This window comes from Dryobates pubescens, chromosome 34, assembly GCF_014839835.1.
Source record: "Dryobates pubescens isolate bDryPub1 chromosome 34, bDryPub1.pri, whole genome shotgun sequence".
In the NCBI taxonomy this organism is placed as follows: domain Eukaryota; kingdom Metazoa; phylum Chordata; class Aves; order Piciformes; family Picidae; genus Dryobates; species Dryobates pubescens.
The window spans coordinates 1,987,060-2,120,102 of NC_071645.1; the positions used below are offsets into that span (position 1 = coordinate 1,987,060).

Here is a 133,043-nt window from a genome sequence, read left to right on the forward strand (position 1 = left end):
ATTGCAGGAGCCTCTACATCAGCCCTTCTTTGCCCTTTGCCATGGCAGGCCCCTGCATACTTGCAGAAGCCTGCATTAGGTGATAGAAGGAGAGGACATAGCCTGCAATTGTGCCAGGGGAGGGTTAGGCTGGAGATGAGGAAAGATTTCTTTGCTGCAAGAGTGGTCAGGGGCTGGCACAGGCTGCCCAGGGAGGTGGTGGAGTCATTGTCCCTGGAGAGGGGTTTAGGAAACCTGTGGCCATGGCACTTGGGGACAGGGTTTGATGGCTGTGGTGGTGTTGGGTTGCTGCTTGGAGTGGATGATCTTAGAAGCCTTTTCCAGCCAAAACTATTCCATGATTTCTCTTGGCTCCTGGTTTCATAACAGGGGATGATGGGCATGGCTTAATTTAAACTAATTAATTCATTTCCTCCCTGCACTACTTCCTGTCAGTGCTGTGGGCCTTGGGTAGCTGGACCTTCTGCAACACATCAGTGTGTCTGGTTAGCATCACTTGAGCCCACAGCAGATTCAGCTGCTGAAAAGCTTGGCCTGCCTTGCACATGACTGGGCAGAGATACTGGGAGGGAGGTACTCCAGAGAGCTGTGTTGCTCTATTGCCTCTGTAACACAGGAGTGCTCACCAATGAGGCTGCCTTGGGGGCTAAAGGCAAGGATCCAGGTCAAAATAATGACCTGGCCCTGCAGTGAGGCTCTGTGCTGCCCTCTGACTATAGAAACATAGGGTTGGAAGGGACCTCAAGGATCATCAAGTTCCAATCCCCCTTGCTATGGCCAGGGACACCTCACACCACAGCAGGTTGCTCACAGCCACCTCCAGCCTGGCTGCAAACACCTCCAGGGATGAGGCTTCCACCACCTCCCTGGGCAACCTGTGCCAGGCTCTCACCACCCTCATGGGGAACAACTTCTTCCTCACATCCAATCTGAATCTCCCCATTTCTAGTTTTGCTCCATCCCCCCCAGTCCTATCCCTCCCTGACACCCTCAAAAGTCCCTCCCCAGCTTTCTTGTAGCACCCTGCAGATCCTGGAAGGCCACAATTAGGTCTCCTTGGAGCCTTCTCTTCTCCAGACTGCACAACCCCAACTCTCTCTCTGTCCTCACAGCAGAGCAGCTCCAGCCCTCTGCTCATCCTCGTGGCCCTTCTCTGGACACCTTCCAGCACCTCCAGATCCTTCTTGTAATAAGGGCTCCAGAACACTTTGGCTTTGGTGTTTCTCCTCCCTGGGTTCCATCTGTATCACAGCAGCTGAAGTAACAAAAATCAGTAATGAAAGCCAAGCTTAGTCTGGGCAGGGCACCTCACTGGGTTGCTTGACAGCAAAGTTTGCTGAAGCATCTGCCCCTGGCCTCTGAGTGCTGCTGGGCTTTGTGCTGCTTCTGTGTACCTACCACTTTTCCCCATCTGAGGAAAAAAGGTCAATCCTTTCCTGCTGCAGACAGTAACTGCTGATTCATGCCTATGGATGAGCCAAAGGGAAAAAGCCAGACCCTTTCTGCAGCCCAGGACCAAGCCTCTCTGCCCTGCAGTTGGTGGGAAGCCCAAATGGTGTGGTTTTCATCCCAGCACACACTGGCTTCCTGTCAGGGCACTGTCTGTCATCAGATTGTTGCTGTTCTGCTGCCTCACTGAACAGCCCAGCAGCTCACCCCTGATCAGCAAGGACCTTTCCTCCTCCACAGACCTCCCCTTGCACGCACAAGAAAGGCTTAGTGATTCCTGGAGCAGAGATGAGGTTGGAACAAAAGATGCAGCTGAATTACTCTGCACCATGGCTATCCAAAGGGGTGTTCTGCTCTCTCCTGTTTGCTTTGATTCTGGGTTGCATTGTGTCAGCTAAACAGAGCTGCCCTTACAGCTGTGCTTTTCATCATCCGAGCAAACAAGGATGTTTGCCCTGCACAATGATTTTCCATCTCTCAGAGGGGAATTAGCAACAGTGCTGATTTTGCATGAGATAGACAGGCAACTGCAAAGCTCTGGAATACAAAGCAAAGGGCCATAAAGCAAGCAGCAAAGGCTTTACAGGTCCTGAGGGCTTTTGAGCTCAGCCGTTGAAGCTGCCGCCTCCAGAAAGGGCACAGGTGAAGCACAGCCACAGAATCATACAACACAGAATGGGCTGGGCTGGAAGGGACCTCCAAAGGGCAGCCAGTCCAACCCCCTCTGCACTCAGCAGGGACATCCTCCACTAGGTCAGGCTGCCCAGAGCCCTGTTGAGCCTTCCTTTGAGTATCTCCAGGGATGGGACCCTAACCACCTCCCTGGGCAACCTGTTCCAGTGCTCCACTACCCTCACGGTGCAGAACTTGCTCCTCACATCCACTCTAAATCTGCTCTGCTCTAGTGTGTAGCCATTTCCCCTCATCCTATCCCTGCAGGCCTTTGTGAAGAGTCTTTCTCCATCCTTCCTGTAGCCCTTTTCAGGTACTGGAAGGAAGCTCTAAGGTCTCCTGGAGCCTTCTCATCTCCAGGCTGAACACCCCCAGCTCCCTCAGCCTGTCCTTGTAGTGGAGGTGCTCCAACCCCTTGATCATTTTCATGGCCCTCCTCTGGCCCTGCCTCATCACAGAGTGGTTTGGGTTGGAAGGGACTTTAAGCATCATGCAGTTCCAACCACCCTGCCATGGTGTAGTGGAAGATGTCTTTGCCCAGGCTGCTCAAGGCCTCATCCAACCTGGCCTTGAACCCCTCCAGGGAGGGGACATCCACAGCCTCCCTGGGCAGCCTGTGCCAGAGTCTCCCCACCCTCACTGGAATGAATTGCTTCCTAATCTCCAGTCTCAGCCTGCCCTGCTCAGGTTTACAGGCCAGGACTTCTCTGCTTTAGAGACCCAAGAGCTGGGGAGGAAGGGACTTACGCTGCAGCAGGAGCCACTGCTCTGCCTGGATCGTTTCTCAGCCAGCAGGTCCTTGACCGTGTGCTTCACTCTCACTCCCTGGTACACACGCTTGCCAAAGTCTGCAGGCACTGAGGGGATGAAATGAGCATTAGAAATGGTTGGTGAAAGCAGTGAGCAGCCAGAAGAGGTTGCTACAGAAGCAGCAAATGCCTCACTTTCTGCAATAAAAAGCAGGATTTCTGTAACAAGCAAATGGATGACCCCTGGACACCACCAGTGTGGAAGACTGCTAATGAGTAATACAAGGTCAGCCTTTAGGAGCCCCACAGCAAGGGCTGCTCATTTGTAGAGGACAAAGACAGAGGTATCCTACCCTCTATTTTACTATCCACTGCTCTGTGGTTTCCATGCAGCTCCCTCTGTGCCAGATCCAGAGAATAGATTGGGTTGGGAGGGCCTTAAAGAACATCCAGATCCAACCCCCTGCCATGGCCAGGGACATGCCACACCAACCCAGCTTGCTCAAGGCCTCATCCAACCTGGTCCCCAGGCAGGGAGCATCCACAGCCTCCCTGGGCAACCTGTGCCAGTGTCTCCCCACCCTCACTGGCAAGAATTCCTTGCTTGTCTACAGCTACCCTCCTCAAGCTTCAATCCATTCCCTCTCATTCTGTCACTCACAAGCCCTTGTGAAAAAGGCAGATATGGTTGGATGGAGCTTGGCTTTTGTTTCCCAAGCAGAGCTCTGGAGGACCCAACACTTCCCTTCTGTGTCAGCAAAACTGGATTTCCCCACACAACCTCTGTTGCTTTCAGCAGAGGTGCTGTGGCTTAGCCCCTTCTTGCCCTTCTGGAGGTGCTGGCTTTCAGCACATCGCTCTGTGAGCTTTGATCTCAGTGCAGCAAAGGTGGAAAAACCCCAGACAGTTGGAGAGGCTCCTCTGAACAGTGATGTGAATCAGAGTGCAGACCTCAGCAGAAGACAAGGAGCTGACTGCTCAAGTCTGCTTTGTTTCTCCATCAAGCACAGAGAGGTGCCCTCCTGGGTGATGGAGGAAGGCACCAAGGCGGTGTCTCAGCCAAGAGGCTGATGGCAAGCCTGGCTCCGTTTCCTTGCTCTGCCTGCAGCACAGGCAGCCTGTCTGTAGGCTTTGTGTGACTCTAGGTGCAAGGCATCTGCTCTCCTGCCCTGCCTGGGTAAAGCTTTGTGAGGTCTGCCCTTGTGTGCAGGCGTTTTGGCAGGAGGGAGGGGAGAGAGGTACCAAGGTACAATGTCCAGGACGGCTCTTTTATCCTGGCTGGCAAGCTGTGCCTGCACAGAGAGCTCACACCTGTGGAGCCAGAGAAACATGCCCACATGGGCTTTTATTGGGGTCTTCCAGGGAAAAACTTCTCTTTGAAGCTAATCCCTTGGAAAACACACAGCCATATCCTCCTGAGGGAACACAAACAGCCACTCCACAGCTGATGTGTTTGATCTCTAAATCTGTGATTTATCATTCTGCCCTTCTGCTTTCCAGGATGTGTCACTCGGCTCCACTTATCACTTTCATCCTCCTCAGACTGTGTCCCCAGGTGCACACACACACACATGGGGAGCTCAGAAAGGGAAGAGCAGAGAGTTGAAACAACACAGAACCTCAGTGCTGGCTTGGGATTAGCGCAAATGTTTCCTCTTGGGCCAGGGCCATGGAAATTGCAGGTTTGGGGCAACTGCAGCTTGGCTTTGGTGGTTGAGTACTAACCAGAGAGACTTCAACCAAGGCTGGGCACAAGGCAGGCAGATTGCAAGAGGCAGAGTCCCAGAAAGCTTAAGATGAGGGTGGTGAGAGACTGGCACAGGGAGGTGGTAGAAGCCTCATCCCTGGAGGTGTTGAAGGCCAGGCTGGATGTGGCTCTGAGCAACCTGCTGTGGTGTCCCTGCCCACGGCAGGGGGGTTGCAACTGGATGATCCTTGAGGTCCTTTCCAACCCTGACAGTTCTATGAGTCTATGATTCCAACCCAAAGCATTCTATCAGCCTGTGTAGCCCAGGTGCTTCCCTTTCAAGGCCATGATAGGAGTCATTCTTTCTCTAAACACCAAAACAGAAGTGAATGCCAGGGGTGCACTGTGACCAGTGAGTATCTGTGGGCAAGCCAGGACACAGCCAGAAATGAAAACCCATTCTTGCAGCTGAGAGGAATCTCTGTGCCACCTTTTCACGGCCCCAAGAAAGCAAGCTCCCTCTTCTACAGCCTTTTCAGGGCTCTTTTTACTGAGTGCAGTTGGAAGCACAAGTACTCAGCGTGCATGTGTAGCTGGAACTCCAAAGCTGTGGGCAGAGCAGGTGAGAGAGGCAGGAACAGAAACACCATTGCATGAGAGCTCCTTTAGAGGAATTCAAACCCTTCAGAGTAAGAAATGCAATGGCTGTGTCCTCTAACCTTGCTTTTCAACGTGGCAGCCCAGCCTCACAGAACTGAACTTGGTGCTTTCAGTGGAGAAGCCAAGGCTGAGCTATTCAAACTCCACCTAACTTTGCTGTTGGCAGCACTAGGGGGGAGAGAACCTTCTCTGAGGCCCAAGTTTCTATTATTTCTGAGCAAATTTCCCTCCTCTTCCTTTTTTTTTGACATCCTTTTGATGTCTCTTGGAGAACTGCTGCTTTCTGAAGGAACAGAAGTTCAGCCTATCCAGATGCTGTCGAGTCCCTGAGGCACTGGAGATGCCTCGTGGAGACTTTGACACAATTCCTGCCTCTGATTTGTATTTCTCTTGAGAGAAACTGTGAGCCCAAGGCTGGCACAGTTTGTTCTTCCCCTGCTCTTGCCATGCAGATGCCTCTTAGTGCTTGTGAAAAGCCAAGCTGCTGAGACTCACCTGTTTCCATCGTGGTCACTGGTGACAAGTCCCAGCTCTCAGGTCCTGCAGGGCTTTGCAGAAGGCTTGTCTGGCATGAGCTTCCCAGAGCAGAGTGAAGTCAGTGCTCATACTCCTCTGGTGAAGTTCCAGCTGAGCCTGGCAGAAAAGCATTTTCTACAACTCAGTGGCATTTCCATGATCCCTTGTTTGGGATTTGTTTAAATGCAAATCTCTTGCTCTGGTCTCTGGCTCCCATTTGCATGGTCAGTGTAGATCATTCCCCAAGAGCTTCTTTCCTGTCAGAGCTGGAGGGAAACTGAGCTGAGGTTTACCAGTGGGGGAGGAAAAAAAATCTCCTGGGTTCAAGTGCAAGGTTGGTTAAGTCCTGCAGTGCTGAACCATCTCCTGAGAGGTGAGGAACCCTGGCTGGGCAAACAAAGCCTGGGACATGGGCATCTTGTCATGTGTAAGGTGAGACACATTTGTGCTGTTGAAGATGCACACAGCACTGCCTGCTTGGGAAGCAGCACTGCCGGTGTGGGACACCACAGGCTGCCTTGTGCATTGCACAACTGGGACTGCATCTTTGCACACTGTGAACCCAGGAGGCTCTGCATGGCATCCACCTTCAAGGAGAGGGAGAGCCCTCAGCCAAGGACAGCATGCCCATGGGACAGGCAGGAACACCCTTCAGCAAACCCACATGCTCCTGGAGGGGAGGCTGGGGTTTGGCTCTCCATTATCAAGTGAGAAGTCCTCTTTCTGAAGGTCTGAGGGGGAAAAAGCAGCCAGGAAAGGATCTTTTCTCAAACTGCTGCTGGACCCAGATTAAAATGACCTATGGCCAGGCCTGCTTTAACCATTCCTCTGGCCCCTGCCTCCAGGGGGACCTGCAATACCTGAACCAAAAAGCAGAGTTAAGCCTTTCAACTCTTCTTGAAGCGCTGCAGCTCATCTCCTCGTTCTGAGACACCTCTGCATTTGCTGCATGGGAGCCATTTCCCCTGCAGCACAGCCAGCACCCCCTGCCAGCATGGTGAGGGCAGGCTGGGGTGAGTCAGAGGAGCTCTGGAGTCTTTTGTGTCCAAGCAGAGAGGGCTGGTGCCCAGCTTTGTGCTCATCTTACATGATCAGGACAAGGCTGGCGCCAGTGCCTTCCTGATAATTAAATATTGCTCTTCTCGTGGAGTCTGCTGCCAGCTCGTGGGTCTGTGAGGCAAGAGCCATCCCCCTCTGTAATTCCAGGCATTTTCCCCAGCATTTTCCTGGAGGAGAGTTTGACCTGTCCCTGTAAACTGCCTGCCTGGGGAAGGCTGTTAGGTGTTAAAGTAGCAGCAGCTGGCCAGAGGGCTGTTGAGGCTTGTGGGGAAGGCAGAGCTGGGATAGCATCCTGGAGAATTCCTAATACTCTTAACTTGCAGAAGAGCTCAGGGGTTCTGCCTGCTCAGAACCCAGAGGATATGGCATCATGGAATTGTTTTGGTTGGAAAAGACCTCTAAGATCATGGAGTCCAACTATCAACCTAAGACCACTGTGGCCATGAAACCACAGCCCAGAGGGCCACATCCACACTTCATGTGCAAAGTAGTGACCTCCTATATCACAAGGACAACCAAGAAGGTGATTCTCTCCCTCTATTCTGCTCTGCAGAGACCCTACCTGGAGCACTGCATCCAGTTCTGGAGCCCCTAGGACAGGAAGGATCTGGAGGTGCTGGAAGGTGTCCAGAGCAGGGCCATGAGGATGAGCAGAGGGCTGGAGCTGCTCTGCTCTGAGGACAGACTGAGGGAGTTGGGGTTGTTCAGTCTGGAGAGGAGAAGGCTCTGAGGAGACCTAATTGTGGCCTTCCAGGATCTGGAGGGGGCTACAAGAAAGCTGGGGAAGGACTTTTGAGGGTGTCAGGGAGAGATGGAACTGGGGGGGGGGGGGGGGGGGGGGGGGGGGGGGGCGCAGAATGGAACAAAACTAGAAATGAGGACATTCAGATTGGATGTCAGGAAGAAGTTCTTCTCCAGGAGGGTGGTGAGAGCCTGGCACAGGTTGCCCAGGGAGGTGCTGGAAGCCTCATCCCTGGAGGTGTTGAAAGCCAGGCTAGATGTGGCTCTGAGCAGCCTGCTGTAGGGTAAGGTGTCCCTGCCCATGGCAGGGGGGTTGGAGCTGGCTGAGCCTTGAGGTCCCTTCCAACCCTGACAATTCAGTGATTTTAAAGGTTGGACCAAGTGATCTTTGCTATCACACAATCAAGTTCATGGAAGATGCAAACTTTTCACCTCTCCTATGAGGAAAGGCTGGGGGTGTTTAGCCTGGAGAAGAGGAGGCTCAGAGGAAACCTTATGGCTGTCTGCAACTACCTGAAAGGAGGTTGTAGCTAGGTAGGGATTGGTTTCTTCTCCCAGGCAGCCAGCAACAGAACAAGAGGACACAGTCTTCAGCTGTGCAGGGGAAGTTTAGGCTTGGTCTTAGAAAGATGTTCCTCAGAGCAAGAGAGACTGGCCTTTGGGATGGGCTGCCCAGGGAGGGGGTGGGGTTGATGTCCTTGGAGGTGTTTAAGAAGAGATTGGATGAGGCACTTAGTGCCATGGTCTGGTTGATTAGTTAGGGTTAGGTGATCATTTGGACTTGGAGGTCTCTTCCAACCTGGCTGATTCTGTGATTCTCTAAGCCCTCTTATACAAAACAAATCTTATTTCAGCCTGGCCCCTCCTCCTGGTACCCACAGGTGCCTCAGCTATGGAAGGAGAGGTACCAGAATGGGCAGGAGCACCAGGCAGGTGGCAGAAGCGTGAGCAGATATGAAGTTGCGCCAGAGGAAGGCTGTCTTTGCTTTGTCAGCAACAGCCTGTTTGCCACCTGCCTCCTGGCAGGCTTCCCAGATAGTTTTGTCTCCCGTGCTGGATGTTTGTATACTTTGGTGAGGATACACAAGCTGAATGCCAGTCCTGTTCCAGCGAATTGCTTTGCACTCTGCAGCCAGCCCAGGTGTTTTCTGCACTGATTACCAACTGAAACCCACAGATCCTGGGGAAAAAAACTAACAAGAGATAAACCAGAAAGTCGGTCAGCCTTCTTATAGATGAGATTAATCTCTTACCATGCTTGGAAAAGCATCAGACCTTTGTTTTTCCCTCTGTATTTTAGTGAATCTGGGCGTGTACTTTCCATCCCTATGGGAGGGGAGAGCAGTTATGTATTGGCAAGGCAGGCTTTGGGAGGGATTTCACACAACCCCACTTGGTTTGAGCGTGCCATTTACCTGTGTCAAAGCAAGCTTTGTCGGGAACCGTGTCCCGACTTTGTGTTCCAGGAGGCAACACCCAATGTCTATTTGTTTAATTCAACCTGTCCTCTCAACCTGCCTTCTCGTTTCTGAGTCGAGAGGACGTGCTGCACTGATGGGGTTTGCGCCCGGCGCTGCTCAGCTGTGGATTCTGACCGCAGCCTTTGCACTGCGAGGGCTTTCTTTGCGCAGGGACGGTTCCGAGGGCAGCAGGAACCGCCGTACGTGGCAGCAGCAAAGCCTGCGCTGCCCTCCGCGCTGCAGCGCCGCGCACCCAGCTGCCGTGCCGGCCCCGAGAGGCACACAGCTGCTGCCGGCTCCCGGGACAGGGCTTTCCTGAAACCCAAGCCGAGCTACAGGAGGGGATCCTGCTGGCAGCGCAGCCCCGAGCGGCTTGGGAACCTTTGGGGGCCGGAGCTGTTTCCCGGCGGCTCCGCCCGGCCGCTGCGCGCCGGCAGCCGCTTCCTGCGCAGCGATTGGTCGGCGGCTCCGCACGGGCGGCTGCTATTGGGCGGCGCGGCCTGGTCCGTGGGGTTGCGGCGCCCCCCGGCGGAGCAGGGGCGGCCGGAGCGCAGTGGTCTCCAGCGCCCCGGGGCTCGCTTCGCTGCCGCCGGGCCCGGCTCCGAGCGCCGCTGCGGGAGCTCGGGGCCGCTCCTGACCTCGCCAAGGCCCCGCCGGACGGTGCCCGGTTTCGGGCAGCGAGGAACCGCGGCGGGGAGGGGAACCCTCGGCGTCTCCTCCCTGCGCTTGGGGGCCGGTGGCCCCGGCCATGCCTCCCTCCAAGGCCGGCGGCAAGGGGGCCTTGGTGCTGCAGTGCGAGTGGGGGGTGTGCACCTACGTGGCCTCGAAGATGGAGGAGTTCTGCGAACATGTGGCCCAGCACCTGCAGCAGCACCTTCCCGGAGAGTACCGGGACGAGGTGGACCCTCTCGGTAAGGAGGTAGCAGCCTGCACTGCTGCGGCTCATCAGCCCTCCCTCTCTTCTGGGATATTCTCTGTGAGAGAAGCTTCCTCTCCCCGAGGAGCACAGCGCTTCCTGTTGCAAGACCAGAATCTCGTGGCTCTGTCTGCGGGAGCCAGCTGTACCTGGAGAGTTTCCATCGGAGCACTAAGGGCTGGCTGTCTCCCGTTTGTGTTGCAGAGGAATACACGTGCCTGTGGCAGGAATGCGGCTTCTGCTCCCCGGAGAGCTCGGCTGACCTCATTCGCCACGTCTACTTCCACTGCTACCACACCAAGCTGAAGCAGTGGGGGCTGAGGGCCCTGCAGAACCAGTCGGACGTCAGCCATTGCCAGCTGGACTTCCAGAGCCGCAACATCATCCCTGAGATCCAGGAGAACTTCCTCTGCCTGTGGGAGTACTGTGAGGTGAGAGGCCAGGAGACCTGGGCTTGCTTTCCTGTGTGCTGCTTGTGCTGTGGCAGCCAAGGAAAGGAGAACTGCACTTGTCCTGCAGCTTTCCTGCACACTTGCCTCTTGGCTAGGTAGCAGGGAGAAATTCTTCACAGGGAGGGTGGGGAGACACTGGAACATGTTGGCCAGGGAGGCTGTGGCTGCTTCCTCCCTGGAGGTGTTCACCTTGAGCAACCTGGGCTGGTGGGAGGTGACCCTGCCCACGGCACAGGGTTGGAACTGGACGATCTTGAAGATCCTTTCCAACCCAAACCACTCTAAGAAAGTATCTGTTGTGCTCTGGCTGTGGCCAGCTCTTACTGACCTCTGCACCCTGCTCTCTCTGTCCTTGCTCCCCCAACAGAGATCGTTTGATAATCCTGAGTGGTTCTATCGGCACGTGGAGGATCACAGCTTCTGCTCCGAGTACAAGGCAGCAGGGAAGGAGAACCATGTGGTCTTCTGTGGCTGGAAAGGTTAGTGAGTGCATGCAAGGCCTGCCTAGAGAGCTTTGCACAGGGCTGCATTGCAAACACTGTAGAGGAGAACTCTCTACTCCTTGGCAGGGTTTCAGTGACCCTCTCGAGCCTAGAAGATCCATGTGCACAATTCCCACGGCGTGCACTGCTCCTCTAGCATTTCCTTCATGGGCTCCAACTGAGTGCTCAATATTGACCTTCTCATTTATGTTCCATTAGCACCTAGAAAGAAGAAAGGGCTCCAGTTAAGGTTTTTCTCAGTAGTGACTCTCTCCTGGTTTTGTGTAGCTCCTCAGCTGCTTGCCATGGGGCCACACCAGTTGTCCATCAGTGACATCAACCTGCTGTGCCCCTGCTCTGTGAGCTCTTTTGGAGCAGGACTTTGATCCTTGCTGGTCAAAACAGAAGCAAGAAGGCTGCCATTCCGTGGTAGTTTTAGGCTGTGCCTAGAAATATCTCCACAGATCTTGAACAGAAAGTAGTAGAGTGTGAATTAAATCAGCAGTGGATGTAAAAAGGAAAACAATCATTAGCTCTAGATAATCCCATGGGACAAACTGCCACTGGAAGAGAAAAGGGGGCTTCAAACTTGTTGTACCAAAACAATCTCTCCCTCTTCTCCCTTCCTCGGGCTGGGAGATCCTAACTTGCTTCTGCTTGACCTTGGCTGCATTGTTTTGGCTAAGTCTTAACTTCTCTGCTCCTTTCTCTTGTCCCTTTTGTACAGTGGGGGTAAGGGGGAGGCAGGAAGGGAGGGAGAAGCTAGTAGCTTCCCCTGGTCCTTGGCCAGGAGGATTCCTGTGCTGTTTATTGATTGTAAAGGCTGGATGTGGCTGTGAGCCACCTGCTGCGGTGTGAGGTGTCCCTGCCCATGGCAGGGGGGTTGGAAGTGGCTGAGCCTTGAGGTCCTTTCCAACCCTGACAATTCCAATGCTGGAAACTTTGGCCATAGTCATTGCCTTCCACTGTAGGCTGTGGGTTTGGCTTGTGAGCACAGCTTCCATTTGCTTCCAGCTGAGCTGCTCTGGCAAACTTAATGCCGGAGTGGGGGGGGTTGGAAATTTCAACCCACCACACATCCAGTCAGGTGGGCAGGCTGGGTGTGGTGGGTTGACATGTCCCCCCCCTTTCCCTCTGTTTTGTCTCCCAGACTGCGACTGCAGCTTCAAGGGGCGCTGCAAGCTGCGGGAGCACCTCCGCAGCCACACGCAGGAGAAGGTGGTGGCCTGCCCCACCTGCGGGGGGATGTTCGCCAACAACACCAAGTTCTTCGACCACATCCGCCGCCAGACCGCCCTGGACCGTAAGCTGCCCTGCAGGGGCACCTTGCCAGGCTGGAGAGATGGGCACAGCCCAAGGGCAGGAGGCTTAACCAGTCTGGAGTGCCAGGCTCTACGCTCTGGCCGCAGCAACCCCAGGCAGCGCTGCAGGCTGGGGGCAGAGTGGCTGAGAGAGGCCAGGCAGAGAGGGAGCTGGGGGTGCTGGGTGACAGCAGCTGAGCATGAGGCAGCAGTGTGCCCAGGTGGCCAAGGCACCCAATGGCATCCTGGCATGCATCAGGAACAGTGTGGCCAGCAGGAGCAGGGAAGTCATCCTGCCCTGTGCTCGGCACTGGTTAGGCCACACCTTGAGTCCTGTGTCCAGTTCTGGGCTCCTCAGTTTAGGAAAGATGTTGAGATGCTGGAGGGTATCCAGAGAAGGGCAACAAGGCTGGGGTCTGGAGCACAAGCCCCATGAAGAAGAGCTGAGGGAGCTGGGGTTGTTTAGCCTGGAGAAGAGGAGGCTCAGGGGAGACCTTACTGCTGTCCACACCTACCTGAAGCTACCTAAACAGTTCTGTGATTCCAAGGCCGCACAGGGCTCACGCTGCTGCAGCCAGAGCCATTCCTCCTGTGGTGACCCAGGGCTGAAGTCAAGGGCAGCAGCAGCACAGGGGTTTGTTTGTGGAGTGCCCTTGTGTTGTGCTGGCAGGGTGGTGTGCAGTGCTTGTTCCCATGCTGGCAGCACAAGGAGGCTGCTTCAAAGGGAGCTTGCTCTTTGCATCTTGGGCTTTCAGTCTGGCTTCACAGGCAGTGTCTGCTCTCTCTGCCTGCTAAGAGAGAAGGGCCTAGCTCCACTGTACCTGCCCCTTTTTCTCCCTTGCTGCCCTTTGTGCTGTTGTCTCTGCTCTGATCACTTTTCTCACCATCCCCTCCCCTTCCTCCCTGCCTCCAACGCTGCAGAGCAGAGGTTTCAGTGCTCTCACTGCTCCAAGAGGTTTGCCACCGAGAGGCTGCTCCGCGACCATATGAGGAACCACGGTGAGTAAAGCCTCCTCCTCCCAGCTGCACCTTTGAAGAGCCTCTGCTCTGCCCTGCACTGGGGTGATGTTTTTCACCCTCCCTTTGGCACAGTGAACCATTACAAGTGCCCTCTGTGTGACATGACCTGCCCTCTGCCCTCCTCCCTGCGCAACCACATCCGATTTCGGCACAGCGAGGAGCGCCCCTTCAAGTGCGACTACTGCGACTACAGGTGAGCAGCAGGGCTTTGCCCCTTCCCTCAGCGGGGATGGAGAAGCCCCCAGAGGGATGGGTGTGTTCCCCTTTGTTCCCTTACCTCCTTTCAGCTGCAAGAATCTCATTGACCTGAGGAAGCACCTGGACACGCACAGCAAGGAGCCAGCCTATCGCTGCGAGTTTGAGGCTTGCAGCTTCACTGCACGTTCCCTCTGCTCCATCAAGCTGCACTACAGGAAGGTGCACGAGGTGAGAAGGCAGCAGAGGGCTGTTCTGCTCTGTGCTCTCTCCCAGTGAGGCTGAGAAGCAGTGCAGCATGCTCCCCAGAAGCACAAGGGGGGAAAAGCTGCAGTGATGTGAAGCTTGCTGGGCTGACCAGGGCTGTAGGAGCGTGAGGTCAGGCTGCGTTCCTCACTCACTGCTGCAGTGATGCCTCCTGACAGTCTTCTTGGAGGACCTGATGCTGCCTTCCATGCCCATGCATGGACACCAGGCCCTCTGATCAGGCTCACAGGGTATTCACAGCCCTCTCTCTGCCTGGCAGGGTGACTCAGAGCCTCGGTACAAGTGTCATGTCTGTGAGAAGTGCTTCACACGTGGGAACAACCTCACTGTGCACCTCAGGAAGAAGCACCAATTCAAATGGCCCTCAGGGCATCCTCGCTTCAGGTACTGCCCATCCTTAGCTCCACACCACCTCCCCTCTAGTGCAAGAGGCAGCTGGAGCTGTGTCCTGCATCCTGCTGGAGCAGAGGCCTGGGCTCTGATGCTTGCCTGTGGTGTGCTCAGGACACATTTCCCAGTGGCTGGGAGTTACTGGGCAGCAAACATCTGATAGGATCTGGCAAGGCAAAGAGCAGTGGGGCAGAGAGGCAGCAGTGGTGCCATCACAACTGCATCTGTAGGACACTTCTGAGCTTGGCAGGGGCCAGCTCTAGAGAGCTGCTGCAGGTAAATCTCTTGACAGATGCCTTGGCTGCATCCTCTCCAAACAGTTTCCAGAGCCTAAAGCCTGGAAGGAAAAAAGGGATGGACCTGATGCTCCCAGTGAAACTGAGTGGTGGGAAGAGATGGGCTTGGGACATGATAGAGGCCTGGCAGAAAGCTCAGAGGCTGCCACGTGGTGTGGGGGCTGCAGGGGTCTTGCCTTACTTTCCTGGGTATTGGAACCTAGGCTGTAGTGTGCCTGCCTTGGCTGCTGCTTCAGGCTGCTGGCTGTCCCTGGGGCAGGGCCTGCAGGGGCAGTGACTCCATCTGCCCTGCCTCCCTTTGCTCAGGTACAAGGAGCACGAGGATGGCTACATGAGGCTGCAGCTGGTGCGCTACGAGAGCGTGGAGCTGACCGAGCAGCTGCTGAAGGACAGAGAGAAGCGAGGGGAGGCCCTGGACGGCTCAGCTGAGTGTGTGGTGCTGTCTGAGGGGGAGGGCAACCTGCAGGGCATCATTCTGGAGGCCCCAGCGGAGGCTCCCCTGGTGGAGAACAGTTGTGCCGAGCTGCCGGCCGCCCCGCCGGCCCTGCCCCCCTGCCCTGGGAGCAGCTCTGAGCCAGCACAGCAGGGTGCCTTGCCAGGAGCAGCAGAGTGCCCAGAGCAGGAGCCCAGCAGCCTGGGCAGCCCCATCGTGCGTGTGGTGAGCAGGACCAACGAGCAGGGGCAGAGTGAGACTGTCTATTACGTCATGGCCAGCACGCCCTCCGAGGAGCAGGGGGCAGCACCCGGCGGGCTGCCCATGGAGCTGGAGGAGAATGTCATGGACCGTCTGCAGAGGACAGCTGAGGAGCTGGGGATCCACATCCTGTGAGCTGCCTGCCTGCATGAGCAGAACTTCAGCCTCTGGGGGCTGTGGAGGAGGTTGGGAAGCGCTTGGGGAAGGAAGCTGAGGTTGTCCTCACCTGCCTGCAGCTGGCAGACTGTCCCCAGCCCCAACGGCTGCCAGCTGTGGTGAGCATGGGGGAAGGGGAAGGACAGGTCCCTCTTGGCTGTGGGTCAGGTGAGCTGAGCTGACCTCTCTGTCCCCTCCTTTGGGGATTAGGGACTAGCAAGCCTCTCCCACCCACCCAGGCTGGCCCCTCATGGGTGGTGTGGCCCCTCATGGGTGGTGTGGCCCCTCATGGGTGGTGTGGCCCCTCATGGGTGGTGTGGCCCCTCATGGGTGGTGTGGCCCCTCATGGGTGGTGTGGCCCCTGCTGCTGTGCAGCTGTCAGCTGTTGCTGAGCATGGTCCTCAGCTAGGATCTCCCCAGGCAGAGCAGAACCTGTGGGTGAAGCCTCTGCCCTCTGGAGATCTGTGGCCTTTAGCAGGTCTGTTCTTTTCTCCAAGGGGTGGCTTGCTCTAGTTCTGCCTTCATTAGCACTTGCCTGAGCATCATCTCTGCTGGTGCTGTTGGGGGGTTGCACTACTGATGCCATGGCACTGCACTGATGGAGAGGGCTGGAGGTGTTGTCCCTTGTGGGCTGTTGCTGCCCTGCAGCACTGGGGGACTGGGAGCTTCTTGCTGCTTTTGTCCTTCATTGAGTTTCCTCCCCACATTGGGGTTTGGCCTCCTGGTTGGGCAAAGTGTACTTTGGTCAAGCAAATAAAAGTCAGACTGCCAGGCCAGCTGCTGTGGTGTCTTTTTCAGCCCCATCCCTGCCAGCTGTGACATGTTGTGGGGGGAGGATGAAACCAATTTGCTTGGAGCCTGCAGTGTGGGAGGTGGGCACTGAAGGGCTGCCAGGATCTCCTGGCATGTCCAGCTGGTGAGTGTCTTGGAGGGTGCTGCTCCACATCTCCAGAAGTGGCACTGGCAGGCCAGGCTGAGCTCTGGCACTCCTTCCCTGCTGCTTCCTTCAGGGTGTGAATGTCAGCTGCCTGCAATGTCATTGTTTGAGCATAGAGAGCAGCCTGGGCTGGTGAGCACAGCCAGCTTGCCCTTTGGAGAGGGATTTGGATGAGGACAGTGAGAAGATGGTGTCCCTGGAGTGAGACTCAGGCTCTCACTGCCCTGTGTGTGAAGGTGATGTGCCCAGATGGGGGCAGGGAAGTGTCCTGGGCTGGACACTGGCTTTTCCCCATTGCTTCCTTTCTCAGCAGCTGCAGTTCTGGGTTGATGGAGGAAATACTCAACCTTGGTCATCTGCTTGCTTCCTGACTACAAACACAGTGGATGGGAGCTGTGGCTGTGCCCTTGGGGTGGGCTGATGAGAGCAGCCCCTTAGGCCTGTGCCCTGGGTGGGCACAGTGTGCCCTGCACAGGGGGTGGGTGGGGAGCAGGGATGAAGTGGGCAGAGCTGTGTGGGAAGGTTTCCTGGGGCTGCTGACTCTGGGGAGAGCACCCCTGGGCTGCTGGCATGTGATGTGGTACTTGGCAGGGCTGGGCCAAGGATAGCTGAGAGAGAGAGAGGCCTCCTGCCAGCTCTGCACTCGCAGCACTCCCAGCCTGCTTTCCAGCACGCAGGCCTCAGGCCAAAGCCATGCCTGCCCCTGCACTCTCCTGGCCTCTGAGCATGAGGTGTTGGGAGCAGTGGCTGGGAGGAGTTGTCCCTTTAAACACTGGGTCCAGGGAGGGTAATCTGCCAGAGATTATCTGCTGGGGAGAGGATTGGAATTAAAGGGAATGTCTCCTCCCTTCCCCCCTGTCCTCTGTGTATGGAAGCCAAGTTCACTTTCTCCTAGGCAAGCAGAGAGGAGGCCTTTGATTTGAGGGGCAAGGGGAGGAGGATGGTGTGTGCTATGGGACTGGGCCTCCTCTTCCTCACCATGCTGGTCTCCTGTGAGGACCCAGAAGGTAACAGGGCGTCTGGGGGGAAGAGGGGCTTACAGGGTGTCACAGAGCTGCTGCCACCTGGCCACACAGGTCTTCCCCAGCAGGGAGCAAGGCCTTGGTCACATCCCTCTGCCAAGCCTTGGCACAGAGAAATGGGCAGCTGGTTTGCAGAACTGCTGGGAGCAGCACAGCAGGGATTGGGGTGGGCTGAGGTTGAGCCTTTGCTGGGCTCCCTAGGAGGCTCTGAGGGCTGGGGACCTGGCAGGAAAGGTGGTCCATGGTCCCTGGCCCCAGTTCAGTCCTGCTCTTCCTTGCTCCCTGTGGCACCAGGAGACCTGGACACCTACTGGTCTGGCACAGCACCCATCTGCTTGGGAGGCTGCAAGGGAAAGCACAAGGAGCTGAAGAGGAGCCAGTGTGGGAATGGCAGCTGCTGCTGGCTGGGCTATAAGTCCCTCTGCAGAGGTACAGCCAGAGGGGGGGCCCTGGTGGGACTCTAGGGGTGGCTGCAGGGCTTGGGAGGGGCAGGTTTTGTGCAGCACATCTGTGTGGAGTGTCTCCAGCAGCTCATCCTTGGGCCATGACAGGACACAGCCCAGGGTACCCATGGATCCTGCCCAGCACCCAGATCCTCACCTGGGACCCGCAGCCTCGTCTGGGTGCATCCCCCCGGGCTGGTTTCTGTCAGGCAGGCCGCACAGGGTGCTAGCCCTGACGCTGCTGACAGGACCCTCCCTGTCCCCAGTGAACTGTGGGCGCCCTGAAGCAGACTTCAACTCCGTGGTGCACGGCAACGACTGGTGGGTGGGCTCGGTGGTGCGCTACAGCTGCCGGCCTGGCTTCCTGCTGCGGGGGGACCCTGCCAGCGCCTGCCAGTCCGACGGCCTCTGGACCCCCAAGCCCTCCTGCCTCCGTGAGTACCCAAAAGGGCCCCTGCCCACATGGGAGCCACAGAATCGTAGAGCTGTCAGGGTTGGGAGGGACCTCAAGGCTCAGCCAGTTCCAACCCCCCTGCCATGGGCAGGGACACCTCACACCGCAGCAGGTTGCTCACAGCCACCTCCAGCCTGGCTGCAAACACCTCCAGGGATGAGGCTTCCACCAGCTCCCTGGGCAGCCTGTGCCAGGCTCTCACCAGCCTCATGGGGAAGAACTACTTCCTCACATCCATGGGAAGCAGTGGGGGGGGCTGCAGGCACGTCTCTGATCCTCCTTTCCCCCTGTGCTGCCGTAGGCAGGTGGGCACCGGGTGAGGTGCTCTGGCCCTGCTCTTGCAGGGATCTGCCTGCGAGGTCGCATCGAGATCAGCGAGTGGGACATTGCTGGGAGCTGCTCTTCGTCTTGCAGCACCCAGGCCTACCTGGGAGGCACCCTCAGGCATGGCTGCATCAAGATCTCAGGCTGTGCCACCAAGCAGTCGGGCTGGGCACGCTGGCTCCTGCGCTGCCACGTCTGCGAGTGCGACTGCCACGTGCCGTGCGGTGAGTGCCGCCGGCAGCTGCCCGCCTTTGGGGAGGACCTCTCTGTGTCTTGTGGCTGGCACTGAGGGCTGCCAAGCACTTCAAGATCTGCTGCTCTTGCTCTCCTCACAGCTTCCTCCGTGTAGAGGCAGGCGATCTGGGACTGCGGCCGCTGGCCCCACGCAGAGCGATGCTTCCACCCCGGATGTCTGCTTCCCCTCACCGCATCTCTCCAGTGCTGTGCTCCTCCCAGAAGCTCCCTCCCTCCCGAGGCTGTCATCAGGGAAGAGAGGTGTTCTGGGCTCACTCACTCTTCTGCCTGGCCCCAAGCTCTGACTCTGGAAGGGCAGGGTATGCTCTGTGAACAGCAGGCACTGGGGATCTGCCTGTTCCCTGCAGCTGGGCTTGGGGACATTGGTGTCTTAGTCTCTAGGCTGCTTGCTAGAGGAGGCTCATGTCCCCTTTTGGGGAGTATCTGTTCCATCTGTGCTGCAGGTTGTGACTTCTCCCTGCCAGGTATTTCCTGTGCTTGGGCCAGACCCTGGGCTGAGTGGTAGAGCTGCCCTCAGTGCTTGCTGCAGCCATCAAGCAGAGCTCAAGTGTGGGATCTGTCTGCTTACCTGATGCCATGGGCAGAGCAGCCTGGCCAGGGCTGCACCACCTATTGCTGAGGAACCCAGGGGGACTAACTGCCCCAGTCAAGGGTTACACTGGGACCAACTGCCCCACAGCCTCCCTGGGACCTGTTAGCCTGTGCACAGCTGCTCTTCATGTGGCCCTTGGCAGGAGCAGCCCTCATGGACACTTCTGTAACCCCACACTGTGCCACCTCCCAGGAGGGAGTTTCTGACCAGGCTCTTTCCTAAGCATTTTGTTCTCCCTTTGTGTTCCCTCTGAAGCAGCAATGGAAAAGTTGGAGTTTTTATTCCCCCAGGGAAGGAGAAGGTTGTCTGCAGCATGTGTGCTGGGAGTAGCAGGGGAGCTGGAGGACCAGCAGCACCACCAAGGGTAATTAAAAATACCTTTACAGGAAATTGCAGAGGTTCCTCAGTCATGAAAGAGATTCAGCTGCCTGCTCTGTCCCTGGAGCCCTGGACAGACAGAACAGAGCCAGGACAGCCTCCCTCTGCCACATGTGAGCCACCATGGGGACACAGCTATGGTCAAGGCCACTGGAGGAAGGTCCTAATGGGGACCAAATGGGTGCTGAATGTGTCCATGGGACTGCCCACCAAGCCCTTCTGGCCACTGGACTACCCTCCCTGCTAGCCTTCTGCCTTGAAATGAGTCTCCTGGCCACAGGAGCTCCTGCCCCAGCCTTGAGCAGTTGAGAAGGAAAGGGGTTTAGCATTAGGGGGATTCACTCCAAGGCCCTGCTCATTGCCCACCTGCAGGGAAGCAGTTCTGCATTGCCCTGTGCAGAGGAGGTTTGGGCTGAGACCTGGTAATGATGAGTACCCTGGGGCTGGGAGTCAGCCCAATGAGCTCAGAGCAAACTGGATGGATCCAGAGTATCTTTTGCTTCATGAGGAGATGACTTAAGGCCTCCAAGTGGAGCTTGACTCCATGACTACTTCCTTGAACCCTCCTCCTGTCCAGCCTGTGGGCTGGATCCTGCTCTGCCAAGGAGCCAAATCACTGCCCTAAGCGCTGTCTGGGCCCAAAGCTGAGTGTAGGAAGGCAAAGCTTTCCTTGGCTCAAGAGCTGGTTCCTTAATTAATACTTTTGTCAGCACCATTCATTTCCATATGTCTTTCATGGCTAAGTGCTGGGGTGGGTGAGAGGTGTGAGTAACAGCGAGGATGGAGCCAGGCACGGTGCTGCAGGGGAAGTGGAGGTGTGGGAGGATGGCAGGTCCTGCATGATGAGCTGCAGAGGGGTGTGCTGGGGGTAAAGCCCTAGGGGAGCACTCTCCTGTCAGAGCCCTTTGCAGAAAGCTGTAACCCCACCAGCCCTGGCTCTTGATGCCTGCTGTAGGCTTCCCAGGCAGTGCTCTGCGTTTCAGCCCCGTTTTCACCCAGCAGTGCCCACACTGGGCTGTCTGCGTGGTGGTGCAGCCCCCGGCCCAGGTCAGTGCAGGGCTGAGCGGGGCAGCAGTGTCTCACGCAGGAGCAGGCATTGCGGGGGGGAGGGGTTGAGCTCACGGAGTTTGGGGCTGAGACTGCAAGGAGTGAGCTGCAGCAGGCTCTGCCCCATCCGTGAACAGGAGCAGGCAGTGGTACTGGGGTTGGCAAACGCCGGGCTTGCGCGCTGGGGATGCTGAGGGCCAGCTGGTTTGCGGGGAGAGGAAATAGGGCCGGGCCCTTTAAGAGGATTTTTTGCTGCCTGGCACTGCTGCCTGCCTGGGCAGCCCATCCTGCCGCCCCGACCGGCAGCGGCAGCAGCAGCGACGAAGCTGGCGGAGAGGGGCACCGCCGAGCAGCCGGACCGAGAGGGCTGCCGACCATCGCTGGGCTGGGGTCGGAAAGCTGCGCCGCCGCCCTGCCCGCCCAGCCCGCTGCCTAGCCCAGCCCTGCGGAGGGATGGGGAGGAGACCCCGAATGGGGACCACCCGCGGGGACAGCGCCCAGCCCGGGGCCTGCCGCTGAGTACCGGGGCCGGCTGCAACCGAGCCGCTCCCTGCCTGGCAGCGTCCCGCAGCCCCCGCCGCGGGCATCGCCCCTTTGTCTGCGGGAGGAGGAGGCAGAGAACGGAGGGCGCTGCCTGCGGGGAGAGAGGAGCCGCCGCGCCCGCAGCTTCCCAGGTGAGAGAATCTGCCGGGAGAGGCAAGGTGGAGGAGCCTCGGCTCCGGGGGGAGCCCCATGCCCCGGCCGGGCAGGCTGTGGGGGCGGTGGGGAGCCAGGGATGGAGAGAGAGCATCCTCCACAAAGCCTCCTGCCCCTCGCCTCGGGGCTGGGCTAAGCCGCGCAGAGCGGCTTGCGGGGTTTAGCTCTGCTCGTAGCGCCCAGCCCCAGGAGTCAAGGTGAGCCCGAGGGCGCTCCGTGCCTGCTGCCCCCCCGAGCCCCCTCGGGGCTGCGTGCCACGGTCGGGGGCCGCCGTGCTAAGCGTGGGTCCGAGACAGGGGTCTGGGTACTGCCGGTTTTGCCACCTCTTCTTCCGAAGGGCTGGGGTCAGCTTGCTCCCAGCCCTGGAAGGATCTGTCTGCAGCGGGGAGAGGGCTGGGAAGATGTCGGCGCAGCTCCTGGCGGGGCCAGGGGATTGTGTGAGCACTGCAGCGGTGGCGAGGAGCTGCAAAATGTAGGTTAGCAAACATTGCCATCCCAGCCCCGGAGCAGAGATGGGTGTTGGGCCCAGCCTGCTCAGGAACAGCTTGGACTCCTCTTGCCAGTGTAGGGATCCCCCAGCTCCCCCAAACAGTCTTTGGTGCCGCAGTGGGTCCTGGGGCTTGTGTGCTCCACACCCAGCACTGCAAGAGTCCTCAAGCCAAGAGGAAATGCAGGGAGCTTGGCTGTGCTGCAGCCGACCATGAGGAGGGCTGCAGTCAGAAGATGCTGCCCAGCAGGAGAGCATTTGGGCAGGGGTGTCCCTTAGCATCATGCAGTGGCCCCAGGTAGAGACTGGCCTGGTCTCAGAGGCTGAGATGAGCTAAAAAGGCCTTGAGAAGAGCTAAAAAGGTAAAATCAGCCAAGGAAGGTAGAGAAGGACTGGAAACAGTAGGGCCACCTCCCTGTTCTATGAAGTCAGTCCCAGCAAGCACCTGGGGACCCTCATCTGGCTGAGGCAGCTCTGCCCAAGAAGCCTGGGTGAGGCACAGCATGCTGTGTCTGAGGAACTAGCAAGAGCAGCTGCTTGCTTGGGACCCCAAATGTGTGTCCCCTGAGCCCTGGCTAGGACAGGCAGGGGTAGTTCACAGTTCAGGACAGAACTTCAGCTCTCCCACCTCCCACCCTGCACTGACTAGAGCAGAGAGGGGCAGGGCAGGGAGACCAGCAGCACTGGAGCTCAGGGAGCTGAAGAGCCTTCAGCTCTGCTGCCAGAGCCAGACCCAGCTGCAGGAGGTGCATCAATTATTGACTGTTGAGCTGAGCAGCTGCAGCTTGCCTTAAGCCCCTGGGTGCAGGTCTGCCTGCACTGGCCAGGTCCATCCTTCCATTCAGCCCACAGCTAGGCAGGGTGTCACAGGGCAGAGGGGGGCCTGGAGTCAGCAGGAAAGAGTGTGGGAGGACCTGCCGTGGGCTGCTCCCTGGCTCCTGCAGTCCCTGGCCCACCCTGAGTCGGTCTCTGTGCATTCCCCACAGAGCAGCAGGATGGCAGAGAAGGGCATGGACCCTGCCTGTGTCTCCATTGCCCTGGAGGACACAGTGTGCCACACCAGCCCTCCAGATGCCCCGCTCCTCACCACCCACTTGAAGAAGGTGGAGAACCACATCACAGAGGCCCAGAGGTTTTCCCACCTCCCAAAGCGCTCCGCTGTCAACATTGAATTCATTGACCTGTCCTACTCTGTGCGTGAAGGCTCCTGGTGGAGGAAGAGAGGTAGGAGCTGGGGAAGGGCAGGGGAGGGCTCTGGGAGGGCTGTTGCACCCCTCTCCATGTTTGTGTGCCTCTGTCCAGGGCTGCATGGGGGAGGCTGGGCAGATTTCCTGGTTCAGGGGCAGGCAGGGGCGGAGGAGTTTCCCCAGCACTGTTGTTTGGGGTGTGATGTGCTGACAGCAAAAGCCCCAAAGAGATGTTGCAGCTCAGAGCCTGGCAAGGAGAATGCATGTGGTTTGCAGGGGATTTCCTCTCCCCGTGCAGCCGAGGCCATGATCCCCTTTCCTGTGTGTGACTCTGGCCAGGAGCTCAGGGAGGGAAGAGGGGAGGCAGATGGTGGCTGGTGGGTGGTAGTCTGCTTTAATTAGCTCTCTCAATTACTAGGATGGTAATCAGGCAACCCCATGAGATGGAAGGGGAACTGATCTGCAGAAGCTGAAGGCAGGCAGGGATGAGCAGGGACTTGGGGTGTGGAGACTGAAGGTACAGGGCTGCTCAGCAGGGTGCCCTGCAGCCTGGGGTGCCAGATGAGACCTCTGTCCCCAACCAGGCTCTGCAGCTAGGGAAACTGAGGCACTGAAAGACAGTGAGACCAGCCCAACATCCCCAGGATGTTAGGGGTTGGAGGGGACCTCTGGAGATCTTCCAGTCCAACCCCCCTGCCAGAGCAGGAGCACAGAATCCAGCACAGCTCGCACAGGAACACACCCAGATGGGTCTTGAAAGTCTCCAGAGAAGGAGACTCCACATGAGGTTTGCCTCTTTGTCTGGGATGCCTCCTCAGCAGCCAGGCATCCCGGGCACCCAGCTGCTTGCCAGTGGGGTTGTGCCCTGCAGAGGGCAGGAAAAGGCTTGGGCAGCTGGACTGGACAGGAATATGCCAAGGGGTGCTGGGATCCCGGGGTGGCAGTGAGAGGGACGCCTCTATCCCGCAGGCCGGGCACAGGTGGAGGAGCTGGCAGGGAGCTGCCGGCGCCTTTGGTGCCAGCCCCCAGCAGCGAGCGGTGCCGAGGCAGGAGGTTACTGGCAGTCAATGACCGCCGGTAACCGCTGCGCAGGCTGCAGAGGCGCCGACGTGAGCAGCATGCGCGGTGCGGGAGCCATGTGCGCGGCGCCGGGATGCGGGGGGGAAGGAGGCTTCTGGGCAGCCCTGCTCCGCTCTCGTCATGCTCAGCCCCCTGCCCTCCCCTGCGCTCGCTCCCGAGTGCGGGGCGCCCGCCGCCGAGGGATGCGGAGGGGGAGGTGGGAGGTTGCGGTGCTGGGTGCCCTGTCCTGGGGATGCACAAGCCAGAGGGGCTGCCTGCCTGCCTGCCTGCCTGCCTGCCTCCGGTGGTTATCAGACTGCAGCTGCTCTGAGGCTTGCCCCACGCTGTGGGCTGGAGATGAGTATTGCCCTCACCCCACGCCAGCTGCCACTATAGGGCACAAGGCAGTGGGGGAGAAGGGGGGGGTGAGGGGTGGGGAAGGCATATTTCCAGCAAGGAGATGCTCAGATTTGGCTGTGGTTCAAGCAGGGACCATAACTGGAGCAGGGTAGATTTAGGTTGGGCATCAGGAGGAAGTTCTGAACAATTGAGAGTGCTGAACAGGTTGCCCAGGGCTGTGGTTGGGGTCCCATCCCTGGAGACATTCAAGATCAGCCTTGATGTGGCCCTGGGCAGCCTGATCTAGTTGGAGGTGTCCCTGCTGCCTGCAGGGGGGTTGGCCAAGATGCCCTTTTGAGGCTCTCTTCCCACCCAGTGCAATCTGTGAATGCTGTAAAGCATTGCTCTCTTGCCAGGGCTGTGTTTTGGGGGCAGCTCCTGAGAGCCTGAGGCTGTACCTGTTCCCTGCTCCCAACACTGTATTCCTTCTGCCAGAAAATGCTAATCAAACGCCTTTAAAGCAGAGATAATTCCAGGTCTGATTAGCAGTGACTGCTGCTGAGTGTCACAGCCTGAATGCCAATGAAGGCAGCCACAGGGCATCCAGCAGGCTTGGGGACTCTGCCTGCCCATGCTGCCCTGCTTCTTGCTGCTCCTCTCCACTGGCCCTAGGGATCAGGATCTGACAGTGTGCCCAGGGCTAATGTTACAGCCTGGTAATCTTCCTTAGCAGCTACATGCCCTAATCCAGGGATTTCCCTGGTTTTTGCTCTCATCTGGGGCATGTGCATCTTTGGCACTGGAAATCGGTGGGGTCAGCCAAAGACCAGGGTCAGGGCTCATGCTGGAAGTGACAGCCCTGGGTGTGCCTGGAGACAGTCTCCAAGTGCATGCAGCCCCTGGTGCAATGCATGGAGTTCCCAAGGGCCCCTAGGTGCTGGGATAGCATCACAGTCCCTGTTGTGCTCACAGGATGTTAGGGGTTGGAAGATCATCGAGCCCAACCCCGCTGCCAGGGCACAGATCACACAGGAACACATCCAGATGGGGCTTGAAAGTCTCCAGAGAAGGAGACTCCCCAGCCCCTCTGGGCAGCCTGTTCCAGTGCTCTGTGAGCCTCACAGTGCAGAAGTTCCTCCTCATGTTGGGGTGGAACCTCCTGTGCTGTAGTTTGTGTCCATTGCCCCTTGTCCGGTCACAGGGAGCACGTGAGCAGAGCCTGTCCCCTCCCTCTTGACCCCCAGCCCTCAGGTATTTATAAACATTGATTAAATCCCCTTTCAGTCTTCTGTACTCCAGACTGAAAAGCCCCAGGGCTCTCCCACTCCTCACAGGGCAGTGCTCCAGCCCCAGTGCTGCAGCTTTGGAAAGCCCAACCTGTGCTGCTCTCTCTCTCCAGGGTACAAGACTCTGCTCAAATGCTTGTCAGGGAAGTTCTGCCAGAGGGAGCTCATTGGCATCATGGGGCCCTCGGGGGCTGGGAAGTCCACACTCATGAACATCCTGGCTGGCTACAGGTGAGGCTAAGGGGAAGCCAGCAGGGCTGGGGGTGCAGGGCTGGGGTCCCTGTGCCACCTTCCCCCCAACAGCTGTTTCCTGCTGGCTACAGGTGAGGCTAAGGGGAAGCCAGCAGGCTGGGGGTGCAGGGCTGGGGTCCCTGTGCCACCTTCCCCCCAACAGCTGTTTCCTGCTGGCTACAGGTGAGGCTAAGGGGAAGCCAGCAGGGCTGGGGGTGCAGGACTGGGGTCCCTGTGCCACCTTCCCCCCAGCAGCTGTTTCCTGCAGGGAGACTGGGATGAAGGGGCAGATCCTGGTGAACGGGCGGCCGCGGGACCTGCGCACCTTCCGCAAGATGTCCTGCTACATCATGCAGGATGACATGCTCCTGCCACACCTCACCGTGCTGGAGGCCATGATGGTGAGCAATGCAGAGACCAGGCAGCCTGCTGGGCTCCCCTGGGCACTGAGCCCACACTGACATCAGGCATTTCCAAGGGCTCTGGGACACGGGAACGCAAATCCTGCTGCTCTCGCTCCCTTCATGCCCCGGCTGGGCACGGGCAGGGGCCATGGTGCAGCTGGTTCTGGTCCCTGCATCTGACAGCTGTGTCTCCCTGCCCATCCTCTCTCTGCAGGTGTCTGCTAACCTGAAGCTGAGTGAGAAGCAGGAGGTGAAGAAGGAGCTGGTAGGTGCAGAGGAAGCTGGGCCCAGGCCCCCTCATCTCTCCCCAAGATGGGGACAGCAGAGAAGGAAGGGCCTTGAGGGCACTGGGGGATGCCCTTAATAATGCATGCAGCAGAATTTTCTTACCTTAGAATATGTTTATTAGGTTCCACCAGAGAATACTACTGAACTTCAGTATACCTTGAGGTGCTGCAGCACTTCCAAAGAAGGGCAACAAAGCTGGTAAAGGGTCTTAGAGCCTCAGTCTTTTGAGGAGCAATTGAAGGAACTGGGATTGCTCAGCCTGGAAAAAAAGGAGAGCTGGGGGAGACCTCACTCTCTAAAACTCTCTGAAAGGAGGTTGGAGCCAGGTGGGGGTCAGTCTCTTCTCCCAAGCAACAAGTGACAGGATGAGAGGAAATGGCCTCAAACTGTGCCAGGGGAGGTTTAGGTTGGACATAAGGAACAATTTCTTCTCTGAAAGAGTGGTTAAGCCCTGAAACAGGCTGCCCAGCAAAGTGGTGGAGTCCCCAGCACTGGAGCTGTTCACATCTTGCAGCGGTGCTGCTGGCAGATGCGGTTCAGCATTAGGTGAACAGTTGGACTCGATGGCCTTGGAGGTCTTTTCCAACCTTCATGATTCTGTGACTTCCAGCGATGGAGGTCTGAAGGGAGGTGGCAGAGATGGGATGAGAGGGTCCCTGGGAGCCCATGGTGAGCCCATGTCTTGCAGGTGAACGAGATCCTGACGGCCCTGGGGCTGCTGGAGTGCTCCTACACCCGCACCAGCTCGCTGTCGGGGGGGCAGCGCAAGCGCCTGGCCATCGCCCTGGAGCTGGTCAACAACCCTCCGGTCATGTTCTTTGATGAGCCCACCAGGTGAGACCACAGGGGCCAGGGCTCCTCAGCACTGCCTGCCCAGCTGGGCTTCCCCTCCTGGGGGAGGGCACCAGGGTGGGTGGAACCCTCTGAAGCACAGCAGGGCTGCGAGACCTGAGGGTGGGACGCGGCTGTGCCCACCACAGCTGCAGGAGGGCTTGGGGCATGGCAGGGCTTGGGGCTGCTCTGTTCTGTTGATCTGAGAGGAGGCTGCCCACAAAGGGAGGCAGGCTGGGGACATCCTTAGGGTGTGCTTCTTCCCCTCTCAATTCTCCCCTTCTCTCTTTGCTGTCTTCTTTCTCCTCTACCCCATCCTGCGTGGTCACAGCGGTCTGGACAGTGCCTCCTGCTTCCAGGTGGTGTCCCTGATGCGGTCCCTGGCCCAGGGTGGGCGAACCATCATCTGCACCATCCATCAGCCCAGCGCCAAGCTCTTCGAGATGTTCGACAAGGTTTGGGCTGGGCTGGGCCACAGAGCTCTTCAGGGCCTCAAGACCCAGGGGAGAGGCCCTGAGCTGCAGGCATTTGGCCTGGTGCTTGTCAGGGACACGGCCCCCAATGGCTGGGGTCTGGCAAGGGTGCCCTGTGTCACCCTAGGGCAGGGATGAGGGTAGGAGCAGGTGACAGTGCCCCTGGCTGCTCTGCATCTGCCATCCTCTGCCTTTCTCTTGCAGCTCTACATCCTGAGCCAGGGCCAGTGCATCTTCAAAGGCATCGTCACCAACCTCATCCCCTACCTGAAGGGTCTGGGCCTCCACTGCCCCACATACCACAACCCTGCTGACTTCAGTGAGTGCCTCTGCCCCAGCTGGGGCTGTGGTGGGGAGCAGAGGCTGGCAAGGTCCAAGCCCATTTCCCAAGCCCTTGGTGCTGCCTGGCATCGCCCCAGGTTTCCCAGGGAGCAGGGCTGGCCATAACCTTCCTGTTAGGTGCTGGCTGGGCAGCACTGCAGGGTGAGGATTGTGCTGGGCTCCCACTCCTGTTCCACAAGGTCCTGGGCTGGGCAGGCCAAGCAGGGGCTGTCTCAGCACCTCTCAGGGGTGCCTGTCCTCCTCCACAGTTATTGAGGTGGCCTCAGGAGAGTATGGAGACCTCAACCCCGTGCTGTTCCGTGCTGTCCAGAACGGCATGTGCACCATGGCTGAGAAGAAGAGCAGCCCTGACAAGTCAGACCCCTCGTGCCCAGCACACTGTGTGACGGTGAGTGGCAGTAAGAGGAGCCCCCTGTGGTGATGGGGAGCAGCAGGTACTGGGGTGCTCATCCAGGGACAGGTGTCCTATGATGCTTACTGCCCCTTGGACACAGCATGGAGGTGTCCTGCCAACCTCTGCTTGGCTCGAGGACCAGCTTGGTGCTTGCAGAGCCTATGCTCACCAGGGGTGTTCACAAACAGCTCCCTGGAAGTGCTTGGGTGGTGTTTCAGGAGGGTCCTCGTGTTGTGAGCTTGCCCCTTGTCCCTGACTTGCCTGTGGTCTTGCAGGATGTGGACCACATCGAGAGCCACACGTTTGCCACCAGCACTTCAACTCAGTTTTGCATCCTCTTCAAGAGAACCTTTGTCTGCATCCTGAGGGACACGGTGAGGTCAGGGGAGGCTGGGCCAGCCACGAGGGATGGGGCAGTCACTGTCTGTCACAGGGGGCAGGCAGAGACAGGAGTTGAGTTGGGGGCTGGAGTGGGGCTCAGCCTTGAGGAGCGGGCAGGCTGCCCACTGCTCCCTTGGGATGAGTGGGGCTCAGCCTTGAGAAGCAGGCAGGTTGTCCTGTGCTGCCTTGGGATGAGTGGGGCTCAGCCTTGAGGAGCAGGCAGGCTGCCCTCTGCTCCCTTGGGATGCCCCTGAGGTGCAGCCCTGCCTTGCTGAGCCCCTGCGTCCCCCCTCTGCCCCCAGGTGCTGACCCACCTGCGGTTCATGTCACACATCTGCATCGGGGTGCTGATCGGGCTGCTCTACCTGCACATCGGCAACGACGCAGGCAAAGTCTTCAACAACACTGGCTTCCTCTTCTTCTCCATGCTCTTCCTCATGTTTGCTGCACTGATGCCCACCATCCTCACCTGTAAGCAGCTCCTGGCCCCAAAGCCCCTTGGCTGCTGCCAAGCCTTGTGGGGAAGGCTCCCGGCTGTGTTGGGAGTGTGTCCGCTGGGTGGGGGAGGAAGATGAGTTGGACAAAGGAGAGGAGAAAAGAGAGGAGAAGATGAAAGCTCTAACAAAAGAGAGGAGGGGGAAAATCTTCTCTTTGGGTGTCTTGCAGGTTTACCCTTTACTTAATGTTGGAATTGTTGTCATTTGCTTAATGTTAGAATTTCCTTTCTGGCTCAGAGCAGAATGTTGGAAATTTCCCCCCCCGCCCCCCTTGGTTTGTTTCTGAGAAAACCACAGAAGTGTTTGGGTTGGAAAAGCCCTCCCAAGATCACTGAGTCCAACCAGCAGCCCAGCACCACCCTGGCCATCTAACCATGATCCCAAGTGCCATGGCCACAGGTTGCTTGAGCATCGCCAGGGGTGGGGACTCCACCACCTCCCTGGGCAGCCTGCTCCGATCCCTGACCACCCTAGCAGCAAAGAAATGTTTCCTTATCTCCAGCCTGAATCTCCCTGGCACAACTTCAGGCCATTTCCCCTCCTCCAAGGCTGTATTTTTAGCTGCTTCACTTCTCTTTCACATCCTCCAAAAATTTGCCTAACCCCCCCCCCAGCTAAGTTGACTTTTGGTGAACATTTGAGCATCTCCTTGTGCTGCAGGCAGGCAGGAGGCTGCCTGCTGCTCTGTGCCGGGACAGCATCGTAGCTGCAGGAGGGAGGTGGGGCTGGAGCAGCCCAGAGCAGGGCACTGCTGGCAGCTAACTGCTTGTTTCCATGCAGTCCCTCAGGAGATGACAGTGTTCCTGAGAGAGCACCTCAACTACTGGTACAGCCTGAAAGCCTATTACCTGGCAAAGACCATGGCAGATGTGCCCTTCCAGGTGAGCTTTCAGCTGGACTGAAGCATGGCCCTCGTGGCACAGCCAATTGCTTGGCTGACGTTTGACGGGTCCCTGTGGTTCTCCTTGCCCCAGGAAGGGTCTGTGGGGTAAGGATGGCCATGGGCCCAGCAGAGTGGTCTCTTTGCCTGCCCCTCTCCAGGTGATCTGCCCCATTGCCTACTGCAGCATCGTGTACTGGATGACAGGCCAGCCCCCGGAGGCCACACGCTTCCTCCTCTTCTCTGCCCTGGCCACCGCCACGGCCCTGGTGGCCCAGTCCCTCGGGCTTCTCATCGGAGCTGCTTCCACTTCCCTGCAGGTCAGACAGAGCCCTGGCCTCTCCTGTTCCATGCAGATGGAAGGAGAGTCCCAGGGTGTCCTGGGACAAGGAGGGGTGGTGGGCAGTGTTCCCCACAGGCAGGCTGGGGAGTGCCACAGTGTGCCTGTGCACAGGGAGATGACACCCAGTGGCCTCTGCTCCCCAGGTGGCCACCTTTGTGGGACCTGTCACTGCCATCCCTGTCCTGCTCTTCTCGGGCTTCTTCGTCAGCTTCAAGACCATCCCTACCTACCTGCAGTGGAGCTCTTATGTCTCCTATGTCAGGTGGGATCTCACACTCTGGCCAGAAGCTTCCTGCCCCCCGGACTCCCATGGGCTGGGGAGAGACTGGGGCAGCCTGGGGCAGGAAATGACTCTGGCGGTGTGCTCTGCCCTAGGTATGGCTTTGAGGGTGTCATTCTCACCATCTATGCCATGGAGCGTGAGGACCTGGAGTGCCTGGAGGACTTCTGCCCCTTCCAAAAGCCCATAAAGATCCTGCAGGAGCTGGATGTGGAGGAGGCCAAGCTCTACCTGGACTTCCTAATCCTGGGCATCTTCTTTGTCATCCTGCGGCTCCTGGCTTACCTGGTCCTCAGGTACAAAGTCAAATCGGAGAGATAAAGGGGCCCTGGGGCCCTGGCCTGCTGTGAGAGATGTTCTGCAGGTGGACACAGTGCTCCTAGCAGGTCATGGACCAGAGTGGAGGTGTCTGTAGATGCCAGCCAGGCCTGACTCAGTCGAGAAGGGTTTCAAGACATCTCGGAACTGTTTTAACCTTTCCACACAGACTCTTCATTGCCACAGTTTCGTACAGCCCTGGCATGTGCCACCCTCTCCCCCAGGACTGCCCAACCTCATGGAGCTTTGCTCCCCTTCTCTCACCCCTGCCCTTCTCTGCCAGACACTGGGGATGGTCCCATGGAGGTGGCTGTCCGCTGAGCAAGGCTGAGAGGAGCTGGCTGCTCGGGGCAGGAGGGAGAGAAGCACCCTGGGGCTGCCTGAGCCTGGGGAGGAAGCCAGGAGGAGACACTGACAGAAGAAGGATGTAGCTCACACCCCACCTTGCTCTCCCTGGCCAGCAGCATGAGTCTCAGTGCTGAGAAGAGCCCAGAGATGCAATAGGCCAAGTTGCACAAGGCTGTCGTGTTTCCTGTTGCAGCAGGCACAGAAATTGGTGCATCCCCGCTTTCTGTTGGGCTTGGCTTGGGTTGTTTGTTGTTTTGTTGCTGTTCTGTATTTTTCCCCCTTTTTTCCTTTTTTGTTTGTTTTGGTTGGTTTGTTTTCCTGTAAACCCCCCCTGCTTCCCAGCCTGCACGGAGGGGACAAGGGAGCCAGTGGGAAGAGGAGGACTTGGGGGTCTGTCTCAGACTTCTGCTTGGATGCCATCCTCAGAGATGGGATCTTCAACCCTGGGGATGTGGCAATGTCTGTGGGAATGGGACAGGATTCTCAGACCTTAGGGAGCCTTGTGTCCAGCCCCTGTTGTCTTTGGGGCCGAAGCCAACAGGATAAAGATCAGCCTGCATGGAGTGAAGTGACTGGGCCCTTCAAGTGCTGCACTGAGCAGGATTTAGGTTGCCATACGCTGTCAGGCTGCTGAAAACCAGAGCTGGGCTCAGCAATTCCATCACTGGAGCCTCCCCTGCATGAGAAGAGCTGGCCCTGAGCCTTGCCCTTGCGACATCTTGCTCCTCACCCTTCTTCCCCTGGCGTGACTGTGGCTGTCTCAGCAGAACAGGAAGGACAAGCCTCACTCAGCTGTGCAAGGAGGGGATGCCAGCCTCGGGGATGCCCAGCCTTGCCACACTGCAAACGTCCCAGGGTAACCCTGGGCAGAAGGGGGTCCCAGCAGTGCCAGAACTGGAAAGCAGGTGAGGTCTTGGAGAGGTTTGTTGGTGTTGGGTGACCCTGATGCTGGGAAAGGCTTTGCACCTCGTGGCTGGTATCAAGAAAAGATCCATTTTGGCAAATCTTTCTGGTGACTCCTCCAAGGTCACCTGCCTCTCCCCAGCCCTTGCAGAGGAAAGGCATTTCAGGACCTTGCTGGCTTTCCTAAGGAGCAGAGCTGAGACCAGAGCTGGAAGAGCATCAGCACACACTGCTGTGCAGGGAACAGGACTCTGCTTAGCTCCATAGCACAGGCCTGCCCCTGTGGCTGTGCTGGTACTGTGCCATGGGGCTGTGCACATGGGAACCCTCTGCTTTCTAGTGAGCATGGACATGGGGAAGGCAGCTCTGCTCCATCCTGGCATGCTGGGCCCTGGCTCAAGTGCAGTCTCTGAGCAGCAGGGGACTGTAGGCAAATGCCAGGTTTTAGAGAATCCTTCAGGCTGTTCTCTGCTTTCACTGGCTCCTGTTGGGACTGCTTCACACAGCAGGGTCTGGCTGGCCTGCAGGAGGACAGCAGGTGTGGCAGTGATGCTGGGCACCAAGCAAGGTCTGCTTTCCTCTGCCTGGACAGCATTGCTGTGAGGATTGTAGTTGTGGGACTCTCCTTCACAGAAGGTCTGGAAGCAGGACATACCATGATGCCCTTTTGTGCTGGGTTTTCCCCAGGGCTTCTGTCTGATTTACTGCAGTCCCTCACAAAATTCCACTCTGCTCCTGGATCTTCCTTCACTTCCAGCCCTCTGCAATGCTCTACAATGGAACCATGCCAGCTTGGTTGGGGGGCTGCAGTCTCCTGGGCATGATGTTGCCAACTGCAGCCACAGGGGCACGTTCAGGTGGGGAATGGTCTCCATGTCTGTTCTGTCACAAGGTGAATAGATGGGCAGGGACCCAGGGGGATGGTGGAGCTGTAGCCTGGCACCCTTCTTCATCTCATTGTCCATGGGGCTGGTGGGGCCAGTGCCTCACTTCTGTCCTGCCCTTGGGCTGTGGCCTTGCCCACCGCAGTGTGCACACTGCTGGGCTGAGGGCATTCCCTTGGATGGATCCCAAGGTGGCAGGAGGTACCAATGGTGCAGATTTGCACAGCTTCTGCCTCCTGCCCAGTCTGGCATTAGGAGTTCTCATGGTGGGTCCTGCTTCCTGCATACCAGAGGCAGTGCAGTCCCTAGCACTGTCCTGCTGCTGTCTGCACCCTGCAAACTGTGTCTGCTGGGCACCCCTGTGCTGTCACAACCAGCACCTCTACCACTCTCAGAAGGACCAGGATGAGACAGACTGGCAGTGAAGCATGTGTGGAGTAGAGGGGGCTACCTGTGACTGCCACTGCCCAAGGGGCACTGGGATGCTGCAAGAGCAGCTGTTGCAGGCCAGCCTCTGCTGCTTGCAGAGAAACTCCATGGGACAGGCTGGCTGAGCTCAGTGTGGCCAGAGGGAGACTGCCAGGGCAGGTAGCTCCACAGCTGGCTGCTTGGATCAGCCTGTCTGGGACAGGGCAGTTGGCAGCACCTCCAGAATCTCCAGCACAGCCCAGGCCTCCTGTGCTGGTGACTGTGCAGGTTGCAGAGTCCAGGTATGCTGAGCAGGTATGTGGCCACTGTGGGGCAGAGGAGCAGGGCAAGCCCTGTGGATGAAGGGTGGCTGTGTCCTTGGGCTGTGCAAGGCCGCTGGGGAGTGGGGACTGTGAGTGCTTGTGGCTGCAGGAATCCCACCAGGGGACGCGTCTGGATAATCATGAGGAGTGTGATGGAGCAGAGCAGGTTTCTTCCTCCACACCTCCTCTTTCCTCCTGCCCCCTGCCTTCCCTTGTAATGCACTTTGAATGGATGTGGACAGGGGTCAGGCTGTGGCTCCAGCTCCCTGGAAGCAACGTTTGAACCTCAGTCTATCTAAAACTGCTTTAGCCCCTGAGCCTGGCTCCTCCAGCCCACAGGCATGGTCACGTCAGGTCCTGCCTCTGCCTCACTCCTGCTGTAAATGCAGGCAGGGGATGGCCTCTCACCTGGCACAGCCAGGCCACCTTTGTCACATGCACAAGGAGAGCAAATGCATCATCACCCAGCTGGTGCTAGGGTTTGTTGGAAAGGAGACTGGGCTAGAACAGGGAGAGGGCATGAGGCTTCTCCCAGGGTTTCACCCCTCTCTCAAATCAGGCAATAAATCCATAGTGTATGGGCACCATTTGTCCTTTCCCTCTGCCATGGGAGCTCCTGGTGTGGCAGCTCCTGCAGCTGCCTGGGCTCTCTGTGTGTGTCCCTGCCCTGCTGGACCTCGTGGCTGTCCAGCCTTGGCCGTGGCTATGTGTGCAGAGCAGGTTGTACAGTGGGGTGCATGTGTGGCAGAGAGGTGCAGCTGAGGAAACCCAAGCTTCCAGATGACCAAAGGTGAGCTGTTGTTTGTCTTCTGGGACTGTTCACAGCTCAGCCTGCTTGCTGCTGTGGTAGCCACATGTGGGTGGCATTTGTCTGTTCTGGGTCTTTCTGCCTTACTGGAGAAGGCTGCAAAGCAGGGCCAGGGCACCACTGCCCACAGCTGCAGCCTGGCAGGAACCAGGCAGGGTGGAGGTGAGCCCCTGCACTTTGTGGGGAGCACAGGGCTGCTGGCAGGGCCCTGCTGGCTCTCCAGGCTGTGCTACACACGCAGGTAAGTGCCCCACAGGGACAGGGTCCCCAAGTCCCAGCTTGCTGATAGTGTTCACTAGTGTCTGGGGGGGCCCAGGAGCTGTCGAGCAGGTGGAGATGTTGTGGTTGAGATGCCAGCTGTACTTGTTGGATTTCACACATCAATAAAACTTATATTTATAGTGTACTGCCTGGATGCCTCCTCTCCCTGAGTGGCCAGAGAGCGTGCTCGTGGGGGGACACGTGTGTGTCTGGGTGCACCGTGGGTGTCCCTGTGTCCAGGTGGGTGCTGGGGGGGCAGCACTCAGGCAGGTGGCTGCACACATTGGTGGGTATGGGTGCCAAGTATGTGCAGAGCCATGCAGGGACATGAGTGTCCCTGTGGGCTACATGCTGGCCTTTTTGGGGTGCAAGTTCTTAGGGCTTTGGGTTTACCTGGCTGTGAACCCTCGGCCCCAGCATCACTGGGGCAGTGCTGGCTGTGGCAGGCAGAGGGGGTGGCGTTGCCTGGGGCAGCACCCAGGGACTGAGCAAGGTGCAAGCAGCCTTGCAGATACTGTTGGCTCTGGGCTCAGCACCACCTTACTGGTTTGCCGGAGCAGATCTGTGAGCAGCAGGTGGGCACCCTGTGTGCCTGTCCCTGCACAGCCACGCAAAACCAGGTGGTGCTGGCTGCCCTGCCAGCACAGCTTCCTCTGGGGCCGTTGCTGCCCTGCTCCCTGCACCGTGCGAACATGGGCGCATTTTGCTCCGGAGCAGAATTCGTCCGTGCGGGCTCCTGTCGCACAGCCAGCTGGGGATGCAGAGCCACCAAGCGTGTCCGGAGGAAACCCTCCCTCACAGCACTGCTGGTAAGAGCCCAGGACCCTGCCATACCCTGGATGCCCCTGTGCTGGAGGGTACAGGGGGTTACCCTGCCATTGTGCCTGCCAGCTCCTGTGTCGTGGCTCCAACACGGTGCCGTGGGCACCCTGGCAGCCTGCTCGGTGGAGCCGGCAGCGGCAGCTGGCAGCGGCCGTGCGCGGGGCGGGCCGGGATGGCGCTGCAGGAAGTCAGAGCTGCGGAACCGCCGCCTCCGGAGCAGCCTCTGCCCGGGACAGCGATGGAAGGAGGCAGCTGAGCAGCATCAGGCTCTGAGCCTCCGGCCCCAGGAGCTCGGCGCCTGGCAGCAGGAGCAGAAGGAGCCTTGGGCTCAGCCTCCCCGGCACGGAGTCCCGCTGGAGGTAACCCCACGGCCATCGCTCAGCATTGCCCCGGGCCCCTCACCGCCATGGCCGTGGCCGCCGAGTCCCTCCGGGCGGGCAGCGAAGCAGGGGGGCAGGAGGGCTCAGGAGCCAGTGCGCAGGGGCGGCCGTGCCCGGGGGGTGCCCAGAGGGGGGATGCGGCAGGCGGGCGGTGCGGGGCTCTCGCTCGGGCAGTGCCCTGCTCAGCCGGGCGGGCCGGGAGGGGGCCGGGAGCCGGCCATGGGATACGTCGGGTTTGCTCGCTGCCAAGACCTCAAGGGCAGGACACCCAGGTTCAAGGTCAGCCCCACTGCCCCCAGCGCCTTGCCTCAGTTTCTCCATCTGAGAGCCTGCCAAAGCCCCGGGCTGCGGGAGCTGCCAGTAAGCCGCCAGCCGGCTCGACCCCTCCTAGGGGGTGCCAGGTGTGGAGAGATTTGCAGGCTGTCCCTTCCTGCCTGTTGGAGTTTGCCTCCACTTTCCCCACACTTCGTGTCTCAGTTTCTCAGGATGTTGGGAGCTGTAACTCCTGCTCCTGAAGGATCATCCTTGGGGTGGGAGCTGACTCAGTGCTGGCACAGCCGGTTCTGCCAGATGGGACCCTGCCGGGGCAGGAAAGGCTGGGCAGGGCACTGCCACACCACCTCCCTGGGGAGCAGAGCTGCCAAACCCCTCCTGCTCTGCCCCACAGAGTAAGGCCCATGGAGGACAGCTGCCTGAGCACCCTGGAGCTACTGAGCTCTATGTCCATCTCTGAAGATGGGGACTATGCCTGGGGAAAAAGCACCCTGTGCTGGGCTGGACGTGCTGCAGCTCTGAGGGACCAGCTGAGCCCCAGCAGCCCCTGCTGCTTTAAGTGGGAGGAGGCTGTGCTCAGAAAGGATGGCACTGCTCACCTGGGCCAGCCACCATGGGCAGCCCCAGGCCCTGTCAGGGCCAGACTGGCTGAAGCCATCATGCATGTGGATATGGAATCACTTTCATTTTCTGCCTTTCCTACTATCTCCCAACCCTAGCCCCTGGTTTTGCTTGGTAGTTTGGGGATGGCAGTTGCTCTTCATAGGAAGCCCTGATATATCTGAGGTGGGCTATGCTACTGCCAGCTCAGCTCCAGCAGACACCCTGAAGCCAGCCTACTGCTGCTCCCTGTGGCAGCTGGGTTTGTGGGGTCAGATGTGGGAGGAGGTTGTTCCTGAGCCAGGCATCTCTGGGCTGGGCTGTGGGGAGGGAAGGCTGGGCTGAGGCAAGGAACCGGCCTGTCTAGATAGCCAGCTTGCCTCATGGGCTGTGGCCTCTCTTGCAGGTAGAGGATGTGGAGGGCCGGGTGGTGCCAGAGCTGCCTGCCCTGGGCACAGCTGCATCCATCCCTGCCAGGCAGCAGGGTGGCCCGAGCTGTGCATCTCTGTGCTGCTTCAGTGCCAGGTGAGCTGGGCTCTGTGGGACTAGGACCCTGACTCTGTCCTGCCCCCAGGGAAGCTCTGTGCCTGGTGGATGTCCCTCCCCAGCTGCACTGTGCAATCTGTGGCTCACCCCAGCAAGATGTGAAGCTGGTGAGGGGCTGGAGAAAGCCATCCCTCAGCATTTGTGTTGTTCTTCCCCCACAGGCATTCCAGGTAGCTACTCCCTCAGGAAACTCCTTCGTGTAAGCAGCATTTCCCACCCCAGGTACAGTACCACACAGCTGGGACCTGGCCCACTTTGGCTGTTTGCCACAGGACCTGGGTGGCTGCTTTGAGACCACTGAAGCTGTTGCTGGCCCCTGCCCAGTTCATGACACTCTCCTTCCTCTTGCAGAGGCTGTGTCCGTTACCAGGGAGGGTCTCAGGATCACTCTGTCCAGCCCAGATCCCCTCGCCACGGCACACCCCAGCTGAGGAACGTGGCCTCTTCTGGTAAGCTTGCAGCCCTGTGCTGAAGAAGATGGAGTGTCCCACAGTGGGTTGGGAGCAGCTGTGGGTCTGGGCAGTGTGAGGGTTAGCAAGAACTGGGTTCTGTCCTCCTTTCCTCAGCCACATTGCTGCAGTGGCTTGGGGTAGGCAGCTTCCTCTGTCCCTTGGTATGAAGAAGCCTTTGTCTTGTAAATCACCTTCCTCTTCGCAGAGGCCATCAAGAAGCACCAGAGGAGCCTGGCTGCGTGGTTCAGCCACCAGCCCAATGAAGAGAGGCAGTTTGGCCCTTCCTTCTCGCTGGACGCGGTCCACGTGGATCCAGTGATCCGGGAGAGCTCCCTGGAGCAAATCTTGAAGCCCTCACCTGACTTAACCATCCAGAACCAGCTGCAGCAGTCCTGCAGCCAGGTTATCAGCCTCCAGAACCTTTTTGACGTGGATGCCTGCGGGCGCCAGGTGAAGAACGTGGTGCTGTATGGCACGGTGGGCACGGGGAAGAGCACGCTCATCAAGAAGCTGGTGGTGGACTGGTGCCACGGGCGCCTGCCTCGCTTTGAGCTGGTCATCCCCTTCTCCTGCGAGGACCTGTCCCACAGCCATGCCCCCATCTCCCTGCGGCGCCTCATCACCAAGAAGTACCAGCACCTCCGGGACCTGGTGCCAGTGCTGGGCGCTTCCAACCTCAAGGTGCTTTTCATCCTCAACGGTCTGGAGCGCCTCGACTTGGACTTCCGGCTGGCTGGCACGGAGCTGTGCTGTGACCCCAGTGAGCCTGTGCCCCCCTCTGCCATTGTGGTCAACCTGCTGCGCAAATACCTCCTGCCAGAGGTCAGTGGTATCCCTTCAGCTCCTTCCTGCTGGGGCAAGGCCTGGGGCGTTGTGCTCGTTGCTCGTAGACCAGCTTGGCTGTGAGTGAGCAGGCAGCCTCCGTTCCTGGAGGATCTCACCAAGGTGGCCTCGTGTCACTGATGTTGGTTTGTCTCTGGGGGCTCTTTAGGCAGGCCTGATAAGGCAAAGAGGACAGTCTGCTGGGCTGTGGTCTTCCAGACTTGACATTTGTTTAGCAGGAGATGGAGAAAGTTCTTCTGTCCCCTCCACCTGGGCCAGGTTGGAAACAATGCCCTTTGGGCTGCAGCTTCTTGAACCCCAGGCCCTGGGTGGTGTGATCCTGGTGCACCCATCTGTAGGTTATGCACTTGGAACCCTGCTGAGCTTAGCTGAAAGCCAGAGAGGGAGCACCTCCAAACTCACTCAGCCCTCTGCTTCCAGGCCAGCATCATCGTCACCACACGTCCGTCGGCGGTGCGCCGCATCCCCGGCAAGTACGTGGGTCGCTACGCTGAGATCTGTGGCTTCTCAGACACCAACCTGCAGAAGATGTACTTCCAGATGCGCCTCAGCCAGCCTGGCTGCAGTGGGGAGAGCAGTGTGGGCAGCAGCTCAGGGGAGCAGGAGGACTTGGTGGAGATGCTGTCGAGGAACTTGGAGCGCCACAACCAAATTGCCGCTGCCTGCTTCTTGCCCTCTTACTGCTGGCTGGTGTGCACCACGCTGCACTTCCTCTACTTCTCGAGGACGGTGCCTCCCAGCCAGACCCTGACTGGCATCTACACCAGCTTCCTGAGGCTCAACTTCAGTGGGGAGGTGCTGGACAGCACCGACTCCACCAAGATCTCCATGATGAAGTACGTAGCCAAGACGGTGGGCAAGCTGGCCTACGAAGGGGTGATGTCCCGCAAGACCTGCTTCTCTGAGGATGACCTACAGCAGTGCTTTGAGGTGGAGATGAAGACTGAAAGGGAGCTCAACCTCCTGGAGGTCTTCCGCAGCGACGTCTTCCGCTTCTTCCTCACGCCCTGTGTGCAGCCAGGCAAAGAGCACACCTTTGTCTTCACCATCCCTGCCATGCAGGAGTACCTGGCAGCCCTCTACGTGGTGCTGGGGGAGAAGAAGAGCCTGGCACAGAGGCTGGGGAAGGAGCTGTCAGAGGTCATAGGGAAGGTGAGTGAAGATGCTGTCATCCTTCTGAATATCATCTCCAAGGTGCTGCCCTTGCGCTTCCTGCCGGTGCTCTTCAACCTGCTCAAGATCTTCCCTCGCTACTTCTCGCGGCTGAGCGGCAAGGACCGGGATGCTATTGCCCACACCATGGCAGAGGAGCTGTTCAAAGAGGAGGACTACTACAACGATGATGTCTTGGACCAGATCAACTTCAGCATACTGGGTGTGGAAGGCCCCATGCGCCACCCTGACGAGGCCTCCGAGGATGAGGTCTTTGAGCTCTTCCCCATTTTCATGGGGGGGATACTGTCCCGCCGGAACCGTGCCATCCTCGAGCAGCTGGGCTGCTCCATCAAGAACCTGGCAGCCTTTGAGATTGCCAAGGCCATGAAGAAGACAGTCATCAGGAAGGGCCGCAGGGGGCTGCCCCCCTCGGAGCTGATGGACTACCTCTTCTTCCTGCACGAGTTCCAGAACGAGCGCTTCACGGCCGAGGCCATCCGCTCCCTCCGCACCGTCAACCTCTCCTCCGTCAAGATGACTCCTCTCAAGTGCTCTGTCCTGGCATCTGTCATGGGCACCACGTGCCACGAGGTGGAGGAGCTGAACCTCTCCTCCTGCAATCTGGACGCCAGAAGCTTGAGGATTCTCTTCCCGGTCCTGCTGCGATGCAAAGCTCTCCAGTGAGTACCACCTTCTGCCCTCGGGCAGTGCTCAGAGACTGGGCTCTCCCTCACCTCTGCCCATCACAGGAATGCAGTAGGAGCCCAAGAGTGGCCTGCATGCCCTATTTATTCTCAGTGCACATCTAGGGGACTGCAGCTTCCAAAGTGCAACACTCCCTGAGCAGCCTTCCTAGGGCACTGCATGCTGGGATTTGCAGTCCCAGTACAGCCTCCTTGGGCAGCTCTCTGCATCTGGTACCACAGGCTGGGGTGCCAGCTCTCCTGGCAGACGCAGGTCCCTCCCTTTGCTTGGAGCCACCCCCGCATTCGCTGGCTCTGCTCCTGCTGACTGCCAAGGGTGGGAGCCTGGGCTGGGTTCCGTCCCATTCGGTGTGCGGAGCCGCAGTGTTCCCTGCGCCCGGGAGGTGGCGACCCGCGCCCGGCGGAGCAGGGCTCGGCTGTGCAGCAGGGCGGTGCGGCGCTTTTCCTTCCTCCAGATGCTCACGAGGGCTCGGTGGGGTCCTGATCCCTCCTCAGACTTTCACCCACTCTCTGAGGACTCTGCACCCCCTTTCCCTTCCTTGTTTCTGCTGTCACTGGCGTTCCTGGCTGATGCTACCCAGGCTCTGATGTGGTTTCAGTGTGCTTACTTTTGGAGAGGAAGCCTTGCATGGCTTTGCCTGGGGAGCCCAGGTAGGACGGTGATGAGGAGAGCCAGGGCAAATGGAGAGACCAGGGTTGGCAGCCTGGCAGGTGGCAGCCGTTTCAGTCCTGCCACCCCCATGTTTCCCTCTGCATCAGTCTGCAGCTCAACAGCCTGGGCTCTGACGCCTGCAAGGAAATCCGTGACCTGCTTCTGCATGACAAGTGCCTGGTGAGCAGCCTGCGGTGAGTAGAACCTCTGTCCTTGCATGAAACTGCCTCTGCTGCCCACCACGTGCCCTGGGCTCCGTGCTCAGCCTCGGCATTGCCCTGAGCTCCTGTGCCCACAGGCTGGCAAATAACCCCGTGGGCGAGCAGGGGGCACAGTACCTGGCTGAGGCGCTGGCAGGCAACCGCTCGCTGACCCATTTGTCCCTGCTGCACACGGCGCTGGGGGACCAGGGCGTCGAGGTCATTGCTCAGCACCTGGCTGAGAACCAGCACCTCCAGGAGCTCAACCTGGGCTACAACTCCCTGACGGACGCAGCCGCCCTGCGTGTGGTGGAGGTGGCCAAGAAGCACTCGACTCTGGACAAAGTGCAGTGAGTTCACCCTGCCCCATCTCTTCCCAGCCAATGCCTCTGCCCCAGCATCCCTCCCTATGGCAGCAGGCAGGGAGCCCCTCCCTGCCTCTGTATCTTGCCCCTCTCTCCCCCCAGCCCTGACAGTGTCCCCTGGTGCTTTTCTCTCAACCTGCAGTCTGTACTTCAACGACATCAGTGAGGAGGGCAAGCGAGTGCTGCACAACCTGCGCATGGACCGGGACGGTGTCAGAGCTTTGGTCTTCCTGACAGCTGGCACCGACGTCTCTGACTACTGGTCCCACATCCTGAGCGTGGTGCAGAGGAATCTGCCCTTCTGGGACCGTGAGCGGGTCCTGCAGCACCTCACCCTCATCCTGCAGGACCTGGAGAGCAGCCGGAGGCAGACTGCCAACCCCTGGAGGAAAGCCAAGTTCCTACGAGTTGAGAGTGAAGTCAAGAAGATGCTGGGGAAGCTGCAGCATGGAACCCTCTAACCTGCTGCCCATCCACTCAGCCAGGGAGGGAGCAGTGCTGCTGGGGAGCAGAGACTGCGGCGTCCCTCAGCAGCAGCAGCTTCCCTGCGACCTTATCCCTGTGGAGATGCCCAGTGGTTGGGTGCTGCCGAGGCTGTCAAAGGTGCTGGGTACGTGGGGCTCAGCCCTCCGCTGCGGGCAAGGCTGGAGTGTGGGAGAACTGCACAGAGAGCAGGCCAGGAGCAAATGGGACTTGTTCTTCTGGGCTTGTAGAGACCCAGCTCCTGCATCCTGGCTGCAAGCTGCAGCAGTGGCCCTGGGGCAGGACTCAGGCTTGCTTGTGAAAGCTTTGGTAGCATTAAAGTGCACCACTTTGTTCCCACTGAAGCCAAGACTTAGTCTCCTCTCTGGGTCCTTCTGGGGGAGGAATGCAGAGGTGCTGCTTCAGCTGTCCCTCCAGCAGCTGGGTTGGAGGGCTCTGGCCCTTGCCCATCTCGTGAGACCAGAATGGGGCAGTCCACTTTGCCTCCAGTTGGTCTTCCTCACCATGGGGCTTCCTTTGGGGCAGCTGGAAGCTGGGGACACCACTATCTGTTCCCAAGATGGGTGTCCTAGGGTGCTGGCCACTGCTCCTAGCTGTGCTGGGCCAAGGGCTGGGGCAGTGTCTCAGGCCTGAGAGGACAGAGGAGACGTTGGGGCTGTTTAACCATTAAACCTGGGGCGTCTTGGGAGAGGCGGGGACAGAGCCTTCCCTGCCACTTCACCCTGTACCTTGCTCCCTTCACACTCACTGCAGTCATGAAGCAAACAAAAGGTAGGTACCGGGGCAGTGGGGCTTCATCCTGAGCAGACCCTTCCACACATGCACGTCCCCAGAGCCTGCTTCCATGTGCAACAAAGCAGTGTCAGAGCCCAGGCAGGCCGTGGAAAGGAGCCAGAGGCAGCTGGGAAGATACCGACGCAGGCTGCAGGGCCCCCGGCAGGATTCCCCTCTCCCTGAGTTTGGGGATCCCTGTGCTGGAAGAGGTGGGGAGGGGTTTTATGAGGAGGTGACAGGGAAAAGCCTCTGGCTCCAGCCAGCTCCCTGGGGCCCTGCTGACCCTTCTCATCTCTCCCTCAAAACCCCTGTAAGCCCCCAGGTCTGAGCTCCATCCTGGTACCACCGGTGCTGCAGGACCCTGTTGGGAAGGGCAGCAGATGACCACTGGACCCATGGAGTAGATGTTCTGCTGCTTTGAAATGCAAGGGGACATTTGTGACAGGGCCAAGGGCACAGCTGTGCCCAGGCACAGGCTGTAGCTGGGAGGCAGAGGGGCTGGAGAGGCAAACCCAGCTCACCTAGTGTGGCATGGGCAGCCTCTGAATGGATGAGCCCTGAGAGCTGGAGGTGTGGGGTCTGCTCCCAGCCCACTGCCTCCTGCACTGACCTCTCCTCTCCCTCTGCAGGACTCGAGGGTGACAAGAAGTCCATCATGTAAGTGCTAAGCTACCCCTGGCCAGGGGCTTTTGGGGCTGTGCTGGGGCACATCTTCAGCTGAGGTGGTGTGGGTTGTGGCTGCCAGTCCTAGCTGCCTACCTCAGGAAGGTCTTTCCTGAGTTGTTAACTCAGAGATGCGAGGGGCAGTCCAGAGGGAGATTCCCTCCTGGGTTTCCCCAGGGAAGAGGAGGCATTGGGACTGGGGCCACACACTGCCCTTTCTGGGAGGAATGGGGCTCCCCCCAGCAGGACTGGGGGGGCAGCAGGCAGGCCATGCTGCTGCACTGATGTGGCCTTTCCTGCCCTTTATCATTTCAGAAAATTTGAGTTTAACCCCAAAGTTGGGATCGACAACCCTGCCTTGTCACTGGCTGAGGACACGGGTAACTACCCTCACCTCCCAGGGCATCCTTGCCTCAGTGTGGCATCCTGGCAGCTGGGTGCTGCTGGGCTCCTGGGCTCTCTCCCAGTGGGGTGTTGGGGGGGGGTGAACACATCAGGTAGTGGGGATGGAGAGACCCCCACCCAGGACGGGGTAAAGAGCTCGGGTTAGGATGCCTGCGGGGCACCGCTCATGGGCTGTGCTGCCACGCAGATGGTGAGGGCCTGGGGGAGCTCCGCTTCTATCTCCTGAGCAAGGGCAGTGCAGAGACCTTCGGCTTCTGCCTCCACGAGGAGCTGGGCTGCCAGGGCCACATCATCCGGCAGGTGGAACTGGGAGGGCTGGCCCAGCGCAGGGGGATGCAGGATGGAGACCGACTCCTCCAGGTCAATGGCCACTTTGTGGACGACATGGACCACTGCAGGGTAAGCTGGGCGCACCCCTGGGCCCTGCAAACGTCCAGGTCCTCCCCAGCCAGGGTCCTATCTTGCTGCTCCCTGGGGCCCTGATCCCACAGGCTGTGGTTGGAAGGGAACCCTGCCCAAGGTTCACTGCCTGGGTCCCTCAGGTGGTTCAGAAGATCAAGGCCAGCGGGAACCAGGTCCTGCTGGCGGTGCTGGATGGTGACTCCTACGTGACAGCCAAAGCCCTGGGCCAGGACCTGTCCCAGATGCTGCCAGCTGACATCCGCCCACGCCTCTGCCACATCGTGCAGGACAGAAGTGGTTTTGGTTTCAGTGTGTCAGGTCCAGAAGGTAAAGCAGGCAGTGGGATGCAGGTGCTGTGAGCCTCCCCTGTGCAGTGCCCTGCTCACCCCAACATGCATCTCCCCCCTGCAGGCATGAAGGGCACCTTCCAGCTGTCGGTGCAGCAGGGTGGACCAGCAGAGAGAGCAGGGGTGCCAGCAGGCTCCTGGCTCCTGGAGCTGAACGGGGCCAGCGTGAGGAGCTACTCACAGGCACAGCTCAGCAGGAAGGTCTGTGTGCTGCTGGCACAGCTGAGCGGGGGGCCAGGGCTGGCTAGATCACTGAGCACTCTGTTTCCCATCCAGCTTAAGCAGAGTGGCAGCAAGGTGACACTGCTGGTGGCATCCAGTGCCGTGGAGGAGTTCTACCGTCTGCGAGGTCTGCAGGTCACAGCTGCTGTGGCAGACACCTCCTGGCTGCCTTTCAAGGCACGGGAGCTGCACCTGGTGAAGGGTCCAGATGGTTATGGGTTCCTGCTCAAGGAGGATGACTGCATCTCAGGGGCCACAGGTGAAGGGGGCTGAGTGGGACAGTTGGGACTGAGCAAGGCATGTCTGAGTGGCAGGAATAGCTGCAAGCCTTCTGCTCACAGGAGGACCCTGTCCCCACCCTCACACAGGGGGTCAGGGGTGACAGGTCTCCTCTGGCTGAATGCCTCTGTGGGCATCTCCCCATCCTCTGTGCTCCTGTGGCAGGCCAGTTCCTGTGGGAGGTGGATGCAGGGCTGCCAGCCGAGCAGGCAGGGATGAAGGATGGAGACCGCCTGCTGGCCGTGAATGGTGAGAGCGTGGAGGGGCTGGACCACCACCAGACGGTGCTCAGGATCCGTGCCCACGATGACCAGGTGGCACTGCTGGTCATCGACCCTGCTGGCGACCGCTTCTACCACTCGGTAGGTTTGGAGCACCCAGGGTGGTCCCCAGCTGGCTGGGCAGCCCCTGGGTGTTGGGATGGGTGTCTTGTCCCCAGGCCTGCACAGTGAGCTCCTCCCTGGGGAACCTGGCTTGCCATGGAATGCCAGGAGCTGTACAGCTGTCCCTCTTTTGCTCTTCCAGATTGGGCTGTCCCCTCTGCTGTCCTTTGAGAACAGCAGCCCTGCCTCAGACTCCCACATGCCCTCCCCACCCTCTCCCAGCGGCTCTCCTGGACTCTGTCACGTTGAGGTGCAACCAAAGGGAGCTGGCTCCTGGCTGGTGGCTGCTGCCAACAGCATAACACTCACACAGGTAAGCTCTCTTGCCAGACTCTTGGGGTAGTGCTGCTCACAGCCTGGTGCTGCTGAGTCCTGGCACCCTCCTGCCTGGCCTGCCCTAATATTTCTCTTGGCACTTGTGAGGCTGACAGGAGAGGGCTGTGTGGTCTCCTGGCCACAGGAGCCAGGCAGAAAGACCTCTCCAGCTTGCTGAAGGGTGGAGTGTGGTGGGGTGGGTGGTTGTGAGGTGCCCACAATGCCCCTGCTGTGTCCCCACAGAGCCCACACAAGGAAGAGAAGAGGAGGCTGCACCAGGAGTTCTAATGGCCCGAGGGCACCCTGCCTCTGACCAGGCTGCTTCACACAGCTCCTCGACCCAGCTCGCATCCAGCCTCTTGGTGCTGCCCTGCTGGGTACCCAGAGGGCACAGCACTGCTCAGCATGGCCCTTGCACACACAGCTGCTGTGTCTCCATGCCCACAATGGCACTGGCAGCACCACACCTCCCAGAGACTCACCTTCACCGACCCGAGGCTGCCTCCAAGCTGTTATTAACCACAGCAGTGGCTTCGTGTAACCTGAAGACAAACTTGTGTCTTTGCCTGCCCAGCTGCCTCCAGGGGTATCCAGAGACATTGCACTGGAGCTCCAGACTTTGGGAGCTCCTAGGAGGAGCCAGAGCGCTGCCCTCCACACCATGACACAGGGGAGGGAGTAGCCTGAGGCTTCTCTCATCCCGGGTCTGGCCTTCAGGCCACTGCGTGACATGGAAAGGGAGCAGCAGAGACTGACATGACCCTGGAGGAACAACTCCTCCAGCTCTCAGCCTGCTGGCTCAGGTCTGTTCCTGCATGGATCTTTCTCTTGTGCTGCTCTTCTCACTCACCCTGTGAACCTGTGGGCAGTGAGCATCCAGCACCCATCACAGCACTGTTCCTCCATCACCCTGTTGGGGTGTGATTAAAGGACAAGCAGACACTGCAGTGTGTGTGGGTGATGTTATGGAGAGGACTGTGACTCAGCAGTGCAGCCTGGGGCCAGACAGGATGGGCACCTGGCCCAGGGCAGCTGAGGTGTTGGGCAGAAGCTCTGCAAGTGTGCTGATAGGGAAATAGGGGCTGAGAGCCTATCCTGTTCCAGGAGCCCCAGGGTGCTATATCTCCAAGGGGGTGAGGCCAAGCTCTTGTAGGTGCTCCTTATGCTCCATGGTGATGGTTGTTCCTGTCTCTTCCCTGCTGGTCTCTGCCATCTTAGCTAGTCCAAGATCCAGGCTACCCTGGTGGGAAAGAGGAGGGTCAGGAGCAGAGACCATGCTGCTGGGGGGAGCCACCCCCAGCCACATCCCAACTCAAATGGAGGATGTTCTCATACTCCCTGTCCATGGCATTGAGCCTGCTCTGCAGCTGGGTAGTGGTCCTGTTCCTCTCTGCTAGTGTCTGTGTGACAGTCTCCTGTGTGGGTGACTCCCATCTCCCCTCACTCCTCCCAAGTGCACTTTGCTGCCCTGGAGTGAACTCCATCCTGACCTGCCACTGAGGAGCAGACCAAGATGCTCCTGCAGGCTCTTCATCTCCAGGCACTGGCTGTGGGCCTCTGGCTGATTCTGCAGCTCCTGGTATTGCCAGGGAAGGGAGGAGGTGACCAGAGTGGCGACTACAGGAGGAACAAGCAGGCAGTCCCTGGCCAGGTGTGACCTGAGGGCTGCACTTGCAGGGTGACTCTCAGAAGCACCTTCTCCCCTGAGAATGCTGCTGTGGTAGGGGGTGGGGAGCAGGAGGAAGCTGTGGAGGGAAAGTTGAACTCACTGCTGAGCATGGGAGAGTGAAAATAAGCAGGGAGCTTTGCATGTGGCCCAGACCACAAACCTGTGGCGGGGATTTTACCTCTGTCAATGTCAGCCCCTGCTGGAGCGCTAAGGGAAACGGCGAAGCAAAGACTTTCACAGGCAGGGGAGTCTCTGCCTCTGTTCTCTGCTCAGCTGGGGTGTAGCATGTCCGTGGCCAGAGCTTTTGCCATGCTGACAGCATGGTGGGGAGCAGGCCTAGCCAGCAGCAGGCGGGGTTTGTGCTGAGTGGTCAAGGCCAAAGGGAGAGGTGGGGTAAGTTTGGCTGGCTTCTTTCACCAAGATGGGAGGTGTCTGCAGCTGTCCCATGGACCCCTCCCACCTCTGCCCTTACCATCATGAATGCCTTGCTTGTCTTCCCATGCTTGCTTCAGTGTCTTCTCCAGGTCCCTGAGCCTCCTCCTGAGCTTTTGCCTCCCAGATCATGTCCCTCCAGAGGACTGCATGCAGAAACACACGGCACTGCCACGGTGACCCACACCACGGAGACCCACGGCTGGAGTACAGTCAGAGGCTGCCTTCCACACCACACTGGGTAGCTATTGCTCCTTGGGACCTTGGTCCAGCAGTGACTTATTCCTAGCCTTTCCCTGCTCCCAAAACCAGGGGGATGTGGACACCTCCTCAGTCCAAGGGGCACCAGTGTAGCTGGCTGGCAGGCAGTGTGGGGCACACAGAAGGGAAGAGGAGCACAGGTTTCTCCCCTTCTTTGGGAAGCACAACCAGCAGGGAACCTGGACACTGCTCTTACCCACAACCACAGGAGATGCAGAGGGGGAGCCAGGGCCCCTAGACTGCCAGCTGCCAGCTGGAGGGAGGCTGTTTCAAAACAAGCAGTGTGCCATGGCTTTCTGGCAGAGCAGGGGCGAGTGACCACTGTGCTGACCAGGGCCCTGAGGGACTGAAGCAAACAGCCACCTTGCAGAGGGGTGTTGGGTTCCTCTTCCCTGCAAGGAGGAAACGGTCTCAAACGAAAGCAACCTTTGCTTGAAGTCTCACGGGTAAACACAGCCATGGCTTGGAGTGAATCATGCCCAGAGAAGCAGATAGTTAGGAATGTAATTGCTCAAGCATGTGCCCTGATCTCTTTGGAGTAGGGCCACGGTGATTTTTATATTTAGCTCCACAAAGATGGTGTAACCCTCCCCAGTCCTCTCCCCAGGTACTTGTGGTATCCCAGAGTTGGCCAGGGCAGCCTCCGGTGGTCAATCCGGCTTGACTATTAGCCAGAATCCATTAGCATCTAATGGGAAAAGCCTCAGGAACACTGCCTCAATAAATGTTGACATATTTGAGGTCAATATAATCCTTAGGAAAATTTACCCAGGTAATTAAAGCCAGACAAGGAGCTGCCTGTCCCAGAAATATTTACCAGGCTTTACCAAAGGCAGTAAAATCAAGACAGGGTTTCATAACCAAGCTGGGCAGAGCTCCCCTGCTGCATAAAAGCACAGAATAGTTTGGGTGGGAGAAGACCTTTAAGATCACCAAGTGTAGCCACTACCTGGGGTGCTACACTATGGCCTTTAGCATCACCTCTCTGTGTCTTTCTCTATCTAGTGCTTCATGCTGCTTCCCACTGTCCTGCTTGCCTGACGCTCCAGCAAGCTCTGTGCTCTGCAGGAATTCATCAGCAGCCATCGCCGCTGGCGTGCCAGGGCAGCAGCTCTTCTCTCCTGCTCTGCCTTGGCACACCTGGCACCCCAGGGGTCGTGGCTCCCACACGAGAGTGGGTGCGTGAGTGCCACAGGGGAAGCAAAGGGCTGAGAGGTGTTGTAGGGTTCATTTCCAGTGTCACAGGAGACGGCCCTGGCCCCCCAGGAGGGACAGCTGCCCGGAGTACTGCTGCATCTTGCATCCCCCGCCCTGCCATCTCCCATTCTTCATCCCCCACTCTGCATCCTCCAATCTCCACCCTGCAGTCTCCATCCTGCGCAGCACCCTTGAGGGTGTGGTACCGGTCCCACCAAGGTGGGTTGGGGTCGGTTTCCCTCCTGCCGAGGGCTCACATTTGGGGGATGCTGTCCTCGGCCGGGCTCAGCTCCCGTTCCACCCGGTGCCTGCCGTCTGCCCGAGCAGGCCCAGGGCGGCTTCTGCTTTCCCACGAGCGGAGCGAATGAAGCCTTCCAGGGCGAGAAGGCTTAGCCAGCCCCCTGCAGTGAGGTTCCCGCGGCCGCTTCCCGTTTTGGGGCTGGACACCGGTCATTCGAAGAAAAGGGAACCCGGTTGCTGGAAAGGGGAAACGATCTTGTTTTGCAACCTCCGGAACCGGCGCGGCCCGGCGCGCAGCGGTCCCGAGAGAGGGAACTGCCCAGTCGCCACGGCCGCGCCCGGCTGTGTCCCGCCGCACTCCGTGCCCCGCCGTTCCCATGGCGGCCCCGCCCCGCCCCGGGCCGCGCCGCGCCCGCCCGCCCCAAACATGGCCGCAGCGTCGCCCTCGCCGCCGCCGTGCGCCTGCTCCCGGGCAGCGAGGCGGTGCCTCCCCACCGGGCCGCCTCTCGCCCCCCCGTCCCTTCGGGTGCGGGCGCTGGCCAATCATCGCCGACTCCTCCCCGGCGTTGGGGGCGGGCCCCGGCGCGCGGTGGGCCGGCTGGCCAATCGGAGCGCGGCGTGTCCAGGGCGGAGGGCGGGGCCGATTGGAGCCGGGCGCCTCCGCCGCCGCTGCCGCCACCGCCCGCGGCTCCCGCTGCTGCCGCCTGCCCGGCGCGGCCCGGCCCGGCGCGGCCGGCCCGCCCCTCCCTACGGGAGCGTCCCCCACTCCCGGTTACCCTGCAGGGTCGCGGCCCGGGGCCAGACGGGGGCGACGGGCAGGGCGCGGGTGTGGGCGCGCTCACGGCCGCCCCCCGCCCCCGCGCCGCCCTCATGTCGGCGCCGCTGAAGAAGGGCCCCGGGGGGCTGATTGGGCTCATGAAGGACGCCTTCCAGCCGCACCACCACCACCTCGGCCCTCACCAGCCCGGCGCCGTGGACAAGAAGATGGTGGAGAAGTGCTGGAAGCTCATGGACAAGGTGGGCCTGGCGGGGGCGTCGGGCCGCACTGGGCAGGCAGAGAGGGCTGTGGGGGGACGCCGAGGGGTCGGGAGCGGCCCTCGTGGGCTGAGGTAGGGCTGGGGAAAGGGTCTTGGGCCTGGAGCTGGGCAAAGTGGCTCTAGGAGGCTGGGTTGAAGCGCTTGCAGGAGCTGGGCTTGGCGTAAAGCAGTGAGGAGGAAGGTAGATAGGGCTGTGCAGGGTTGGCATAAGGCTGAGCGGAAGAGTTTGGGCCCCTGGGGTGGCTCTGAGTGTGGAGGGTGAGCTTTCGGCTGCAGGCTTGGTTGGGTGAAAGAAAGCTTCACGACTCGAGGTGGGGCTGGGGTGGAATGTTCGGGGAGGGCGAGAGCTGTGTGTGAGCACAGCAGCGTGCAAGGCATTAAGGGGAGAGGATGGTGAGAGCCGGGGGGGAGGTGTGGGGCGGAGGAGAGATGAGAGGCAGGGGGGGAAGCGGGATGTAAAGATTGGAAGGTGTGGAGAGAGGGCAGCAGCTCTGCAGGTGGTGAGCTGCAGGCAGGACTCCAGAGGGAAGAGGTTGGAGAAAGAGAGGTAGGTTTGGCATGGAGGATGCAGACCTGCTCGCGGGGATGTGGGATTTGTGCCCTCGTGGTTTTGTAGTCGCTGGGAGGGGGTGGTGCTGGTGGAGTAGAGGCTGGGTTTGGGTAGGGCCTAGTGGGGAGCTGCAGGTGCATCCTGGTGGAGTCAATAGCAGGTCCTACCTGTGTGCAGCTGTGGAGGAGTCTAGAATTTAGTTGTCTGAAGTTGAGCTTTGGCCTGTGATAGAGTCTGGTGTTTGAGCATTGGATGGTGAGGCTGAACATCTCTTTTGTGACAGTTCAGATTATTCTGGAGGTCCCTTCCAACCCTTAGGATTCGGTGATATGTTACTGAGCTTATCACAAAGCCTTTTGCCTAAAAGTGGGAGCCTGGTAAAACCCTAAATAAATAACAATAAAACAACCCTCCTGTGCAATAAATGCATCTGGTTACAGAGAGATAAGGAGCACAAAGTTAAACAACAAAAGCCTGCGGTGAGGGAAATGGAAAAACCATCTTCCAGTCCCACGCCTGTATGGGGACACTGCACTCCGGGGTCATTAAGACTTTCCCCTCCACTGTCTGTTTAAATGCCAGGAAGTGGCTGCTGCTGGGGGCAGGACACCAGGACCTTTTGGCCTGATGGGCTATGGCAATTGATTTCCTAGCCTGGCTAGGTGTGTTGATGAATCCATTGTTCCAGGACATCCTGGTGAGTGGTTGGTGAGTGCTCACATTCCTTAGAGAGTGACCTGATGAAAGAAAAAATCATCTCATGGCTTTTGTTGGGATTTTGACTGATCCTCTTCATGTTGTAATGGCTCAGCCTTGAGAATCCAGGCTAGGATTGGTGTGTTGCAGTCTGAATGTAGTGCAGGGGAAGAGCATCTCCAGAGCTGCCTGCAGTGCTTGGGGTGTGTCACCTCTTCCCCTCTGGGAGCAGAGCAAGCAGGGCCCATGGGCATACCTCATCCAGTTGCCCAGCAGGCTTACACCTTTCAACTTCTCTTTCTCTTTTCCCTGCATTCCTTGTGCATGCAGTGCCTGAATCTCCTGCAGCAAAGGCTACAGCAGGCAGAGGAGATGAGTTTTTAAAAAGACATTAAATTACCTTCATGCCAAGAAGTCACTTTGTGTTGGCTGCCTCAACAAAAGACATGGTTGTGTGTTGCTGTGCTTGTGAGGAGCTGTGATCACCTTCTACAGAGAGAGGCTGGGAGAAAGAAAAAGGTCTTTTGAGAAGTGCCAATGGCTCTCTTGTAAACATTGAGGACAAGCATAATGTGGGAAGGGCAGCTTGAGCTTGGCAGATACAGCTTGGAGGACTGCACATCTTTGTTCTTGTACAGATAATAGAGATTCATAGAAGCTTGGAAGGGATCTTGAAGATCATCCAGTTCCAACCCCTCTGCCATGGGCAGGGACACCAGCCCAGGTTGCACAAGGCCTTGTCCAGCCTGACCTTGAACACTTCTAGGGAGGGGGCATCCACAGCCTTCCATGGGCAACCTGTTCCAGTGTCTCCCTACCCTCACTTGTCAAGAACTTCTTCCTAATCTCCAGTCTCTATCTCCCTTCCTCAAGCTTCAATCCATTCCCTCTCATCCTACATTTTAAATCCATTCAGTCAGGGCAAGCTGCAGAGTCTTGAGGGGACAGATTCAGATCCAGGGCAGGGAAATCTGCATGGATATTTTTTCCCCTCAAGTGAGTGGATAACAAAATGTTTCTCCAGAGCTGAGGGGGGGAAGCAATTTGTTGTTGTTGTGTTCTCCTCTTGAGTGGGTAAAAAAAAAATCACTGAAGGCAATTTCAGGGTTCTTCACAGGCCTTAGATTCTGAGTCTCTTAGAAATGCTTGAAATGCTTCCTTGCTCTCTCTAAAGGCCCTGAAAGTCTTAGGAAAAGCCTTGGTCATGGGAGAACAAAGCCCGGACCAAGCAAACTCGGCTGAATAAGTGTTGCAGCTTAAAGGCCTGGGTGGCTTCTGCTGGTTGCCATCTCACCTAACTGCAAATGTTCAACTGCCCTTTTGTTGTTTGTTCTTCTTGGGGGTGTTTTTTTTGCTCAATTTCCTTCCACGTTGCTGGTCCCTGTGGAAGGCAGGGGAGCTGGCTGAGGGGCAGCTGTTCCCAGGGCTGGGAACATTCCTTTGGACGTCGTCACGACGCTGCAAGTGCACATGGAGAGAACGAACCCAAAATGCAACTGGTTTGCCTGCTGCTGTCTTATAAAACAGCCAAGTTTGCTCAAGAGGCAGCAGCAGCAGCAGCTCCTTGTTGTGTAGCTCTGTTGAAATGCTTAGCTTAGCTGATTTTTGGTCTGCTTGGTAAAGAAAGGAGCTCATTTGCTAAGGAAATCACAGCGCTTTGGGCCTTTCTGTTAACTCTTGGAGGCGTCTTTGCAAGTTCACTTCTTGGGAAGCAGTTCATAGAGGCTGTCAGAGTGAGTGGTTTGCAGAACTTGCTGCTGCTGGGGGTGGGGAGGAAGCTTTTCTCGTTTGACACTGAAGTTTGTTAGGCTGTTGAAACACAGAGGGCACAGAGGGGCTGCTTCCTCCGTAGGTATCCACTTTAAATACCCATTTCAAAGAGGTGGCAGCCAAACTGTCCTGTTAGAGGGCACTGGGGAGTGCATGCTCTGCCCTGTGTGCTTGCTTGATGTGGCTTCCTCTTAAAAGCTGATTTATTGCAGTGTTAAACTCACTGTGTAACAAAACAATTTCTGTTGAAGGAAAAAATTCTGCCCTCCCCAGCACAATTCAGCAGTGTCTGAGGAGCATATTTAGAACCCATTCATGCTGCATAGTCAAACTAGTTTTATTCAGGGGACAAATGTGTTGAGTCCATTGATGTGGTTTGCTGTACAGCGTTCACTGGCTCCAAGGAAGCAGCAGCTGAGGCATCAGAATCAGCTTGGATAATCAGTTGTTGTCTGACCATCATCTCCTTATCCAGACCTCCTAAGGTCTCTTCAGAATGGAGGGGGAAATGGGATAGTTTTTGTTCCCCCATATATTCTTGGAGAGCCTTTTTCAGAGATGTAATCCTGACAGTGCTTAGAGATTCATAGAATGGGTTGGGTTGGAAGGGATCTTCAAAATCATCCAGTTCCAACCCCCCTGCTATAGGCAGGGACATCTCCCACCAGCACAAGTTGCTCAAGGCCTGTTCCATCCTGGCCTTGAACACCTTCAGGGAGGGGACATCCACAACCTGCCCTGGGCAACCTGTTCCAGTGTCTCCTCACCCTCACTGGAAGGAATTTCTCCCTCATCTCCAGTCTCAATCTGCCTTCCTTGACCTTCAATCCATTCCCTCTCCACCTGACAACGGCAGTCAGGTTTCTTTTGTTTGAGTTCTGATACACTGAGTGCATTTCCCTTCACTGCAATTGAGTCTTCCTGTCAGCTGAGGCTCTACTGCAAGATCTAATTGGTGATGGCAGTTAACTCCACAGGGCTGCTGTTTGCCTGTACCCTAAATGGCAAAGTTAAAGGCTAAAGGACAGTTTCAGAAGATAGGTCTTTGTTTCCCATTAGCACTTGAGTGTTTAAAGGAAGTAAAAGCATTTCAGTGTGCATTGTAGGGAACTGCTCAATTCTGCTTGCAGGTTTCACAAGGTTTTGTGGAAATGATGCCCTGCAAAAGGATGTGGGATTGTTCCTTTGCCTTTTCATATCCACTTCCCTTAAGCTTTGCATTTTGCAGCTCTACATTGTTTGATTCCTGTGCACCCTTAGCCTTGGCATTGTCTTCAGTTTAGACCTCATTCATGTGCTTGCTTGTGGTAGTTTCAGGATGTGCCTGCTCCAGCACACTTAACAGCAAAGAATTTCTTCCTCATGCTGAGGTGGAGCTTACTCATAGATCCATAGATTCATAGAATGGTTTGGGTTGGAAGGGACCTTAAACATCATCCAGTTCCAATCCCCTGCCATGGGCAGGGACACCTCCCACAAACCCAGGTTGCTCAAGGCCTCATCCAACCTGATCTTGACCACTTCCAGGGAGGGAGCAAAACACTTCCTGTGTTTCAGTTTGGTTCCATTGCCCCTTGTCCTATCACAGGACACCATTGAGAAGAGCCTGGTTCCTCCTTCTTGACAACTCACCCTTCAGATACTTCTAAACACTGATAAGGTTCCCTCTCAGGCTGCTCTTCAAAAGACTAAATGGTTTATAGAATAGAATAGAATTAACCAGGTTGGAAAAGACCTTTGAGATCATCAAGTCCAACCTATCACCCAGCACCATCTGATCAACTAAACCATGGCACCAAGTGCCTCATCTAGGCTCTTCCTAAACACCTTCCTAAACACCAGTGGTGGTGACTCCACCACTTCCCTGGGCAGCACATTCCCATGGCCAATCTCTCTTTCTATGAAGAACTTCTTCCTAACATCCAGCCTAAACCTCCCCTGGCACAGCTTGAGACTGTGTCCTCTTGTTCTGGTGCTGCTTGCCTGGGAGAAGAGACCAACCCCCACCTGGCTACAACCTCCCTTTCGGGGAGTTGTAGAGAGCAAGAAGGTCTCCCCTGAGCCTCCTCTTCTCCAGGCTAAGCAACCCCAGCTCCCTCAGCCTCTCCTCACAGGGCTGTGCTCCAGACCCCTCCCCAGCCTCATTGCCCTTCTCTGGACACCTTCAAGTCTCTCAATGTCCTTCTTGAACTGAGGGGCCCAGAGCTGGACACAGGGCTCAAGGTGTGGCCTGAGCAGTGCTGAGCGCAGGGGTAGCGCTGGCAGGTGTTTGAGTCACTGACGACTGCTTGCTGTTTGGAAGCCTTCAAGCTGTGGTTTTTCTTTGCCTTGCTTGCCCCCAGGTGGTTCGTTTGTGTCAGAACCCAAAACTGGCCTTGAAGAACAGCCCCCCTTACATCCTGGACCTGCTGCCGGACACCTACCAGCACCTGCGGACCATCCTCTCGCGCTACGAGGGCAAGATGGAGACCCTGGGGGAGAACGAGTACTTCCGGGTGTTCATGGAGAACCTGATGAAGAAAACCAAGCAGACCATCAGCCTCTTCAAAGAAGGGAAGGAGAGGATGTATGAGGAGAACTCCCAGCCTAGGTAAGCGGGAGAGAGGCGCTGGAGCGCTGCGGGGGCAGCAGGTCTTCAAGGGCAGGTTTAAGACTGGAGGTTAGGCAGAAAGTCTTGACAGGGAGGGTGGGGAGACACTGGGGCAGGTTGCCCAGGGAGGCTGGGGATATCATAGTATCAGTCAGGGTTGGAAGGGACCAACCAGTTCCAACCCCCTGCCATGGGCAGGGACACCCCACACTAGATCAGGCTGGCCAGAGCCTCATCCAGCCTGGGCTTAAACACCCCCAGGGACCGTGCCCCAACTCCCTCCCCTGGACAACCCATTTCAGGGCTTCACCACTTTCATGGGGAAGAACTTCCTCCTCACCTCCAGCCTCAATCTCCCCACCTCCAGCTTCATTCCATTCCCCCTAGTCCTATCACTACCTGAGATCCTGAGCAGTCCCTCCCCAGCCTTCTTGTAGCCCCCTTCAGATACTGGAAGGCCACAATTAGGTCACCTCAGAGCCTTCTCTTTTCCAGACTGAACAGCCCCAACTCCTTCAGTCTGTCCTCATAGCAGAGCAGCTCCAGCCCTCTGCTCATCCTCATGGCCCTTCTCTGGACACCTTCCAGCACCTCCAGATCCCTCTTGGAATAGGGGCTCCAGAACTGGTGTTCAAGGCCAGGTTGGATGAGGCCTTGAGCAGCCTTGAGCCCATGGCAGGGAAGTTGAAACTGGGTGATCTTTAAGATCCCTTCCAACCCAACCCATTCTGTGAGTCTAAAAGAGCAGAATAAAGCTGTGGAGCAGGTCTGTCTTGCAGGCTTGTCTGTTGGCAGCAGGGCTGTCAGAGCTACCAAGCACACATTTCTGACTTCAGGCTCCTTTCAGGATTTTGGAGTAGATGCTGAATAAGAATGAGAATAAAAACCCAACCAACCAACCAAAAACCCCTCAAACCCTCCCAGGGGCAAAAAGCCCTCAGGGGCTGAGCAGAATTGCTCTGGGGAGAATGTGGTTAATGCCCTGGCAGCTGCTGGGGTGAAGGATTTGGGGGAGGGGAGCGAGGTGGTGGGCAGTGTGTGTGGGTGGGAAGTGCTGGCACACGTCTCTGCTAGGGTATTGAACTCTCTGTAGCATTTTTCTGTCATACTGAACTCTTCTAAAAAAAGCCTGGTGGGCTGAGCTGGTGGAGGATTTCCCTGCTGACTGCTGACCCAAACCACTCTGTGCTTCTCTAAGTGGCAGAATCCTCAGCTGAAGCAGCAGTGCCTTGCTCTGAGCAGGTCTCTCTTGACTCATCTGCCCTGCCTGCTCTCCCCTCTTCTGACAGATTAGAGAACTGAGAGCTACTCTGCTCATGACCAGCACCAGGAAAAGGGTGTCTGGTATCTCTCCTTTGTGACAAGCTGCTTCCTGGGCTGAGTGAAGAGCAAAGAAAGATGTAATGTGACCAGCCAGGATGTAACTCTGGTTTTGTGCTTGTGTTTACAAGCCTTGCCACAGTTGTTTCCCTTGTAAGCTGTTTATTCATAAATGGTACAATTAGCAGCTCCCCAGAGGCTCCATCAGTGCTGTGAGACAGCCAATTCTCTGCTGGAATCCTGCTTCTGAAGTTCACATCTATTGATTTGAATGTCCCCCACCCTCTTTTGTCAATTAGTGTGACTGCAAAGTGACTGGAGTGATTAACTCCCTGGACTTGCTTCTCTTTTGCTTCTCTCTGCAATAAAACCAAAGAGCTGGAGGTGAGATGGGGGAGACCTGCAGCCAGCTCAGCAGCCCTCAACACAGGAAGGACCTGGAGCTGATGGAGGGGGTCCAGAGGAGGGCCATGAAAATGCTCAGGGGTTGGAGCAGCTCTGCTACGAGGACAGGCTGAGGGAGCTGGGGGTGTTCAGCCTGGAGAAGAGAAGGCTCTGGGGGGACCTTAGAGCAGCCTTGCAGTACCTGAAGGGGGCTACAAGAAGGCTGCAGAGGGACTGTTTCCAGAGGCCTGCAGGGACAGGATGAGGGGCAATGGTTTGAAGTTAGAGGAGATTTAGATTGGTTGTTAGGAACAAGTTCTGCACCATGAGGGTGCTGGAACCCTGTAACAGGTTGCCCAGGGAGGTGGTTGAGGCCCCATCCCTGGAGATACTCAAGGTCAGGCTGGACAAAGCTCTGAGCAACCTGATCTAGTGGAGGATGTCTCTGCTGACTGCAGGGGAGTTGGGCTAGGTGTTCTTCAGAGGTCTCTTCTCCAGGCTGAACAACCTCAGCTCCCTCAACCTGTCCTCCTAGCAGAGGTGCTGCAGCCCCCTGACCATTTTAGACCTCCTTCACCAGGTCCATCTCCTTCCTGTGCTGAAAGCTCCAGAGCTGGATGCAGTACTCCAGGTGACATTTCCTAGTGTCAGACTTCATGGCTGTGTGAAGCCTTTGGAGCCTGAGCACTTCAGGTGCTCTTTGTTTCCTCTGAAGTGTGGTTAAGTGAATTTTTGCACCTCTGGATTTGAAGTGTATCTGATCATTTCAGGGGAGTTAGCTTAAGATTATTTTCTCACCTTGTTAGAATCACAAAAGGAAAGAATCCTTTAGAACTTAAGATATTTTCTTACCTTCTTAGAATCACAGAAGGAAAAACACCTTTAGAACTTGAGATTATTTTTTCACCTTCTTAGAATCACAGAAGGGAAGAACCTTTGAGATCATGGAGTCAATCATTGACTTATTGGGAGATGAATGAAAAGAGTATTTTTCTCTCCTTAGCTCTGGAAGAATTAAAGGCTCAAAGTGTGGGAAAAGCTCTCTGGAAGGTTGTGGGCAGCCCCTAAAGCAAACCAATCCAATCTGAGTTTGGGAATCCCTTGGAAGTTTTACTGATGGCAGGGTGTGTATGGATGTATGGAGAGAAATCAGATCTCTCTTGCTCTGGCTCTCATGCAGGCTTGTGGCTAATGTTAGTCTGCAGTGTTATGAAAACATGCCTTCAAAATCTAATCTGCTCTACTGAATAATCACTTTGTCTTGACTTTGTCTGACTTTGTTTTCCTGTTGTCCTTGAAGCTTCTTTCTTCCTGTCTCCCAGCTTCAGCATTCATTTGATTTCCTGTTGTGGACGTGCTCCTTTTCCTCCCCCCACATCCCTCTTGCTGCACACTCAGTGCACAAGGGGCAACATTTGCATGAGAAGTGTGAAAGCTCTGCAGGTGTTGGCTACAAGCACACAGCCATTGGAGGTGCCTGATGCCTCTCTTAGATGGTAGGATCAGAGCTGTTGTAATCACTTGAGCCTCAGCCTCCCGTTTGTATTGTTTCTAAGTGGCTCTTTGTGTGTTTCCTCTGAAGCTCCTCAGAGATTCCCCAGTGTGTTCAGCCAGGGTGGGCTGAGGCAGGATTGGAGCATGGCTTTGGGGAGCACCAAGTCTTGTGGCTGCTGGTTTGTAGCAGTCCTGTAGCTGCAAGGTGGCAGCCAGCACTGAGAGGCTTGGGGATGCTGTGTCTAGAGAAGACACCAGGGGAGGACAATGTGAATGGTAGCTGCTGTTGGCTGAGGGCAGGCAGGTTAAAATCCAGAGGTATGAAATCAGATTGCAGTGGCATGCTCATGGATTCACAGGAGGGCTTGGGTTAGAAGAGACCTTCAAGATCATCCAGTTCCAACATCCCTGCCATGAGAGCAGCCTTCCACCAGCCCAGGTTGCTCAGGGCCTCATCTAGCCTGGCCTTGAACACCTCCACGGAGGGAGCATCCACAACCTCCCTGGGCAACCTGTGCCAGAGTCTCACTGTCAAGAATTTGTTCCTCATCTGCAGTCTAAATCTGCCCTCCTTAAGCTTCAGTCCATTCCCTCTTGTCCTATCACTACAAGCCCTTGTAAAAAGTCTGTCTTCCAACTTACTTGTGGGCCCCCTTCAGGTGCTGGAAGGTTGCTCTAAGGTCTCCCTGGAGCCTTCTCTTCTCTAGGCTGATCAGCCCCAGTTCCCTCAGCCCATCCCCACAGCAGAGCCCCACAACCCTTGGATCATCTTCATCTTCTGCACCCCCTCCAACAGTTCCATGTCCCTGTTGTGCTGGGGCACCAGAACTGGATGTGGTGCTGCAGGTGGTGTCTCCCCAGAGCAGAGGGGGAACATTTGCAGTTGTGTTTGTGAGCCCTTACTGTGCTGCCCGAGTTCCACACTGCAGCAAGGCTCAGAGGTGCTGCGAGAGGGCGAAGCGGATCCTTACGTCAGCGCTCGCTGTGCTTGCGGATGTGGCTCCGTGGGGTTGGGTTTTGTTGGTTTCTCCCTTCAGCTTTAAGCCAGCTGCAGTCACAGAGCTGCTGAAGGTAAAAGCAGCCCTCCCGTGTCACACCTCAACCGTCAGCAGGCTGCAGGCATCCTCCTGTTGTGGCTACCAGCACCCTGACTGTGATGTCAGTGCTGGCAGCACTCAGAGGCTTCCTTCCTTGCCTTAGGAAGGGCTGCTGGGCCTCTGTCATGCCCTGCTGTGCATGTCTGCTGCTGCTGAGCAAGGTTGTATTCCCTTCCATAAACTCAAGGCTATGATTTTTGTGAAGAGAACTCCTGCTCTCTGCAGCTCCCTGAGAGGAGTCAGCCAGCACAGTCACCCAGCTCTCCCAGCTCCTTTTCCTCCAGGCAGCTTTGCAGCCACTCTGCCCCAAGCCTGAAGCAAGGGCTGACCTTGCTGCTCTCTGCAGCTCCCTCCAAGGAGGCTGCTATAAGGTGGGAGTTGGTCTCTTCTCCCTAGTAAAAAGTGATGGGACAAGAGGAAATGGCCTCAAGTTGCACCAGGGGAGCTTTAGGTTTGATGTTAGATGAAACTCTTCGCTGAAAGGATTCTCACACACTGGAACAGGCTCCCAGGGAGGTGGTTGAATCCCCATCCCTGGAGGTGTTTGAGACCTAGGGATGTGGTGCTGAGGGCCATGGCTTAGCCCCAGGCTTAGCAGAGTTAGAGAATGGTTGGACTGGGTGATCTTTACCAAAACAATTCTGTGATGCTGTGAGGTTGCAGTGAGGTGAGGGTTGGTCTCTTCTCCCTAGGGTCAGGTGATAGAACAAAAGGAAATGGCCTCAAATTGTGCCAGGGGAGGGTGAGGTTGGAGAGAAGGAAGAATTTCTTCAAGGAAAGAGTGGTCAGGGATTGACACAGGCTGCCCAGGGAGGTGGTGGAGTCCCCGTCCCTGGAGGAGTTCAAGCAACCTGTGGCCATGGCACTTGGGGCCGTGGTTTAGTGGCCATGGTGGTGATGGGTTGCTGGTTGGACTGGATGACCTTAGAGGCCTTTTCCAACCCAAACAATTCAGTGGTTTTGTTAGGGGAGCTCCAAAGATGCTGTTTAAATCCTGCTGTAGCTGCCTTCCATATCTGTTTAAAAATGAATGCTGCTGGGGGTGCTTTGAAAGCTCTGGGTGCACCTCCTGACCAATGGCTGCACACAGTAACTTCCAGTTACCCTTTAAAGACTGAGTTTTAGCCAGCAGATCAGCTTCATCTTGGGGCCTTGTGAGCAGGCAAGTTGCCCTCCTTTGGCAACCTGTGCCAGTGTCTCCCCACCCTCACTGTCAAGAATTTCTCCCTAATCTCCAGTCTAAATCTGCCCTCCTCAAGCTTCAACCCATTTCCTCTCCCCTATCACCACAAGCCCTTGTGAAAAGTCCTTCCTCAGCTTTCCTGTAGGTGCCCTTTCAGGTACTGGAAGGCTGCTCTGAGGCCTTTCTTTTGTCCTTGTTAAATGGTTTGGGGAAGCTGGTTTGTATTTAGCTGTTGCCTCTCTGACAATAGCCCTGTGGGCTGCTGGCTCAGCATTTCTTATTCTCCTGCAACTACAAAGTGAGGATTTACTAACCTACCCAAGGAAAAGCTACCAGTGTTTAATGGCTGCTGGAAATGACCTTGCATATCTCTATAGAGGGGAAGGAAATACATGCAGGATGACTTGGAGGAAAGGGGAAAAAAAAAACCCCAACCAAAAAACCCCAACAAAGTTGGATTTTTCTCAAGAGGAAGAAGTGTGCTGAGCCATGAACCAGCAAAGCTTTCTAGGCAGAGGGGAGGTCAGAGCTCCAACCTCCTCATTTCTGAGTGCTTGCAACACACTGCAGTGCAAAGAGAGAGAACTGTAACCCATGGAGCTCAAATGCTGCCCAGTCTGAGAGTCCCCTTTCTGTCACTTACTCCTAACCCAGCTCAAACTCCCCACCAGGGAAGCCTACCTCTGCATTTAAATGAGAGCATCCTAAAGAAAAGAACCAGCTCCAAAGCTGCCCACAAGGAAGGGTTTTCCTTGCCAGGCTCCAGCATATCAGCACTAACTAACTGCTTATTACCCAAGAAGAAATTCATTATCATTTCAATGCTGTTTGGAGAGAGGAGTGCCAGTGGTTTCTTTCCAATTTCACTTCAGATTGTTAGTCCTAAGTGATAGTTGTGGAAGCTAAGCAACACTTAGCATAATTGGCATCAACTTGCTCTTATTGTGATTGTCTCTCCTCAAAAATTGCTCCCCCCTCCCCCCTCAAAAAAATCAGTTTAGGGACAAATAAAAGCTTTCAGATTGTTGCCTGGGGAGGAAGTGAGGTTTTCATTCTTCTTAGCTCTCAGTGCTTATAAAACAGAGTTGCTGGGAGGCTTAGCTCTGTGGCTCTGCTGTTGTAGCTGGAGGTGCAGGCATGGTATTGAGTTGGTGGTGATTCTCATTTGAAATGTGGATGGGCTTCTCAGTGCTGGCAAAAATGTCTCACTGCTGCTTGGCAGCTGCAGCCTGTTTCTGGGGTGCTTGGCTCCTGTAATAAGGGCTGAGATGCCATGGGTTGGATTTCTGGTGAAGAAGTGGACATGGAACTGCTGGAGTGGGTCCAGAGGAGGGCATGAAAACGAGCAGAAGGCTGGAGAACTTGCCCTGTGGGGACAGGCTGGGAGAGTTGGGGCTCTTCAGCCTGGAGAAGGCTCCAGAGAGAACTTAGAGCAACCTTCCAGTACCTGAAGGGCACCTAGAAGAAAGCTGGGGAGGGACTCTTTGCAAGGGCTTGCAGTATAGGATGAGAGGGAATGGGTTGAAGATGGAGGATGGGAGATTGGGACTGGACATTAGGAAGAAATTCTTTACAGTGAGGCTGAGGAGACCTTGGCACAGGCTGCCCAGGTTGGCTGTGGATGCCCTCTCCCTGTTTAGTGTTTGTAGGGATCTTCCAGTTCCAACCCCTGCCATGGGCAGGGACACCTCCCTCCAGCCCAGGGTGCTCAAGGCCTCATCCAGCCTGGCCTTCAACACCTCCATGGAGGGGACATCCACAGCCTCCCTGGGCAGCCTGTGCCAGAGTCTCTTCACCCTCACCCTCAAGAATTTCTTCCTAACCTCCAGTCTCAATCTCTCCTCCTCAAGCTTCAACCCATTCCCTCACATCCTGTCACCATGAGGCCTTGCAAAAAGTCCCTCCCCAGCTCTCCTGTGGCTCTCTTCAGGTACTGGAAGGCTGCTCTAAGGTCTCCCTGGAGCCTTCTAGAACAGGTTACCCAGGGAGGCTGTGGATGCCCTCTCCCTGGAGGTGTTCAAGGCCAGGTTGGATGAGGCCTTGAGCCACCTGGGCTGGTGGGAGGTGTTGGAACTGGATGATCTTGAAGGTCCCTTCCAACCCAACCCATTCTGTGACTCTATGAAAGCTGCTGGAACAGGTGACACAGTTCCTGACCTCTTCTGTGCCTCCCAGAGCTGCAGAACGAACACATTCCCCCAGCACAGCTTGGGTTCAGCTCTTCCTTTCTTAGGCATTCTGCGTTTGTTTGGCTAAAGAATTACAAATTGGTGGCTTGGAAATGAGCTGATTGCTGAGTTACACTGAGGGGAAACACTCTGCTGCTGCTGCTCCCCGCGCCACCGCTGCTGCTCCCCGCACGCTGCGCCGCCGCTGCTGCTCCCCGCACGCTGCGCCGCCGCTGCTGCTCCCCGCGCACTGCGTCGCTGCTGCTGCTCCCCGCGCCGCTGCTGCTCCCCGTGCGCTGCGCCCCGCGCACTCCGCTGCTGCACGCTGCGCTGCTGCTCCCCGCGCGCTGCGCCGCCGCTGCTGCTCCCCGCGCGCTGCGCCGCCGCTGCTGCTCCCCGCGCGCTGCTGCTCCCCGCGCGCTGCTCCCCGCGCGCTGCTGCTCCCCGCGCGCTGCTCCCCGCGCGCTGCTCCCCGCGCGCTGCGCCCCGCGCACTCCGCTGCTGCACGCTGCGCTGCTGCTCCCCGCGCGCTGCGCCGCCGCTGCTGCTCCCCACGCGCTGCGCCCCGCGCACTCTGCTGCTGCGCCCCGCGCACTCCGCTGCTGCACGCTGCGCTGCTGCTCCCCGCGCGCTGCGCCGCCGCTGCTGCTCCCCACGCGCTGCGCCCCGCGCACTCTGCTGCTGCGCCCCGCGCACTCCGCTGCTGCACGCTGCGCTGCTGCTCCCCGCGCTGCTGCTCCCCGCGCGCTGCTGCTCCCCGCGCACTGCTGCTCCCCGCGCGCTGCGCCGCCGCTGCTGCTCCCCGCGCGCTGCGCCCCGCGCACTCTGCTGCTGTGCCCCGCGCACTCCGCTGCTGCACGCTGCGCTGCTGCTCCCCGCGCGCTGCGCCCCGCGCACTCCGCTGCTGCGCGCTGCGGCTCCCCGCACGCTGCTGCTCCCCGCGCGCTGCGCCACCGCTGCTGCTCCCTGCGCTGCTGTGCCCTGCACACTCTGCTGCTGCGCCCCGCGCTGCTGCGCCCCGCGCGCGCTGCCGCTGCTCCCCCCGCGCTGCGCCGCTGCCGCTGCTCCCCCCGCGCTGCGCCGCTGCCGCTGCTCCCCCCGCGCTGCGCCGCTGCGCCCCCCGCGCTGCGCCGCTGCTCCCCCCGCGCCGCTGCCGCTGCTCCCCCCGCGCTGCGCCGCTGCCACTGCTCCCCCCCGCGCTGCGCCGCTGCTCCCCGCGCTCTGTGCTCTGCTGCTCCCTGTGCTCTGCGCTGCTGCTCCCCGCACTGCGCTGCTCCACGCACTGCTGCTCCACACACTGCTGCTGCCAGCTCCAGCACTGAAGGAAATGAAACCAATCAAACCCACAGCTCTTGGGTCCTGCACAGGCAAACATTTTCCCCCTGTAGCTGCTTTACATCTTACAATTTGCTATCCTGATGAGCTAACCTCCCCCCAACAACTCTCTTAAGGACTCTCCAACAAGTCAAACACACCTTTCAGCAACCCCAGAGGTAGGAGGCTGTCACAGCACAGCAGCTTTGCAGATGTTGTGAGCTGTGCAGCAGGCACAGCAGCCAGCCCCAGTTTGAGCAGCCAGATGCCTGTGCCTGCTCCCACAGTGAGCAGCCAGATCCTGTTACCACAGCAGCACAGAGGTCTCTGCATGCTCTTTGTGGTGACACTGAGCTCCAGCCTGTGCATGTGAAAAGGGGGAAGGCTTGAAGTGAGCCCAAGATGTCTTTTACAGCTCCGAGGCAGCCTCAGAGTCCTCTGCACACAGTAATCAGTTACAAAAATAGAAACAGAGGAACTACTTTCCACCAAACTTACAACACAGGAAGTGAATGAAATTCCTCTTAACTGCTGCTGGCTCAACAGAAGTCACCTTACAAAGTTCTGCTGGGACACTGCTCAGGAAGTTACCCAACTGGGGGTGTTCAGCCTGGACAACAGAAGGCTCCAGGGGGGACCTTAGAGCTGCCTTCCAATACTTGAAGGGATCCTACAGGAAGGCTGCAGGGGGACTCCTCCTGAAGGTGTCCAGAGACAGGACAAGGGGGAAGGGTTTGAAGCTGAGGGAGAGCAGGCTTAGACTGAATCTTAGGAAGGAGTTCTTCAGTATGAGGGTGGTGAGACTCTGAAACAGGCTGCCCAGAGTGGTTGTGGATACCCTGTCCCTGGAGGTGTTCAAGGCCAGGCTGGATGAGGCTGTGAGCCTCCAGAGATCATGGAGTCAAACCCCTCTGCCAAATCAGGATCACCTAGAGCAGGCCACACAGGAACACATCCAGCTGGGCCCTGAAAGACTCCAGGAGGAGACTCACAACCTCACTGGGCAGCCTGCTTCAGGGCTCCAGCACCCTCACAGCCTCCCAGCACCTGGAGGGGGCTAAAGAAGGCTGCAGAGGGACTGTTTCCAAAGGCCTGCAGGGGTAGGATGAGGAACAATGGTTTGAAATGGGAGAAAAGGAGAAAGGATGTTAGGAACAAGCTCTGCACCATGAGGGTGGTAGAACACTGCAGCAGGTTGCCCAGGGAGGTGGTGTGGGGCCTCATCCCTGGAGATATTCAGTGTCAGGCTGGACAAGGCTCTGAGCAACCTGGTCTAGTGGAGGATGTCTCTGCTGACTACAGGGGGCTTGGACTGGATGACCTGTGGGGGTCCCCTCCAACCCAAACCATTCTATGCTCATCTGGTCCAACCTTCCTAGGTGCCAGTGGAGTTGCAGTGAGCTGGCCTAGCACCCTGGCAAGCTGTCCAGTGTAGGGGAATCCACTGCTTCCCTTGGGAGATGATTCCAGTCTCTAACAACTGCTCTCATGGTGACAAATTGGCTTCTGCAGTACAAAGGGAGTATCCCCAGCAGTAACTTGTACTCACTGCCCCTGGTCTTCTCCATGTGACTCCTTGTAAAAAGGGAGCCTCCATCCTCCTGGTGGCCACCCTTTATGCACTGGCACAAGGTGCAAGGGTTCCTCTGCACAGCAGTGTTTGCAGCAGGCTTCTACAGGATGAGCTCTGCAGCCCTGCCAGTGTGTACATGTCAAACTGTGGCCTGCAAGCACAACATTGTGACTGAGTCATCCAGTGGAGCAGTCTCCTTGCTGTGTGTGAGGAACAAAATGATCCTGTGTCAGATGGTTAGCTGTGAAGCAGTTGAGAAATAGTGGAAGAAAGTGGAAAAAATCTAGCTGGCAGTGGCAGAAATGGTAGTGCTGCATTAACATTGCCTTGAGGGAAGAAAGACATTTCAGTCATGAAGCACATCAGGTGCTGGGCGACTTTGTGATGTGAATTAATCACCAATGATCAGAGGGCTGCAGCACCTCTGCTGCTGAGACAGGCTGAAAGAACTGGGGCTGTTCAGCCTGGGGAGGGGAAGGCTCTGGGGAGCCTTAGAGCTGCATTGCAATATCTGAAGGGGAGCTACAGGAAGGGTGGGGAGGGACTGGTTAGAAGGGCTTGGAGTGATAGGATGAGAGGCAATGGTTTGAAAGTGGAGCAGGGCAGAGCTAGGTTGGACACCAGGAGGAAGCTCTGCACAGGGAGGCTGGGGAGACACTGGCACAGGCTGCCCAGGGAGGGGGTTGTGTCCCTGGAGACGTTCAAGACCAGCCTTGATGTGACCCTGTGTAGCCTGCTGTAGTTGGAGGTGTCCCTGCTGAGTGCAGAGGAGTTGCTCAAGATGACCTTTGAGGGTCCTTTCCAACCTGTTTCAGTCTGTTGATGTAGCTGAAAGAGGCAGCTCAGCTGAAACCCTTCCTGTGACCTTAATGGCTTGGTAAGGCTGAGCCTGCACAGGGCAAAAGTGCTTCTGGCCAGCAAACAGGAAACTGGGAAAGAAAAATCTGCTGCAGGTCTGGGGGAGTCAACAGCAGCAGCAAACCCAGCTGGGAGCCAGCCTGTGGAGGGGCTGAAGTGAAGAGCTGTGGTGCAAATGGAAGTGCCTGCTTGACCTCCTGACTCCGCGAAGATGCGTGGAGCAAAACCAGGCCTGAAGCAGGAAGGAAGCAGCACAACCACAGCCGAGAGGGGGCAGGGAGGAGGGGAGCCCGAGGAACATGCCTGCTTCAGCCTGCAGAGCCCTGCCCTGGGGAGCCAGCTGATTAGCAAGCACCAGGCTTGCCTCATGCTGGTTTTTGTTCCCTAAAACAGTTCCCTGGGATCCTGCATCCCTCTGCAAAGCCCTGTGCCAGGGGCAGGGCAGGGCAGGTTTTGGAGCTGAGGGCAGCTGTAAGCAAATAGGCTGTGGTGATGCTTTGGGCTGTTAAGGGAACAGTTCTCTGTTGAGTGTTTGTAGGGATCTTCCAGTTCCAACCCCCTGCCACAGGCAGGGACACCTCCCTCCAGCCCAGGGTGCTCAAGGCCTCATCCAGCCTGGCCTTCAACACCTCCATGGAGGGGGCATCCACAGCCTCCCTGGGCAACCTGTGCCAGAGTCTCTTCACCCTCACCCTCACGAATTTCTTCCTAACCTCCAGTCTCAATCTCTCCTCCTCAAGCTTCAACCCATTCCCTCTCATCCTGTCACCATGAGGCCTTGTAGAAAGTCCCTCCCCAGCTCTCCTGTGGCTCTCTTCAGGTACTGGAAGGCTGCTCTAAGGTCTCCCTGGAGCCTTCTAGAACAGGTTACCCAGGGAGGCTGTGGATGCCCTCTCCCTGGAGGTGTTCAAGGCCAGGCTGGATGAGGCCTTGAGCCACCTGGGCTGGTGGGAGGTGTCCCTGCCCATGGCAGGGGGTTGGGACTGGATGCTTTTCAAGGTCCCTTCCAACCCAACCCCCTTTCTGAATCTGTGTTCTGAATGCTGTGGCAGTACTCGCAAGGTGGTCCCAGAGGAGGAGTTGAATTGCAGGAGGTGTCAATTTCTGTCCTGTTCAGTGTCTGTTCTAAAAGAGGACTTTCCTTTTGCATGCCTTTGCAGGAGGAACCTGACAAAGCTCTCCCTGATCTTCAGCCACATGCTGGCAGAGCTCAAAGGCATTTTCCCGAGCGGCCTCTTCCAGGGGGACACCTTCCGCATCACCAAGGCAGATGCTGCTGAGTTCTGGAGGAAGGCCTTTGGGGAAAAGTAAGTTTCTAAACCCTGCTTGAGAGAGATGAGAGCAGTGGCCACAACTTGCACACAGCACTGCCTGCTGGTTTGCCTTTCAGAAAGGTCTCTGTCAGGTTGAAACCAGCGAGAGGAGAAAGCTCCCAGCCCCTGGGGGCACTCCCTGGGGGGAAGGGCAGGATTGGACCTCCCTTCTAGTTCTGATTTCTTTGTCCTGCCTTCTTCTGAATGTCTCAAGTCATAGGTCTTTCCCTAGGAGACTCTTATACAGAGCTTCCTTTGTTTAGTCAGCTTAAGTTTTCCTCTCCCTAATTTACTTAAGGAGAGGAAAATTAAAGAGGAAGTTCTTTACAATGAGAGGGGTAAAATCCTGGCACAGGCTGCCCAGGGATGTGCTTGAGGCCCCATCTCTGGAGACATTCAAGATCAGCCTTGCTGTGGCCCTGGGCAGCCTGATCTAGTTGGAGGTGTCCCTGCTGCCTGCAGGGGGGGTTGGACAAGATGACCTTTGAGGAACCCTTCCAACCCAGTGCAATCTGGGAATCCAACTGGTAATTAAGCTCCATGAGTGATGCCAAACAATCTACTTGCTTCTTCCAAAGGTTCCCATCCTCCTCTATTAATTGTCCCTTAGGTGAGCCTTGACATTAAGTTCTTTTCATCTTCCCCCCAATTAACCTTTGCAGTCCCATCATCCCCTCCCTTCTGGCCCCCCTCAGCATTTGGCAGTTTGCATGAAGGCTTTGGTGAGATAGGCTGGGAGGTGCAGGGGAGGTGCAGAGCCCATTTGTGTGCAGAGTGTTGACAGTGGGGATTTTTTTGGCTCTCCTAAACCCCTGCCTTGAGTGAACTCTGCAGGTGTCCACAGCAGCAGGATTGAAGTCAGTGGAGCTGGGGTACTGCTTTCAAACCGAGGTGCTCCACATAAAGAGTTTAATTAGTAGCTGTCAGGACACAAAGCAGTGGTAATCACTTAGAAATGACACAGCTGTCTGAAGCTTGCTCTCTGTGTGTCTGTCCCACTTCATGCTTTTAAAAGAAGGGAAATATTCCTGTGGGCAGAACAGGCTCTGGTTTGGCCAGATTGCATCAGGCTACAAAGGACCCTCAAAAGTCATCTTGTCCAACCCCCCTGCAGGCAGCAGGGACACCTCCAGCTAGAGCAGGCTGCCCAGGGCCACACTTCCACCAGGCCCAGGCCTCTGCTAACAGCTTTGCTGTTAACTCCTCCTTTGCCAGCTCCAAGGGATGGTGTTGTGTACAGCTCAGGGTGCATAAAGCCCTGATTGTGTTGGCAAGATAGGAGAGCACAAAAAGGGAAAGGAGAAAGCAGAGCTGGATTTAAGATTCCCAAAGTGCCTGGATTTCATCTGACTGCTGCAGTGCCAGGGGATCCTCTGCTTGTGTAAATGAATCAATCTCTTGTGGTTAATTTGGGTTTTCCTCTCTTAGAAATCATACCATAGAATCAATGAGGTTGGAAAAGACCTCAGAGATCATCAAGTCCAACCTGTCATCCAGCACCTCCTGACTACTAAACCATGGCACCAAGTGCCACATCCAGTCCTCTCTTGAACAGCTCCAGGGATGGGGACTCCACCACCCCCCTGGGCAGCACATTCTTCCTTCTGGGAAGAACTTTCTCCTCACCTCCAGCCTAAACTTCCCCTGGCACAGCTTGAGACTGTGTCCTCTTGTTCTGCTGCTGCTTGCCTGGGAGAAGAGACCAACCCCCACCTGGCTACAACCTCCCTTCAGGTAGTTGGAGACAGCAAGAAGGTCTCCTCTGAGCCTCCTCCAGGCTAAGCAACCCCAGCTCCCTCAGCCTCTGCTCCCAGGGCTGTGCTGGAGGCCTCTCCCCAGCCTCATTGCCCTTCTCTGGACACCTTCCAGCATCTCAATGTCCTTCTTAAATTGAGAGGCCCAGAACTGGACACAGTACTCAGGTACTCTCTTGCAACACCACGAGGTGCCTGCTGACCAGGAAACATCTGTGAGGTGTGTGCATGGTGGTGGTGGTCCTCAGACACCTCCCATTTACAGCTGGTTTGGTTTCCTCTAGGACTATTGTTCCTTGGAAGAGCTTCCGTCAGGCCTTGCACGAAGTGCATCCAATCAGCTCAGGGCTGGAAGCCATGGCCCTGAAGTCCACAATTGACCTGACCTGCAATGACTACATTTCAGTCTTTGAGTTTGATATCTTCACAAGACTTTTCCAGGTGAGGAGTGAGGAACCTGCATTGCTTAAAGGGGCTCTCGGTGCTTCAGGTTGGATTCTTCTTCCTGGGACAAGCTGGGCTGTACACACTGCAGTGACTTTGTGCTGTAAGGATGGGTGCAGAGTGAACTGAGAGTAGCCCTGAAGAAAAAGACTTGGGGGTGTTGGTTGATGGGAAGCTTATCATGAGCTGGCAGTGCTCTCATGCAGCCCAGAAGGAATCCATGTGCTGGGCTGCAGCCAGAGCAGTGTCGGCACCAGGGCAAGAGAGGGGATTCTGCCCCTTGACTCTGCTCTGCTGAGACCTCACCTCCAATCCTGCCTCCAGTTGTGCTGTCTCTAGCATGAGAAGGACACAGAGCTGCTGGAGTGAGGCCAGAGGAGACCACAAAGATGTTCCAAGAGCTGGAGCAGTTCTGCTGTGAGGACAGGCTGAGGGAACTGGGGGTTTTCAGCCTGGAGAAGAGAAGACTCCAGGGGGACCTTAGAGCTGCCTGCCAGTGCCCAAAGGGATCCTACAGGAAGGCTGCAGAGGGACTTTTCCTGAGGGTGTGTGGAGACAGGACAGGGGGGAATGGTTTGAAGCTGAGGGAGAGCAGGGTTAGACTGGAGCTGAGGAAGAAGTTCTTCAGAGTGAGGGTGGTGAGACTCTGGAATAGGCTGCCCAGAGTGGTTGTGGCTGCCTCCTCCCTGGAGGTGTTCATGGCCAGAATGGATGAGGCCTTGAGCAGCTGAATCTAGTTGAGAGGTGTCCCTGCCCATGGCAGGGGAGTTGGAGTGGGATGATCTCTAAGGTCCCTTCCAACCCAAACCATTCTATGATTCCATGAAGTGTTATTAACAGCAGGTAAAACTCTAACCCCCAGTCTTCCATAAGCTCAAGAGAGCTTCTGGTGGTGCAGACCAAGAACAAACCCTTCTGTGGCTCTGACCTGCCTTTTCCCATGTGCTGGGGTGGGTTGTGATTAAGATAGGTCTAGATGAAAGATTCCCATGTTCAGTGTTGCAATGCAGCTGATCTCATCCAGTGCTTTTCCCAGCTTCAGCAAACAAAGAGCAAGTTAAGAGCTGCTGCACTTCCCAAGAGCTGTGAAGTTCTTAGGGGGAGCTGATAGCTCCTGGTGGACAGGGCAGCAGGAAGAGCTGGATGAGGTTTAGGCACTGAGGCCTGTCTCAGGTTGAAAGCTTGCCAACAGTTGTTCTAATGTTTCTGTGTGCATCATTTTCAGGAGTATCTGACAAGTATCAACTGGTTTATTTAGTCAAATCTGAGAGTAGCCAGCAAGGCCTGCCACACCCCAGGGAGGCTGGGTGCTTAAGGAGCAGGCACAAGCGTCTTGCACCCGGTGAAATCGAGACAGGGAAGGCACTTTCCTGAGGCCATATAGGAAGCTGGTGTCAGAGATCAGACTGGTCATCATTTCTGGTCCTCTGCATGATCTTCTTAAGCTCTTGCCTTTATCCCTGTCTGAGGAATAAGCTCTGGTCCCTGCAGAGGCAGCAGGAATTGGTAGCTATTCTTGAGCTGTCTTTTGGTGGCCTTGGGCAACCCAGTTCAGCTGACTGGGCTGGGTGGCTGTCCCCCCATGGCAGGCAGATTGGAGCAGAGGATCTCTGAGATCCTTAGACATTCTATGACTTATTAAAGGAGATTTGTTTAAGGATGTTTTATCACCAACAAGAGAGAAAGTGCTGCATGAAAATGCAGGTTTGGTTCCTCTGCTTTAACCTCAGAACTCATCCCTTTGCTTAGGGAACACTCTCTGTGTGTTGCTGCCCTGTAGGAATTCATGGTTAATCTCTTTCTTTCTTGTTTCTCCAGCCATGGTCCTCCTTGCTCAGGAACTGGAATAGCCTAGCAGTGACTCACCCTGGTTATATGGCATTCCTCACCTATGATGAGGTGAAAGCCAGGCTGCAGAAATTCATTCACAAACCTGGCAGGTTAGTGCTTGACAACTTCTTGGATCATTCTTGACTGAGGAAGCTGGGTTTGCCTTTGTCTTTTGAGGCTTCCTCAGAAATATAAGCTGTAGAAAACTCTAGCTTGCCCTCTGTTTGGAGATTAGCTTCCATGGGGGGTGACTTTCCTCCTGCCCACTCTCCTGGTTGCCACAACAGCTCCTTAGGGCACGAGCAGAACGTGAGCACACCGAGGGGGTGCTGCCAGAATGAGCCTGAGCAGTGGGCTGACAGGATCAGGAGTAGGGGAATGTGTCTGTGGGTCCCATAGCTTCCTGATGCACATGTATAAAACCAGGTCAGCTGAGTAGACTGCAGCTCCCACAAGCAGTGTGGACATTTGAAGCCAACTTCAGACAGACAAGGCAGCTGAGCAGTACAGGGGAGCACCTCCCCTGTGGGTACAGGCTACAGGAGTCTGGGGAGGAGAAGACTCTGGGGACACCTTAGAGCAGCCTTCCAATACCCAAAGGAGCTACAGGGGAGGGACTTCTGACAAGGTCTTGGAGTGCTAGGATGAGAGGGAATGGATTGAAGCTGGAGGAGGACAGATTTAGACTGGAGATGAGGAGAAAAATCTTTACAGTGAGGGTGGAGAGACACTGGAACAGGTTGCCCAGGGAGGTCATGGATGCTCCCTCCCTGGAGGTGTTCAAGGCCAGGCTGGATGAAGCCTTGAGCAGCCTGGGCTGGAGGGAGGTGTCCCTGCCCACAGCAGGGGCTTGGGACTGGATGTTCTTCAAGATCCTTTCCAACCCAAACCGTTCTGTGATTCTTTAATCTGCCTGGGGGTAAACTGAGAGGAAAGCTGCCATAAATCATCAGCTTATTCCTACTAGCTTTGATTTGCTGCCTTGGGGCATTGCCTGCTTGGCATTTCACCTCTCCTGCCTGCTGCAGCCCACAGTGAAGTTCTGTCCCGTGTGTGTTCGCAGTTACATTTTCCGGCTGAGCTGCACGCGGCTGGGGCAGTGGGCCATTGGCTACGTCACTGCAGATGGCAACATCCTTCAGACAATCCCCCACAACAAACCTCTCTTTCAAGCACTGATTGATGGCTTCAGGGAAGGCTTGTAAGTAACTTCAGCAGCACTAAGTTTTGGGTTTTTTTTTTCTCTTGCATTCCTGCCCTCCTTCGCTCTCCGTTTGTTTAATCAGTCTTAAGCCTCCGAGGAGGTCTCGAAGTGGCTTTGAGTGGTGAAGTGTGGCCTCTGGGGACACCACACATGAGCTGCTTCACAGGAGAGGTAGCAGAGGTCAAGAAATCTTTATTGACATTTGAGGAAAGGCTGAGAGAGCTGTGTTTGTTCAGCCTTGAGGAGAGGAGGCTGAGGGGAGACCTCATTGCTCTCTACAAGTCCCTGAGAGGAGGCTGCGGTGAGTGGGGGTTGGGCTCTTCTCCCTAGTCTCAGGTGATAGAGCAAAAAGAAATGGCCTGAAATTGGGCTAAGGGAAGGTTAGGTTGGAGCTGAGGAAAAAATGCTATGCTGCAAGAGTGGTCAAGGATTGAAACAGGCTGCCCAGGGAGGTGGTGGAATCCCATCCCTGGAGGTGCTCAAGAAACCTGTGGCCGTGGGGACCTGGGGACGTGGTTTGGTGGCCGTGGTGGGGTTGGGTTGCTGCTTGGACTGGATGATCCTAGAGGGCTTTTCCAACCCAAACAATCCTATGATTCTAGGATGATTTAAGAGGAGATATGCTGGGACCATAGCATCCTGTTTCAAATCCAGGCTGCTGCCAGCAAGGAAGACAAGTTTCATTTTGGTGTTTAAGAAGGGCATTATGTCTGCGCTTTGTCCCACAGCAAAACTCTTCCCAAACCTCTTTGGAGTTCAGAATACCTCCAATTCCTGCCTATCACTTCTCACCCTCATTCCTCCTTTCCTCCCCCACTTCCCCATAAGATGCTTTGTACCTGGTCAGATGTGTTTCTGCACACAGACTCCATTTGTTTTCCCCCACTCCCCACAGTTACTTATTCCCCGACGGCCGGAATCAGAATCCTGACTTGACTGGCTTGTGTGAGCCCACACCTCAGGACCACATTAAAGTCACACAGGTGAGCAAAGTGTTCCAACCCATAAAACTCACTTTCTTCCCATCTTCTAGCCTTACTCTGTCATACTTGGTATCCCCAAGGCTTCTTTTTAAGGCTGGCATATTGGATTTTACAGGAGTTGCAGTCGGGGGTTGGACAAGTCCAAGTGCCAGGTGCTGCACTTAGCACTGCATGGGGTTGTTGTGCCTACAGGCTGGGGACAGAGTGGCTGGAGAGCAGCCAGGCAGAAAGGGACCTGGGGGTACTGGTTGACAGGTGACTGAACATGAGCCAGCAGTGTGCCCAGGTGGCGAAGAAGGCCAATGGCATCCTGGCCTGCATCAGGAACAGAGTGGCCAGCAGGAGCAGGGAGGTCATTGGGCCCTGTGCTCAGCACTGGTTAGGCCACACCTTGAGCCCTGTGTACAGTTCTGGGCCCCTCAATTTAAGAAGGACATTGAGAGACTTGAAGGTGTCCAGAGAAGGGCAACAAAGCTGGGGAGAGGCCTCAAGCACAGCCCTGTGAGGAGAGGCTGAGGGAGCTGCGGTTGCTTAGCCTGGAGAAGAGGAGGCTCAGGGGAGACCTTCTTGCTCTTTCCAACTCCCTGAAGGGAGGTTGTAGCCAGGTGGGGGTTGGTCTCTTCTCCCAGGCAAGCAGCACCAGAACAAGAGGACACAGTCTCAAGCTGTGCCAAGGGAAGTTTAGGCTGGAGGTGAGGAGAAAGTTCTTCCCAGAGAGAGTTGTTAGCCATTGGAATGTGCTGCCCATCCCTGGAGGTGTTCAAGAGGGGATTGGATGTGGCACTTGAAGCCATGGTTTAGTATTCATGAGGTGTCAGGTGAGAGGTTGGACTTGATGATCCTTGAGGTCCTTTCCAACCTTATTGTTTCTATGATTCTATGACTAGATGAGAGGGAATGGATTGAAGCTTGGGGATGGCAGATTTAGGCTGGAGATCAGGAAGAAATTCTTGACAGTGAGGGTGGGGAGACACTGGCAGAGGTTGCCCAGGGAGGCTGTGGATGTCCCCTCCCTGGAGGTGTTCAGGGCCAGGCTGGATGAGGCCTTGAGCAACCTGGGCTGGTGGGAGGTGTCCCTGCCCATGGCAGGGGGTTGGCACTGGATGATCTTCAAGATCCCTTCCAACCCAATCCATTCTGTGAGTCTATGAAGCTCTGGGGTGACTTGAAGCCCACTTTTTCAGAGCTTGACAGTTCTCCTAGCAGCAGACTTCCACTGTGCCCTGTGTGCTGGTGTTTGGAATTCCTTTTCTTCCTGTGACTCTCCTGTTGGGTTTCTCGCAGCTCCCACTGCTCATGCTCGGTGTTTTACAGCATCAACCACCTCTGTCTGCCTGTCTTCCCTCCAGGAACAATATGAATTGTACTGTGAGATGGGCTCCACCTTTCAGCTGTGTAAAATCTGTGCTGAGAATGACAAGGATGTGAAGATTGAACCATGTGGCCATCTGATGTGCACCTCCTGCCTCACTGCCTGGCAGGTGAGGCATTGCTGCTGCTGCTGCTTCCTCTCTCTGGCTGCTTGTTTTTTGCAGGAGTGGTGTCTTCACTTTCCACAGCTGTTCAGTTTCCCTCAGCTGTTCAGTTGGTGTTCAGTTTTGGGCTGCTCACTCCAAGAAGGGGCTGGAGCAGGTCCAGAGAAGGGCAATGAAGCTGGGGAAGGGGCTGGGGAACAGGGCTGGGGAGGAGCAGCTGAGGGAGCTGGGGGTGTTCTGTGTGGAGGAGAGGAGGCTGAGGGGAGACCTCATTGCTCTCTACAGCTCCCTGAAAGGATGTTGAAGTGAGATGGGGGTTGGTCTTCCTAGTATCAGGTGATAGAAGGAGAGGGAATGGCCTAAAATCATGCCAGAGGAGAGTTAGGTTGGAGATCAGGAACAGTTTCTTTGCCTCAAGAGCGGTGAGGGATTGGCACAGGCTGCCCAGGGAGGTGGTGGAGTCCCCCCATCCCTGGAGGTGGTCAAGGTAGCTGCCAAAACCCAGCTTTAAACCTCTTTGTACATGAAGTGTGTGTTGAATCCTGCTGTAACAGTGCTCTTCCTCCCTGCAGGAATCAGAGGGCCAGGGCTGTCCTTTCTGCCGCTGTGAAATCAAAGGCACAGAGCCGATTGTCGTCGACCCCTTCGACCCCAGGGGAGGAGGAGGATTGTCAAGACAAGGGGCAGAAGGGACCCCCTCACCCAATTATGATGATGATGATGATGACAGAGCTGATGATTCCCTCTTCATGATGAAGGAACTTGCTGGTACCAAAGTAAGGCTACCAAAGTGTGTGCTAGCAGCTGTTGCAGTATGTGTTGTTCTCCAGCTTGCTGTGGGCTTAGTGATTTGGGGTGGGGGTGGGGGGTGAGGTATTGCCAGGCCTTGTAACAGGAGAGATTTTTATTCAGGCTGCAAAGCAGAGATTTAGGTTAGTTTCTGTCAGTTCAGTTTGCACTGTCAGTTCTAATAAGCAATGGGGATTACACTTTGAAATCTCTGATCAGAGGGCTGGAGCACCTCTGCTGTGAAGACAGGCTGAAAGAATGGGGGCTGTTCAGCCTGCAGAAGTGAAGGCTCCAGGGAGATCTAAGAGCTGCTTTTCAGTGTCTGAAGGGGAGCTACAGGAAGGCTGGGGAGGGACTGTTTAGAAGGGCTTGGAGTGATAGGATGAGAGGCAGTGGTTTGAAACTGGAGCAGGGGGTAATATAGGTTGGACATCAGGGGAAGCTCTTTGCAGTGAGGGTGGTGAAGTACTGGAAGAGGTTGCCCAGGGATGTGTTTGAGGCTCCATCTCTGGAGACATTGAAGACTTGAGTGGCCCTGGGCAGCCTGCTCTGGGTGGAGGTGTCCCTGCTGACAAGATGATCTCTGAGGGTCCCTTCCAACCTGATGCAATCTCTGAATCTTTTGTGGCTTATCCTGGAAGATTCCTGAGAAGGGTGAAATGTCTGACTTGACCTATTGGAATGTAAGGTCTGGGTTTATAACACCTGTGTGCATGCTTAGCAGTGCTGCTTTTGATCTGCTAGCCATAGTTCACCCATATCAGCAGAACTTCATCCATTTTCCTCAGTGATGGATGCAGCCAACCAGAGAAAGCCTTCCCAAGGTCCTGATGACTAACTGGGTAGAGGGCAAAGCTGTTCTGCTGAGGAAGCCAGTTTGCCTGTCAGCTTGTTACAGGCTGACTGATAGTTTTGTACAATAAAGGTGTGATAACTCTGCCATCAGTGATAGGACAAGGGGCAATGGGTTGAAGCTTGAGGAGGGCAGATTCAGAGTGGGTATTAGGAAGAAATTCTTTCCAGTGGGGATAGGGAGACACTGGAACAGGGAGGCTGTGGCTGCCCCCTCCCTGGAGGTGTTCAAGACCAGGCTGGATGAGGCCTTGAGCAACCTGGGCTGGTGGAAGGTGTCCCTGCCTATGGCAGGGGGATTGGAACTGGATTATCTTCAAGGTCACTTTCAACCCCTAACATTCTGTCATTTGGTAGGTGGAAAAAGAGCTTTCCAGGGGCAAAAGTCAAGGTTTTGGTGCACAAGATGATTGCTGCACACTGTAGTGTGGGATCTGGTCGTTTGCACACTGGTGCCTGCAGCTCCAAGGAGGTTTTGCAGCAGATCCTGCCCTCTTGTGTCAAGAAAAGAAGCAGCTCGCTTCTGCTGAGGGCCCAGGAAGGCAGTTCTTGTTACTCCAGCACAAACAGCTTGTCTTTTATTGTGCCACACCTGAGGCTGTTGGTGATCTTCAAGGCTTGCTGCAATTCGGCTGCTGTGGTGCTGTGCCTGGATTCCCTGCGGTGTGTTGCTGCTGATGCAGTTTGTTACCAGCAGCAGTGTTGAAGCCACTGCAACTCACAGAGCCTGGAAACCTCTCTAGGCCGAAGGACTTCTGCTGCATTTTGCCCTGTGTTGATTTCCCCCATTCTTTTGTTTCCCAGGTGGAGCGTCCTCCTTCTCCGTTCTCGGTAGCTCCCCAGGCTGCCCTTCCCCCTGTGCCACCACGGCTGGACCTTCTGCAGCAGAGAGTGGCCAATCCACCTGGGGCTTCCAGCCCTGGCACCACTTCAAAGGTCAGAGACACCAAACACACTGTTTGCCCTTTCGGCTGGGACTTGTGGTGGGGCAGGCAGGAGAGCAGGGGACATGTAGGTGGATGTCAGGAGGGAGTTCTGCACAATGAGGTTGGTGAGAGACTGGCACAGGTTGCCCAGGGGTGTGGCTGAGACCCCATCCCTGGAGATACTCATGTCAGCCCTGATGTGGGCAGCCTGATGTAGTGGGAGGTGTCCCTGCTGAGTGCAGGGGGCTTGGACAAGATGCCCTTTAAGGGGCCCTTCCAACCTGTGGGTCTGTTCCCTTCGAGCCTGCAGAGAGGATGTCTGGAGGGTTAACCTAGTGGAGAGCTAGAGAGTTATCTCCACATCCTTAGAGATAAATCGAATGCCAAACCCCACCCTTCTGCCACCCACCCCCCTCCCTGCTCTGTCTCGGGGCTCCCCTACCTTTGTTGAGCAATGTCTTGCATTCTTCTGCCCTGCAGGCTGTCCCTGGTGCTCTCCACAAGGACAAACCTCTGCCGATCCCACCCACGCTCAGAGACCTCCCCCCGCCGCCGCCTCCGGACCGGCCGCATTCCATCGGCGCTGAAGGGCGACCTCAGAGGCGGCCCCTGCCCTGCACGCCTGGGGACTGCCCTTCAAGGGACAAACCTCCCCCCGTGCCCTCCAACCGCCAGGCAGAGCTGTGGCCGTCCAGGCCCATGCCTAAGGCCCCATCTGTAGCTCTCAGCCCCGGTGACCCTTGGGCTGGCAGAGAACTCTCCAACAGGCACTCGCTTCCCTTCTCCCTGCCCTCTCAGATGGACTCCAGGGCTGAGAGCCATCGGCTTGGGAGTACAGTCAGCCTGGACAACCCAGTGGTGAGTAGGGCCTGCTGGAGGTGAAGTCAATCTGGGAGGAACTGAGGCTTTCAAGGTGCCCTCTTCTCATGGTTTATGGCTGAATAGGCTGATCCTGTGCTGAGGGAGAGATGAAAAGGAACTGATGAGTGCCTGGAATGCAGGGGAATTGAGGGGGAATAATGGGAGGACTTCTTAGGGAGGTGCTTTGAGGGGCAGTGGTTTGACACTGGAGCAGGGGAGATTTAGGTTGGACATCAGGAGGAAGTTCCTCGCAATGAGAGCAGTGAAACATTGGAACAGGTTGCACAAGGATGTGGTTGAGGCAGCACATCCAAGATCAACCTTGATGTGGCTGTGGGCAGCCTGCTGTAGTTGGAGGTGTCCCTGCTGAGTGCAGGGGAGTTGAACAAGATGCCCTCTGAGTGTCCCTTCCAACCCAGTGCAACCTGTGAATGAGTTCAGTGAGTCCCCAGCAGCCTTGCCATGACTCTGCTGTGTTTGGTGTTTCTGATGCCTGCTTTGGATTTGTTTTCTTTCAGAGCTTGAACACTGGTCCTCCAACAACCTCAGAGTGTGAACACCCCAAAATCAAACCCTCCTCATCTGCCAATGCCATCTACTCCTTAGCTGCCAGGTCTGTTGCTTTCCAGCAGAAGTGCTCTTCTGTAACTTAGAGAACTCTAATTGTAGGGCTCCCTTCATGCTGCTGCCAGGGACAGAGTTTGACAAAGCTCTGGCAGCCTTGGTTTCAATCTCTGACAGACTCAAAAGACACAACCTAGAGAAGGTGGATGGGATCAGCATGGCAAAGATCCATGGACTGTGCTGGTAGTCACCCCTTGGCTGTGGCCATAGGAAAGAGGCTGCAGTTCCATTAACTCCCTTAGGATCTCTCTTCTGAGTTGGTCTTTGTGGTGGTGCAGGTGATGCATAATGGGTATGGCATTGTCAGCTTCCTTCTGCACACTTTGCACCAGTGTGACTTTGCAGCTGGGCTGCAGCTGAGAACCCTGAACACCAAAGTCTGTCTGTAGCCAGAATCACCCTAAGAGAGCTGCTTGTTAGTCCCACTGTGGGGTTTAAAGGCCAACTTGATCTGCATTGGATTTGCCATCAGTATTTTCCTGATGTTTCTGTTTTCTTTCCACTGCCTCCAGACCACTGCCTGTACCAAAACTGCCTCCTGGGGAGCAGTCTGAAAGTGATGAGGACACTGAATACATGTCACCATCCTCTCTGCCTGTGGTGCCTCCAGGACCTGCTGTACAAAAACCAGAGCTCAAAATGCCTTTGGAAATGACTCAGAGTTTACGGTGAGGTTCTGTTTGTGTGCACTCTGCTTCCCCCTCACAGCTCTGGGCAAGCAGATTTGTTTGCTAGATGACTCTCATTGCTTGGTTTGCTGAATTCCTCCCCAGTGATGCCTACCAGGCCTAGGCTGACACAGCTGAGTATGAGTGAAACGTGGCTGCTGCTCTCTTGCTGAATCCTTGCACAGTGTAGAAGGGGCCAGGTAGCCACTCCCCTCTCAGGAGAGAGCTCTGGGTTTGTTCAGCCTTGAGGAGAGAAGGCTGAGGGGAGACCAATGAATAAAGGTTGGCTCCCAGGAGGATGGAGACTCCCTTTTGACAAGGAATCCCAGGGAAAAGTCAAGGGGTGATGGGGTCAAGGTACTGCTGGGGAGATTCCCATTGGACTCCAGAAGACAATTGGTCATCATGAGAACAATTAGGGAATGGAATCATCTCCCAAGGCAAGCAGTGGATTCCCCTCCATTGGACAGTTTTAGGACTCTTGTCAGGGTGCTGAGCCAGCTGATTTCAACTCCACTATCACCTAGAAAGGTTGGGCCAGATGATCCTTGGGGTCCTTTCCAACCTGGCACTCTGGGATTCTTCCTTTTGAGAGCAGCAGCCACTGAAGGTAAAAATTCCATCTCAAGTTTGTGTTCTGGTGGTGTCAGTTAAATTCTGTTAAGCTGATTATTGCCCTGTCCCTTGCTAGGGCATTCTCTGCAGCAAACATTCTTTCCCAGGACACTTGGAATCATAGAATCAATAAGGTTGGAAAAGACCTCAGAGATCATCAAGTCCAACCTGTCCCCCAACACCTCATGACTACTAAACCATGGCACCAAGTGCTACATCCAATCCCCTCTTGAACACCTCCAGGGATGGGGACTCCACCACCTCCCTGGGCAGCACATCCCAAGGGCCAACAACTCTCTCTGGGAAGAACTTTCTCCTCACCTCCAGCCTAAACTTCCCCTGGCACAGCTTGAGACTGTGTCCTCTTGTTCTGCTGCTGCTTGCCTGGGAGAAGAGACCAACCCCCACCTGGCTACAACCTGTGCAGAATCTCAGCCAGAGAGACTAGGTGGTGACTGTGGAATGGGTTGGGTTGGAAGGGATCTTGAAGATCATCCAGTTCCACCCCCCTGCCATGGGCAGGGACACCTCCCACCAGCCCAGGTTGCTCAAGGCCTCATCCAGCCTGGCCTTCAACACCTCCAGGGAGGGGACACCCATGAGTGAAGGGAAATCTTTGTTCTCTCTCTCCCTCAGAGTTTCAGAGTGCGAGCAGCAGACAGAGGCCTGCATGTACGAAGCGATGTACAACATTCACTCCCAGGCAGCATCCTCTGCCTTCGAGGCTGTCAGCACTTCTGGTGAGTGGGTGTGCTGAGAAAGCAACTGAGAAACTGGGGTGCCATGAACTGAGCCCAGTCCCAGCTGGAGCAGCATTTGAGGCTAAACTGAGTGTGATTTGCTTTCACTGTTCCCATGGCTGGGATGTCTGTTGGAAACATCTGGGTCTTTGTCTGTGTGTTGTGGGGATGCTGAGAAGCCCAGCACTGTACAAATGCTCAGCAGTTGTTAGGGGGGAAAAAAATGCTGAAGGTTTTTATTGTTTGGTGGTTTGTTTGGTTTTTGTTCTGGGCAGCATTTGTCAGCCCACATCCATGCTGAGCATTTTGATTCTGGCAGCACCTTCTGGAAAGAGCTTCCCCTGAACGGAGTTTCGGCAGCGAAGCCTTCAGTGTCCCGTCGGCGCTTGGGGGCTGCAGGGGGAGAGAGCCTGCCTTGAGAGACAGAGCCTCTGTTCAGTCCCAGAGCTCAGAAACATGCCTGTTGTTGTTGCAGATGCAGGGGATCTGGCAGCAGCCAGTGCCAGCAATGGCCCTGAGGAGTCAGAAAATGAAGAAGATGGCTACGACGTCCCCAAACCTCCGCTGCCGGTGGCCACCGCGCGGCGCACGCTCTCCGACATCTCCAACGCCACGCCTGCCTTCAGCAGAATGTCCTTGGAAAACGACCCTGTCACAGGTGAGACACCTCTGCTCCTCCTCTTGTAGTGCCAGCTGGTGGGCTGCTGTGCAGGTGTGAAGCTTCTCAGCCGAGATTTTCAGTGCGAGCTGTGAAATCAAAGCGGCAGGGCAGAAGTAACTCTGCTCGCAGAAGCTTAGTTTGGTTTGCAACTGGGAGTGCCCTGCCTTGGGCTCTCAGTCACTGACCTGCCACATGAGGAGAGGCTGAGAGAGCTGGGCTTGGTCAGCCTTGAGGAGAGAAGGCTGAGGGGAGACCTTATTGCTATGGACCAATGAATAAAGAGTGGCTACCAGGAGGATGCAGACTCCCTTTTGACAAGGAGTCCCATGGAAGAGACAAGGAGTGATGGGGACAAGGTACTGCTGGGGAGATTCCAGTGGGACTCCAGAGGACAGTTGGTCATCATGAGAACAGTTAGAGATTTGAATCATCTCCCAGGGGAAGCAGTGGAGTCTCCTCCATTGGACAGTTGTAGGACTCAGCTTGCCAGGGTGCTGAGCCAGCTGATTTCAACTCCACTCTCACCTAGGAAGGTTGGAGCAGGTGATCCTTGGGGTCCCTCCCAACCTGGCACTCTGGGATTCTGAGCTAGGAAATCCGACTTCAGTCACGGTTAGGAAAACCTTTCCTCAACTTAAAGGACGTTTCTTAAGCCACTGTTTGCTCCAGGGCATTCCTTTTGTAGCAGGGCATGAGGGAGAGCTGGCAAAGGTTGCTGCTGTCAGTGCTGCAAGGAGGAGATGTCACAGCTGGGCTTGCACAGCCTCTGCTGCAGGCTGGGCCGAGGCCGTTGCCAGCAGATGGCACAAGTGTGCTGCCTGAGCACACTTGGAGCAGGGACCCAGGGGCTCAGCAAGGTCACCTTTCTGTCCTTGGGGAGCAGAGGACATCTTGGCCTTCTGGATGCAAGGCACACTCTGAGGGAGCAGTCAAAGCCTCATCTCTCCCAAGAACCTTCCTGAATAATGCCTGAATTAGTCCCTACAACTGCCCAGCAACCCTAAGGGAAGCTCTGAAACTCTTCCTGTTGAGGGCTTTCAGCATGTCTGAGCACCCTGGTGATTTGCCAAGTAGGAGCAGTGAGCTTCTAGTTCCTTCTGGAGTCAGGTGAGGTGCAGAGCCTCCTGTACCCAGCACTGCTTGCCTCAGTGAGTCTTCTCTTCACTATTTCCCCTTCCCTGAGCTTGCCCTTCTAGAGCACAGAGAAGAGTTTATTAGTGCAGATAATTTATTTGCTTTTACCACTCCTTCCTGCTCCCTGCTGTCTGTCTGTAGGATGTGGCAGACAGGGGTAAGAAGGGACAGAGAGAGCTCACATCCTCATCCCAGCTTAGTCATTGCTGCTTCTTTCTGTCAACACCCCTGAAATACAAATGCTGCTGTCCTGCTCTGTAGTGTTAGGAGATGATGTGAGGTGTCCAAGGCCAGGTTGGATGAGGCCTTGGGCTAGTGGAAGGTGTCTCTGCCCATGGCAGGGAGGTTGGGACTGGGTGATCTTTAAGGTCCCTTCCAACCCAAACCATTCTAAGAATCTCTACTGAAAAGTGCTGTGGACCTGCTGGCTGTTCCTGGGAAGCACAGGGAGCTTTCTGAAACCCTGGGGACTGGCTGCTGCTGAGCAAGCCAGCCTAGGATGGGATCCACTTAGGCAGATCTCTGTTCTCATGCCTTACAGCTGAATTTCTTAATCATTTACAACAAAAAGCCCTGTGCTGGTAATTGTCCTTTCAGAGTGACCCATGGGCTCTGAAATGCCATCCAGCCCAAGCTGAATCAGCCATTTCCAAAGGCAGTTTGTGGCAGAGGAGTGGGTAGTCCTTTTCCTCAGCTGTACAAAAAGCTTTTGATGTCTAAGAAGTTTGTGCTTTGAAGACTGGGGAGTTAGGCTGCAGCGTGGTTGGTGAGGAAGCTTCAATGACTTTGTTTCCTCAAGAGCTTTCTCTGTCTCTGTCCTTCTGGAACAAGTTTTTGGGTAAGGCTCCATGGTGACTGCTGCCTTTCAGAGCAGTGCTGCAGTGCCTGCTCTTCAAAAGGGATGGTTTGGACATTCTTGGTCTTACAGAACTGTTTGTTGTAGCACAGACAGGGCCACAAAGATGATCCAAGGCCTGGAGCACCTCTGCTGTGAGGACAGGCTGAGGGAGCTGGGGGTGTTCAGCCTGGAGAGGAGAAGACTGGGGGGACCATAGAGCTGCCTTCCAGTGCCTGAAGAGCCTCTACAGGAAGGCTGCAGAGGGACTTTTCATGTGGGTTTCTAGAGACAGGGCCAAGAGGAAATGGTTTGAAGCTGAGGGAGAGCAGGGTTAGACTGGAGCTGAGGAAGAAGTTCTTCGGTACAAGGGTGCTGAGACTCTGGAAGAGGCTGCCCAGGAAGGCTGTGGATGTCCTTGGAGGTGTTCAAGGCCTTGAGCAGCTGAGTCTAGCTGACAGGTGTCCCTGCCCATGGCAGGGGATTGGAACTGGATGTGCCTCAAGGTCCCTTCCGACCCAGCCCGTTCTGTGATCCTCTGTTTGCTGAAGCTGCCACGTTCTCTGTGTCATTGTTTCCTAGCAGGCCTCTGCCTCTACTGTAAGGCTCCTTGCCAGTTCTTTTTTTTTTCTTTTCCTTCTATTTTTGTGGTCTTATCTTAATGAGTGACCCTGATGTGGCTTCCTGGTTAGAAGAAGTCTCCATGGCAGTTGCTGCACGCGAGGGGAAGCTGAGCTAATCCCCACCGCGGGGCGAGAGGTGGAGCCAGCCGAGCGGCTCTCGGTGGCACGTTTTCCAGGAGCCATTTATCAGCCTCATGTCATGCTTGCTTTGTTCCAAGCAAAGAACCACATGGCCTTGGGCTTTTGAAGTGATGCATTCCTTTCTCCCTCCAGGTTTCTCAGATGGCTCTCAAGTCCCAGAAAGGCCTCCGAAGCCGCTGCCGCGGAGGATAAACTCGGAGCGGAAAGCGGGGAGCTGCCCACCAGGAGGGGCCAGCAGCGGGACCAGCGCCTCACTGCAGCTCTCCAGCGAGATCGAGAACCTCCTGAGCCAGGGCTACTCATATCAGGACATTCAGAAAGCACTGCTCATTGCACATAACAATATTGAAATGGCCAAGAATATTCTCCGGGAGTTCGTTTCCATTTCCTCCCCGGCGCACGTGGCCACATAGCACACGGCCGCCGCACCTGCTGCAGCTCCTGTGGACCAACTGCCTGGGCAGCCCTGGCCCAGCTACTCACCAAAGGGGAAGGGGTTCCTTTAGAGACTTCAAGGCTGAGGTCAGTCCTGCCTCTTCAGAGAATCAGTTGTTATCAGGTTTCTGTGGTTCCAGATTTCAAAGCAGGGGAAGGAAATGGAGCAGAAGGGTGTTTCGTATGCAGTGTGTGTCTCGGAGTCCTTTCCCCCTACCTCTTGTCTGAGAGAGCAGCTCTGTTCCCAGGGGGTTGGCAGAGGAAGGTGTCACCACGAGGGATCCCCGAGCTGATGCCCTGCAGGCTGGGGGCAGTGTTTGTGCTGTGAATTCTAAGTGGATGCTCTGAGAAGCAAAGTCTTGAGGTCGGTGTGGTGTGTCCTGTGGTTCATGGTACTGGGTTTGGATCTGTTCGCTGCTATGTGTCTGGCTCAGGCTTTTTTGGAACAGCTGGGAGGTCACTTTCCACTGGGAATAAATAGGAGACCTTGGAAGGGTCTTTGGATTGCTTCCTGTTTGCCTTGGCATTTCCCTCTTGCCTGTAATAGTGGTGTTTGCTACCTCCCTTCTTGCTGGGAGGTAGTGTGCCTGGCTCCTGGCAGGCTCTTGACAGCGCTAGGAGTTGGATTTCTCTCCTAGGTGTCCTCTTGCTGGCAGCACCAGACTGCAGGCAGCTAAATGTGCTGGGTTTGAGGGGTGGGAGAGGGTGGGAAGAACCTGGAGTGAGAGCAAAGAGCTGGCTGCTGTTGCTTCTCCTTTGTGGGGGTTTTTTTTTCAGCCTTGAGCATTTCTGTGCTTCAGTGCTCAAACTTGATTGTGGCCCTGCTGGGCTTGGAGCAGCCATCCCTGGGCACTCCCCATCTGCTCTGTCTCCAGGAATGCTGCACCTGGGCTTTGGGATGTTTTATTTATCTTAATTGCATGGTGGTTGTGGCAGACTAGTGGCCTTCACACACATTCCATCCTCTCCTTCAGAGAGCTTTTGCAGGAGTTTAGCTGTCTTTGTGCCAGGCTGTCTTGTGGAAGTGGTAGGTGCAGCTGATGTGTTTGTTTGGTATCTCTGCCTGCTTTGCAGTCAAAAGAAACGCAGCAGTCCTCTGCATGGCTATCAAAACACAAACCAAACCAACAACGTGGGGGCTCTTCTTCTTCTTCTTCTTTCCATGTCCATTGCTCTAAGGTGTTGCCAGAGCTGGTGTTAAAAGAGCTCTGGGGCAACTTCTGTGTTTGTAAAACAATCAACATGGCTTTAAAAGTGGGGAAAGAAAACCCAACCCAACAAAGCCTGACTTGCATACTCAGCTACTTCACTCTGTACAGGCTTGATGTGCAAGAAGTGTGTGACTCCCTTTGAGAGGACTGAAGTACAGAGATCACAGCCTGGCAGATGAGCTCTGTGCACACTGAGGGGCTAGCAGCCTCTGGAAGCATCTCCAGCATTATTTGCACCTCTCTAAGGGCAGCAGCAGTCACTGGGCCAAGGGCTGCAACTTGGAGTGATTATGGTAGTTGGATGCAGTTTGGGCTTTTAAAGAGTCCAGGAGCTGGGCCCAGGTCTCAGAGGAACTGCTTGAAATTGGCAGAGGGCTTCTGCCAATTTCTGGGAGTAAATGTTTGTTTTGTATGGAGTGTGAGGTTGTTTCTCTCTGAATCTCCAGCTTTAGAAGCTGATGCAGTGGGTTCCAGGCAGCTCCCAAGCACGAGCTGTCCCTCTTTCCTTTCCTCCTTTCTGTAGTGAAGAAAATGTTCTCTGAGGCCCTAAAGAGCTCTCCTAGCTGTCAGCACCATTCCTCTTCTGGGGCCAGGCCTGAAACTTGCAAATGCAGCACCCTGATGAGATTGCTGGCAGTGGGCATGGCCTCTGCAGTGCTGCAGGGAGAGGGCAGGGGCAGCAGGGTCTGGCTTTGGTGAAGGTGCTGGGTTGGAAGGCTTGGAGAGGAGAAGCTCTTCTCTTTCCTCTGCCCGTGTGTGCCACAGCTCAGTGCTGTTGCTGCTCTTTGTGAAGCGCTCTGCCAGCTGTGCCCTGCAGCCTTGCTCAGGCTGTCTGTGGGAGCTTGTGGAGAAGCAAGCCCAGCACTGGTGCTGCTGGGGCAGGAAGGTGGAGCAGCTGGGCTTGCTGCCTCAGTGGATCTGCATGTGACACTTGGGAGGCCTAGTGCCTGAGTGATTTCCTGGCCGTGTCCTGCAGAGCCAGGCCAAACCCCCTGCTGAGGGAGCACTCTGGGTTTATTTCTCTCTTTCTGGGTGTTCTCTCCTGTGCTGCCCCCAGCTCCCTCTTGGGTTTGGAGCCACTTCAGTTCTGACTCGCTGTGTAAACCCAGTGCAAGTGTGTTCAGCTGTGATGTGTGACTCTTTGCCACTGCCAGGGCTGCATCAGAGCCAGCTGGACAGCCTTAACTCTGGCCTTGCACAGTGTGTGGCCAGGGTAGCGATGCCCTGCCCCAGGCAAGCTCTTTATTGCAGGCTTGTGGTGAGGTTGAATTCAGTCATTGCCTAGCAGGGCTGTTGCAGCCCTGCCTTTGGGGTTTGTGTGCTGAGAGGCATTCCTGTGGGTGTTGTGCCAGGGATTAGAGAGGGCAATCTCTGTGGCATGTATCACTCACTTTTTCTGCATGTGTCCTTTCTGTGCACTGTTGGTGTCTCAAACTGATGGAAGAAACTGAAGCCTTGACCTTTCTCTTCCTGAAACATGGAAGTGTTTGCTTAGTGCTGCAGCCTTGTCTTATGGCTGTGCTCTCTGAAGTCAACCCAGGCACTGCAGAGTGGTTTTGTGTGTTCTTTTTTCTTGTTGTTCTTTCAGGAAAGGTAACTCTCAGATTGATTTCTCTTTGTTCCCTTTGCCTCCTTGCTCTTTATTCTTAACAAGTTAACTTTTAAAGGAAACAAACCAGAACCCAACCCAAATGTCCAGTGCCTTGTTGAAGGGAATGCTGCACCCCTAGGCTGGATCTGAGTGTCCATCCCTCTGAAAATGAAGAGCCCAGGCTAGACATCTGAGACTGCTTGGAGAGGAGTGGAAAGAAGGGGCAAGAAAGATGGGCAACTGTCACTGCAACCCTGACACTGTGTTTTGTAGCATTTCAACTCTTTCCTACTTTGCCTGTTACTAACAGTGACTTGTCTGGACTGGTGCTGTGCTAAGCTTAGTGTGAGGACAGTAGAGCTGTAGTTGGGTTGGGTTTGCTTGTAACAAAATGCTGCTGCTGCTGGTAAGAGGTGCTGGGCTCCCCCCACTGTCTGTCAGCCCTGGACACAAAGCAAGCAGGAAACACTTTGTAGAGTTGGAGCTGGGCACAAAATGTGTGGGACCAGCCCCCATCTCTGCATGGCAAGCAGCAGGCAGCTGTGGAAAGCCAGCAAGTGGTGTTGGTTCTGCAGAGGGTTTCTGGCTGACTTCAGTGCCACCAGGAATGGGAATCTGAGGTGGGCCCCCAGCCTGGCAGGGCTGTGGCTGGCTGCTGCACTGCCTCTGTGTCTGTGTCTCTGCAGTGTGAGGCGTGGGGTGCCCATGCTGGAGTCTTGCTTTCACTCTCAGCAGCTTTCTGCATGCCCTTCCCTCAGCCCTTCCCTTGGGGGAGCCAGACAGGCTCTGAGTACAGCATGTTGCTTCCTGCACTAGACTGATGACATTACTGTAGCTAATCCTGAGGCAGGGTCCTTACTGTAAATGGTTTTTGTTGCTGTTGTTGTTTTTCAGTTGAGCAAGTCAAAAATGCAACTCCCTGGGCACTGTCTTAAAGATGCCACTGCAGAAATTAGGGAGGAATAAGGACACTTGTTGTTGAAGTTCCTAACAGAAATCTTTTGGGCAGTTCTCTGTGGGGAAGGACCAGCTGTGCTTTCTCTTGAATCATAGAATCATAGAATGGCTCAGGTTGGAAGGGACCTCAGAGAGCATCTGCTCCAACCTCCTGCCACGGGCAGGGACACCTCTCAACTAGACTCAGCTGATTAAGGCCTCATCCAACCTGGCCTTGATCACCCCCAGGGAGGAGGCATCCAGAGCCTTCCTGGGCAGCCTCTTCCAGAGTCTCAGCACCCTTGTACCGAAGAACTTCTTCCTCAGCTCCAGTCTAACCCTGCTCTTCCTCAGCTTCAAACCATTCCCCCTTGGCCTGTCTGTAGGCACCCTCATGAAAAGTCTCTCTGCAGCCTTCCTGCAGGATCCCTTCAGCTATTGGAAGGCAGCTCTGAGGTCCCTTCAGACTCTTCTCCAGGCTGAACCCCCTCTAGCTTCATCCTCCCAGCAGAGGTGCTCCAACCCTTGGCTCCTCTTGGTGGCCCTCCTCTGGCCTCGCCCCCTCAGCTCTGTGTCCTTTCTGCAGGGGACAGCAGCCTGGACTTCTATTATTCTATGGATCAAACCCTCAGTGGGGGTAGAACCCAGCTGGTTCTTCCCCTTCCAAACAGCAACCCCTCCCCCTCACCTCCCTCAATTTGTAGAATGTCAGTGTTAAAAGGAAAGAAATACTAAATGCTGAGATGTTTTTTTGTTTGTCACAAACTATTTTAAAGGAGGAGAGACAAAAAAAAAGAGGTATAATAGTGTCATTAATATAAAAGAACACCCCCCTTCCCCCCAGACTGTACTAGCAGTATTTAATCCTTTCAGATCTGTAAAGAATGAGGAGAAACAAAAGAAAAACAGAAGGTAAATATTCTTCCAGAGAGTAGCTGAGCTTTAAAGGTTCACTTTGGGTTTTAAAAGTCCTCATTTTGGGGTTGGTTTGTGGGGTTTTGGGGTTTGTTTGTTGGTTGTTTTTTTTTTTTGTTGTTGTTGGTTGTTGTTGTTGCCTTGTTGATGTTTAGAGGTTGATACTAATGTTATTTATTAATTGTTCCCATTCTTGTATGCTGCCCACTAAAAGAGCTTCTTTGTTTCTGAGGATTTTCATTCACCTGTGTCAGTTATAAAATAAAGAGGAAAAAAAAAAAGGAAGGAAAAAAAAAGGAAGATTTAAAAAAAAAGAAGAAAAAAAAAGGAAGAAAAAAAAAGGAAAAAAAAAGAAGAAGGAACAAAAAAAAAAGAAGGAAAAAAAAGGAAGAAAAAAAAAGGAACGAAAAAAAAGGAAGGAAAAAAAGGAAGAAAAAAAGAAGGAAAAAAAAGGAAGGAAAAAAGAAGAAGAAAAAAGGAAGAAAAAAGGAAGGGAAAAAAAGAAGGAAAAAAATGAAGAAAAAAAAGGAAGAAAAAAAAAGAAAAAAGGAAGAATAAAAAAAAAAGGAAAAAGAAAAGGAGAGGAAAAAAAAAAAAGGAAAAGAAAAACAAAACAAAGTTTTATTTTTCAATAAAATTTTCCTTTGTTGTAGCAGATGGTCTGTGTGGTGTTGGTTCTGTGAGGCCTGGGAAAGGAAGAGTCCTCCCTCAGGCCTGGCTCAGATAAATCTTCTGCAGGCTGCCCCCCCCACTTTGGAAGAGACCTGCAGGAGGCTGGGGGCCAGCTCTGGGTCACCACCAAAGCCTGGCCCTCAGCACCACAGCTGTGAGGCTGGAAATCCAGCCAGGGCTGGGGACTCCACCACCGCCCTGGGCAAGCCTGTTCCAGGCCTTGACAGCCTCTTTTGAGGCTCATCTCCAACCTCACCCTCCCCTGGTGCTACCTGCGCTGTTCGCTTGGGCTCCTGGATCTCCGGTGCCACAAGTCTCTGCCGAAGCACACTGGAGGAGGTACACTGAGTTTACACTGAGTCTAGTGATGGACTTAACAGGGAAGGGGAGGGGTTGGAAGGGACCTCTGGAGATCATCCAGTCCAAGCCCCCTGCCAGAGTAGGGCCACCCAGGGCAGGTGACACAAGAACACATCCAGCTGGGTCTTGAAAGTCTCCAGAGCAGGAGACTGCACAACCTCTCCTGGCAGCCTGCTCCGGGCCTCCAGCAGCCTCACACCAAAGTGCTTTCTGCTCACTTTGAGGTGGAACTTCCTGAGTGCCAGACTGTATTCAGTGACCCTTAAAATAGAGCTTTCTCCTACACTTAATGGGGGCCAAGTGAGGTCACAGGGGTTACTAGAGGTCAAATGAAGCCCCTCTCTATTTTGCCCTATAGTGACCTGCACTTATTTGGGGTTACTTTAGGTCACAGGGGTTACTAGAGGTCAAATGAAGCCCCTCTCTATTTTGCCCTGAAGTGACCTGCACTTATTTGGGGTTACTTTAGGTCACAGGGGTTACTAGAGGTCAAATGAAGCCCCTCTCTATTTTGCCCTGAAGTGACCTGCACTTATTTGGGGTTACTTTAGGTCACAGGGGTTACTAGAGGTCAAATGAAGCCCCTCTCTATTTTGCCCTATAGTGACCTGCACTTATTTGGGGTTACTTTAGGTCACAGGGGTTACTAGAGGTCAAATGAAGCCCCTCTCTATTTTGCCCTATAGTGACCTGCGCTTATTTGGGGTTACTTTAGGTCACAGGGGTTACTAGAGGTCAAATGAAGCCCCTCTCTATTTTGCCCTATAGTGACCTGCGCTTATTTGGGGTTACTTTAGGTCACAGGGGTTACTAGAGGTCAAATGAAGCCCCTCTCTATTTTGCCCTATAGTGACCTGCGCTTATTTGGGGTTACTTTAGGTCACAGGGGTTACTAGAGGTCAAATGAAGCCCCTCTCTATTTTGCCCTATAGTGACCTGCGCTTATTTGGGGTTACTTTAGGTCACAGGGGTTACTAGAGGTCAAATGAAGCCCCTCTCTATTTTGCCCTATAGTGACCTGCACTTATTTGGGGTTACTTTAGGTCACAGGGGTTACTAGAGGTCAAATGAAGCCCCTCTCTATTTTGCCCTATAGTGACCTGCGCTTATTTGGGGTTACTTTAGGTCACAGGGGTTCCTAGAGGTCAAATGAAGCCCCTCTCTATTTTGCCCTATAGTGACCTGCGCTTATTTGGGGTTACTTTAGGTCACAGGGGTTACTAGAGGTCAAATGAAGCCCCTCTCTATTTTGCCCTATAGTGACCTGCGCTTATTTGGGGTTACTTTAGGTCACAGGGGTTACTAGAGGTCAAATGAAGCCCCTCTCTATTTTGCCCTGAAGTGACCTGCACTTATTTGGGGTACTTTAGGTCACAGGGGTTACTAGAGGTCAAATGAAGCCCCTCTCTATTTTGCCCTATAGTGACCTGCACTTATTTGGGGTTACTTTAGGTCACAGGGGTTACTAGAGGTCAAATGAAGCCCCTCTCTATTTTGCCCTGAAGTGACCTGCACTTATTTGGGGTTACTTTAGGTCACAGGGGTTACTAGAGGTCAAATGAAGCCCCTCTCTATTTTGCCCTGAAGTGACCTGCACTTATTTGGGGTTACTTTAGGTCACAGGGGTTACTAGAGGTCAAATGAAGCCCCTCTCTATTTTGCCCTATAGTGACCTGCACTTATTTGGGGTTACTTTCGGTCACAGGGGTTACTAGAGGTCAAATGAAGCCCCTCTCTATTTTGCCCTATAGTGACCTGCGCTTATTTGGGGTTACTTTAGGTCACAGGGGTTACTAGAGGTCAAATGAAGCCCCTCTCTATTTTGCCCTATAGTGAGCTGCGCTTATTTGGGGTTACTTTAGGTCACAGGGGTTACTAGAGGTCAAATGAAGCCCCTCTCTATTTTGCCCTATAGTGACCTGCGCTTATTTGGGGTTACTTTAGGTCACAGGGGTTACTAGAGGTCAAATGAAGCCCCTCTCTATTTTGCCCTATAGTGACCTGCACTTATTTGGGGTTACTTTAGGTCACAGGGGTTACTAGAGGTCAAATGAAGCCCCTCTCTATTTTGCCCTATAGTGACCTGCGCTTATTTGGGGTTACTTTAGGTCACAGGGGTTACTAGAGGTCAAATGAAGCCCCTCTCTATTTTGCCCTATAGTGACCTGCGCTTATTTGGGGTTACTTTAGGTCACAGGGGTTACTAGAGGTCAAATGAAGCCCCTCTCTATTTTGCCCTATAGTGACCTGCGCTTATTTGGGGTTACTTTAGGTCACAGGGGTTACTAGAGGTCAAATGAAGCCCCTCTCTATTTTGCCCTGAAGTGACCTGCACTTATTTGGGGTACTTTAGGTCACAGGGGTTACTAGAGGTCAAATGAAGCCCCTCTCTATTTTGCCCTATAGTGACCTGCACTTATTTGGGGTTACTTTAGGTCACAGGGGTTACTAGAGGTCAAATGAAGCCCCTCTCTATTTTGCCCTGAAGTGACCTGCACTTATTTGGGGTTACTTTAGGTCACAGGGGTTACTAGAGGTCAAATGAAGCCCCTCTCTATTTTGCCCTGAAGTGACCTGCACTTATTTGGGGTTACTTTAGGTCACAGGGGTTACTAGAGGTCAAATGAAGCCCCTCTCTATTTTGCCCTATAGTGACCTGCACTTATTTGGGGTTACTTTCGGTCACAGGGGTTACTAGAGGTCAAATGAAGCCCCTCTCTATTTTGCCCTATAGTGAGCTGCGCTTATTTGGGGTTACTTTAGGTCACAGGGGTTACTAGAGGTCAAATGAAGCCCCTCTCTATTTTGCCCTATAGTGAGCTGCGCTTATTTGGGGTTACTTTAGGTCACAGGGGTTACTAGAGGTCAAATGAAGCCCCTCTCTATTTTGCCCTATAGTGACCTGCGCTTATTTGGGGTTACTTTAGGTCACAGGGGTTACTAGAGGTCAAATGAAGCCCCTCTCTATTTTGCCCTATAGTGCCCTGCGCTTATTTGGGGTTACTTTAGGTCACAGGGGTTACTAGAGGTCAAATGAAGCCCCTCTCTATTTTGCCCTGAAATGACCCGCAGTTAGTCGGGGCGACTTGAGGTCAGAGGGGTTACTTGGATCAACTGAAGCCCCTCTCGCCTTTGCACTGCAGGGACCGGCGCAGGCTCCCGGCTCGGCTCCGTTCGCGTCGGCTCGGCGCAGCCTCGTGCGGCTGGACTCGGACGGGTCTGGAGTCTGCGCTACAGCGCATGCGCTACAGCAGCGCGTGCGCCGAACCCCCAGCACCGCTGTGCTCCACAGCGCATGCGCCGGGCACATAGCAACGCTGCACTTCCCGAGCCAATAGCGACGCTGCGCTCCCCGAGCCAATAGCGACGCTGCGTTCCCCGAGCCAATAGCGACGCTGCGCTCCGTGGCGCATGCGCCGTAGCCATAGCAACGCTGCGCTCCAAGACCCGCCCGCCGCGTCCATAGCAACGCGCGGTCCCCACCGCCCCAGCCCCGCGCAGCTCCGCGGCGCACTGCAGGGTAACGGAGGACACTAAAGCAGCTGCTGGAGGGTAGAAAGGCTGGACAGGGACTGGAACAGGCTGCCCCGGGGAGGTGGTAAAGTCCCCCACCCCTGGAAGCGTTCAAGAAAGGTGTGGCCATGGCAGCTTGGGACACGGTGTGGTGGCTAGGGTGGTGTGAGGTCGATGGTTGAAGTGGATGACCTCAGAAGGCTTTCCCCACCCCACGAGGAATTCTCTGCGTCTCTGACCTCCAGCTGTGTGCTGGAGCCCGGGCTGAGGAGGGCTTCCAGCTGACAGCTGTCTGCTACCTGAAGCAGCAAGCCCCACCTGAAGAGGGGAGTAGGCATGGTGCCACCCAGGCTGCTCCTGGGAAGGAAGCCTTGACCCCGAGTGAGGCTGGGGGAGTGACACTGCCCTTACACCGTCCTGGTACACCCCTTGCTAGTGAGAAGAAACACAGGAGCCAGAGGTGAACTTGGTACTTTATTTTCACATATATAAAAAAAACCTGCAAGTATCAGACAAAAACTTCTGGAAATTTACACACAATTCAACAAAAATATATATAAACCAAAGCTCTTGCTTCAACAACACATAGCTCACGAGTATAGCTCACTGCTTGGTGGGCTGCTGGCCACCAGCTGCTGCTCAGACCCCTGCTCCCGGTAGAGGATGCTGGGGGCACACCAGGGGACATCTCTCCGGTCCCTCGGGGTTGGCCTCAGCCCCTTGCTGAGGGGTTGGGAGGAAACAGGCTTGTGGACAGCATAGCACTGAGTAGGTGACTGAGAGGCAGGAGAGGCAGGGGGCTGATCTCTCTAGGAAGAGGCAGGAGAGAGAGCCCTGCTTGCAGGCAGAGGGCTGGCCCAGCCCATGGCAGCTGAAGCTAAAGGCAGGCTGCTTGCCCATCTCCCCCTTCCACTGCTCAGCTCCTCTAACACCAGCCTGGCTGTGGGGCCAGGGCTGCTACCAAAGCACAGAAATAAGCCATTTTTACCTGGGGCTGGGACTTGCTCACCACAAAAACCAAACCAAACCAAAAAACCCTGAGACACCACCAGCTGACTCTGGACTAACATTCCACTGTTTCAAATTTGGGGGGTGAGAGGGCTGGGGAGGGTCTGGGACCCACTGTTGCCAGCAGCACCCCTGAAACAAATCCCGGTCCCTAGGGAGTGGAGAGAAGGAAGTCCTCCCCTCCTGTCAGCAAAGCTGTGCTACAAACCAGAGCTCCTAAGCCCTTGGGCTGGCATCTGCCTGAGAGGGGCAGCCCTGGCTTTGCTCTGCCAGCCACTCACTTACCAGAAACTTCCTTTCCAGTGAGGGTGGGGAGACACTGCCACAGGTTGCCCAGGGAGGTTGTGGATGCCCCCTCCCTGGAGGTGTTCAAGGCCAGGTTGGATGAGGCCTTGAGAAACCTGGGCTGGTGGAAGGTGTCTTTGCCCATGGCAAGGGGGTGGAAGTGGATGATCTTGAAGGTTCCTTCTAACCCAACCCATTCCATGAATCCATGAACAATCACAGCCACCCACAAGAGAGCTCCCTGCCCACACAGCACAGCCAGGACACGCTGGGCTGAACCAAGGAGCCAAGAACAGTTCCACAAAGGAAAAGCAAAGCACCAGCACCTCCCCAGCAGCTGGCAAACGCTGCTCTACCACACCACTGCCATCCTTCACTCCTCTAACCTGCAACACTGCTAACACTAAGGTGCCTCAGACATCCCACAAGCAAAACTTCAGCTTTTCCAAGCACGTTTTGGGGTAGCCAAACCCAACCAAGCAACCCCAACACATCAAAAACATTCCCCCACACAACATACAGAACCAAACTTCCTGAAAAAGCCCCAAATCCTTCCACCAGGTAACTTAATGGACTATTTCTTTCCAAGATTGCTGTTGGCCTCTCTGCTGCAGGGAGCAAGTTCAGCTTTGCTGCTGCTAAGTTGACAACTTGCAAGCCCACGATTGAGGTAACGGACAGGTGAGTCAGGGGTGTCCCCTGCAGGCTGGGGCTCAGCACTGTGATGCAGTAATTGTCTCTGGCTGTGCTCCCCAGGTTCTGGAGCAGGGATGGGACAAGGCAATCCGAGAGCAGGAAAGGTTTGAAGGAAGAAAGCACTTAGGAGGTTCCCTCTCTAGTTCCTCAGATCGATGTATTTCTCGCTCTTCAGTTCACCGCCACAAAGAGGGGAGGGAAAAACAACAAAGAACAGCAGTCAGGGGTGCACCAAAACCAGGTCCTGTGTGACAGAGAGTGTGACAAAGGCTCTCACCAGCCCCAGGCCACCCCATGATGGCTGAGCATCTGTCCCAGGGCAAGGGGCAGTAAGCATGAGCTGTGTGGGCAGCCAAACCAGGGTGGGAGGCGTTTCTCTCTTGGCATAAGGCAAACAAAACTGCAGTGGGCTCAGGTGCTGCATCCCGCAGCTCCACAGGATGCCAAGCACGGCAGGCCCTCCCTCAGCATGGGCACGGGCTGGCACTGACACTGTAAACAGGTGCTCAAGGCTGCAAGGGCTCTTGAATCCAGGTGAGAGGTAAGCATGGGACGTGGGAAACTCGTCTCATCCCGCACCCAACACTTTGGCTCAGAGACGCCAGGGCAGGGCCCATTCCTGCAGCCTCTGCTCAGACTCCTGGCCCCTCTGGGGTGTTATTGTAGTTCCTTTTCCAAGAGACCCCTGGGGAGCCCGGCTCCTGTTCCAGGGAGCAGGGAAGGTGGCAGTGCCAAGCAGTGGCAGTGTGCTGCCAGGAGGTGCCAGGGGCTGGCCCGGAGCAGAGCTGCAGACGCGCAGGGCAGGGCTGCTCCTCCACCCCCGCAGCAGAGAGCTGTGGCTCTGTCACCTCCCCTCCCCCGCCAAGCGCCGATGATGATGATGATGAAGGCCCATGCAGGGTGGGGAGAGCTCGTGGAGAGGAGCAAAGCATGACCTCGGTGGACCCCCCCTATGCTCCTCACCTCTGCGCCCAGCCCTGGCCCTGGGGAAGGGCAGTGCCCGACGCTCTGTCCTACCTGGTCAGCGGCAGGTCTCTTCTCACCGTTGGCACCCTGCAGGAGCCCGGCCTCTTCGGAAAGCTTATCTGACTTAACGTCAACTAAAATCTTGTCTTTACGTGCCTCTGGCTTTGTGCTAGGGGAGGGAGGTGACAATTCTGAGACATGTTTGCAATACCACAGGGGGCACGTGGCCGGATGAGCCCTGGGGCTCCAGCCCAGAGGATGCTCTGGAGCGGGGCCAGGGCAGAGGAAGGCCAGGGGTGAAGGAGGCTTTGGTTCAGAAAAAGCTTTGGGCTGCCCAGCCCCTCCCTGGGGAGGGCTCCCTTGGCTGCTCTACCACTCTGCTGTCGTCCTCACCACCTCCCTGTGTGGGCAGGGTGAGCAGTGCGGACCCCAGGCTGTGGGAAGCTGGAAGCGCTGCGGAGGTCCCAGCGCGGTGCCCCCCGAGGCTGCCCTATTGCCTCCCTCCACGCCGGGCAGAGAGCAGCTGGTGCAATGAGATGGGAAGCATGAGTGATGGCAAGCACCTCTGGCCCCAGGGGCTCCCTGGGAGGGCAGGCAGCAGCGCTTACATGTCCTGTTTCCCAGCTCGGCCACAGGGGATCTTCCCTTTCTTGTGCAGGAAGCAGATGACAGAGCCCAGCACGGCCAGCACGAGGATGCAGACGATGATGGCCACGATGATCACTCCCTTGCTCTCTGATGTCGTTTGATCTAAACACAATGGGAGAGGAAGAAGTCACTGCCTGGCCCACCTTGATGTTCTCCAGCTTCTGCTTCCTTCCCTTGGGAGGGAGTGAGGAAAGGACCTCTCCCCCCAAGAAAGCACCACGGGGGCTCCAGCTGCCAGCGCTCCTCCAGCTCCCTGCAGCATGCAGAGGGCACTACAGAGAATCTCCCCCCGGGCACTTGGAAGACAGCTTTGCATTCTGCTCCCGGCTGCCATGCTGCAGAACAGCTCAGAGCACTTCCTTCAAGACAAACCACCCCTTGGCTTCCTTGCCCAGTGGGCCTGGGCAGCAGGAAGCTGCACTTGATCTTCTTGCTAGGCTACAGGCTGAGGACAAGCAAGCAGCTTCCACACCGCTGCAGAGACCAGCGGAGACAAAGCCTCCCTTTCCCTCGTGGCTTGGCAGCGAGATGCAGAGCGAGTGCCAGCAGCCAAGGCTCCTTCCCCAAGCCAGAGATGAGTGTGACTCCCACTGGCTCCTGCCAGAGCCAGGAACAAGGGATGCATGCAGCCAGCACAGCACAGAGACTGACCTTTTCTGACAGAATCCACTGGTAGAGCAGGAAAGGAAGGCAAAAAGAGAGAATCACAGAATCAGCCAGCTTGGAAGAGACCTCCAAGATCATCAGGTCCAACTGATCACCCAACCCTAACTGCTCAACCAGACCATGGCACTAAGTGCCTCATCCAGTCCCTTCTTAAATGCCTCCAGGGACGCTGCCCCCAAACCCTCCCTGGGCAGCCCATCCCAAAGGGCAATCTCTCTTGCTGGGAAGAACTTCTTTCTAACATCCAGCCTAAACCTCCCCTGGCACAGCTTGAGACTGTGTCCTCTTGTTCTGGTGCTGCTTGCCAGAGAGGAGAGACCAACCCCCACCTGGCTACAACCTCCCTTCTGGTAGTTGTAAACAGCAATAAAGTCTCCCCTGAGCCTCCTCTTCTCCAGGCTAAACACCCTCAGCTCCCTCACTCTCTCACAGGGCTGTGCTCCAGACCCCTCCCCAGCTTTGTTGCCCTTCTCTGGACATGTTCCAGCATCTCAACATCTGTCTTGAACTGAAGGGCCCAGGACTGGACACAGTACTTAAAGTGTGGCTGAGTACAAGGCAGAATGACTTCCCTGCTCCTGCTGGCCACACTGTTCCTGATGCAGGCCAGGATACCATTGGCCTTCTTGGCCACCTGGGCACACTGCTGGCTCACTGCTCCCTCTCTGCCTGGCTGCTCTCCAGCCACTCTGCCCCCAGCCTGCTGCACTGCCTGGGGTTGTTGTGGCCAGAGTGTAGAACCTGGCACTCAGATTTGTTAAACCTCCTGCCCCTGGGCTCTGCCCATCTCCCCAGCCTGGCAAGCTGCCTCTGCAGAGCCCTCCTACCCTCTAACAGATGGACACCTGCTCAGACAGGGCTCAGCCACACCACACCAGCACTGCACACAGGTAGAGCTCCCAGGGCAGAGGGCAGTGCCCAACACTCACCCAGCAGCTGGATGTGCTGTTCAGTGGCACCAAAGGCGTTGGAGACCCTGCACCTGGCTCCTGCCCGCAGCAGGTCGTGGCTCACACGCACAGTCAGGTTGCTGGCGATGTGCTGGTTGTCAGAGAACTCATGAGCCTGCCAGGGGAGCAGAGGCAGGGGAGGGTTCAGCGCTCCCTCTGAGGCCCCAGGGCCTGGCGCCAGCACCCTCCCCAGCGCTCACCGTCCCGTTGACGCTCCAGCGCAGAGAGGGCTTCGGGTAAGCGATGGCCTTGCAGGTCAGGTTCACCACCTGGTCCTGCTGCACGTAGAGCGGGGAGCTGATGGCCACGATCCGTGGCTTCCCTGTGGGGAGGGCTCATCAGTGCTGGGTGGGATGGGGCTCACTCTGGCAGGGCAGCACCCCCACACCGACGCCAGCCCTTACCCTGAACGGCCACAGCCACCTGCTTGCTCCGCTCCAGCCCTGGCACGCTTGGTGCCACCACCTTGCAGCTGAAGTTGCTGGAGGTCTCAAAGGTGAGGTTGCTCAGGAAGAGTTGGTTCCCCTCTGCTACCTTCCTGCCCTGTGGGGAAGCCATGCCCATCAGCAATGGGACCCAAGCCCTTCCCCACCCAGGTCCCCAGGCCCTGCAGCTGTCCCAGAGAGATTTCATCCTCCCTCCTATGTGTGCAAGGGAACCTGCAACCACAGGACCTCTCCCCACAGTAGTGGCCAGGAGAAGAGGTAGACAATGCAGGTCCATAGAAGGGGAAATAGCACTCCTGGCCTTTCTCAGGAGAGACAGAGCAAGCTCCTGGCTCTGCCCAGTTTCCTGCAAAGCCCAGGCTAGCAATGCCTGCTCACCTTCTCATCCCTCCAGTGGTAGTCCAGGTCCACAGGGCTGTGGGCATCACAGCTCAGCCTCACACTATCCCCTTCGTGAAGGGTTGAGGATGGCTCCATGTTCACTTGGACCCCTTCAATGTCTAGGAAAGGGATGGAGAGCAAATCAGAGTGAGAAGAAGGGCTGAGGCACCCATCACAAGGTCCACAGGGTCCTGTCCCCCCGCCTTACAGTTCACAACCAGCTCCACATCCTCCTCTAGCTGTCTCAGGTCATCCAAGTCCAGTGTCTGGCATCTGTACAGGCCACTGCTGTTCTTACTGACACCGTGCAGGTTCAGCACCCCACTCTCTGCCAGCGTCGACAGATCTTGCCAGTCCTCCAGCTGCAGGCAGTGGGAAGAGAGCAGAGCCCTTAGCCCCACACTGACACCCTCAGAACCACAGACTCAGCCAGGTTGGAAAAGACCTCCAAGATCATCAAGTCCAAATGGTCACCCAACCCTAACTGACCAACCAGACCATGGCACTAAAGTGCCTCATCCAGTCCCTTCTTAAGCACCTCCACAGCCCCTCCCTGGGCAGCCCACCCCAAAGGCCAACCTCTCTTGCTGTGAAGAATTTCTTTCTGAGATCAAGCCTAAACTTCTCCCTGCACAGCTTGAGACTGGTGCTGGGTGCCTGGGAGAAGAGACCAATCCCTGCCTAGCTACAACCCCTCTTTGGGTAGTTGTAGACAGCAATAAGGTCTCCCCTGAGCCTCCTCTTCTCCAGGTTAAACACCCCCAGCTCCCTCAGCATCTCCTCACAGGGCTCCACCCAAGCCACTGCACCCCACTGCCCAGGGCCCTGCAGGCAGGACACAAGTTGCAGCCAGGACATGCCCAGGTGCCCACCTCTCTCTTATAGAAGCTGAAAACGGGTGCTGGGTTGCCATCAGCCTCACAGACCAGCTGCACATCATCCCCTTCCTTCACCAGCGTGGGGGATGGCATCACCTGCAGCTTGACGTGCTCCGCCGGGTCTGGGGGGGCATGAGGGAAGGGTCAGCACAGAGCCCACACCACACAGCAGCAGGGGGGGCCTGGCAAGGGCTGGTGCTGGGCACAGAGGGCTGGGGGCTGGCAGGGTGGGATCTGGCATGCCCTCCTCTCTCAGAGGCACAGGGAGTAGTCCCAGTGCTCTGTGGCTGCTCCACAGAAGCCCAGAACTGACCACGTCAGAGGAGACCTTTGAGACCATCACATCCCAGCGCTGGCCTGGAGCTCCCAGTCCCATGATTGCTGATAAACAGCACTTTAGCCTCCTCCCCTTGCCCCTGCCCAGCCTTGCTGCGGAGCCGGCCCAAGGAGCTGGGGCAGCCTGCGCTGGCCGAGGCATCGGTTCAGCTCTCCTGCGGTGCCAAAGGCAGGCTGCTGCCACCCCCTGCCCGTGCCGGGATCCCCCTCCTCACGGCACACGTGCTGAGCGAGGTGTTTATTGATTGATGGCAGGGGTGTGTCTGCGAGCCCAGCCACGGGGAAAGGCTTTGCGCTGCCCAGGAGCGGGAGGGGCCGTGGCCAAAGCCGTTCCTAGACGGCTCGGGGGGCTCACTGTGCTGCTGGGGTGGGGGCCTGAGCCCAGGCTGGAAGGGCCGGCGGGGGGCAGCCCCCCGACTCACAGAAGACAGTGACGTTGACCCGGCGTGACTCCAGGGTGTGCGTGCGGCCCCGCAGGCGGTAGTGCACGGCGCAGTGGTAGTGCGAGTGCTGGTCCTGGCGCCGGACGCGGGCGAAGAGGCTGCTGGTGACGGTGTAGAGGCCGCTGGCCTCCCGCGTCCGCGTGAACGTCAGCTTCACCTCGGCTGCGGGGACAGCACACACACACACACAGAGCTGCTGCCGGCCGCGGGCTGCCGCGGCTCCCTCCCGAGCACAGAGCTCCTCCGGCTGGCCGGGGACAGCAGCAGGGCCCTGGCTTCTCTCCGCAGCGGGCAGGTGCAACGCCTCAGCCCCATCCTCCCTCCCCATCCCGCTTACGGCTCTCCTCCAGCTGCTCCCCGTTCTTGTGCCACGTGATGTTGGGGGGTGGGAAGCTGTTCCTGCTCACGCACCGGGCGATCTGCAGCGGCAGAGAGAGCCCTCAGCACCAGGTGCCCCCAACGGGGGGAGAGTGGAGCAGGAGCCTGGTACGGCTGGGAGCCTCCCCCCTGCCCCTCTGCGGGGCCTCTCCTCACCTCCGAGGTGTCGCTGTTCTGCACAGAGATGCCTCCTGAGTCGGCCGTGATCTCGGGGGCCTCAGGGACCTCTGGAAAGAGAATTTGCCTCCCCATGTATTAAGATGGATGAGACAGGACCCCCTGCCAGCCCCACAGCACAGATGCGTGGCCGCGCTGCCCCCCTGCCCCATCACTCACTGTAGATGAGGAGCTCGGTGTGCTTCTCGTCCACACCGTAGCTGCCTGCCCCAACCTGGCACACAAAGGTCTTGGAGTCCTGCAGGGTCACCCCGCTGATGGAGAGGGCATTGTCCTCCCCCAGTGACAGTCGCCCTTTGTAGCTGGTGTCCTCTTCCAGGGTCTCTCCGCTCGTGATGTGGTAGAGCCTCACCCGGCTGGCACGGTCCATCTGCAAGGCAAGGGGCCAAGGCCAGGCTGACAGAGAGCCCAGGTGAAAGCCCCGAGCCAGCTGCCAGCCCAGCCCGCTGCCCACCGCCCCCTGCCAGGCCAGCACTCACGTAGAACCAGTTGATGTAGGCGTAGGACCCATTCTCAGGGATGTGGAAGTTGCACTCGATTCTGGCCGTGCCTCCTCTCTCCACTTCCACCAGCGCTGGCATGGAGACCTCCACCTTGCTGGCTGCAGCTGCGAGACAGAGCCCAGAGCCCGTCAGGGGCGGGAGGCACGGGGAAGGAAGCCCCCACGTCTGAGTCAGCAAGGAAGCAAAGCTGGCCTCCTGCCAGCATCCCCCAGGCACCGAGTCCCAGCCTGGGGGCAGTGCCAGCCCTGCTCCAGTCGCCTCACTGCCTCCACAGCCAACTCTCGGGCTCAGGCCACCAAGGCTCCTTCCAGGGAGAGGACAAGGCACACCATGCTGACCCCAAACCTTCCCCCGGGACACCCGAACACAGCTCCCATCCCACTGCTGCTGCAGTCCCCACCAGACCTGGCCTTCCCCACAGCATTCCAGCCTTGCTGCAACAGGACCTCTGGGCCCCCACATCCACCTCCCACCCACCATATCTTGCTGCAGGGAAAGGCCAGGCAAGGAGGCGTCAGCAGGTTAGCAGGAGAAGGGGCTGGGGGCTGAAACTGGCGGCACCAGGGCCACACCTTCCCACAACCAGAGCCCTGACGTCAGCCCAAGCAGCCCCCGCAGCAGCCCCAGGAGCTGGGACATGAATGAGGCTCTGTGTTCCTCTGCAGTGGGATGGGGCACATAGGGCAGCAGCTCAGAAAGGGGTGCCCCAGCCAGCTGCAGCTGCCTGCTGCTCCCTCCCTCCGAGGCAACAGGGCCCTTCAGCAAGGCAGCATGGCCCCAGCCACCATGGCCATGGCATGAGCAAATTATGGCTCTGCCCAAGCACTGACCCAGGATCCCAGAACCCAGCAGTGAGAGCACTGACCCCTGCAGCACACCCAAGAGCAGCCCCTCACTGCTTCTCTGCTCCCTGCCCATACAGCAAAGCCAGCACTGCCCACTCACAGCAGGGGTGGCACCCGGGACCCACACCCACGTTGCGCAGAGGCTGCTCACCCCAGCACCCCACCTGCCCTGCCCAGCCCAGCCAGCCCCTTGTCCGCAGCAGTAATGGAGCTGCTGGCCATGCTCCAGAGCAGCAGCAGAAGGTAATGGCTATTGATCCAGGACAAGGAACAGAGCAGCTTCCTCAGGGGCTAGGGGCAGTGCAGATGCCCAGCCCCAGCTAGGCACAGCAGAGAAAAGGGCTGTGTCACAGCGAGGCTGGCAGTGCCACCGCCACCAGCCCTTTGGGTGCCAATGCACACAGCCCTACAGGGGGGGACAGCATTCTGTCTCCCAGCAACAAGGCCAGTTGGTTTGGCACCTGTGGCCCAGCCCAGGTATGGGAGCTGGATATAAAAGGCTGAAGGAAGGCAGCTGTGTCAACAGCTGTCTTTGATAGTGCTGCTCACTAACAGCCACGGAGCCTCGCGAGGGAGGCAACTTCAAAGGGCAATGCCATGCCCACAAAACACCTCCCCCACAGCATTGGCACAGCCCCAAAACGCAGCCAGGAGTCCTCCTGGCACAACAAAGATTAGTCACAGGATTAACCATCTCAGGACTAACCCCAACAGGTCACTTTTGGCTCTCGCTCATCCCATCAGCACAGTACAGTTGGCACCAAACAAAAAGGAACAAGCAAAATCACTACACAGGAAAGGAGGTGACACAAAGCCAGGTGAAGGCTCCAGAGCCAAGCACGCCCCGGGGTCAGGAAGCTGACTGAGCACACACACAGGCACCTGCCCACCTGCATGGCCACAACTTGGCTGCCTGGTCCAGCCTGGGCAAGCCTGGAGCTGGGGTGTGTCCCAGCTGCTCCTCCTGCACCCTCCCCTGAGTCCTGATACTTCTGGGTGCTGGCAGCCAGGGGAACCTTTGCCCCTTCATCATTTTTAGACCTTCAGCATGGGCCTTGGGCAGGGAGAGCTGCTGGCCCGCCCTGCTGACCCGGTCGGCATGAGAGCTCTTATCCAGGCAGCGGAGCAGCCGAAACCATGAGCTCAGAGCTGGAGAATGGCTGGCATCTGGGGCTGGCATGAGGCACACGTCCCTCCCACCCATGCACTGCCCTTGAGGACACTGAAGCCCCCTCTCCTTACCTGAAACAAGGGCTCACTGCTTCTCACCTCCCCTGGGACAGGCTGGGTATTAACCCTCCCTCAGGCTGGAAGGCGCACCCATGGCTAGGTAAGACTGCAAGTGTGGGCAGCTGGGGGACCCCAGGGCCCCCCACAATCCTGGGACACAAGGCTTCCCCCTGCAGCTCTGAGACCCCACCAGCTGCCAGCTGCGTGGGCAGGCACTGGGCACAGGCACCCTGGCACAGCATGCTCTGGGACATGTCCATTCTCCCTTGCACCCAGAGTGGCTGTAGGACACCGGCTCAGCGAGGGAAGCTGGGCAGGGGCTGCAGACCCACTGGCCACGCGTGGAGCAGCCCAGCGCAGAGCCGAGCTCCAGCCCGCACTGGGCACCCCAAGTGCCTGGCACAGCTCCAGCGGGAGCCCTGGAGATGTGGAGAGGACGCCTGCCACAAGCAAGGAGGGAAGGGAGGAGAGCCCCCGTGCCTTTCCATCTGGCTGGCGGACAGACGGCCGGCAGCCAAAGCTCCGCAAGAACAAAGATTTACTTTTAGAGCCGGGGAAGGGGGTGGGGAGTAGCACAGCCCCTCCGCCAGCCTCCTGCGGAGCCGAGGTGTGCGGGGAGCTGCCGAGGGCGGCTGCAGAGCCCCCGGCGCAGAGCAGTAAAGGAGGGGCACAGGGGTCTGCAGCCGCACATGGGGATGCTTGCGGTTTCCGCGGGCGTCTGTGCCCGTCTCGGGGAAACCAGCTGCGGCCAGATCCCGCCCGCTCCCGGCACACGCACACATGCTACCCTCCTCTGCCCCGGCAAGACCACCCCTCTCACACAGACCGCTGAGCAAGATGCCCCAGCTCCCACAGAGCAGGATCAGCTGCACCCCTCCTTTGTCATAGAGGAGAAAAAGGGCGCAGAGCCCCTGGTCCTGCAGCAAGCAGAGCCAGCACTCAACAGCCTCCACCCCGGTGCTCGCTGTGCTGGCGATGGGCAGCGAGCTAAGGCTCTGCTACAACAGGGACCCACACCTTGCACTCCCAAACCAAGCCCATCAGGACACCAGGAGAGGAAAGGCTCACAACCTCAGCCCCACAGCTAGGTGACAACACCCACAGACACCTCTCTAGCAGCCGGAGATGGCAGTGCAGAAGGGACGAGGGTGGCACTGGCATTTCCAGCGTGGGCTCGGGCCCCCACCCCAGCAGCACAGTGAGCCCCCTGAGCCGTCTAGGAACGGCTTTGGCCACGGCCCCTCCCGCTCCTGGGCAGCGCAAAGCCTTTCCCCGTGGCTGGGCTCGCAAACACACCCCTGCCATCAATCAATAAACACCTCGCTCAGCACAAGTACTGCGAGGAAGGGGATCCCGGCACGGGCAGGGGGTGGCAGCAGCCTGCCTTTGGCACCACAGGAGAGCTGACCGCCCGAGCCAACGCCTCGGCCAGTGCAGGCTGCCCCAGCTCCTTGGGCCAGCTCCGCAGCAAGGCTGGGCAGGGGCAAGGTGAGAAGGCTAAAGTGCTGTTTATCAGCAATCATGAGACTGGGAGCTCCAGGCCAGCGCTGGGATGTGATGGTCTCAAAGGTCTCCTCTGACACGGTCAGTTCTGGGCTTCTATAGAGCAGCCACAGAGCACTGGGACTACTCCCTGTCTCCCTGAGAGACAAGGGCATCCTGTGGGGAGCAGGGCAGGGCAGGAAATACAGCCCCCCCAACTCGAGGGTGAAAATGGACTGGAAAGAGGATAAAAAAAGAAAGCGTGAAAAAAAACCCAAGAGAAACAGTGCTCAGGGAAAAAAACTCCTTAGAAGGAAAGGGGTGGATGCCTCCTAACAGCTCCACCAATTCACCCTGCTGCACACTGAACACACGTGGAGGAACCCCTCCTCACCCTACCCTACCTTAGGAGAGATACAAAAGGGTCCTGAAAGCAAAACAGGGCGCTCCCTGCTCCCCCCGCACCCAGACCTACCACGGCCCCGCCGCACAGCCCAGGGACGTGCGCTCCAGGGGGCTGCTCCCACCTCGGCTTCCCCGGCAGCACAATTTTAGCATTCCTGGCCCCAAGCCAAGCAGCCTCCGAAGGGCGTGAGCCGTGCTGGCTGCCCCCGGAGCGGCTCTCTCCGGAGAAGCCCCCGCCGGCTGCCGCTCCTCACGGCCGCACAGCGCTGGGAAGGGGCTGGGCGGCGAGCAGAGCCCAGCACCGGTGCGGTAACCCCGCTGCAGCCCCGGAGCCCCAGCAGCACGGGGCGAAGGTGTGTCCATGCCTGCAGACGGTGGGGCCCCGCTCACCGCCTCGCTGGCGGCTGCGGCCGCCCGCCCCGCAGGTGCGCCCGCACCCGCTCCCGTCCCGTCCCGTCTCGTCCCTTCCGCGCCGCCCCCGGCGTCACTCACCGCAGCAGAGCAGGAGGCAGCAGCCCCAGCCCAGGGCGAGTCCCGCCGCCCGCTGCCCCCGAGCCATGCCAACCGCCGCCACCGACCGCCCGCCCGCGACTGAGCGGGGCCGCGGGCTGACGTCAGGCGGAGGAGGAGGTGGAGGAAGGCTCGGTGCCTGCCCACCGCCCGCGGCCCCTTATCACCCCCCAGCGGCAGCCGGCCGGGCGCCGCCGCGCCGAGCCCCGCAGCGTGGGGTGCGGACCCCGGCCCCGCTCGGCCCCCGCGGGCAGCTCCCCGGCTCGCCCCGACGGCCTCTAACTCTGACCTCCAGCAAATGCTTCTCCGCGCCTCGGCAGGGGCCGTTCGCAGGCATTTAGAGCTCTGCTGGAGGGGCTCATTCCAGCCTCGCTCGCAGCCCTGCAAGCCTGCCAGGTCCTGCCTGCCTGGGCTTGTGCTGGCTGCCGGAGCAGGCTGCTGAGCGCTCCAGGTGGAAATCGCTTGCAGAGCCGGAGGAGGGGGCAGACGTATAGGGTCAGTCCTGTCGCCACAGGGTTTTGGGGGATGGCAGCAAGGGGGACAGTCCCTGAGTGTCCCTCTTTTGGCTGGCATTGCTTCTGGGCAGAACTCCACTGCTCAGCCCTGCAGTGTCCCAAAGCCCAACCACGGCTTCTGTGTTGCCTTTGAACAGGTGGACTCGACCCCGGGCCAAACCCAGGGGCTTTCAGCGGCACCTACAAAACAATAGGGTCCTGTGGGAACAGAGAGCACACGAAGGTGGTGCTGTCCCAGGCAGCTCCCCAAGTTCGGCCGAGTTTATACCCCAGGCCCTGCTGTGCCTCAGTGTCCTTCCATGCAGCGCCCCCAGCCCCTTCCGGGAGGGTCTCTGCAAAACCCCCTCCCTGTTCCTGAGGCACGGCCCCAGCCACGGCTCAAGCCTCCACCAGGGCATGCTGTTAGCCGTGGCTGGGGCGGTGCTCCTAGCCTGGGGACTCTTAGGGCTGCACAAGGCTGCTATTATCCAGGGGTAATCATTCACAGCCCCTCCTGAGACAGGCCACTGCACAGGCCTGGGGGAGCACCACAAACCTGAGCTGCTGCGAGTTGCCCACAGCCAACCACGAAGGATACCTGGGTCCAGTGTCCCTGTCACATCGCAGCCAGGTTCTGCACCTCACCTTCCCCTCAGGTCATCCAGAGTCAGAGAGGCTGTGTGGGAAGACAAAGCACTGGAGTTTTCTTCTCCTGCCTCCCACACTCTCTTCCCCTTCACACAGGACCCTCAAAGCTCATTGACTCTTATTGTCCCCACCTGAGGACAGGCTCCAGCACCTTCCAGAAGCAGCAAGAGTGCTCTCCTCCAGCTCTCAGCCCAGGGGCTCCTGAACCTTTGCAGATTTGCTCTCCTCCAGCTCTCAGCCCAGGGGTCCTGAACCTTTGCAGACTCTCTGCTTGCCTTTCCTGCAGCATGAGCTACTGTCCAGGCCCTGGGCACCACAGGCTGCATCTCCTCGACAACCCTGAGCCACCCTGGGGCCCAGCCGTGTGTCCCCCCGAGGCCACAACGTTCCTCCAGAGCATCCCCAATTACTTTGCATACCTCCAGCCTCACCAACCCCGTGCTGGCCCCCAGCCTCCTTAACCTGCTGGTGCCACACAGTGGCCCTTCCCATGCCTCCTCCTGCCTGGTGTGCACTCCTGGCCAGCCCCTCCAGGCTTTCCCAGCCAAGCACTCTTGATGATTCATCGGAAATGATTAAATATTTTCCCCACGAGATTAGTTGCTTAAAATGGCAGTGCTGGGCAGTGATAAGGCTCAGAGCCCTCGAGTTGCTGGTGCTGAGAGGAGGCCTCCTCCTCCTCCTCCGGGGCAGTGCGTTCACAGGGAGGAACAAGTGCAAGGGAGCTGTGCTGCCTGCAAGCTGCTGTCCGGCCTCACACCCGCAGCGTGGGGATGCTCTTGGAACCAGCACTGGCAGGATTTTCCTGTCTGTGCCCCCAACAGGTCCTCGGAGACCCCTTAACATGGTGCTCACACCCTCCTCTCCCTCCAAAGGGCAGGATGCAGCACACAGGAGCCTTAGGCTCTGCTCCCCGTGGAGGAGGGAAGGGATGTTCCAGGACTTAAGCCCTGCAAATATCACCTTGTGAGGGAAGAGGGCTCAAGGTGTCCCACTTTCCCATGGGAAAACAGCCAAGTCAAACAAACAAGCAGGACAGCCCAGATGCCACCCTGCTGGTGCTGTTCTGCTGCTAACTTTTAGTCCCTGTTAAAAATAAATCAAGGGGAAAAAAAAAAACATGTTGCTAATAAAACCTCTGCAGAAAATTCCCAGCAGCTGGAAAGGGCAATGCCCCTCTCTGGAGAAAAGAGGCTGGCTCACTGCTGTGGCAAGGGAGATGCCACCCTTGAAACAGCTTCCTGCTGTTACTGCAGTGGACTTGCCTCCAGCTGGTCAGGCTTCTGCTGTACAGAACCGTTTGCTGTTGAAGAAAACTTGATAGATAGATAGATAGATAGATAGATAGATAGATATTGTCCCTACCAAACTAACAGCTGGGAAAGATGGGCAGAATTCAAAAGCAAGGCCCTGCTGCCCTCCCAGCTGGCATGAAATGGGCCCTGCTGCACCGTGTGTGGCACCCAGCGGGCTGGGGCTCTCCCCCTGGGGGAATCACAGCAGGCTGGCCACCTTCATCTTCCCTTTCTGCCACTTTGTCTCACGCCTTCTTGTTTATTTGCCTGCTTAATGGATTTGGCTTCAGCCCCCATCCACTGCTATGCAAACAAACAGTGTGGATTAGGCTCCCGTGTCACAGTCCCACGCACGCAGCCGGGGTGGGAAGGTCAGGAGCAGCTCTTGCTCTCTGGCAGCCAAAGGACTGTGAGTGCTGGGGCTACCACAGCTCCCCACAGTCTCCTCCTCACATCCTGCTGCCACTTCTTGGGTGAGAGGTTGTGCCCAGGCAGGTGGGAGCCACAGGTGTTGCTGGCCACTGGTAGAGCTGTTGGACAGCTGTTCCTCTCTGCTGGAAACCTGGGGACTGCAGGACAGCTCATGGGCACACTACCCTGGTGATGTCTGAGCATGGCAGGCTGCAGGCACAGTCTGTAAGGGTGTAATTGTATTTGCCTTTCTCCTCTGGCTCCCACTGAGCCTGGCTCTCTGCAGCCAGAGGGGAGCAATGTCCACTGTGCAGAGTCACAGAGCTAAGCACAGGCTGCACCCCAGCACCCACCTCAGCTCCTTCCACTTTCCCCTGACTTCCCAGCAAGACCCCTGGGGCTTGGCTGTGTCCTGCTGATGCTGGAGGGAGGTGGCCCCAGTGCAGGTTGTGTTGGCAGACAGTACTCTGCTCTCTCACTGTGCATGCCCTGACCTGCTGTTCAGCATGTCCCAGGTGGGGACAGGGAGCCCCATCCCTTCCCCAGCCCCTGCAGCCCTCTACCATGACAACAGGGCCCAGAGCAGTCTGAGTGGCTCAGGAAAGGTCTGCGGGGTGCTCAGGGTGCTCTGTGCCCAGCCACCTCCCAGCAAATTCCCCTGCCAGTGCCAGGAAGTGATGAGCTGTGGGCTGGCACTGGCTTCCTGCAGGGCTCCAAGGCGGATGAGAGGCAGCCATGCAGGGCAGGAGCCAGCACCATGTCTGCCCAGGCCTGCACCTCCTCACACAGCACCAGCAGGGCTGAAAGGGGCCCTGCTCCCCAGGGAAGGGAAGGGATGGGATGGGATGGGATGCAGGCCAACACCATGCTTTCCCACACTGCCTGGGAGCAGCCAGCCACTTCCCTGCTGCTGGGGCAGAAGCCTCTGGGGCACCTCCCTGCCAGCCCCTGGTGCCACATTTTGGGGGTGCTTTAGGGCTCGCAAAATGCACTGCAGCCCTGCCTGACCTCTGGCTTCCCCTGCCCTGGGTGGAAGGCCACAAGAGATGGCACATCAGATGTGCCACGAGGCAAAGATGCCTTAGGATGCCTCCATCCCAACTCTGTCCACCTCTGGGAGCCCTCTTCCATGCCCCTGCCCTACAGCTCAGGGAAAGTCTATTTTCCACCACCCCCACCCCACACTTCCTCGGCTGGGCTCCCAGCGGCTTCTTTGTCTCTCCCCTCTCCTTCCTCTCATCTTGTGCAGAGTCTTTATGTGGGGATTATTAACCATGGCTACAGGGCCTTTGTTTGGGGGGGCGGGAACAGGAGTGGGGCAAGGGGCTGGGCGGGCAGAGGAAGGAAGGACGTGAAGGGAAGGGGGGAAGGAAGGTGACGTCTGGATTACTGTGCCGGGGGAGCAGGATCTGCTGGGGCAGCTGCACGGAGGCAGCCAAGGACTTAGCGGATGCAGAGCAGTGGCAAAGCCCTAAAAAGGAGCCAGACTGGACAGGGTCACCCAGCCCTACGTCACCCAAAGTGCAGCCCCCTGACATCACCCCCAGTGATGGTGCTGCTTTGAGAGGACAGACCCAGGAGCGCCTGCACTCCAGCCCCCCTGCGCTGGCTCTTTGGTGACATGCAAGCAACGTGGGCTCGGCCACGGACCACAGGCAGCCAGCACGGGGCTGGTGAGGAAGCCTGTGGAGCTGTGCAGCCCTCCTGGTGTGCCCTGCCCCGGGGGCCTGACCCTCGCCGTGCGCAGGTCGATGGACAAAGACAGCTGGGGGAGCGAGCACTCCTGGGGAAACCGTAACCAGCTGATGGCCACCACCAAGGAAGAGGGGGAAGGAGCCCTCTGCCCAGGGCTCATCTGTCACTCCACATCCCAGGGGTGCAGGCTTCCCACTGCCTGGAGCAGGTGCTGCCCTGGGACATTGAGCAAGCAGCCACGCGCTGCCCCCTCCCCGGCACGGCCGCTGGTACGTGCGCCCCGCGCCCCAGCGCACTGCCGCCTTGGTGCAAGGGGCTGGGGGCTGATGGGGCAGCAGGGGGAAGCTGGGAGCCCATGGATGGCTATTTATAACCCAGCCCTTTTCCTTTGGAAGATTTCCGAGATCATCTCCCCCAGCAGCGGCCGGAAAAAGGCCTCATTGTCTGAGCGCCAGATGGGCCGGGGCCGGGCGCTCGCCCACACAATGGGGGTGGATTTTGCACCCAGCTGCTGGGGGTCCAGCAGCAGCTGCTGCCACCAGCACCCGTGGCCCGGGCTACTGTGCCCACTCTTGTGCCAAGGGCACAGGGAAGAGGGATACCCTTGCCCTGTGCTCCCTGGCACCCAGCTGCCCGGTCCCGCCGCGGCGCCACTGAGCGGCGCGCTCCCCCGTGCCAAGGAAGGGAGGGGAAGCGAGCGTGGGGGTACAGCATCACCTCCTGTACTTGCCTGTGGCCCCAGGCGGTGAAGTCTTCATCCTGGCTTTATCTGCAGGGCTTGGGGGTCCCCCAGGACAGCTCATTAGGAGCGACTGGAAGGAAACATAACGAGAAATTAGCCCCAGGCAGGCGGTGAGGCCAGCCCCGGCTTTTAGCAAGTGCTTCTCACACCCGTGGATTGTGGAGGATCCCCTTGGAGGGCTTTGGGGAAGGCTCCCCACCACTGCAAGGGCACATGGAGTAAGAGTGAGAGCCGATCAGGGCTGCTTGGGAGCATGCAGCAAGCAGAGCGCAGCCCCCGTGCCACCTCCTCACGCCCTGCAGCCTGCTTGGCCCCGCAGCATCGGCGACACGCAGGAGCACCAGGGCCCAGGGGAGCTGCGGGGCCGAGCAGGGATTTCTCCTTGCAGGATTTTCCCATGGAAGAGGACTTGCTTTTCCCAGGGCTGTCTGGCCAGGCTCCAGGAGAAGAGAGCTATCCCAGATCCCTTAGTGGAGAGCCACAGCCCTCCAGAAACACGGTGGGCAGGCTGCGTGCTCCCACCGGTCTGCAGGGCGAGAGAAGCAGGGAAGGTGCCCGCTGCTGGGAGCAGCGTGGGGCATGGGCACCCTCCAGCTCTCAAACCTTCCTGCAGGCTCTCCCTGGCAGCCCCAGACATGCAGCATGCAGGGTGGATCCTGCTCAGACAGCAAGCCTGCAGGGGGACACACCACCACCTGCCCCTGCGAGGTGAGCTGAGGGCCAGAGGAAGAGGGAGCCGCGCCGGGCTGGAGCTGAGCCCAAGTGGGGACAGAGGATCATCCTGGAACGGATGCAGCAGAATGAGCTATTGTTCCAGCCTGGCCTGCGAGCACAGGGCTGCAGCCAGCTGCTGCCACGCCGAGGCATCTACCCCTGCCCTTGGCAAGGGCATCTTGAGGGGACCTGAGGTAAGGCTGCTGGCAGTGCCCAGGACCGTGCTGGCTGGCTTCTCCCAGGCACCAGGGCTGCCACACAGCCAGGGTTCCACAGGCAAGAGCACCCAGGGGATGGGCCCAGCTGCCTGGCTGACTATGATCATGCTGGGAGTGTGGCATGATGCCAGCAGGACCCACACCCCAGCAGCACACTCCCTGCCTCAGGGCAGCGCCAGGGCTGAACACGCTCTGGGAGCAAGGGCTTAGGAAGGCAGGGGAAGATGCTAGGGCTGGGCAAGCTGCATGTCCCCCCGCAGAGGCAGGCCTGGAGGGAGCCACGGTGGTCCCCAGCACCATCTTGCCAATGCAGGCTGTGCTGCCAGCCCTTTGTCTGCCTCATTTTTCCCATTCCTCTGCCACCCACAGCCTATTCCCAGCCAGTCTGCTGGGACCTGCCCAGCGTGCGATGCAGGGCAGCTCCAACGCTGCCAGCCTGGCACCAGGCACAGCCTGGACCCAGAGCATAGGACCCCAATTGCCCCTCAAGCACGTTGGGTTCCAGAATGCTCCTCAAGCACCATGACACCTGGCCCCAAGGTTGCTCCCTTCCCTCTTCTGCTTCCAGCTAAAAGCTGCAAGGATGAGGGCCAAGGCAGCTTCTGTGGCTGCTCTGTTTCTCTAAGGCTCAGGGCACTGCCTGGCTGTGGTGAGCTCAGCACCGGGAAGGCAGCTCAGAGGCATGATGCAGCAGCAGCCCTGTGGTCAGGCTCAGTGCCAGCACAGACGAAATGCACAGCCCCTGGCTGGCAATGGGTCTCCAGGCAGGGCTGCACAGACATCCTAGGCTCCTACACTCTCAGGATGGGTTATGGTGCCCCCTGTTAACACCAGTGCAGCCTGGTTTACCACAGAGCTACCCTGTGCCAAATGAGCACCGAGAGGCTGACAAGGAGAGGGAGGTTTGCAAGCAGGGGCCATCCTGTCCTGCTGCTGGCAGCTGCCACAGGCACAGCTGGCAACATGGTGGCTTTGTGCCTGGACCTTCAGCAAGTGCTGGGACAGCTGGAGGGGATCCTGGGGTCCTGGCCATGGCCCAGCTGCCAGGCACCCTGGGAGGGACCTCTGTCCCACTCCCCCAGGGCTCCAGGATGTCATTTTCCATCCCTGCACCCCAGCCTTGCAGCCCCTCCACTTCACACCCCCCTTGATTCTACTCCAGCTGAAGAGATGTTCCAATCTGAACTGATCCTGAGTGCTCCCAGGGCCCTGCTCCCTCCATGCCCCAGGGGCAGGGCAGGGCACACGAGTCCCTCTCTCCAGCAGGTCTGGATACCATGGAACTGAACATCCTACAGCAGAGGAGAGCAGGCACAGACTGTCCTCTGCCCACTGGAGTATAAATAAATGATGCAGAATCCTGCTAGGGAGCTGTGATTTCTAAGCCCTGCAGCCCCTGTAATCTCTCTGACTATGCAGCAAGGAGCCTGCTGGAGCAGGGTGGGGAGGCAGGTGCATGACTGGAGGCAGAGCATGCACAGCCCTTGGCTCAGCTCTTATTTTCCTCCTCCTGTCTGGTGAAGTAATGAGAAAGCCAAACATTACCATAAATGCTGAAAGCATTTGTGTCTGTCACGTGGGCACGGGTGCACATGCTGCTGGGGGGGTTCTGGACACCCACTGTGAGGGAACCCACATCTAAAATCAGCCAGCCAGGGAGGAGAGGGGGCTGGCAGGGAGACAGCCAGCAGGACAGACCCCAAGGCAGGGACAGACAGACAGACACAGGCGGCCATCCCGACAGCCCAGGCAGTGCTGTGACTCAAGGAGTGCTGGATGGCAGCAAGCAGCAGTAGCCAATGCAGGGTGTGCCAGGGCATGCTCCCTGTCTCAGCTCCTGCCCCAGATCAGAGTGGCACAGGGACAACACACAGGAGAGGGGGCAGGCAGCTGCAGGAAGAGAACACCAGAGCTCTGCTCCCTCGGCACTCCTCCCTTGCTGCCTGGAGGTTCAGTGCTCCTCTCCTTGGCCCCATGCTAGCTGGTACCTCCTCGGGCTGCAGATGACTTTCCCATGGGTCATCCACTCTGCTCACTTTCCCCCTTCCTTAAAAAGCCTTGGGTTGGACTTTCCTGATCTTGTTATCACACCACAGGGCAGCAAGGCTGGACCATCTCCTGGGACACAGAGGAGGGAAGGTCAGAAACACTGGCAGCCCCACGCCCTGCCCAGGAGCCAACAGGAGCTGCTCAGGGGCTGTAACCTTGGTCCAGGGCACGGCCATGGATTTATTCTGGGACCTCCTACAGGAAACGTCTTGGTGGGGTGAGAGCAGCACTGCCCTGAGCTGACCTGGCCGCAAACGCTTCCTCCCCAAGGACCCCGCTAGCGAGTGCAAACATTTCCCCTGCCAGGGCTGAGGCAGTCACAAACTCATCATGTGTGTGGCCCCAGGGTGGGTGCCCCCGCGCTGCGAGGGGGTCACTTCCGTGCCCCGTGCCAGCCACCCTCGCCCTGCCCCGCCGGGCGCGGACCAAGCGCCGCTGGCCCTTTAAACGGGAAGCAGGAGGCGGTCCCGTCCCACAGGATCTACCAATCGCAGCGCCCCAACCGGCCGCGCCCCCGCCGCGTCCTCCGAACCGCCCAATGGGCGGCGGGGAGAGGAGCACCCCTGGTCGTCGATTGGCCCGGCGTCGCGCGGCAGCCCGAATCAAGATGGCGGCGCCCAGCGCCTAGGGGCCCCGAGCGGGCCGCGGCTAACGGCGCCTTTCGGGCCCCAGCGGGGCTCCCGGCCGCCGCCCGCAGCCCCGTCCCGGCCGCCATGGACCTACTATTTGTGCTGTTTCGCGGGCTGCGGATGGCCCTGGACCTGCTGGTGCTGTTGCTGGATGTGAACTTCTTCCTCGTGTCCTCGCTGGTGTCGGCGCTGCTCTGGCTGCTCGCCGCGGCCTGCAGCCTCCCCGCGGCCGCCGCCGCCGGAGCCCTGGCCTGTTGGGACGGGCTGTTCCTCTCGCTGGTTTCCCTGGCCCGGGCGGCCGGCTCCCTGGCGCTGGGCGCTGTGCAGGGGCTGGCCGGCCTGCTGCGCGGCTGCTGCTGCGGCGGCCTGGAGGGGCTCAAGGTGGCCGGGCACCTCCTGTCGCACCTGGCGCTGCGGGGCAGGGAGCTGCTGCACCGCGAGCTCTGCGGGCTGCTGGGCTGCGGCCAGGCCCTGGCCAGGCAGGTCGGAGAGGGCCTGGCCATTGGCACCAGCCTGCTGGCTTACCTCATCAACAGCCTCGTCAACGTGTGCCTCATCGGCACGCAGAACCTCTTCACCCTGGTCGCGGCCCTGTGGGACTCGGTCGCCGGCCCCTTCCTCAGAGTCACAGACCTGCTGGCTGCGTTCCTCGCCCACGTCTCCAGCGGTGCCATCGCTGTGTCCATCCTGCTGTGGTCACCTTGCCAGCTGGCCTTCGAGCTCCTGGCCTCCATTGCTGAGCTCTTCATCAGCATCTTCTTTGTGAATATCTACGGCCTGGGCTTGCTCCTCCTGATCATCGTTGTCAGCAGCTTTATCTTCAACCCCGGGCTGCTGTGGACGCTGGCAGGCTACGTGCTGAGCTACTTCAACACTCTGCCTTCCTACCACCGCCTGCAGAGGGATGTGTGGCGCCTCTACCAGGTGGCAGTCCTGACGCTGGGCATGGTCATGACCTCGCAGGCTTGGCGCAGGTTGGTGGACTGGAGCCTGCAGGTGACTGACTGGAGCCTGCAGGTAACCAACTGGAGCCGAGGAGGCAGAACCACGAACCGGGAGAGCAACCAGCGGGGGGCACCTGTGCTGGCACCCAGGCCTGCAGCCCCCAGCAGGCTGACGCTGGCAGGGGCCGGCCAGCCGCCAGCCGAGCAGGAGGACCCCCTGGACGAGGAGCAGGTGCCACAAGCGCGTCCTGCTTTGGGCCGAAGCGCCGCGGCGGGGCAGCGTCTCCAGCTGCCCAGGGAGGAACCGAACACCTCCAGGGGGAAAGGTCCCAGGAGGCAGCAGCTGAACGCAGCAGCTGCGGATGCTGAGGGCGCTCCGGACAACGACCCCTGGATGCTCCTGAAGGAACAAGAGGAACGCAAGAAATGTGTCATCTGTCAAGACCAAACCAAGACAGTCCTGCTCCTGCCCTGCAGGCACCTGTGCCTGTGCCAGGAGTGCACAGAGGTCCTCCTGCAGCAGGCCATCTACCAGCGCAACTGCCCTCTGTGCCGCCAGATGATCCTCCAGACGCTCAACGTCTACTTGTGAGCCCGAGGGCTGCTTTTCAGTTTGCTCGAGGGCACCCCTGTCTGCCTTTTGGCAGGAAGCAGAACTCCCCCCAGGGCTGCCTTAAGCAGCTTCCAAAGAACTAAGGATGGTGCTGAAAAGGCAGAAGGCTGCTGGGAGTGCCTGCTAGCCAGATCTGCCGGGCTGTAGGTCTTGCTAGCAAGCACAGCTACTGCTCTCTGCAGCAGGCTGAAAGAGCACATGTGGTTGGGTGGTTAACAGCTATTGCAGTTTCAAGGCCTGTTGCCTCGAGCCTGCAGCAATCTGAGATCCAGAGCAGAGCGCAGAAAGATGCTCTGGGTCCCTCCTAGTCCAAGCTGATGGAAAGGTTAGAGGCTGTCCCCTCCTGGGGATCACAGGGTCTGCTGTGAGGCAAGGGAGGGTTTTTCCCTGAGGTCTGACCAGACAACTACCTGGCAGGGTGCAGTCAGGCCTCTGTTTCCTCCTCCCACCCTCCAAGGTGGGGAGCTCCCTTGGAAAGGAAGAGGGTGCTCCTTTGGCAAATGTCCTAGGAGAGCAGTGAGCACATTCCAGCTTTTTAGGCTTTGCTGTCAGAAGGCTGAGCCTGGCTCTCAGCTGGAAAAGAGCAGAGCTCTTGGGGTATTTCAGAATCCTAGCCACTGTGGCTTTGGGTTTTGAGCTTCCCCTCCCCCTTGCCAAGACAAGGAAGAGCCCTGATGAAGCCAGCTGCAGAGCTCAGTGTTGCTGTTGCTTTCACACATCACCTATGCAAGACTAGCAAGCACACAGCAGGTTACTCACACAGGGAACTGGAGGGAGTTACCTTTTGTGCATGGGGAGCCTGAGGGGTGGGTGGCTGGGCAGTGCTTACAGCCCTGGCAGCAGCAGCACACATCTGAGCCAGTGCTGGAGAATCCTCTCTGGGGAATGCACATTTTCTTCAGGCTCAGAGTGCCATGGAACTGAGTAGCTCACACCAGTGCTTGCTTGCTGCTTCCCAGGCTGTGCTGGCTTAGAGAAAGAGAAAACCACAAAGCAAAACAACTCTTTGGGAGGAGAGAGGACCCCCCCCAAAGCTCCTGGGAGCCCACTGAAACATTCCAGCTCCAGGCACAAGTTCTGCACATCTGTGCCATGGGTCTGCAGTTGTGTGCATGGAGCAGTACCAGGACCGTGGCTGGCTTGGACTGGGGCAGGGTTACACTGCTCTGTCTTACTGCATGTCAGCAATGGAGTTAGCTGTATTTAAAAATGGCATCTGACCCTAGCTGGGGAGGCCCAGGGTGGCTCATCCCAGCTTAGTCAACCAGCATTGTTCCAAGAAACTGCTGGGCAGCAGGAGGGCCTTGCTCTGAAAAGCTTTCCCTTCGCCAGTTGCTTGCCTGAGGTCAGCCACGTGCCACAGCCCATTCTGGCTGGAGCCTGACTGGGTAGACTCCTGACTCTTGGACTGCAAGCCAAGAGCCTAGGGGTGGCTGGCATGGTCTTCTGTCTCTGTTCTCCTTAATTAGCAGTTCAAGCCAAAAGAGAGGCAGCAGAGAGGCAAAGAGGCCAGGCCATGCTGGGAGATGCCTCTGCTGTAAACCTGAGCTGGGGCAAGATGCTGTCTTGTTGGACAATGGCTTTGCTGGAGGGACTCCCAGGACCAAAGTGGGCTCCTGAGCACTAGTAGGTGTCAGAAGGGCCTGACCCCAGGGCTGTCAGCTGCATCCACCTCACTTGGCAGAGATGGAAAGCTCCCTGCCCCAGCCCCGATTCCTGCCCCTGTGCTTCCCAAAAGGTGCACCACCCGTGGTGATGTTTGCTCTCTCCAGCCACCCCTCCTGTGGCTGCAGCCAGTGGCACTTGCAGCTGAGTAGCCAAGCCCTTGGTGGAGCAGTGAGTGTGGCCCTACAGGGTCCAGTTTGTCCCAGGCATTTCCAGAGGCCCTCCTGCAAGAGGAGATGCAGCTGCAGCCTTCCTGAGTGCACCTCTGGAGACGCCTGGGAGCGTGGCCATGCTGCTGGCTGCAGGCAGTGGGGTTCAGTTGGGACCAGCTCATAGCTCTTGAGTGCAATGCTTCCAACATGTTCCAGGGGGAAGGACACCTCAGGACTGCAGTTTCTCCCCCCTCATACCTTATTTTTTTAATTAGTATTCCAGCAGTCACATTTGTTGTCCTAGGGCCTGTTTTGTTTGTTGCCTGTTTATGAAGAGAAAGCTTTGCCTTAACTCTTTGTGCAATGGACTAGGCACTCAGCAGATTAAAGGATCCTTTACCAAAAGCTGTCTGCTGCCTCGTTCTTGGGAAGGGTTTTCCCTCTGGGGATGGAGTCTCCTCTCTGCTGGGCTCCAGAGGAAGCTCATCCCTCTCCACCAAGCAGGGCCAAGACCACCAGCAAGCTCAGGGGTATTTGTCTGTGGGTGCACAGGGAGAGCCTGGCACCCAGGAGATGAATCTATAGCTGGAGACACAGGGGGTGAGCTCTCTGGGGGTGCAGTCCCCCACCCCTTGCCCTGCTAACCCCCAGAGGGAGGGGGTGGTTGTGGGTGTGCAAGGAGGCACCTCCCAGGCTGGCAGGAACATGCACAACAAGGCAACCCCCTGCTTCCACCTGTCCTTGGCACCTCGAAGTCCTGCTGCTTGCAGGGGAGGGTGTTGGCAAAGCTGACTGCCCCAGGGCTGAAGAGAGCACCCAAAGCCCCAGGAGCTGTGGAGGAGCAGGCAGCACAGAAGGGCTGTGGCAGGCTCAGCAGTGCTGGGCCACTGGTGAGCAGATTCACCTGCTGCAAGAGTTACTCCCTGGCAAGGGTCTGAGCTCTTGGCACTTGCTGTCTGCTTTTAAGCACCCTCTGCTTCTCCAGCATCCTTGTAAATTGTTTGGGAAAATGTTTCAGGGCCAGGATGGACAAAGACCCCAGGAGTTCTGGCTCACCCTGCCCTGAACTCACCTGCCTTGGCAGCCCCATGCCCAGCAGCTAATTTTAACCAGGATGAAAACCATGGAGGGGAGAGAGTGGCTCCTGGGAAGCCAGAAAGAGAAGGACATCTGCTGCAGGAGCACAGCTCTGCCAGGCACAGGGTGGGCACAGGGAAGAGGACCATGCTGGCAGCCTGCTTGAGCCCTGGTCAGGTCTGACTGCAGATGGGGGAACACTGCTCAGCCTTCTCATGCTCCCAGGGTGCAGAGCTGTCCTAGGGCAGGGGGTCTGGGCCAGCAGGAGAATGTTGCCATCCCCTGCAAGGGCAGGGTGCTCCCAGCCCGCCACCCCCTCAGCCAGCCCCAATAATGGGAGAGGCAGAGGGTGTTCAGCCACATCAGGCTGCTGCAGCTGAGCCTGCCAGGCAAGGACATGATGTGAAAGACACAGCCCTGTCCCTGGAGCCGAGGAGTGAGCTGCTTGGCTCATGCCCTGGCCAAGCAGCAGGTAATTGCAGGAGGAAAATGCAGCCCTCCCCCAGCCCCACCTCAGCTAATGCAGCTCCTAACGTCCCCAGCACTGGTGGCCAGCCCTGCCAGCCCTGCCTGCTCCCTGGCCCTGAGAGGGGTGCTCAGCAGCAGCAGTGCCCACAGAGCAGTCCAGGGCACAAGATTTGCAGCCCTCCTATTCCAGCTAGAGCTTGCCTGGGAGCCTCACACATGAGCCGAGGGGGCTGGTCTGAGCCCATCACAGCCCATTCCCCAAGGAGGGAGGAGCATGCTGCTGCTGGGTTACTCCAGTTTAGCACCGGTGGGGGCTGACAGCTCGCTGCAACCAGCCCCAACCACCCCGGGCCCTGGGAACGTCCCCAGGATCCCTTTGTCATCCTGGCTGCAATATCCCAGCCGTAATGAGCTGCTCGTCCCAGCCTGGGGACAGCAGCCGTCGGCTGCCTGACAGCAGGGAGCTGGCAGCACAGACGCTTGCTGCAGATGAACAGCAGCAGGAGCAGCTACGGATATCAGGCCCACAGGGAGGGAGCAGGTGATGATCAGCAGCAGCACTGCAGGGGGCCTTTGGGCTGCTCCTGTGCACCAGCTTTGCTCCCTTCATTAGCAGCTCGGCTCCCTGAACGTGGTGACAATCCCAGCGCCTCAGAGACCTTGGGGACACAGAGTGGGGCTGAGCCTGGCAGGGACCTCGAGATCACAGAACTGTTTGGGTTGGAAAAGACCTCCAAGATCATTGAGTCAAATTAAGACCACCATGGCCATCAGACCATGTCCTAAGTGCCAACCCCACCACCTCCCCAGGCAGCCTGTTCCAATCCCCAGCCACTCTTGCCCACCCTCTCCCCACCTGAGTGAGGGTTGTCCCTCCCCTGCCCTTCCCAGTCTGAAGCTCTCCTTACCAGGTCAGCTGAGCTGCTGGCAGAGGTCACCTGAAGATGACTGCAGAGCACTCCCTGCACTTTGTCAGCGATGAAGGTGCTGAACCTGTGCCATAACCACAAGCTTCTGGGTGGAGCACTGCCAGGAGTCACCAGGACAGCCTTCAGCAGCAAGGGCACTTCTGCTTCTGAACCTGGCAGGTGCACTCTTTGCCCAGGGCTGAGGCTCATTGTAGCTGTAGGGTCTCAGAGATGATCCAGCTGATCTTTCCCATGCTCTCCTTGATGCCATGCAGCCTGCTGACCTCCTCCAGCAGCTCTTCTAGGTGACAGAACAGCTCCAAGGTGAGCACCACCACACACCTCTTGCAGGCTGCCAGCCAGCTGCAGCAGCCCCAGCAACTGGGCCCAAGCACCCTCTGCAGCTCAGGGTTGTGTCCTCCAGCACTGCAGGAAGGTTTGCTCCACTGGCTGCTGAGGGCTGTGACCTGGCTGTGCCCATGATGTGTGTCCTGCTCTGAGAAGAGATGCTGGCACCTCTTTTAGAGCAAGCCAAAATACAAAACCTCAAACCCAGCCCACCTCTCTGCACTAACCACCACCTCCTTCAGCTGCCCCACAGCTCCTGTGGCTGAGCCTGGCCCTTATAAAGGCTTCTCCCTTGCACTGGCTAATGAATGTTAGCCCCTCCCTAAACTGGGCACAGCTGGAAAGGGGGCTTCAAGCACTCCTTCCTCAGGGGCAGCACCTGGAAGAGCTCATCAGAAGCAGCTAGAAGTTACCAGAAACTTGCCAGGAGTTAAGGTCTCCTGTGGATCTCCTTCCCTTAACCTTCCCTTCTCCTCTCCCTCATGCTCCCCAGGCAGCAGCAGGCACACCTGTGCTCTCCTCAGAGCATTCCCAGCAATCCCAGACAAAGTGTTCAGAAGACCAAGAGCACCTCAAAGAAAGCAGAGCTCAGGAACTGCTGTGCCAAGTGCTGTGCCTCTGTTAGCTGCTCTCCCAGCTGACGTTCTCACAGGGGGACCAGAGGATGCTCCCAGCCCCCACACAGCTCCCCTGTCTCCATCTCAAGAACAAGTAATTTCCCTGCTCCCAGAATAGCCAGCCCTGGGCCATCGATCTGCTCTGCTGCCTTGTTTGCCCTGGGCAGCTCTGCTTACAGCAGAGGCCATCAGCAACCCAAACACACTCCCTGCTGCAACCCAATCCTGCAGCTGGGGCTGGGAACAGGAGCCTGCAAAGGGCCAACAAAGCCCCTGGGGACCCCAGTGGGGACAGAGGCTTCATCCCCCAGCCCCATCCCAGCACCTTCACAGACCACTAAGTGTTGGGAGTTGCCCTTGGCACTGCTGACTGCACATCCACCCCCAGCCAGGCGGGTTGCAGAGTGCCTGCCCTTGGCCCCAGGTCATAGAAAGACAGAAACAGAGAATTGCTTGGGTTGGAAAAGGCCTCCAAGGTCATCCAGTCCAGTCCTCAACCCAACCCCACCATGGCCCCCAAACCATGGCCCCAAGTGCCACAGGTTTCTGGAACACCTGCAGGGATGGGGACTCCACCACCTCCCTGGGCAGCCTGTGCCAGTCCCTGACCACTCTTGCAGCAAAGAAATTGTTCCTCGCCTCCAACCTAAACCTCCCCTGGCACCAGGTCAGGCCAGGTCCCTGTGTGGCCCCCAGTCTCAGGGTGGGGAGCTGTGGAGCGGTGGGCAGCCCCCCTTGGGGGTGGTGCTGGCTTTCCACAGGGGCACACAGGCTGCCCCCATGGCTGCTGCCAGCCTGCCAGCCCCCAGCCAGTGCAGGTGAGCAGGCTGCAAGGTTTGTTGACCCAGGGTGGGCATGGCCACAGTCCTGGGGGCTCCATGCAGCACAGCCCGAGGGGCAGCAGGGCTAGGGGACAGGAGCTGTCTGGCCGTCTAAAGCGAGTCCAGGGCTGGTGAGTGCCTGCTGGCACTGCCAGGAGGAGAGCCCAGCCCAGCTGCCACCCCATGGCCGAGCAGAGCAGCCGTCCCCAGCCCGCCCCGCTCCAGCAGCAGGACCCGTTAAGGAGTTCGGTCCCTGGCCAAAAGCCCCCTCCCTGGCTGCTCCCCGCAGGGGCCTATTTTGGGCAGGAATGAGGAAGATCTTCATTCCCCGGCTATAAATAGGCTCCTTCCTCAGCGGAGGGTCACCGCGTCCACACTGCAGCGCGGGGCTGGCAGCGGGCCGGGCAAGAAGGGCACCACCCCGCAAGCCCCTTCCTGGCAGCGTGTGGCCAGCGGCTCCCCCAGCCGGGCCAGGGGCCCTGCCTCGCCCCGGGCGACCCTGCTCGCACCGCGGTGGCTCCGGGGGCAAAGGGACTTCTCGCCCGCCAAGACGCCAGTCCTGGCCGTCGAGCCGTGGGGAGCCAGGGCACCTGGAGGGGGTGGTCCCCGAGCCCGCTGCCCTCACGGAGTTCTGGGCTGGCACACGGCCGTGTCGCCGCGGCGTGCCCGTCGCTACGGGATGCTGATGCTTCCATCTAGTGGCTGCTGCCCTTCCCTCCCGTCCCCTCCCGGTCCCCGGGCCGCGACCTCCGCGGGGCAGGACGGCGCTGACCCCACCGGTACCTCTCGCTGCTCCGGTCAGCCCCGGCACCCAGTACCAGAGAGGTGCTGGCACCCAGGAGCCGGCGGGCGGGCACACGCAGCAGGCACACGCGTGGCTGAGGAGCTGTTTATTGAGGGTACGGCCAAGGAGCCCTTTATGGAGGGTGAAGGGGCAGGGGGAGGCGGCCGGCAGGCAGAGAGCAGGGTGAGAGGAAGGGCAGCTACCAGCCCTGGGACGTGCCAAGAGCGGGCACCTCGCCGTGCCAGCGGCCAGGCAGCCCGGCTGGCTCTGCACAGGGGGAGAGGCTGGCAGCATGGCCAGGGCCTGGTGCCCGTGCCGGTGCGTGCCCAGGTGGCTGTGGCGAGTAGCAGACCACGACCAGGTTCTCGCAGCTCCCTGGCGTGGGCATCTTGCTCCAGAGCCTGGCACCCAAGGTACTGCTGAGCTCCTGTACAGTGCTGCTGAAGGGATGCTCCCCACCACCCCCGGGGCAGCAGGGGGTGGCACAGTCCTGCCCTTTGCCCTGTGGCAGCAGCAGAGCAGGGCAGGGGTCCCACTGTCCCAGCCCCCCGGCACACAGCTGCAGGAAGGGGACACGTCCTGGCCCTGGCCAGCACCGAGGGCAGGCTCAGGCGAAGACGGCAGAGTTCTGCCAGTAGGAGTAGACGAGGAAGCCGGTGAAGGTGCTGTCTGTCTTGACACTGGCATAGAAGCCAATGTAGTCCCCCACACCCACCTGCACCCACACCTCATCCTCGGGCTCCAGGCGGACCAGGGCCCCCCCCGAGAGGGAGGTAGGCTTGGGCCAGTTCCCGTAGTACTGGAAGAAGGAGGCGACGGAGTGTCCGTTCTTGACGATGTCGAACTGCAGGCTGGCACGGTAGACGGTGGCGTGCACGGCGAAGTAGTAGAGGCCTGGCACCTCGCAGGTGAACTTGCCGGTGGCGGGGTCGTAGTGGCCCTGCTCGTTGATGAGCACCACGTCGAAGCGGGTGGGCTGGTCGGGCTCCGGGGGGCTGCGCGACTCGGAGCGCTTGGCGCTGAACGCCGAGCGCGGAGCGACCGCACATGCGCCCTGCGCCCCCTTCTCGCCCTGCGGCCCGTCCCTGCCGGGGCTGCCCACCTCCCCGCGGGCACCGGGGGCTCCTGGGGCGGGGAGCCAAGGCACAGGATTACCTCTAAGCCGCCGCCCGCCAGCACGGCCCCCTGCCGACGGAGCTCCCCCCTCCAACCCCAATCCCCTCAGGGTAGCAGCTAGCAGGGGATGTGGGTGGTGAATACCTGCCCTGGCCAGGGCTCTCTGCCTGGGGAACAGCTCAAGGGCAAGGGGCATCCCCTCATGGTTTCCAGCTCGCAGGGGATGTGGGTGGTGAATACCTGCCCTGGCCAGGGCTCTCTGCCTGGGGAACAGCTCAAGGGCAAGGGGCATCCCCTCATGGTTACCAGCTCGCAGGGGATGCGGGTGGTGAATACCTGCCCTGGCCAGAGCTCTCTGCCTGGGCATAGCAGCAACAGGAAGGTGGAGAACAACCTCCAGGATGGGAGAGACCCCAGCCCAGGAGCTGGGGCAGGGATGCTGCAGCTGTATTCTGGGGACAGCTTGGTGGGACCTCCAAAGCAGGGAGGAGAAGAGAGGGGTGGCTGCAGGGTTGGGGAGAAATGGAGCTTTGCCAGTGACAGGGAGCTGCTACCTGTTGCAGGAGCACAGGATCATCACAGGCAGGGCCAAAGAGGTGGTGGTGGCAGATGCATGCCTGGTTTGGGGCTGTGCCAGCATCCAAGGCTCACCCCTTGGCATTAGGGCATTCCCCACAGCTAGGGCAGAGCAGGTCCCCCTCCCCAGCTGGGATGTCTCATTTCTTACCAGGAGGGCCCATCTCGCCCTTCTCCCCTGGCAGCCCCATGGCCCCGTCCCGGCCGTCTCGTCCGTCTCTGCCTGGCAGCCCCTGGCCCCCGTGCAGCCCTGGGGTCCCTGGGATGCCTGGCTGCCCCGAGCACAGCCCGGGGATCTTGTTGTCTTCGATCTGCCATGAGCTGGTGATGAGCCCAAGGAGGAAGAGGAGGAAGAGGAGCTTCATCTCATCTGCCATGGAGGGGCTGGAAGGAGGTAGAGAAGGGCAACAGCTCTGGGGAGCTTAGTGAAGGGGGCTGTGAAACGAGCTTGCAGTGCTCAGCAGGGAGGGGTGGGGGGAGTTCAGCAGGTGACTGTTCCTCCCTTCTTTCCCCTTTGCCTGCTCCCAAACAGCAAGACCTGACCGCTGGCTGCACCTGCTGCAGCATCCCCACCCCTGGCAGTGCCACCACAGCAGCCTGCAGACCCCACTGCCCCACGGGATGGCTGCTGGGGGGAGGGAACAGGGGGGCTGGCGAGGGAGTGTGGCATGTGTGGGAGGCAGGAGCTCCACGGCCATGGCTGGGGGCTGTTTGGGGTGGGAGCTGCCGTGTTGGCAGCATGCCCAGCTGGGGGGGTGTGGGGGGTGCTGGCAGGGCACTCGTGGGGTGTCAGCTGGAGGGCAGCATGTGAGCTGCCAGCCGTGCGTGGGGTGGGACCGTGGGATCCGGGCCGTGCGTGGTGGGGGTGGCGGCTGGGGGCGCACGGGGCCGCGTCCAGGCCCAGCCCTTGGCTGCATCCCTGCTGCCGGCAGCTCCGCTGCGCGCCCGGCCGGCTTCCTGGGGCACGGCTGCAGCATCCCTGGCCACGCCAGACCACCCTGCTGCTGGGGACCACTCTGCTGACCCCCAGCCCTTCCCTCATCAGCCCGGAGAGAGCAGAGCCCTGTGACCCCCTCCGGCCCCCTCCCTGTGGCCTTGCCCTGGGAGAGCTGCTCGCTCTCTTCCCCCTCCTGGATGCCGATGGCTGCAACAAAGAGGAAAAGGAGGAGGAAAGTGTCTCTCCCCCGCCCAGGCGCCAGAGCCAGGAGCCCAGCGCGTCCCAGCTGCCGGGCAGCGTTAGGTAGCCCCACTCACTGCGGTCCCACGGCTCCTGCTCCAGCACCTCGCTGCTCTCCGGTCGTGGAAGGGCTGCAGCTCTTCCAGACCACTTCACTCTGACGAAGGCCCTAGGCAAAGCAGCCTCTCCACCCCCCCACCCCCCTCCTCCTCACGTCTCTCCTCCCAAACTCCAAAGGAAATCAAGGGCCTTGGGAGCCAAAAGCTACAAGACAAGGGGAAAAAGGAAAATAATCTCATGGTGTCAGAAGTGCTGCAAGCAGGGGGAAGGGAGAGCAAGGCAAACAGCCTGGCAGAGGGAGAGGAGGCTGAACACGTCTCATCTGGGCAGCAGGAAGGGAAACGAGGGAAAACAGGCAGCAGCCTGAAAGTGGAGCAAGGAGAAGGCCAAGGGAGGGAAACTCAGCTAAGGCAGGCAGGGCTGGAGCAGCAGAAGGAAGAGGGAGTCTTTGGGATGTGCAGGTCCCCTGGCTGGCAGCCTTTGGGGTGTCCCTGGCAGCAGGGCTGAGACAAGAGGGGTGGCAGGACACACACAGGCTGCCAATGCCAGCCCTGGGAGCACCCACAGGGGAGTGGAAGAGCCAGGCAGTGGGGGCTTGGGGCAGTGTGTGGGGCTGAGCAGGCAGGGGGGTGCCAGGCAGAAGCAGGCAGGTGGAAATGCAGCACCATGGCCACACCACAAAGCAGGGCTAGCCCTAGGGGACCCAGAGCATGTGGCAGAGCTTTTGAAGGCACTCCCAGCCTGCCTTTAACTTGTTCCAGCACCGAGTGCATCCAAGGGACATAGCCACTGAGCAGCAGGGCAGTCCTCTGGCTGGGGATGTCCCCATGCTCTGCAGCCAGCTAGCAGCAGCTGGGTTGTGCAGGAAGAGAAGGAGCAGAGAGGGCTCAAGGCCCCAGAGCAGAGGCAGCTGGGTGGCAATGGCAGCACTGTGCTGGCTGCAAGGTCTTGCTCCCAGCCACACCAGCTGTGCCATACAGGCACTCCTGCCTCTCTCCACCCTGTGCCCATGCCCACAGCAGCATGGATGATGCTGCAGGCCGAGCCTTCCTGCCTCAGGTACCAGGCTGGGTGCTGGCAGGGAGCCTTCTGGCTCCCCTCTCCAAAAGGTGTGAAGGAGTTGTTGTTTTTGGCCAGCTGGGAGCTGGTTTGTGGCTACAGGGTGCTGCCAGGCCTGTGGCCATCAGGGTGGCATGAAGCCAGCTCAGTCAGCAGGGCCACAGTCCTTGCTGGATTAGGATCCCCTCCGTGCACAATGGGGCTGCCAGCCTGACCCCCCTCCAAGATCCCTCCACCTCCCTGGTGCCCTGCAAGCTCCCCAGCACATCAAGGACACAGCCAGCAGCCTGCTACTCCCTGTGGACAGCAGCCTACCCTGTGCCACACCATTCCTGCTCAGACTTCCCACCCCAGCTCTGGATTCCCTCCCTTGAGCTCAGTTTCCCCTAGGATCTGGCAGGAGCCACACACAGACCCTCCCCAAATGAGCCACCTGCTCCTCTGGGTTTCTCAGCTGCTCACACTGTTTATTCTCTTGGCTTTGGGACTGCTGGACATGGGCAGCCCTGGGCTCTTCTTCTGCCTGCAGCCTGGCTCACCTCATCCCAGCCTTGCTCCATTTGGGGGACATTAACCCTTTCCCTACCAGGCTAGCAGCCGCCTGAGGGCTGCAGGAAAGAGGTCTGGCACAGCCTGAAAAGGCTGAAAGAGAGTTGGGCTGGGAACCATGCACAACCCAATTCCCACACACCTGGGGTTGGCTGAAGATGGGGAGGCAGTGCCCAACCCTCTTGCCACTGTCCTGTTGCCTGACAGGGGAGCTTTGCACAGTGTCCCCAGCACAGCTCCAACCTGTGGGCACAGCCTCTCCAGCACAAACCTGTCCCTGCAGCAGGGCTGGGAAGGGGCACCTGCTCTCTAGGCACTTGGCTCTGTGTGCAAGCCCATGGCATTCAGGCACTGAGCTGAGTGCTGAGCCAAGGGCAGGACCCCAGGGCAGGCAGCAGGGTGCTGCTGAAGGGAGGGGGGCACCCCAGAAGTGGGGGATTTGCAACAGAAGGAGGTAGGAAAGACATTTGGGGTGGGAGGGAGGGTGGCTCTGGGCAAGATGCTCCAGCCCCTACTCCTCTCCTCCTGCCAGGTCAGGGCTGGAAGCACTCGATGGGGTCGTTGGAGTCGGGCAGGATGTTGCAGTTGATGGGCCAGAGGATGCCGAGGAGCCCCAGGGACTGCTGGCAGCGCAGCTCAGCAGCCAGGCAGACAGCTCGGCAGGGCTGCAGGACGCCCCCATCCGGGGTGCACTTGGGCACGAAGAGGCTGCAGATGAGGAGCCGGAGGTGCTGGTAGCAGGCGAGCTCCATCAGCGTCTGCGGGGAGGTGGCGGTGAGTGCACCACGGCCTGCAGCGCCGCAGGCAGCGCCCCGGCAGTCCCCCTGCCGCTCACCTGGTAGTCCTGCAGCACCTCCGCAGCTCCCTCCTGGTCCGGGATGGCCAGCCAGATGTTGGGGAAGGAGGTGTCGTTGTAGCCCAGCCCCAGGCACATCTCCACTTCCACAGGCTCGCAGACAGACCCTGCCCCGGGGTGAGCTGTTTCACTTCTCACAGCAGCAGCGGTGCCCACCAAGCAGGCAGACGTTGGCCACGGGCTAGCTGCCAGCGTGTCTCCTGGGCCAGGCGGGCTCGGGGAGGGGCTGCATGGAGCACCCAGGGGTGGCACTCACCAAAGGCCGGGTAGGAGACCCCAGTGCAGTTGAGCTCGTCGGTGCCATCGGGGCAGTCGTGCCAGCCGTCACACACGGACTCCAGCGCCCGGCACTCTCCATTCCCACAGGAGAACTCTGCAGGGCTGCAGGTCTCTGCAAGACCACAGGGGCCAGTCCCACAGGGCCTGGGCTCAGGCCTGGGCAGAGAGCACCCTGGGCATGGCTGGGAGTCAGCCTGTTCCCATGCTGACCGCCCCTGTCTCTGCTCTTCTTGGCCTGGGGCTACAGGTGGGGAGCCGCAGGGCACTGCCGCCGTGCAGCCGTAGCCAGTAGGTGACCATCGCTGGCCCAGCTTAGTGGGAGCCTAAATTCCCAGCCCTCAGGTGATGGATCACACCTGTGTGCAGCTGAGCCTCTCC

General features: G+C 57.6%; 10 protein-coding genes across 10 annotated transcripts in view; 6 read left to right on the forward strand and 4 right to left on the reverse strand.

Annotated features, from left to right (window-relative positions):
* The window catches only part of POU2AF2 (POU class 2 homeobox associating factor 2), a 9,763-nt gene extending 4,041 nt beyond the window's left edge, over positions 1–5,722 (reverse strand). The window contains exons 1-2 of the mRNA XM_054176003.1: positions 5,713–5,722; positions 2,869–3,068 (exon numbers count right to left, since the gene is read on the reverse strand). Of these exons, the coding sequence (XP_054031978.1) occupies positions 2,869–3,068; positions 5,713–5,722 (210 nt within the window). The remainder of the gene's footprint in view (positions 1–2,868; positions 3,069–5,712) is intronic.
* Positions 5,723–9,576: 3,854 nt separating this feature from the next.
* On the forward strand, positions 9,577–15,241 carry HINFP (histone H4 transcription factor). The gene is made up of 9 exons (XM_009901005.2): positions 9,577–9,904; positions 10,114–10,340; positions 10,729–10,840; positions 11,994–12,146; positions 13,066–13,143; positions 13,237–13,357; positions 13,452–13,590; positions 13,886–14,010; positions 14,619–15,241. Exons 1-9 carry the CDS (start codon positions 9,742–9,744, stop codon positions 15,139–15,141), a joined length of 1,641 nt encoding a protein of 546 aa, XP_009899307.2. The 5' UTR covers positions 9,577–9,741; the 3' UTR covers positions 15,142–15,241.
* A 5,941-nt stretch (positions 15,242–21,182) lies between these two features.
* On the forward strand, positions 21,183–31,932 carry ABCG4 (ATP binding cassette subfamily G member 4). Its single transcript, XM_054176093.1, has 15 exons — positions 21,183–21,288; positions 22,784–23,021; positions 25,782–25,899; positions 26,168–26,300; positions 26,518–26,568; positions 27,280–27,425; positions 27,754–27,877; positions 28,100–28,214; positions 28,486–28,625; positions 28,907–29,005; positions 29,315–29,483; positions 30,290–30,390; positions 30,551–30,709; positions 30,876–30,994; positions 31,108–31,932. Exons 2-15 carry the CDS (start codon positions 22,793–22,795, stop codon positions 31,331–31,333), a joined length of 1,929 nt encoding a protein of 642 aa, XP_054032068.1. The 5' UTR covers positions 21,183–21,288; positions 22,784–22,792; the 3' UTR covers positions 31,334–31,932.
* A 4,429-nt stretch (positions 31,933–36,361) lies between these two features.
* On the forward strand, positions 36,362–42,721 carry NLRX1 (NLR family member X1). The gene is made up of 10 exons (XM_054176004.1): positions 36,362–36,446; positions 37,747–37,798; positions 37,915–37,993; positions 38,048–38,108; positions 38,238–38,335; positions 38,544–39,160; positions 39,602–41,016; positions 41,800–41,886; positions 41,991–42,242; positions 42,400–42,721. Exons 2-10 carry the CDS (start codon positions 37,754–37,756, stop codon positions 42,716–42,718), a joined length of 2,973 nt encoding a protein of 990 aa, XP_054031979.1. The 5' UTR covers positions 36,362–36,446; positions 37,747–37,753; the 3' UTR covers positions 42,719–42,721.
* A 72-nt stretch (positions 42,722–42,793) lies between these two features.
* On the forward strand, positions 42,794–47,180 carry NHERF4 (NHERF family PDZ scaffold protein 4). Its single transcript, XM_054176100.1, has 10 exons — positions 42,794–42,867; positions 44,144–44,171; positions 44,493–44,557; positions 44,770–44,981; positions 45,125–45,311; positions 45,396–45,532; positions 45,608–45,812; positions 45,998–46,194; positions 46,358–46,528; positions 46,774–47,180. Exons 1-10 carry the CDS (start codon positions 42,825–42,827, stop codon positions 46,816–46,818), a joined length of 1,290 nt encoding a protein of 429 aa, XP_054032075.1. The 5' UTR covers positions 42,794–42,824; the 3' UTR covers positions 46,819–47,180.
* A 3,806-nt stretch (positions 47,181–50,986) lies between these two features.
* On the forward strand, positions 50,987–91,477 carry CBL (Cbl proto-oncogene). The gene is made up of 16 exons (XM_009901335.2): positions 50,987–51,346; positions 56,725–56,972; positions 69,524–69,670; positions 71,715–71,871; positions 73,693–73,814; positions 74,768–74,905; positions 75,804–75,891; positions 77,241–77,372; positions 77,939–78,142; positions 79,812–79,943; positions 80,414–80,791; positions 81,313–81,407; positions 81,931–82,086; positions 83,338–83,441; positions 83,917–84,099; positions 86,968–91,477. Exons 1-16 carry the CDS (start codon positions 51,200–51,202, stop codon positions 87,246–87,248), a joined length of 2,712 nt encoding a protein of 903 aa, XP_009899637.2. The 5' UTR covers positions 50,987–51,199; the 3' UTR covers positions 87,249–91,477.
* A 5,452-nt stretch (positions 91,478–96,929) lies between these two features.
* MCAM (melanoma cell adhesion molecule) lies at positions 96,930–109,804 on the reverse strand. Its single transcript, XM_054176136.1, has 15 exons — positions 109,684–109,804; positions 105,206–105,333; positions 104,886–105,096; positions 104,706–104,776; positions 104,509–104,590; positions 104,151–104,333; positions 103,387–103,514; positions 102,723–102,876; positions 102,512–102,633; positions 102,092–102,230; positions 101,888–102,009; positions 101,667–101,802; positions 100,032–100,173; positions 99,475–99,592; positions 96,930–98,626 (listed from the first exon to the last, which is right to left on the reverse strand). The coding sequence occupies exons 1-15, from the start codon at positions 109,748–109,750 to the stop codon at positions 98,597–98,599; spliced, it is 1,833 nt and encodes a 610-aa protein (XP_054032111.1). The 5' UTR covers positions 109,751–109,804; the 3' UTR covers positions 96,930–98,596.
* An 8,856-nt stretch (positions 109,805–118,660) lies between these two features.
* RNF26 (ring finger protein 26) lies at positions 118,661–121,864 on the forward strand. Its single transcript, XM_054176171.1, has one exon. It carries the CDS (start codon positions 118,681–118,683, stop codon positions 120,130–120,132), a length of 1,452 nt encoding a protein of 483 aa, XP_054032146.1. The 5' UTR covers positions 118,661–118,680; the 3' UTR covers positions 120,133–121,864.
* A 5,227-nt stretch (positions 121,865–127,091) lies between these two features.
* On the reverse strand, positions 127,092–130,000 carry C1QTNF5 (C1q and TNF related 5). Its single transcript, XM_009901447.2, has 3 exons — positions 129,940–130,000; positions 128,837–129,069; positions 127,092–128,118 (listed from the first exon to the last, which is right to left on the reverse strand). Exons 2-3 carry the CDS (start codon positions 129,060–129,062, stop codon positions 127,601–127,603), a joined length of 744 nt encoding a protein of 247 aa, XP_009899749.1. The 5' UTR covers positions 129,063–129,069; positions 129,940–130,000; the 3' UTR covers positions 127,092–127,600.
* Positions 130,001–131,946: 1,946 nt separating this feature from the next.
* Positions 131,947–133,043, reverse strand: part of MFRP (membrane frizzled-related protein) — a 4,516-nt gene continuing 3,419 nt past the window's right edge. The window contains exons 11-13 of the mRNA XM_054176070.1: positions 132,643–132,777; positions 132,366–132,493; positions 131,947–132,288 (exon numbers count right to left, since the gene is read on the reverse strand). Of these exons, the coding sequence (XP_054032045.1) occupies positions 132,064–132,288; positions 132,366–132,493; positions 132,643–132,777 (488 nt within the window). The 3' untranslated portion in view covers positions 131,947–132,063. The remainder of the gene's footprint in view (positions 132,289–132,365; positions 132,494–132,642; positions 132,778–133,043) is intronic.

Excerpts from the sequence above, each read along its gene's own strand:
- HINFP (XM_009901005.2), top strand. The coding sequence starts at position 9,742 with ATGCCTCCCTCCAAGGCCGGCGGCAAGGGGGCCTTGGTGCTGCAGTGC. Across the intron at positions 10,341-10,728 it reads GCCTGTGGGAGTACTGTGAG|AGATCGTTTGATAATCCTGA; the intron begins GTGAGAGGCCAG and ends CTCCCCCAACAG. Across the intron at positions 10,841-11,993 it reads GGTCTTCTGTGGCTGGAAAG|ACTGCGACTGCAGCTTCAAG; the intron begins GTTAGTGAGTGC and ends TTTGTCTCCCAG.
- ABCG4 (XM_054176093.1), top strand. The coding sequence starts at position 22,793 with ATGGCAGAGAAGGGCATGGACCCTGCCTGTGTCTCCATTGCCCTGGAG. Across the intron at positions 27,878-28,099 it reads TCTTCGAGATGTTCGACAAG|CTCTACATCCTGAGCCAGGG; the intron begins GTTTGGGCTGGG and ends TTTCTCTTGCAG. Across the intron at positions 29,006-29,314 it reads TCTGCATCCTGAGGGACACG|GTGCTGACCCACCTGCGGTT; the intron begins GTGAGGTCAGGG and ends CTCTGCCCCCAG.
- NLRX1 (XM_054176004.1), top strand. The coding sequence starts at position 37,754 with ATGTGGAGGGCCGGGTGGTGCCAGAGCTGCCTGCCCTGGGCACAG. Across the intron at positions 37,994-38,047 it reads CCCAGCAAGATGTGAAGCTG|GCATTCCAGGTAGCTACTCC; the intron begins GTGAGGGGCTGG and ends CTTCCCCCACAG. Across the intron at positions 42,243-42,399 it reads TCGACTCTGGACAAAGTGCA|TCTGTACTTCAACGACATCA; the intron begins GTGAGTTCACCC and ends CTCAACCTGCAG.
- NHERF4 (XM_054176100.1), top strand. The coding sequence starts at position 42,825 with ATGCCCAGTGGTTGGGTGCTGCCGAGGCTGTCAAAGGTGCTGG. Across the intron at positions 44,172-44,492 it reads GGTGACAAGAAGTCCATCAT|AAAATTTGAGTTTAACCCCA; the intron begins GTAAGTGCTAAG and ends TTATCATTTCAG. Across the intron at positions 45,813-45,997 it reads CTGCATCTCAGGGGCCACAG|GCCAGTTCCTGTGGGAGGTG; the intron begins GTGAAGGGGGCT and ends CTCCTGTGGCAG.
- CBL (XM_009901335.2), top strand. The coding sequence starts at position 51,200 with ATGTCGGCGCCGCTGAAGAAGGGCCCCGGGGGGCTGATTGGGCTCATG. Across the intron at positions 69,671-71,714 it reads AGGAAGGCCTTTGGGGAAAA|GACTATTGTTCCTTGGAAGA; the intron begins GTAAGTTTCTAA and ends GGTTTCCTCTAG. Across the intron at positions 77,373-77,938 it reads CCTGCCTCACTGCCTGGCAG|GAATCAGAGGGCCAGGGCTG; the intron begins GTGAGGCATTGC and ends TCCTCCCTGCAG.
- MCAM (XM_054176136.1), bottom strand. The coding sequence starts at position 109,750 with ATGGCTCGGGGGCAGCGGGCGGCGGGACTCGCCCTGGGCTGGGGCTGC. Across the intron at positions 105,097-105,205 it reads CCTACATCAACTGGTTCTAC|ATGGACCGTGCCAGCCGGGT; the intron begins GTGAGTGCTGGC and ends CTTGCCTTGCAG. Across the intron at positions 102,010-102,091 it reads GGTGGCTGTGGCCGTTCAGG|GGAAGCCACGGATCGTGGCC; the intron begins GTAAGGGCTGGC and ends CCCTCCCCACAG.
- RNF26 (XM_054176171.1), top strand. The coding sequence starts at position 118,681 with ATGGACCTACTATTTGTGCTGTTTCGCGGGCTGCGGATGGCCCTGGAC.
- C1QTNF5 (XM_009901447.2), bottom strand. The coding sequence starts at position 129,062 with ATGGCAGATGAGATGAAGCTCCTCTTCCTCCTCTTCCTCCTTGGGCTC. Across the intron at positions 128,119-128,836 it reads GGGCGAGATGGGCCCTCCTG|GAGCCCCCGGTGCCCGCGGG; the intron begins GTAAGAAATGAG and ends TCCCCGCCCCAG.